Source organism: Vipera berus (genome assembly GCF_964194415.1).
Source record: "Vipera berus genome assembly, chromosome: 4".
NCBI lineage: Eukaryota > Metazoa > Chordata > Lepidosauria > Squamata > Viperidae > Vipera > Vipera berus.
Genome location: NC_138206.1, coordinates 47,557,006 through 47,701,184, shown reverse-complemented (window position 1 = coordinate 47,701,184; position 144,179 = coordinate 47,557,006). Strand labels below are relative to the sequence as shown.

The following is a 144,179-nucleotide window of genomic DNA, read 5'->3' as shown; positions in this document are numbered from 1 at the left end:
TGGAAAACAGTAAACAGAACAAAACTGAACTTACATGATAAACTACAGAAAAAGTGTTGATCTATTTCATACTGTCAATGGATTGTTTAATATATTGGATATAGAGAAGGACTCGATAACTTAGTGTGGGTAAAAATAAAACAAAACAGTTTGATAATCTTGGCTTCAAGTGATATTTTTGAAGAGATTCAGTCTAGAACTTGTTTGTTTATTATATTTGCAATCAATGGGATGCATAATAGCTACCTCCAGCATCACAATTCAAAGACCTCTGGTATTGTCCTATTTGTCTTTTTCAGAGTCCAAGTTTCTCAGCTGCAAGTAGCAGTATATATTAAATTGGGCAGATATGCCAATTTAATCAGCAGATATGCCTAGGATAAATGATGTTACTTTAGACTAAAATGGAAGAACAAATAATCAGTAGAAAAAGATTTGAGAGCAGTTCACACCAAAGTGAATGGTATATAATACATTTGGATTTTCTAAATGCTGTCAAAATCATACCACGTAAGAATAAGCAGTGCTTTTTTTGTAAAAGAAAAAGGTGCCGGAACTCACACATGTCATACAACCTGCCTTGCCTACCCTACAAGATTCCATCCAAAAAAGGTGCCGGAACTCCCTTCTGAGCCTTCTATGACAAAAAAGCCCTGAGAATAAGTATTAAGTATTCATATTTATCTTTTTGAGTGATTAGCTTGTTTGCATGGGAAGTATAAAGGAAGAGTGGGGTTTACAGTGCACGATGTGCAATTATAAAGGAGAGTCAAGAATATTAAGTTCTAAGCAAAGATCCATTTTAAAGTTTAGAATGGCTTCATTTGGCCTGTTCTATAGAGATATGATATGAAAATTACAAATTTCTTAGGCCACATAAATATCAAGTTCTCATCAGAAGTCATTTTAAGGGAACTAAGGGACTTCATCTGACCTATTTCAAAGCCAGACTGTATAAAGGAAAAGGAATGCAGAAGGGCAGGAGAGAAAAATATGGAATATATTGTTCAAAACTTTCTGCCAATAATTATATTGCCAGAGAAAATAGTGAAGAGTCCATGAGGATGTTTGCTAAAATCTCTTTTTGATTTCTCCAGTGATATACATTAACAATATCAAATCAAGAGCTTAATTTAAAATCACAGTATATGCAAATGATGCTGTACTTTCTAAAACCCAGAGTTTTAGAACTTATAGTGAATTATACCACTGTATATATTCCATTGTCAGAAAAATAGATAAAGTAAAACCTAAATGACAACATGGATCTGTATGTATGAATGTTTGTCTGTCTCTGTGTGTGTGTCTGTGTTTGTGTCTCTCTGTGTGTCTGTGTACATATTTACTATGGCAAGTATTTCATGATGAAAAAACAAATTGAAACTGTCCTGCTTAAGAACAATATCAGTAGTAACATGATATCTCTCCAAGGCATTACATTTTTTTCTAAATAACTTAAATGAGAATTGAAGAAAAGACAGAGACAAACAACTAACTTTATTTGGTCTAATAAAATACCAAAAGTGAAGTTCAAAATTCAGCAAGATTTGAAAGAATGAAATAGACTGGTAGCATCAAAGTTTAAGTTGTATTACCAGACAAGATCAGTTATATCATTTTGATAAAATATTTGATTATACAACTTTACAGCTGGACCATCTCAACAGAAGGAGTAGGATTGCCAAAGAGTTGCACAGGTACTTTTGGTTTGACAAAAACAGAAAAATGCAGTCTATTAGACAGAGGTCTTCAAACTTGGCCCTTTTATGACTTGTGGACTTCAAGGTTGACTCAGCCTTCCATCCTTCCGAGGTAGGTAAAATGAGGACCCAGATTGTTGGGGGCAATTAAGCTGACTTTGTAATAATGCCGCTTGGGGGGGAAGCCCTAATAAGCAGGCATATACATAGAATGAAGGCTATTGCTAAGCTTGTAAGCCGCCCTGAGTCTTCAGAGAAGGGCGGGATATAAATGGAATTAAATAAATAAATAAATAAATAAATAAACTGAAGATCCCTGCTATAAGAGATCATTCGTTAATAACAAGTAATAACTAGTTTCTTAAAAGACTGGGACAGAGAAAATTAGAATTTGAGCTATATCTGTTATAGCTCTTAATTATTGCATGATAACCTAGTTTAAATGTCAAAATTGGCATAAAATTGGCATTAAATTTCATATCCACAGAATATATTAAAATTTTAATATATTCCAAGATACAGATTTATATACATTTTTAAATTGTTAAGTTGGACTATAAGAAAGGCTGAGCACCAAAGAATTGAGGCCTTTGAACTATGGTGCTGGAGAAGACACCTGCGAGTCCCTTGGACTGCAAGGCGATCAAACTGGTCAGTCCTAGAGGAAATCAACCCTGACTACTCTTTAGAAGGCCAAATCCTGAAGTTGAAACTCAAATACTTTGGCCACCTAATGAGAAGGAAGGACTCACTGGAGAAGAGCCTAATGCTGGGAAAGATTGAGGGCAATAGAAGAAGGGGACAACAGAGAATGAGGTGTCTGACCCATCACGACCCTATGGACAATGTTCCTCCAGGCCTTCCTGTCCTCTACCATCTTCTGGAGTCCATTTAAGCTCACACCTACTGCTTCAGTGACTCCATCCAGCCACCTCATTCTCTGTCGTCCCCTTCTTCTATTGCCCTCAATCTTTCCCAGCATTAGGCTCTTCTCCAGTGAGTCCTTCCTTCTCATTAGGTGGCCAAAATATTTGAGTTTCAACTTCAGGATTTGGCCTTCTAAAGAGTAGTCAGGGTTGATTTCCTCTAGGACTGACCAGTTTGATCGCCTTGCAGTCCAAGGGACTCGCAGGAGTCTTCTCCAGCACCATAGTTCAAAGGCCTCAATTCTTTGGTGCTCAGCCTTTCTTATAGTCCAACTTTCACAGCCATACATTGCAACTGGAAAGACCATAGCCATGACTATATGCACTTTTGTTGGCAGAGTGATGTCTCTGTTTTTTAGTGTGCTGTCTAGATTTGTCATGGCTTTACTCCCCAGAAGCAAGTGTCTTTTAATTTCTTGGCTGCAGTCCCCATCTGCGGTGATCTTGGAGCCCAGGAAAATAAAATCTGTCACTACCTCCATTTCTTCTCCATCTATTTGCCAGGACTGCTTCATGGATTACTGCCTTGTCGTGGCGAAGGGGCTTGCGTAATTCAACGAAGCTATGAGCTATGCCGTGCAGGGCCACCCAAGACAGACAGGTCATAGTAGAGAGTTCTGACAAAATGTGACCCACTGGAGAAGAAAATGGCAACCCACTCCAGTATCTTTGCCATGAAAACCCTATGGACAGTACCAAAAGGCAAAACGATATGACGCTGTATGAAAAGCTAGGGCCAACTGGTACAGTTTCTTTATACCTGTACATTAAACTGAAAAGGCACTGAAGAAATCATAACCCCATTTTCACAAATATTATATCAACAAACATACATTTAGTAATTCAGCACTCTAGTTATACATAAGTACACCTTCACGCTACTGGCTGCAGTCAAATTCTAGAGTGTTCAGAGAAGCCACTACATTCACAACAAATCCATAAGACTACTCACTAACATGACTTTCATCCAAATTTATAATATTCACCTTGGGTTAATAGTTAATATTAGTCCATATATCAAGTCATTGCAGTGCTCAACACAATCTATAATATGTAAACATGAATTAGAATTCAGGGTGCACTGCCCTTTCTTTTAATATATTGGAGGCAATAATAGCAGAAAATGAGATGTATGCCATCACATATCATAAAATGATAGTACAGCACAGAGGTGAATAATTGGTGCAAAAAAAAAGAATTCAAAGAAAGCTGAGAAAGTATCCACATCCGTCTTAAGTAAAAGGTAAAGCTACATCTTAAATAAATAGAATTCATTAGATCTAAACCCACTGAGAATTGTGCTTTTTTCCTGATTTTATGGTAAGGTACCTAGTAGACCCTTACCAAAAATTTCTTATACTCAAACACTCAAAAGAAATAGGTGCTATGCTGATCTTCTACTGATAAAATAGAAAACTGAGATTAGCAACAGTATGTTATTAATGACTTTACTAAGTCTACAGAGCAATCACACAAATACAGTATACTGAGACTCACTACCTATCTCAAAAGGCTACCTTACCATGTAGACTGCAGATAAAGCATCAGTGATGATTTCATACATGTTTAAAAATCACAATAGTGGTTGAAAGCAGAATTTGGAGAAAATTGGAACTATGTGGTTCTAGCTGATTGGAGTTCTTAGGGTTTTTAACGTTTTCAAGTCAACAAGCTCCCAAAAAGATGAGGATGGTTTGCAAATATAGTAATTTGTTAAGTAATTAATCTAAAAATCATACTTTTTTGATAGTCTGATTTTAGGTCTATTTTGTTTAGTGATAAAAGATGGGTCAGTGGTATCTGCATGTCATAAACAGATGGACAATTATTTTATTTAAGAGCGAATGAAGGCTCTTCCCAGGATAATGTTGCAGGATCCAATCTGGATTGGTCACCAGAACACAGGTTTAGTCTTCGGAGATTTCAGACTTGTGCTCAAGACCATCTTCAGAGAACTTCTCTGAAGTGTGTGTGCTCTGGGCTATTCTGTGTGTGGTATTTATATGGTGCCTGTCGTGTGTGTGGCTTTTTAGAAGTTGATTGGAGTGTAGATAAGAGTAATGAATGCCAAATTCACAAAAGGGGACAATGCTGGGGAAAAAACACAGAGGGTAGAGAAAACTAGCAACTCGGGAAGTGCTCATAGAAGTGATACATAGTACATTGCTCAGAGGTGGTATTCAACATTAAGCATGCATAAAAGCATACAGATCTTAGTTTTATAACTTTTTACTCCATCAGTGAATGAGAACATACTGAAGGATAAACTAATTTAACCAGAAAATTTATATAAACTGTTTATCAGATCCACTGGTAGAGGGGGAAAAATGATGGATAAATCAGTAGAAATCTGAGAAGAGGATTTAAGAGATGAAGATTTAGGAATCTATCAGAATCATTCAGACTGAGGTTCTTTATGGTTTGAGAGAACTAGCCAGCCATAGCCATTATTAGCATAATGAATGGGGGACTTGACCAATCAGAAATGCCAGCATGCCTTGAAATTTGGCCATTCAGGAATGAGAAGGTAGGACAACCAGGGCCTGAAAAAATATATAAGATCAACAGCACAGACAAGTAAATCTTTAGAGAAATTTTGCTTCTTGGTTCTAAACTCTATTCTTGTCACTGCATTTACTCAATTCTACAATCCTCTATTTTCTCTTGCATAAGCCATCTAATTAGATGAATCAAGTATTAACTGATAAAGATCCTCTATATGTTTTTCAATTGTAACATCCATTTATATCAGACTTTATCTAATTGATAAAGATAGTTATCTGTAATATTTTTGCTTGCTTGTTTATTTGGTTTATTAAATAAATACCTGAGATAGCTATTTCAGATTGCTATGGATTATCTCTCAGATTATCCAACAAGACAAAAGACTAAGGAATGCCACTGAAAATTCAAGGCAGCTGCTAGAAGAAGCTTTAGGAAACAGTTAAAATTTTTCTACAGTTATTTAATTGTGGATGTTAAATACAAAATGAATTCTGAAGAGAAGCTGCATAAAAGTGATAAGAGCAACTTCTCAAGGAATCAGTTGCTGTTAATTGTTGATTTTCAGCCTTTCAGCCTATAGAGAAGGAAACATGGCAGCGTTTCTGACTTCTCTTCCCATTACTACAAAAAGGACCAGTAAGGAGTCTACTAGGTGGTATCATTTTAGTAAGCAAATAACCAAGATCAGACAGCATCAAGGACTCCACAGCTCAACACTGAGTTACATGTATCCTCTTCTATTGGAAGACTGATATATACATACAAATCTATACCTAGAGGAAGAGGTATTATCTTGTTGCATTGGTCCATTCTGGGATGATAAAGGTGATAAACTGCCTCTATAAAAAGGGTTCCTCTTTCTTTGATACCTGCTCACATTGATAGCAGTGACATTCCCACTGTACTCACTCATTTAGGCCCACTAGCACTGGATTTTATGTATCATCCTGACTCCAGAGCCAACAAGATGGAGAGCCTATTGTACAACAAGAGAGAGAGCCTGAATTAGCTGATGTATCTTCACTGGAGTAGTAAGGTCAAAAGCTGCAATGGCACTCGAAGAAATCCTGAACCATGACTCTTACAAAGGCACATCCTTCAATGGGAAAAGCCAGCTAAGTTTCTTTGCCTCCCCCACCACCACTACCTTTCTCCAGTTTAGAAAGTTGCAAACTTCAGAATTATTTAGATAACCAGCTGAGAATATTGGGAAATTATTTCTCAAATATTATGCAGAATTCTCAATATAGCACAGAAATAGGAGGCAGAAGATTAAGTAAATACGCAATTGTATCTTAACAAAAAATCAGGAGTAGAATTCAATCACGTTCTTACTTTATTTAATACCAATATCCTAAAATGTTTATGACCCATTCAATGAACAAGGACATTGATAATTCATAGAAAGACTCATTTCCACTAATACATATTCTTCCATTGATTATCCCAAACCTTTGGCTTGGCATACAGTATAAGCTGAGAAAACATTATTCACAGAGTTATTAAAATGCAAAAGTTCTATTAAAATAAGTACGTGTATAATATATCTTGCATTCAGCAAAATGTTAATTTTATTTATGAAATTTAGAAACTGCTGTCCCTGTCACAGACATTATTGCTTTAAGCAGTTACAGAATAGTGCTAGGTGCACACTCTAAAGTACCTTTTTGCTTCTCACTGCTAAGCATTGGAAACTCTAGAAAAGAGGCCTTTGTTTTATCAGATTTTGTTTATTTTTAATTTCTAGCTCAGTTAATTACGGTACTTTAAATGCTTTCTTGCAGAAAGGCAATGTATAAATTATACAAATAAATTTTATTGAATACTTGAGACATAGAGGATAGTACTGGAGTACTGCAAAAAACTTTTAAGTGGTACATCGGTATTTTAAGATACATTATCTGAATGTTTTAAATGGGTATGGAATTTATGAAACTGTTCGTATTTATGAAAATATATTCTGGAAAAATGTTTTCAGAAACTTCATACCAAATCAGGCTAACATTATAGAAGAAACACAATAGTGATATAACAAACATTTGTATATGATACAGATTAATGATTTAATTCCAGTATTAAATCTAGGAGTGAAAAAGTATTTACCAAAAACAAGTAATTTATTCCTGATTTCTTTTTGCTCATTTTCCAAAATAAAAAAAGGAATGAGAAGTATTGTAAATATTTTTCTTGCTGATATTTATTTATTTATTTATTTATTTAATAATATTTCTATACCGCCCTTCTCCCGCAGGACTCAGGGCGGTGAACAGGGCAAGAATAAAAATACAAATTACAAAAGTTAAAACTAAATTAAATAAATGCCCACATACTAAAATAGATATTTAAAACCTAATAAATAGCCCCCGATCCCCCCATCAGGCCAGGCCAGCTTGTTCAAAAAAGTATGTTTTTAGCTCGCGGCGAAAGGAGCGAAGGTCGGGCGCCGTCCGGAGCTCAACCGGGAGCTGATTCCATAGCTCCGGGGCGCCCACAGAGAAGGATCTCCCCCTGGGGGCCACCAGTCGACATTCTCTGACCGGTGGCACCCTGAGGAGGCCCTCTCTGTGGGAACGCACAGGGCGGAGGGAAGTCGATGCCGGCAGCAGGTGTTCCCTCAGGTACTCCGGCCCCCTGCCATGGAGGGCTTTGAATACCATTACTAATACCTTGAATCTCACCCGGAAGGCAACCGGTAACCAATGCAGCTCACGGAGCAGAGGTGTAACGTGGGAGTATCGGGAGACTCCCAACACAACTCTCGCGGCTGCATTCTGTACCAGTTGGAGCTTCCGGGTGGTCCTCAAGGGCAGCCCCATGTAGAGAGCGTTGCAGTAGTCAAGTCGAGAGGTCACGAGCGCATGAGTGACCGTGCATAAATCATCCCGGCTTAGATAGGGCCGCAACTGGCGCACCAGGCGAACCTGGGCGAAAGCCCCCCTAGTCACAGCTCCTATATGGTCTTCCAGGGTGAGCCGTGAATCTAGGAGGACTCCCAAGTTGCGAGCCCTATCTACGGGGGGGTAATAATTCACCCCCCATAGTAAGAGGTGGAATATTGTTTTCTAACAATCTGCATTATATCACAGTGAACAATAAAATTTCTGAAATATGGTCACTCTTAATTAACAAAAATATCTGGTAATTTATTAGTTTGCTAATTACTACAGTAGAACATAAACTGTTAAAAAGTTTTAGATTATAACTCAGATTACATTATTTAATCCCACCTCTGAAAGTTTGGTAGATATTGTCAGAGATTTATTATCAGCTTCTCTTCTAATGAACAATCTATAGTCACGCAGTAGGAATCAGCAAGATTTTTTTCCTCATATGAATGTGTCTAACTTTGAATTTTGAACCATAACACATTTTGCAATGCAGTTTACTAATATAAATGTATAATTGGAATTTTTAATTCAAAAATCTGAGTTTATAACAACAACAACAATATTCACCTAGATTGATTCATCTCGAAAAAATAAAGTCCCTCAACCTATTTTCTGGACTATTGCTGATTGTCAGCAAAGTGCTTGCTGAAAAATCATCTGATTTGCACTACTTAATTTTAGAAGACAAAGAATAAGTAGGATCGGATAAGAAATTCATTCTATTAAAAATTGAATATAAGTTACTTGTGGTTTTTTTAACCTCGAGTAAGTTCATTTTTTTTCATAATTCTTATCCAACTACTTAGAGCTAGCCCTAAATGGTAAGCCTAATAAAGAACTGAATGTGGCATTGATATCCAGTTCCTTTTTTAAAAGTATTGCAGAAAATTTAAGGACATTGATTTATTCGTCACATCCTTATAGACAGGATTTTTTTACACTAGGTAATTAATAATATTGAAAAATAAAAAAGGAAAATACTAAAAATGATGATTAAACATACATTCTAGTAGTTGAATATCACTTATGTCCTAATATGGACCAATTTGGTCATATTAGGACATGTGATTGAACTACTAGAACATCTATTTTTTTAGTATTTTTTATCTTTCAGTATTAATTTGGCCATATTTGGGTTTTAAATTGATTTTGATAATATGACTTATCTCTTTGATAAAATTCTACTTTGCAAATTGATGGTAAATCATTCTATTGAAAAGTTTAGCTAGATGCTGGGATAATGACTTTAAATCAATTATGATAAAATAGCTTTTTATAGGATTTTTATCTTTACTTCAAATTGGTCTTCCTAACTTCCTAACAGAGTGAGCGCCTGTTACTCATCCCAGCTTCTGCCAACCTATCAGTTCAAAAGCACATAAAAATGCAAGTAGAAAAATAGGGACCACTACGGTGGGAAGGTAACAGTGTTCCGTGCGCCTTTGGCGTCTAGTCATGCCGGCCACATGACCACGGAGACCTCCTCGGACAAGCGCTGGCTCTTCGGCTTTGAAATGGAGATGAGCACCGGCCCCTAGAGTTGGAGACGACTAGCACGCATGTGCGGGGGAACCTTTACCTTTACCTTTAACTTGCAATAGTGGAGGTTTCTTAAATTTAAACATGTTCTACTGGATCAGAAAGGCACCTGAGTTGCTTTCTTGCCTGTTGGAATCCATTGCAGAAATAAAACCTGCAACATATCTCTATCACAAACTGAATATATTTAAGGTGGACATTTCTGAGATAATTTAGGGGTGACCAGGAAGCTATCCAGACAGACAGCAATAAGTGTGAAGTCAAATTATTGCTGCCAGCATGCTGATTAGCTATTTGACACTTGGTATAGTGCAGGAGTAGGGAACCTTGGCTCTTTTATGACTTGTGGACTTCAACTCCCAGAATGACGGAGTCAGTATAGAAGGCTCAGGAATTCTGGGTATTGAAGTACACAAGTCATAAAAGAGCCCAGGTTCCCTACCCCTGGTATAGTGGTACAGCAGTGATGGAGAAAGCAGTGTTTACAATGAACCATTCTGTGTGTCAATTAAGCTAAGTACACCACTGGGTAAAGTACCATGACAATGTGTAACTTGCAGCTTTGGGTACCATAAAAATTTGGTTTAGTCTCTTTTCTTTTTTCCAGTCCTGCAAATAGCAAATACTTAAAAGACTGGACTCTACTTTTTCTGTCCTTTAATTATCTCTTTAACAGAGTCTGCAGCTAAAGCAGTTTAGTTCAGATGGTGGTGCTACTAAACTTAACTTAATTTCTTATACTAGGATTTTCAGTTTCAGTATGTGGTGATTTGAAGCTTCTTAGTGCCTCGTGTCCTTTAGATGATTTGGTCTTCAGCTCCCATCAACCCAAACAAGATGTTCCACTGAGAAAGGATTGTATCACCAGCCATCATATTTCCTTAATCAGTCTATTCCCCCCACCCCTCATTAGGCTAAGGTAAAAAATCATTACAGGCATCTGGAAATGATGTGTGTGTTTTGCTTTCAAATTTGACTAATTCAGGGGAGGCAATAGTGAATATATGTGGGAGAGATCACTCCTCCCATTTTGTTTTAGCTTCCTCCTCCTGCAGGAATGGAATAATGACACAGAAAAGTACATTCAAAAGAATGAGTTAAACAGATATATAATATTATAGTATTTCCTGATGTATATTTCATTTTTTCTCTCCAGAAGGTCAGGCTAGTATACTTAGTGTTCCCTTTTCCAATTTACTCCCTCCACCCTAATTCTATAAAATTAATAGGTTTTATAAGTTAAATTGCAATACCATAACTGCACTGAAATCATGAGTTTCCATGATTGACAATTGATTTGAATTAACCTGACTCTCCCTGATCTTAATCACACCATCATATTATCCTTCTACCACAGTTTTGCACTTTGGAGTAAATCCTTTTGAACTCACTTGAATTTACTTTTAAGTCAACCACTGTAAATGCTTGGATTGTGGACCTTATTTGAAGGACACATTTAGTATGCATTTATTTCATTACAGCTTCATTGGATAGCATTAAACGTATTTTTCTTGCACTATAGTCTGCCACCAATACGCCACCTTTAAGCTTTCTTCTGAAATGGCTGTATTTCTTCTAGCAAATGAGCATTCATAACTCACATAGTTTTCCAGATCCTCTGAATAGGAGAGATGCAAAACATGCAGCTTTGACATATACAACCATAGAGAGACATTCCAGTCAACAACACTGCTATTTTCTTCAGCGTCCTCTTCCCCCACCCTTCCTTGCAGACATCACACAGTTCAACTAAGAAACCTGACAGCTGTGTCATTGGACTTTAGAAAGCAGCTGATAAAACCTGACAAGGACAAGAAGTACATAATGGTCTAGCTGTGTTTAAAGGCTCAGATGATTTTTATGTAGCTATAATGGGAAAAGTTGCCGGTTTCCCAAGGAGTTTCATAATTGCATTTATCCTGCTATACTATTCTACCCTCTACTGGCTAATTTGTAGGTTTGCAGAAAGACACCCTTAAGGGAGAAACAAAACCTTCAAAGGCCCATATTATGAAAATGTGTTAAATTATAGATCTATTTTATCAAAAATCATTAAGTAAAATAGCTACAAAAGACATAAATGTGTTTGCAAACATGTTTTTATTGGGGGGAAAATGGTTTCCTTTCATTTATAGAGATTGGGGAAAAATATTTGCATTGTGCTTTTCTAGTGAGTTAGCTAGGATAGTTAGAAGCAACTGAAATACAAAATAGCAATTAAAAACACACAGGCACGAATTAGCTAATGACTAAAAGCTAGACAAAATAAATGCCATAATTAAGACAATTTATTGTATTTTCGAAACACAATAAATTGTATTAGGACTATCCTGTCCATGTTTTCAGTCATGTGAGCTCTGGGATGTAAAGGTTATATATTTACACAAAGTTATTTGTGCAGCCTTCTCTGAAACCTCTGCTAAAGGGTTTGCCAGAAAAGGCACCACATTTTTATATATGTGCTTACATCAAGCCATAATCAAAACATTGTCTCCCAAGGCCCTTTTTTCCTGTTGCAAGGAGGTTTTATTTGCAAATAAGATCATAGCCCTTTTGAGGCCACTTAAGTGAGAAAAGTCTTGCACTTCTGATTAAATATATACAGTATGTTTAAACTTCTACATATATTTTATTTAAAGTAGATATATCCAGCCATAGAACCATGACATCCTTTTATTTTAATCATCAGGAATCATCTCACATTTCTAAGGGTGTTGAGAAAGTCTGCTCCCAGATTTTACAAGCTCACCATGTAGAAACACTATTGATCAACACTACTGATTACTGGGAATCAGTATTTATCAACTTTATATAGCCACCCATTTCATGGAAAGTGACTCTGAGCAGCATACAATTCAGTAAAAAAGTAAATAAAAAAATTAGCTTAAATTATTATATAAGAATAATCAACAAAAATAGAAATTCTAAATGCAGAGCTAAAATAGGAAAAGAGAATAATAGTCTAAGGAATATTATTATAGTTATTATAGTTAATAATAAAGCCACCTAATGAGTTCATCTGTTCCCAGGATATTCAGGTATAATCAGGTCTTGAGGGATAGCAATATTGCTTAATTGATGATGATAATTGTTAATGTAATTTAGATTATTCAGTTGAGGCACCACCTGATCCCAAAGTGACAAATAATACAGTAAAATGGAAAATAAGAACTGATGGCAAGTCTAGCTAAAACAGCCACGCCTCCAAAGGAATCCAGCAGTGGGCCCTTTTCTCCAACCCAAGAACAGTAAGAACAGTGAGATTGTTGGGTACTGGGTTCGTGGCTTCAATGACGAGACTAGGCGAGTGAGTTCAGCAAAGATCATTGTTTATTTGCTTGCAGGAAATGAACTGAGAAACAGGGCTGTGAATGCAGCAATTTATACCCTGACCTCTAGGTGGCGGCCAATAGGTTTAAAGCAGCCTATTGCTGCTCTAGAGGCAACCAATGGCGGCGCTGGAGACGGGTTGTCTGAGAGCTGGGATCCGTTAGCCAGCTTCCCTGCTTAAGCAACCTACCAGCAATTAACACACGTGATGTTCCCTTAACAAGACAAAGCCCAATACATTACACCCCTCCCCCCTAGAATGTACAAACATTATAACAACAAAAGGAGAATGATTACAAGTTTACAGAGGTACAACAGTAATGTGCAATATACACGTTTTTACATACTGGCTAATACAGAGGGTCTCCTAGCTAGCAGCACAATAATGATACAGACAACATCATAGCTCAATTATTTCAGAACAAAATCTTGTAAATATGCAGGAGGCTTGCGAACCTTCGTGGAATGCCTGGGAGACCCAGGAACTTCCTGGCCTACCAGCTTGCCCGCCGGGCTGGGTAGACTAGTGTCCATAAGTTCAAACGAGTCTAGTTGACTCAGAATTCTCTGGCTGGCCCTTCCAGGTCGGCCCACCCCAGAGTCCAATTGCTCCGCAGAGTTAGTGCAGCGGCTGTAATGTTCTGGTTGGCTTTCTCCATCAGGGCCCCCACGTTGCACTCCTGGGCTTTCCTCCCCTATGGCCACCTCCCCGTTGCTCTGACTGCTTGGAACCTCAGAGCCTATGGATTGATCGGCCTGACTGCCAGTTTGTGGTCTGTGGATGGGACCTGGGATAAAGTCCTCACTTTGTGGCCATTCTGGAGAACGCTTTCTAAACTGATTGATATGGTGACGGACGACTCGTATGAGAGAGGGCCAGATGTTTTGGTAATTTTCCCTGGTACCCACAAGCTCCCATGCCCATAGTTCCTGGCCCACACCCCGTCACCCACTTGCAACCCCCTCAGGAGACACATCGCATGCTAGGCATACTGGCAATGATTCCTTGAAATGAGTGATCGTGGAACTGACCGATAGAAAAGCCTTCAATTCCTGAAAAGTTTTTTCGTGAACACTAGTCCACTTCCATGCAGCATTTTTGTCCAAGAGCTGGTGTAACGGCTCTGCCACTGTGGCCTTGTTAGGAAGGAACGTGTGGTAAACATTTAGGAGGCCTAGGAATGCCTGAAGCTCTCCCTTCATTTTGGGGCTGGGTGCCATCTGAATGGCTTTTACTTTAGACTCGGCAAGGTGGATGCCATCAGCATCTATACAGAAACCCAAGAACTCAGTTGAAGGGACTCCAATACTGCACTTATTCTTTTTAAGCTTGAGGCCTGCTTCACACAGCCTTTGAAGGACGGCTCTGAGCCTTCTTGCTAGCACCTCAGTGGATTCACCGGCGATGAGTACGTCATCAAAATAGGAGCAAACCCCCGGAATGCCCTTGAGCATCCGTTCCATAAGGCCCTGAAAAATGCTGGGGGCTACACTGACCCCAAATTGCAGGCACTTTACTTTAAATTTATTTATTTATTTATTTAGTTATATTTATATACCGCCCTATTCCCTGAGGACTCAGGGCGGTTTACAGGGAATTAAAAATCCAAAATACAAAAATTAAGAACCAAATTAAAAAAATATTAAATTGACCCTGTAGTCGATTAAAAAAACCCCAAATTAAAATTTCTCCTCAGTCTGGGCCCGAGAGCTCGAAGAGCCAGGTCTTCAGGCCCCGGCGGAATGATCGGAGGTCGGGAGCAGTCCTCAGCTCCACCGGCAGCTGGTTCCAGAGGGCAGGCGCCCCCACTGAGAAGGCCCTATCCCTGGGTGTCACCCGCCGGCAATCTCTTACCGGCGGGACCCTGAGCAGACCCTCCCTGTGGGAGTGCACTGGGCGAAGGGCGTTTGATGACGGCAGCAGGTGTTCCCTCAAATACCCCGGACCCAGGCCATGTAGGGCTTTATAGGTGATAACCAGCACCTTGAATTTCACCCGGAGGGCAACCGGAAGCCAATGCAGCTCGCGGAGTAGAGGTGTTACATGGGAGTATCGGGAGACCCCCATTACAACTCGCGCGGCCGCATTCTGCACCAGTTGAAGCCTCTGAGTGGTCTTCAAGGGCAGCCCCATGTAGAGAGCGTTACAGTAGTCCAAACGGGAGGTCACAAGCGCATGAGTAACTGTGCGTAGGGCGTCTCGGTCCAGATAGGGACGCAACTGGTGCACCAGGCGAACCTGTGCAAAAGCCCCCCTGGTCATGGCTCCTATGTGATCTTCAAAATTGAGCCGTGAGTCCAGGAGGACGCCCAAGTTGCGAGCCCTATCAACGGGGGGTAACACCTCACCCCCCATCGTTAGAGGTGGAATAACTTGGTTAACCCGAGATGCCGATATGCACAGCCACTCAGTCTTGGCGGGATTGAGACGAAGCCTGTTTCTCCCCATCCAGACCTGAACCGCCTCCAGGCACCGGGACATCACAGAGAGGGCATCGCTGGGTTGGTTCGGGGTGGAAAGAAAAAGTTGGGTATCATCAGCGTACTGGTGATACCCCACCCCGAAGCCACGAATGATCTCGCCCAGCGGCTTCATATAGATGTTGAACAGGAGAGGCGAGAGAACCGACCCCTGAGGGACTCCACAAATGAGAGGCCTCGGGGCGGATCTCTGCCCTCCCGTCAACACCGACTGCGAGCGGCCCTGGAGGTAGGAGGAGAACCACCGTAAAACGGTGCCTCCCACTCCCAACCCCCTGAGACGCCGCAGCAGGATACCATGGTCGATGGTATCGAAAGCCGCTGAGAGATCTAATAGGACCAGGACAGAGGAGCAACCCCTGTCCCTTGCCCTCCAGAGATCGTTCACCAGCGCGACCAATGCCGTCTCCGTGCTGTGTCCGGGCCTGAAACCCGATTGGTACGGGTCCAGATAATCAGTTTCTTCCAGGAACAGAGGGAGCTGATGCGCCACCACACTCTCAACAACCTTCGCCAGAAAGCGAAGGTTGGAGACTGGACGGTAGTTGTCTAAAGCAGCCGGGTCCAAAGCAGGCTTCTTGAGAAGGGGTCTCACCACCGCCTCCTTCAAGGCGGCAGGGAAGACACCCTCCTTCAGAGAAGCAGTTATTACTGCATGGAACCAGCCTCGTGTTCCCTCCCGAGCCGCATAAGCTAGCCAGGAGGGGCACGGATCCAACAAACAGGTGGTGGTGCTCAGTCTCCCCATGATCCTGTCCACATCATCAGGGGAAACAGGGTCGAACTCAGTCCAGATAACGTGCTCAAGACCGCCTGATTCCTCCACATCAGACTCTGCCCAGTCAGAGTCCAGGCCGGTCCGGATCCGAGCGATTTTGTCCGCCAGATGATGACTAAACTCCTCGGCTCGTCCCTGCAAGGGATCCTCTCTCACCTCCTGGTTAAGGAGGGAGCGAGTCACCCTAAACAGGGCGGCCGGGCGATTATCTGCGGACGCGATAAGGGCGGCAAAGTAGTTAGACTTCGCCGTCCCTATCGCCGCAAGATAAGACCTTATAAAGGTTCTTAACTGCAATCAGTCGGATTCGGATCGGCTGGATCTCCAACCGCTCTCTAGACCTCGTCTCCGACGCTTCATCTCCCGGAGCTCCACAGAGAACCATGGGGCCCAACGGGATCTGTGCCGGGTCAGAGGTCGCATGGGTACAATGCCGTCAAGTGCCCTGGTGGCAGCCGTTTCCCAGGCCTCCACCAGAGCATCGACTGGGCTGTGGGTAAGGGTGATAGGTATAGGCCCAAGCGCCCTCTGGAATCGATCCGGAGCTACAATTGAATCGATCCCTGTGGGCTACAATTGTCTGTGTTGCGGCTGTGGCCTCATCAACAGGAAGCTGTTGGTAGGCCTGAGCCAAATCTAATTTTGCAAAAAATGTGCCACCTTGCAAGGATGCCAAGATGTGGCTTATTACTGGCACCGGGTATGCATGCTGTTTGAGTGCATGGTTAATTGTGCATTTGTAATCGGCACATGTTCTGACCTCTCCATTGGCTTTTAGTGGTGTTACGATCGGGGTCTCCCATTCACCCCCATCTACTGGCTGCAGTATGCCCTGTTCAACAAGTTTATCTAACTCAGCGTCTATCTTGTGTTTAAGAGCAAATGGCACCCTACACATTTTAATCCTGACTGGCACTACAGTAGGATCTAGTTTAAATGTTATTGGCGGGCCCGTGTATGTCCCTAGAGCTGAATCAAACACATCTGTGAATTCCTCGCATACTGTCACTAGACTCACGACTTGTGTCCGGTCGATTCCAGTTACTTGGATGCCTAGTGCATCAAACCAATCAAGCCTGATCAGGCTCATTCACTGACCCCACTACTATGACAACATCCAGGTGCCCAGAGAACCTCTTAAATTTAATGGCTAGTGTGGCCTCACCCTTGACTGCGACTCTGGCATTCTGGAAATCAGTTAGTATAATGTCAGAAGGCCTCAGCTTGGTCCATCTCTTACTGTGATTACAGATGAAATTAAATGTCTCAAGTGAAATAATAGATACGGCGGAGCCCGTATCCAGCTCCATCTTGCAGGGGACCCCTTGCAGCTCCACCTGAAGTCTAAACTTTGGCTTAATGGGGTGGCGAGCTCCTGTACAACAAATGCTTCTGCGGTTGGAGCAAAACCCCATGCTATACTGTCCTGGGGCCCCAGTACCTCTCCTGCTCGGAATGTCTGACTGGTGATTCGATGGCTGGTCCCTCTGGCAACCTCTGCAGACGGATGCGATGAGGCCAGTCTTTCCGCAGGTGGCACATGGCTGTCCGGAACCTACAGTCCAAATGTTGGTGGCGGCCGCCACACCCTGGGCACCTAAGAAAGGGATCTGCCTTGTAAGTCGCCCCTTGTTGTCTGTTGCTGTGACGCTGTTGGTCGTTGTGTCTATGTAGCTTGTTGACTTCTGTGTTGTCTTCGGGGTCTTCTGTGTGTTTGGTGTCCTCATAGTGGATGGCTTGTGCGTGTTTTGGCGGGCTGCATGGCTCGTATGGCCCCACCGGCAGCTTCGTCCACTATGAATTCTTTTAGCACGTCTGGGAATGACATAGTCTCTTTAGCGAAGAGTTTTTGCTGTAACTCTCAGTTCCATAGACTGTAGACAATCCGGTCTTGTAGCCTCTCCTCAACATCGGAGAACTGACACAGGTGTGCGGCCTGCCTGAAGGCCGCAATGAATTCAGATGCTGTTTCACCTGGTTGCTGAACTCTCTGTTCAAATGCATGGCGCCAAGTGATTACCAACAGCTTGGGCTGAAAGTGGTCTCCGAGCTTCTTCTTCAAGTCTGTGAACGTTATGGACTCCAATGGCGTTGGCGCGAACAAGTTCTCCGCAATGTCATACGTGGCTGGGCCGCACTCATGATTGAAAACATTTTAACCAACTGCATCACTGTCTGCTTTGGTGGCAGCAGTGCCTCATATAGAAAGTCCATAAGGACAGCCGAGAAGTTCATAGGAAGCTCGCTTCCTGGTATTCAGGATGCTGCTTATAAGCGCTATGTGCTTAGAGCTCAAAACATTGTTAGAGACTCCACATACCCACTTTATGATCTGTCTCTGTTGTTCCCCTCTGGGAGGAGGTTTCGAAGTATTTCTAGCAGGACTACCTGATTCTGTAATAGCTTTGTTCCCTATGCCATCCATCTTGTAAACTCACAAGATTTGTTTTTCTTGCCATGCACATGTATACATAACCTGAACTAGACTGTTGTTTCTCTGTGTCATATAATATATGTGGGTATATGCATAATTCTGTATTTATTTATTTATGTCATATTTATGTAGTGTATATCAGAGGTGGTGACCCTTTGAGAGCTGTCTGCAATGAAATGTCATTTTAATGTATGCTGATTAGTGTACATTCAAAGTGACAATAAAGTTATTATTCTATTCTAATACAGAAACTTCTGTACTCAACTTGTACTTTATTACTAAACTAAGTATTTTTTTCTTATTGCAGAACCTAAGAGATATTAGGTTTGAAGCTAGTTTCTGCATGTAAGGCTATAGTCTTTATTTCTATAGGTTTTTCCCCCCCAACTGATATAGAAACTTTACCAAATATTCTTGCCTTCTGACTTGTTTATGTATTTATCAGTGCCATTTTTCATGCAGTGTAACTAGATAGGGTTGGAAGAGCATGAATTTCCATTCAGCATTCTTGTAGTACATTCATCCCCTTTATGACATATGTACTTCTATCTTATCCTGGATAACAGGCTTTGCAGTGAAAAGTTTGATTCAACTGGGAGCTTGATAGCTTATAGAATAACTAATATTTCACACCGAAGCTCGCAGAAAAACTATTGCAAAATGAATAGTGACAGAGACAAATGATAGATGCTGTAATATTATATCACAGTTCTGATGATCTTAAACCTCTAGAGCATTATTTCATGTTTACAGTACAGTATTATTGCAATCCCTCAGAAGAATTAGAGCGTTCTAACTAATCTCTCCCTACTGGTTACATGATATGGAAGCTATGAAGCTCAGTTACAAAAAAAAATACTTAATATGAATGATAGCACACAGCTTTTCCCCCCCTCAACTATGTTTGTAAATCTTGGAATGATAAATGGAATATAAATTATAAGTGAGCAACAAGGTCACAGCAACTAAAAGCAGAGAGTTCAAAGAAAAGTCACAATTTCACAGAGTTCATGAAAAGGCCACCGACTGAAGTTGTTCAGTGCTATTTGATAAGAACTAAGGAAGGTGAGAATTAAAAAAAAAATAAGATTCAGGGAACTGAAGACTCATGGCCACTAGCCAGTGGTCTGCTAGTAAATATTAAGAACTGTTTCTGCTAGTTCCATTGCCACCACCCTGTTGCTAGCTGCAGAACAACTGACTGATGCTCTAGGCTGCAGGGGTGTCAAACTCAATTTCATTGAGGGCCGTATCAGCATTGCGGTTGCCCTCAAGGGGCCGGGTGGCCTGGGTGGGTGTGGCCTACTGGGTGGGCGTGGCTAGAGTGTGTATGGCCTACTGCATGGGCGTGGCCAGCTCTACATTGTTCGCATCAAGGGTGCCTATGGGGACCTGGGCAGGAGTGGGACAGATCTGAGGGTCTATGGCAGGAGGAGGGTCTCTGGGCCAAGGCCAAGGCAGTGGGGCCCGTTCCCTCACTGTTTCCAGGATGGCTTCGCGGGCCGCATGAAACCACTTCATGGGCCGGATGCGGCCCCCGGGCCTTGTGTTTGACATGTCTGCTCTAGGGCTAGGCAATCACTGTTTTAGTTCTGCTTTCAACCAACCCACTTTGCTAAAAAATTTAACCATCACAAGCCAATGCAATTCATATAATGTACAGAAAGGAAAGGAATAAAAACAGTCCAGAGGGCTACTTTAGAATAAATATTGTTCCTGACTTCTTGATCAAATCTACACTTTGGCTAGGAACCATTTCAGAGCATCGTATTCACATGAAAACAAATAATAATAATAATAAGAATTCACACATATCAACTTCAAATGTAGCAATCACATAATGTTCTCTGTTCTATCCTTTCCTCTGGAATAGCATCCTCCACATCCCTGTCCCTAAGAGGTAAGCTATTGAGGTCTTAATGTGTTTGTGGGGCCTCTGGTTTGGTTTAATTTGTTAATATTTGATTGTGGGGTTGTATATTTTCATTTTTTTCCTGTATTGTATTCATATGTGGGAGTCACGTAGAATCTGTGAAAGGTGACAGCTGTAATAAATTTATATAAATTAATATGAGCCAGCAGTGTGCTGCAGCTGCCAAAAAAGCCAACACAGTGCTAGGCTGCATTAACAGAGGGATAGAATCAAGATCACGTGAAGTGTTAATACCACTTTACAGTGCCTTGGTAAGGCCACACTTGGAATACTGGATCCAGTTTTTGTCACCATGATGTAAAAAGGATGTTGAGACTCTAGAAAGAGTACACAAAAGAGCAACAAAGATGATTAGGGGACTGGAGGCTAAAACATATAAGGAACAGCTGCTGGAAATGAGTATGTCTAGTTTAACGAAGGATGAGTGGAGACATGATAGCAGTGTTCCAATATCTCAGGGGCTGCCGCAAAGAAGAGGGAGTCAAGCTATTCTCCAAAGCACCTGAAAGCAGGACAATAAGCAACGGATGGAAACTAATCAAGGAGAGAAGCAACCTAGAACTTAGGAGAAGCTTCCTGACAGTTAGAACAACTAACCAGTGGAACAACCTGCCTCCAGAAGCGGTGAATGCTCCAACACTGGACAGCCATTTGCCCGAAATGGTATGGGGTTTCCTGCCTGAGCAGGGGGGTGGACTAGATGACCTCCAAGGTCCCTTCCAACTTTATTATTACTTTAATAATAGGTGATACATTATTTACAGAAACCCATACCAGATCAGTTGTCAGCAAGGTCCTTGCTAGCTGTTGGAGTTCCTGGGTAACTGGTGACAAATGTGCTACAGCAGGGGTGTCAAACTGCTGGCCCATGGGCCAGATGCGTCATCTGGAAGCCATGCCCACCCCATTGCTGGCAATGGCAAAACCGTCCTGATATGTTGTGTGACATCACATGACATCACGAGTTTGACATGTCTGGGATACAGGATACAGGACTGTTGGCTGAGCAACCAGGTCAGTAGCTGCAGGACTACTGGAAGAAAAGTTGTTTATTTGTTACAAATATAGAAAGACCAATAGTAGCAGATACCTTGAGCATAATCCCAAAACATCTGGAGTACTATTTGAATGCCACAGCTGTCAATTATAAAAGGCAGCATTACTTGGAACAGTTTATATCCTGCGACAATACATTTAATACCATCAAAAGCAACTGCTGTCTATCCAGATTCTTGAGAAGGATTTATGACAGGTACATAAAAATGCCAAATCCAGTCTAAATTTCTGTCTGACTGTGTGGCCAACCATAATAATCCAGCAAAAGTTTCACGCACATATATTTGCCCTCCAAGGTATACTTATGGGAAGAAAAGAGTACAGGTAGTCCTCAACTTACGACCTCAATTGAGCCCAAAATGTCAGTTGCTAAGTGAGACATCTGTTAAGTGAATTTTGTCCCATTTTATGACCTTTCATGCCACAGTTGTTCAGTGAATTACTGTAGTTGTTAAGTTAGTAACACAGTTGTTAAGTGAATCCCATTGACTTTGCTTGTCAGAGGGTCACAGAAGCTTGATACATGACTTCAGGGTACTGCAACCATTATAAATGTGAACCAGTTGCCAAGCATCTGAATTTTGATCATGTAACTATGAGGATGCTCCAACGGTTGCAAGTGTGGAAAACAGTCATAAATCATTTACAAATTAATGACAAACATATGCAAACAATTTATTCCTAAAACTGATCTGAAGGGAAAGGTTCAGTTCATGTATCTTTGTAAATATTTTGAAATTTGTTGAAGTACATGTAGCACTTCTATTTACATTTTAACTATTGTCAAAAGCACCGAAAAGCAACTCTTTTCTGGTTTATCATCCAGAAAATTATATTTAATGCTCAGGCAAAATTAATATGAACTTTTAAAGCTCCTTTTCTGTCTTTGACTACAGTCATTCCTTTCTAACTTTGCCTTTTCAAACAAAATATATCATTGTCATGACATAGGTTAGCACCAGCACTCTCACTGGAATTCTCGTAGCATTGTTTAATATAATAATCTTTCAAATCTTGCTAAACTACAATTCCAAGTTATACCAAGTAGCATCACCAATAATAAAGGTTATTAAGAGTACCATTTAGCAACCACTGAATGGCTCAAGATGCCATTGTGCAGCTGTGAATGTGTCATAGAATAATATGCTATTATGATATAGAATAATTTAATGGAAATTAAATGTCATTGCATAAAAACAATAGATATTGTTGAGAGATACTTTTTATTTCTAACAAGGCCCCCCCCCCTTGAAATATACTATGTAGCAATGTATCATTTAGAGCATAAGGGATGAAAGTAAAGTGATACTCTGAGGCTTCCAGATGTTGGAAATCTGTCACTGATTTTTTGGCAGACTCTCCAAAAATTAATGAAATGATATTTTTACTGCCTATGAATAGAATAGAAAACCTAAGTTGTTTACTTAAGCTCAGTTACATCCACAATAATAATCCATTTATGACTGAAATATTTTCATAAATAAAACTAAGATAATATAGTTCATCATTTTAAACTTATATCATAGAGGTGGCATGTTTTGTATCTCTCCCAAGATGAGTTTCAAACTGGATAAAAATATATTCATTTTAATTTAATTTATGCTTCCAACATCTGGACCAATATGGGAACAATCCCATTGTTTTACTTTTTCAATTTGGAAGGATAAAAATATAGCGATAGATGCTGTAAAATATACACTGCAATTGGCACTCCCTATTTAAACATAAATTGGAAAATTGATAAAAAAAGCATGAATATAACCCTAATGCAACTATAACATATGCTAAAAAAACTTGATATAATACATGAATATTAATTTGCTTTTTAGAAATACTTGAATTGCTTTTATTATTTCTTGACAACACAATGAAGAAATTATGGCTTTAGATAAACATATTTTAAAATATTTTTTAGGAATTCATACACTTTTATATGAAAAAAAATCCTTGTCATTTAGACATACACATTAGGAAGTTTGCTATAAATCATGCTGATCCCCCTTTTGGTATAAGCTTTTAACTGACTTTCAAAGAACATGTATGGTAAATCCACTTGGAAAGAATACTTACCTTGAGAACACATGGATTAAACAACCACATGAGGACCTCTGTCTATTTTCTTTATAAGACAAATATATGCCCTCTTTCAGTTCTGTATTTCTATGTTCTCTGCTAACCTAACCTATCTGTAATAACCACCAGAGGTTGACTGGAGTCAGTTCAGCTGCTGTAAGAAAAGAATGGAAGTCAAAAATTAATGCACTCAACATTCCTCCTTGACAGATGACTTGTCAAGAGGCTAAAAGCCTTGAAAAGCTATAGGTGAGGTAAAGCATTAGAATACTCATCCTTTAAATTAAATTGAATTTCATTTTCTAACTAATTACTTCAGACTCCAATAATGAAGTTAAATCTCATTCAAACTGAAAGACCTAGCATTTTACTTCAATCTCAAGCATATTGTATTAAGACATGGAAGCAAAACAACAGGAAATAACCAGCCCATCAACATTCAGACTAGACTTTGGATCAGAGACTGTCTAAGCAATCCTGTTCAACAATTTATGTCTAGACAGATATATGCTTTTGAGTTTATGCTTTTGAGTTTCTCAGCAGGTTTTGCTAAGATTGATTCTTTTTGGGAGGGTCTTAAGATTCTTTACTTTAAAAAAAATAGTAAAAAATAAAGTGAACTGGACAAACTTACCAGTCAGAGGAAAAGTTTAAGATTTTATACACACCTACGCCCACATGTTTACAATGTTTATGAAGCTGAATTAGACTTGCTAACTCAACATGAATGAGCCCATTCAGTGGGGAAAAAGTAATTGAATAATTTATTCTGATCCAGCCACTTTCATGGACATAAAGTTCCTAGATTAGGCAAGGTCATTTTATCATGTACTATCAAATCATATCCTTAAAATCAGTAATTCTTCCATTTGTTTATTTTGACTGACGTGGCATAGCCATTCTGTTCAGCCATTCTCTAATCTTATTATGGCTAACAGAGAACAAACTGAAACTGAAGTTTGACATGAAAAATAATTGAAAGAGAAGCATGGCTTGATCTTGTGAGCTTGCTGGTTCTTAAACATCCGCATATATCCTGACTTCTAGTGAGGATTCATAGCCAACTATGAAGGGGTGGGTTAGATTGGCAGCCAGACAACAAATTCTAGTTAGTGAAGTCTCTCTATAAATAGAAGAGACTTGTTAGATTGACCATTTGTTCTCAGAACAACTGAGTAGACTGTAAGATCTGATGTTGTTGGGTTGACATGTGAGTTGAACAGCTGGGAGTCAAGGATTCAATCAAGCTCATAGCCATAATATAGCCTATATGGACATAAGGTTCACGTTTCTTTTTCATCTCTGGAAATTGCTTATTAACAGCTTTTCACCTTTTAGTAACTTTTGGATTAACAGGTTTTAAAGCAATAGGAAGATTTCCTTTAATCTTTACTGAACGATTAAGAAAAAAGTTCAAGGACTTAGTTTAAAAAAGTAGCAAAAGGTTGATTATAATCCAAGGAAATAGACTGTGATTGGCAGTGACTAAATTTGATAAATAAATAAAATAATATTGATTTAATATTGAACCAATCAGTGGTTCCGTGTCCAGTTCTCACTGTTGCTTCTTGACCCACATATAGGTTTCTCAAGAGACAAATAAGATGGTCTGGTACTCCCATCTCTTTAAGAACTTGCCCCAGTTTGTTATGATCCACACAATCAAAAGCTTTAGCATAGTCAATGAAGCAGAAGTAGATGTTTTTCTGGAACTTCCTAGCTTTCTCCATGATCCAGCATATGTTGGCAATTTGATCTCTAGTTTCTCTGCCTTTTCGAAATCCTGCCTGTACTTCTAGTAGTTCTCAATCCACATACTGCTGGAGTCTAGCTTGTAGGATTTTAAGCATAACTTTACTAGCATGTGAAATGAGTGCAATGGTGTGATAATTTGAACATTCTTTGGCACTGCCTTTCTTTGGAATTGGAATGTAAACTGATCTTTTCCAATCCTGTGGCCACTGTTGAATTTTCCAAATTTGCTGGCAAATTGAGTGTAGCACTTTTACTGCATCGTCTTTTAAGATTTTGAATAGCTCAGCTGGAATACTGTCACCTCCACTAACTTTGTTGTTGCTCAGCTTTCCTAAGGCCCACTTCCCTTCACATTCTAGGATGTCTGGCTCAAGGTCAGTGACCACCTCATCATGGTTATAAGGGATGTTAAGCTCGTTCTTGTATAGTTCTTCTGTGTAATTTTGCCACCTCTTCTTAATCTCTTCTGCCTCTGTTAGGTCTCTGCCATTTTGGTCCTTTATCATGCCCATTTTTGCATGAAACGTTCCCTTCATCTCTCCAATTTTCTTGAAGAGATCTCTGGTCCTCCCTATTCTATTGTTTTCTTCTATTTCTTTGCACTGTTCATTTAAGAAGGCATTCTTATCTCTTCTAGCTATTCTCTGGAATTCTGCATTCAATTGGGTGTATCTTTCTTCTTCTCCCTTGTCTTTCACTTCCCTCCTTTCCTCAGCTATTTATTTGCAAAGTTTCCTCAGACAGCCATTTTGCTTTCTTGCATTTCTTTTTCTTTGGGATGGTTTTAGTTGCTACCTCTTGTACAATATTGCAAACCTTCATACATAGTTCTTCAGGCACTCTGTCTATCAGATCTAATTCCTTAAATCTGTTTGTCACCTCTACTGTATATTCATCAGGGATATGATTTAGTTCATACCTGAGTGGCCTAGTGCTTTTCCCTACTTTCTTCAGTTTAAGCCTAAATTTTGCAAAGAGAAGCTTAGCCATAGTCAGCTCCTGGTCTTGTTTTTACTGACTGTATAGAGCTTCTCCATCTGGCTGCAGATCACATAGTTAATCTGATTTCTGTGTTGACTGTCTGGTGATGTCTATGTGTACAGCTGTCTCTTGGGTTGTTGGAAAAGAGTGTTTGCTATGACCCATCATATTCTCTTGACAAAATTCTATCAGCCTGTGCCCTGCTTCATTTTGTACTCCAAGGCCAAACCTGCCTGTTATTCTGGTTATCTTTTGGCTTCCTACTTTAGCATTCCAATCCCCCATGATGATAAGGACATCATTTTTTGGTGTTAGTTCTATAAGGTGCTATAGGGCTTCATAGAACCGGTCAATTTCATCCTCTTCCGCACCGGTGGTTGGGGCACAGACCTGGACTACTGTGATATTGAATGGTTTGCCTTGGATTTGAACTGAGATCATTCTGTCATTTTGGGGATTGTATCCCAGTATTGCTTTTCCTACTCTTTTATTGAGTATGAAGGCTACTCCATTTCTTCTGAGGGATTCTTGCCCGCAGTAGTATACCTGATGGTCATCTGAATTAAATTCACCCATTCCTGTCCATTTTAGTTCGCTGATACCTAAGATATCGATGTTCAGTCTTGTCATCTCTTGTTTGACCACGTCCAGCTTTCCTTGATTCATGGGTCTTACATTCCAGGTTCCTATGGAGAAAAAATCTTTACAGCATCAGACTTTCCTTTCACCACCAGATACATCCACAGCTGAGCGTCCTTTCAGCTTTGGCCCAGTCATTTCATTCTTTCTGGCAGTATTAGTACTAGCCCTCTGCTCTTCCCCAGCAGCATATTGGATGCCTTCCAACCTGAGGGGATCATCTTCCAGTGTCATGTCCATTTTCCTTTTGGTACTGTCCATAGGGTTTTCATGGCAAAGATACTGGAGTGGGTTGCCATTTCCTTCTCCAGTGGATCACGTTTTGTCAGAACTCTGCTATGACCTGTCTGTCTTGGGTAGCCCTGCACGGCATAGCTCATAGCTTCATTGAATTACGCAAGCCCCTTCGCCACAACAAGGGAGTAATCCATGAAGGGGTTGAATTATACTATACAATATTTTTATTTCCATTTAAGTTATAAGTAAAGCTTTTCTTAAACTTAGTTAGAAAGTTTTATCTTCATTCGGTGATGTATTTCTAATGTTGAATTATTTTATAATTACATTATTGTATTAATATTTGAGTATTTCAGAAGTAATACTTCTGAATGGTAAGCCACCCAGGGTCATTGACTAAGATAGATGGCCATAAAAATTTAAAAAATAAAGATAGACAGACAGACAGAGATTTTATCTAAAGATGATGCTGGCTGGCAAAAGAACTTTGCAATATTAGTTTCATACAGTAGGTCTGTTTTTAAAAAATGATAATTTGAAATAATTTCAAATCCTTTTCTATGCAAACATGTTATTAACCATTACATTATGACCCCTTTCTAATTTATAAAGACATAAATGTAAATGTAAATTCCTAAGAAATAGGAAGCATAAATAAATAAACAAAAAATAAATAAAATAAATAAATAAATAAATAAATTGCAGAAGGCAAAAAGTAGAAGCAGAAAGCACAAAGATTCACACCAATCTGCTAGATCCTTTCCTGAGTTTAATAGTCTAATACCTAAAATCCTCTGGATAATTATATACAATGAGAAGTATTGGCTGCAGTCAAAACCCCCACATAGAACAATGAAGCATCTTATTTCTTCTCTCATTGAACTCCCCCTCTCTCACTGAAAAGTATGTTTTGAATATATGAAAAAGTTTCCCATGTAGTTTGCCAGCCATCTAAAACTAAGAATGCTCTTAATTCACTATGTCCAGTTAAATATTGAAACACTGAAAAACCTTTGAAAAAAGGTATTTACATATTTAGCAATGTGAAGACATTATGAAATGGTAGAAAAATTTAAAAAGCGAATGTTCAGATTTCTTCATTCAACTTCATTCTTCATCAGTATTTCAGACTGCATCCTTATGACAGCATTTTTTTAACATTCCATCCATTCTTAAAAGCAAAGTCCTTAACCTGTCAATATTTAATAAGACATATGAAGCTTCACCTTCAATTTTGTAAGTGCCCATTGCTAAAGAAAATCAATATTTAAATGTATTACATAGCAATAAAACATTGGCAGTAAAATCTGCAAACAGTTATTAGAATGGATACTTCCATTAAACTGTGTATAATAAATATATGTTAATTAGAATAGATTAACATAAATTACAGCCTTTTATAAAGTTAGATTTGTTTAACTTAATTGATTTGATATGATTTCCAACTAGATTTTCAAAGTTTTCAAAGCCCTACATGGCATGGGTCCGGAGTACCTTAGGAATCACCTGCTGCCAGCGTCAACGTCCCTCCGTCCGGTGCGCTCCCACAGAGAGGGCCTCCTAAGGGTTCCGCCGTTCAGAGAATGCCGTCTGGTGGCTCCCAGAGGGAGGGTGTTCTCTGTGAGCGCACCTGACCTATGGAACCGTTTACCGGTTGAGCTCCGGATGGCTCCCGACCTTCGCTCCTTCCGACGCGACCTAAAAACATATCTGTTTAAGCAATCCGGTCTGGTCTGACGGGTTCTGTTTTAATTATTGTTTTAAGATAACTATCTTCTGCATTTGGGCAAAATTAGGGTTTAATTTGTTTTTCAATATCTGTATTTGTGCATTCTGTTTTTTGTCACTGTTCACCGCCCTGAGTCCTCAGGGAGAAGGGCGGTATACAAATCAAATAAATAAATAATAAAATAAATAAATAAATAGATATAGTTCTTTCAATATATTTAAAAATAATCCAACTATACCACTGAAATTGAAAACAATTGGCAATGAACAGAATTTTGTAGTGAAGGAAAAAAAATGAAGTCTTGTTTTTGAAGCATAAAAAGTTAATTCAGAGCATAGTATTCAGCCAAAGCAACCACTTCATTTATAACTTATTCTAAAATTTTAATACTAATGGTCAGTTTTATATGAAGAATGGAATATATTGATTGCAGGATAAATACTATTAAATATCAGTCAAATATTACAAAACTATTTCTAACTGTCTTATACAAGGTTTAAATTAAGCAGCACAAATTCATTTAATAATGGTATTTTTCAGGGCCTCCAAGGTCTCTTCCGGTTCTATTCTATTCCTTACTCTCCCCCCACACTCCAGCTAATTCAGATTTAAACAGATGTTCTTCATTCTTCCAGTTCTCTACTATATTCAAGGAAAGGATACAAAAGTGAATTTCCTACTTTTATGACTATACTTAGTGTGATATATAGTTTTTATTGGTTTTGCCATGTTGTGTTGCCTTGTCTATATTTGTTGTGATTCAGGGTCAGCCTGTGGGTTCGGCAGTTGGGTCGGACGACTCAGAGGAAGAGGGGGGTGTTGAAGACCTTGCTGAGGGGGTTGAAGATCTTGCTGATGATAGCCCTCAGCCAGGCCCCTCCCACTTGGTCACCACGGAGACCCAGCTGTGTGAGCCTGACAGTGTGGATGAAGATGACCCACAGCTGGCCCTGTTCAAGGACGCCCGACGCAGGAGGCAGTCAATTAGGAGTAAACAGAGGAAGGCAATGGGGCTTCTCGGAAGGAGGCAGAGAGAAGCCACGCCCTGAACTCTATATAGAGCCTTGGTGGAGCAGTGGGCTAATGCCTCCTTAAGTAACACCAGCTGCCTGCAATTAGTGCAGGTTCGCGTCCCACCAGGCTCAAGGTTGACTCAGCCTTCCATCCTTCTGAGGTAGGTAAAATGAGGACCCAGATTGTTGGGGACAATTAAGCTGACTTTGTAATAATGCCGCTTGGTGTGTGTGTGAAAGCCCTAATAAGCAGGCATATACATAGAATGAAGGCTACTGCTAAGCTTGTAAGCCGCCCTGAGTCTTCGGAGAAGGGCGGGATATAAATGGAATTAAAATAAATAAAAAAAAATATAAGGGGAATGTCTGGGAGGGCTGGTTTGCTGAAGGCAACCGCTTGGATGGTTCATGTTTCTTAAAGCTCCGGTTTCTTGGTTCTGTCTTGTTTGTTTTTGTAGCTATAAATTTGGCAGGCATAGTTCCAGCCTCTTGCCATTTGTGGAGGGGTTGTCCCTGCCTTTTCTGCAGGGCCGGTAGCAGGCTGGTACAGAACAATATTCTCAGTTGGGTTAAGAATATATAACAATCAATTGTGAGATGCCTGCCAGTTTGAATTTCTCATATTGCGATAGACTCCAGAGACTTGAACAACATCAGTGTATTGCTTTTTACTGTGGTGGTTAAGCTGATAGAAGTTGAAGTACGGTACAAAGTTCCTGGAAGATTGGTCCATATATAAATGGGGAAATGCTCCTGTTGTATGAAGTAGTTTGAGAATAGTCATATAAAGTTACAACTATCTTTAATTTTGAGATTAGAGTCTTAGGTGATTCGGTCAAATCTCCAAATAAAATATATTTTCCAAATCAGGTTAAATTGTTAAACAAACCCAGATGCCTGTCATAACTGTGATGACTTGGAAGGACATTTCTGAAAATATAGAAAATGGAATTAACTTAAGACACATCAAGAATCTGAACTAAAATGGTGATCTCAATCTGACTAGGACTGAAAGGCAAATTCTTACATCCTAGTCTGAAAACCTGTCTGTCCTAGGTAGTGAAAATGATTGCATTTTGCTTATCATTTGAAAAATATGGCTAGGAAGTTTTTTTGCAGGGGAAAGTCTGTTATGTATAACTTTTTAGAGGGTGGATTCAAGCAGGAGCTGGGAATAGCTCAGTTTTTTTCCCCCAATGCCTTAGTAATTATGAATCAATGGCTAATAAGTATTGTCTGTCTCACTCATGCCCTACTCACATCACGATTTGATTACTGCAATGCACTTTACGTGGAGCCACCCAGAATGCAGCATGGGCAGTAATGGGTATCTTACTTTAAGCCAAAGGACATCAGTGCTCTGTGAGTAGTACTGGTTGCTAGCTGACTTCCATCTGTGATTCATCTTTAAGGTTTTGGACCTGGTTATCTGAAGAAGTGCCTTCTCCTGTCTTCATCTGCCCATCTAACTAGATGAGATAAGGTAAATCCCTTTAGGAGGATCCCTACCAGATTGCCAGCTGGCAGAGACTCGGAATGGGATGTTTTCAGGAGCTGTCTATTTTTTAGGAATTTTCTTGCACAGGAATTTGTTATAAATTAAGGGGACATTTGAGGGTGCGTGAAGTTTGTAGCTTCTATTTTTTATTTTTATTTTATCTTTTGTACTTGAGGCTTGAGCGTTACCATTGTATTTTATGTTATCATTTAACATACAACATAATAAATAAGGAAAATAAATAAAAATGTTAAGATAATAAAAGAACAAATGAGCCTTCTATCTCAGGGATTGCTTCATTTCTTTCATATTTTGTGTGTGTATTTTTCACTGCTCTGTTAAGCTTCAAATAATCTGAGATAGAAGTTCAAAATAATAAACATGTTTACAGTCCTTTACACTGACACTGCAAGCCACAGCTATATGATGATGCTAAAAGTATGAAGTTTTTTTTGCCTTCTCCTGCATATGATATACATTGATTTTTTCCCCTTTCACTAAACAACCATTCTTTTGTAAATAGGAATGAAATACCTTAGGAGTTAAATAATATATTTTTGCTAATGCCCAGGCTTTGTATCACACCCTCTGATGACAATGATACAAAGTAAATGGACCGGAGGGGGCTATAACCAGTTTTAAACATATTAAGGTTGAATTGTAATTTTCCACTAGTGGAAACAACTGTCTTAATTCAGTGGAATGTGACAATTTATGATATAGATATCACTATCCCATTATATAAAAGTGACGCGGTGGCTCAGTGGGTTGGGATGCTGAGCTTGTTGATCAGAAGGTCGGCAGTTTGGCGGGTCAAATCCCGAGTGCCGCGTAGCAGAGTGAGCGCCTGTTACTCGTCCCAGCTTCTGCCAACCTAGCAGTTTGAAAGCACATAAAAATGCAAGTAGAAAAATAGGGACCACTATGGTGGGAAGGTAACAGCGTTCTGTGCGCCTTTGGTGTCTAGTCATGCCGGCCACATGACCACGGAGACGTCCTTGGACAAGCGCTGGCTCTTCGGCTTTGAAATGGAGATGAGCACCGGCCCCTAGAGTCAGAAACGACTAGCACACATGTGCGGGGGAACCTTTACCTTTACCTTTTTTAATCCCATTAGCGAGGTATTTAAATAATTTTTAATTCACTTTCACAAATGGGTTTTAATAACACATTGATTTATCAATTATTTACTTTAATGGAACAAGCCATGAAATCAAAGCAGTTGTAATGAACCAACTGTCTATTTTCAGATATAGTAACTGCCTGGAATCACATAAGCAGACAGCTAGCAGGGCTCTAAATGCATCAGCTTCAACTAAAACCTTATTGTTTAAGCAACAAAAGATAGATACTGAAATAATTATAAAAGCTATAAATGGAAGATAATTTTATTTGTAATATGAAGTCATAAGAATTGGAATTGGGCTTGAATAGATTTATTGCATAAAACCAAGCTAGTTTTATCCTAACCCCAGCCATCTACAGTCAAGTTTCCTCATTAACCTGTCCTATTTATCCCAATCTCAATTCTTGTGAATGTTGAAAAAAAACTGTCCAAGTTACTTCTCTTATCATAAGATGTGAAAAATAGCTGATAAGCAAAACAAGGTTGTTCACCACAGTTTACTTATTTTATTTTAGTTGTTGTATCACTCATTGATGTGTAAACACAATAGATACATATTACACTATTTTCTTGAATTCCTAGGGTTAGAAATTATGTATATGGCCACTGGATGTCACTCTTCCTCCAGTGAAAAGGTTTGAAGCATTATTTTCCACCACTAAATATAGGCCAAGAGTTGCTCAATGTAATTCAACCAATATAATTTTGGAAGGAGGATATACTGTATATAGAATCAAGGAATATAATATAAAAATAATGTAGAATATATAATATATACAATCAAAGAAAATAATATGTAGTCTAAAGAAGAAAACATTTATTGTCATTCTTCTGTGAACACGCTGGCACACATTAAAAAAAATTCTGATGCCCGCTTTCAAAAGAACATATAGCCCACATAGTTCTTTTCACAGTTATTGCACTGGGTTTGTTATATGACACCTGATCTTTGATTTGTTTGTGTTGGCTCTTTAATTTTGATAAGCTCCGTCTGAAAGTTGAGGCTGGTTTGTGGGCTTCCGTGAGGTCGTGTTGGCGTAGTAGTCTTGCTGTCATCTCTGAAATGTTATGTATGTAAGGGATTGTGATTTTTTTGGTTGTTGCTGTTCTTGTTGTGTTGTTTTGGGCGTTTGTGTTGTTTGTGTGTAGGGATCTCTGGATGAAGCCTCGTGGATATCCATTTCTCTTAAAGACTCTGTGTAAGTGTCTCAGTTCTGCTGATCTGGCTATGGCTGATCTGTGGTGTTGCAATGGGATCCTGCTCTTCTGAAAAGTGATCTGATATAGGTTTGTTTGTGGCATTTGGGGTGGTTGCTGTGGAAGTTAAGGGTTTGGTCTGTATGTGTTGTCTTTCTGAATACAGATGTTAGAAATTAGCCATTGGTGGTTCTGGTTACAAGGACGTCCAGGAATGGCAGTTCATGGTTGTTCTGTTTCTATCATGAATCGGATGTCTGTGAAGATGTCGATTTTTTGGTAGGTTTGGTTGATTTGGTTGTGCTTGATTATCATGAAGGTGTCATCTACATAACATACCCATAGCTTGGGGTTTATTTGTGGACAATTTCTTCTACTTTTTGCATGATGACTTCTGCAACCAAGCCAGATATGTTGGATCCCATAGGTGATCCTTTCAGTTGTTCATAGACCTCACCATCAAATTTAATGTATAATGTGCATTGAAAGCTGGTTAGTTACTGGATTCTCAGATTAAATCAGCTGGTGGATGGCTAATAACAGAGCTTTTTAATAGTGACACCGCTCTGTAGGTTTTCTACTACTATGTTCCAACTATAGGACATATCAACATTTAATGTGCATGGGATTTACTAAAGTCAGCAGTTAAAACAATTGTACTCAGACTTTGTTATTTTAAATATTAGAATGGCTACCCTGAATTTTTAAGTATTTGTTGCATTGTTTTCATTCACAAATGGGTGAAGACGCTCTGCCCTGAAGCTAATTTCATCTATTGAGAATCTTTCCCTTTTTGTGGAATGGTCATTTGAAGCCCTCTAGTGTACTGAAACTTGCTTTCTGATACAGTATATAGCTGTTCAGATTTCAACGGAAGTTTTCTAATCTCAAAATAGATAAAATATTGAGATAAAGCTGAAATAGCTTTTTTCATATTAAAATTGTGCACTTCTACATTCTGGGCCTGAGGAACCCTATCTCCTCTTTACAAAGAGCAGAGAAAGCAATCCAACTCATGAGAAGCTGCTGCTTTAAGCTTTTTAAGTGGTACATCTAGGGATTTTGTCAATCTATTTCCTCCTGAGAAGTAATGTGTAAAGGGAGCTGTTAGAAAACATGGTTTTCCAAACATTTTGAAGCTACACTTGTGGTAAATTAGCTTCTCTGATGGACTTGAGATGATAAAATGATCTCAAGGTTAAAGTGTTTTTTTTTCCTAATCTGTGGACCCAAATTAAGATTCTGTGATAGATACTGAGTTCTATGCCTGATTACAACAGTTGAATGCAGCACATATAGCTGAAAACATTTAAATGACAGAACAATTAACTAATGGAGCAGGAGGCTGTTGGGCATTCTTGGAGTTTTTATACAAAACAACAGAATTGAAAGGGATCTTGGAGACCTTGTAATCCGGCTTGCCAAGCAGAAAACCTTTTGGGGGGGGGGAAAAAATCTGTCTAATCTCTTCTTAAAAACCTCTAGTGATGGAACACACCCTCTGAAGGCTCGGCCAATTGTTAGGTCAGGAAATTTTTCCTCAGTTCTAGGTTGGATCTCTCTTTGATAATGTTATCGGCATGGGCTGATAATTCTGTACTGAGGAAGAATTTGTAGTTTGCAATTCAGAAGAAGCAAACTGATCTGCTAAGGCTAAACAAAATAGCTGACAGAAAGGGTTATGGTTTTCAGACTAGTTTGGTGAAGGTAGTTTGTCAATGGTGATGAAAAACTATTTCCCCATCTTCTTGACAGAAACAGAGGCCAGAAGTGAAAGCACAGAAAGATGCTGTGTGGGAGACAAACCATAACTGATTCAGCTTTAAGATTGCTAAGGATTACTTCCATAATCAGTTGAAAAGTGGGATTAACTAGTTCTCTCCAGCACAAAATACTACTAGAGGTAATCCTTATTTAATCACCACACTTGGGAAATCCATTGGTAAGCACCACAGATACTAGATAGAAAATCATGTGATGGTAACAAGCTTACAACCTCTTTCGGTTGTTAAATCAAGTGTTGTGATTGTTAGGTGACACATCATGTGAACACAACTTGTGATTTTACTTCCACTTTTGCTATTAACTCTGCTTTCTGTAAGTCTGTAAGCTCAGAAATGACAATCATGTGACTGCAGGATGCTGTGATGGTCATAAATGTAAGGATTGCTTGCAAAGCTACTTTGTTTATAGCATCATAATCTCAAAGGGTTGCTAAATTGAAGGCTGCTGTAAATTATCTATGAGTGAAAATTACTAAAACGAAGGCTGTCAAGGCCTTTTTCAATGTCAATAAATTATTTTCTTCTATATTAAAAATAGGTCTCTCACTGAAATAAAACAGAAAATAATAAATAATAAATAATAAATAATCCAATAAAGAACAACTCATTCATTAATCTAACACTAGTAAAACAAAAGCAAATAGGAATTATGTAATTCAAAAGAACACCACCAAAATACCACTGTTATTGTCCATTAAGATGGATTTTTGGATTTTAAATTTTAAGAAATCACAAGAAGTAGGGATGGGGAATTGAACAATAAAGAAAGCATTTTGGTTCAGTTTGTCTTATCATTGAATTTTTAACAGATATTTAATAAATAAGCACTAGAGATTCCAGAACAAAAGTCTAATGTTGAGATAACATAGTACTTATTTTTTTAAAAAACTATTTTTCTCCTCTTCTATCAGGAATTTGTTATTGATCACTTAAATTAGGATAGCAATAATACATATCTTGAACAGAACTACAAGCTAGCAAATACAAAATAGTAAAAAGGATCTAAAGCAGGAGTGCCGAACTTGCAACGTCATATGACGTGTTGTGACACATCACGACTTTTTTTCCATTGCCAGCAATGGGGTGGGCGCGGTTTCGCTATGACGCATCCGGCCCATGGGCCGGCAGTTTGACACCCCTGATCTAAAGGATTCCACATCCCAGACTTAATCTTAAGTGACATGATGTAAGCAAATTTTATGAAAATTAAGGCCATTTTTTTATTTCTCTTGAAAATATTATTTGTTGATTTGCACTCTTATGGAGAGAAGGAAAGAGGTAGACGAAAGAATAGTTACAGAATGAGTCTGTGCCTTATTCAATAGACCTATTTAATCCCTATTATATTTTACTGGTTTTAATAGAATTTCCCTCTGTATAGTCACCCAGAATCCTGGGAATGGAATAATTTATAAAGATGTATATATAATAAATTTTTGCTGATTTGTTACAATATACCTTTTTCATATAATCAAATCTCATAAAAATAAAATTGATATCTAGAAATTAAACAAGTTACCAGCAAAAATAAAGAAATTGTGATGTTTCATTCCTCAAATTTGAGGTTACCATGTTGTTGTCTTGGATAGATATACATTATCAAAATATTCTGCACTACTTGTTATAAAACACAGATATTTAGCTTTGCTTGCTTAATGACATCATTGAAAAAAACTAATGTTTAGGTGATTACTGAAGCATTTTGACTTGTTTATTTGCATGTATTTGATAATAACCCAATCACTGCACAAGTTATTTGCAAAGGAGTCTTGAGACTTACATGGAAATATAAAAATGTTACCTTTTGACCACATAAATCACTTATAAATTAAAGCAATACACTGATTTTTTGTTAGTGTTATTTAATGTAAATAAACATTTCTTTGCACAGGAAAAATTGGCAACAAATGCAGTTATATATGTGTAATTTAACGTTTTAAATTATGACTAATAGAAAAGTGTTTAACTATACTATTCATATTTGTAAATTCATAATCTTAAAAATCCCTATCAATTTGTGTTTTTCTAATATGTCAGCCATGTATTTCTAGCAACAGATGAGAAATAATGTAAATAACCCTTAAATGGAAAGTTCAATTTACCTTCACATACTTTTATACAGAGGACATAGAAACTACATTATAGAAAACAGCAGTAGAGGTAGTCCTCAACTTACAACCACAATTGAGCCCAAAATTCTTGTTGTTAAGTGCGAGACAATCATTAAATGAGTTTTGCTCCATTTCACAACCTTTCTTTTCACAGTTGCTAAATGAATCACTAAAGTTGTTAACTGAAACTGGCTTCCCCAATGACTTTGCTTGTCAGAAGGCCACAAAAACATGATCACATGACCTCGTCATAAATATGAGTCAGTTGCCAAGCATCTGAATCTTGATGATGTGACCACTGGGATGGGGAAAACGGTCATAAGTCACTTTTTTCAATGCTGCTGTATCTTTGGATGGTCACTAAATGAACTGTTGCAAGTCAAGGACTACCTGTAATTTCTATTGCCCTTATTCTGACTTGCATCTGCTATCGAAGTCCTAAAGTTCTTTGTGCAGTGATTATTTTTCCAATTTAAAGAACTGAGAACATGCATCCTGCAAAGTCTGTGTGATTCAGATAAGCTAGGTAGACAGGTAAGACCAATACCAGGGTCGCTTATTAGTTTAGACAGCTACTTGGTTCTGGAAATGGAAGCCAATGACCACCAGAGAATTACAACTTGATAGGCTGAGAACACTAGAGTCCAAATGCCTAAAACCTTTCTGTGTGCTAAGTATTCAACATATAGTTTAAACACCAACAATTTTCCAAGGATCTTATGCCTGCCTGCACTACTTATCGTATCAATAAGTCAATTATGCTATATACCTTATATAAAATGTAGGTTTGTAATTCACAAATATAAATTTCTCATTAAAAAAATATAATTCATTTGCAACCAAAGTAGCCATAAATAAAACTTTTTTATTCTTTGATGTAATTTACAAGCTACCAGGTATCATGTATTTTACACTGGTCACTTTAAAATTGATGGAGTCACAGAATAGTCCAGACCGAACAGAAAACTGTTCATGAAGTAAAGGCTCTTAAGTTAAAAGTAAAATAATACTGTAACAGGTAAGTGGCAAAAAAGCAGGTTTGCCAAAATAATGTTGTAATGTTGCGCAAATTCTGGCTGACTAGGAACTGAGTACCATGCGATTCTCAGTAATATTGCCTGCAGTCTGGCTAATTTCTGTACAGTCCTCTTTCTTTTCTTACAGTTATTAAAATGAAAGAGTTAAAAACTATAGCAGCAACAAGCAAATCCTGTGATAGGAAGGCAAGGATTAAGAATAAAAAAACAGTTTATACAGTGTGCTTAATGAAGGTCTTCAGTGTTTATCTTCCATCAGCTGGAGTTCGACTGAGTGACAACATGATTCGGGCAAAACGCTCACACAGTTCATTGGTGGAATAAGAAGGTAATTTTGGTGAGTCATTGAAACCTTTAATTTCTGTAGAACAATCTAGCAATTTTGGCAGAAAATCTGTCAATTTTTCTTGTAAGTTAGCTGTAAAGAAAAAAAAAAGTATTTATCGATAAATAGTTTTTGGAACTCTTTTTTTTCTGTTATCAAGAAACAAGCAAAATATCTTACAAGATCTCTCAGTGATGACTGATTCTAGCTAGAGTTACAAAACTGCTTTCCTGTGGCTGCAAATCCCTATGGGTGTCTCTGGGATGAAAAGAATTATTGCATTATAAAGAACAAGTATAACAAGTATAAAGAACAAATTTTATGCTTTATGGTCAATCTGATAGTTAACATTTTCACCATTACAACCCAATTTCTCTCCCTATTTCCCATATATTAACTTTAAGGATACATTCAAATTACTCCTACCTGAATAGAAATTCAACGTATTTTGCTTTCAAGTGATATGTGCAAATCCAGAAATGTAATTCATTTGAGTTAATTATAAATCATATAATTATTATATACTGTATATCTAAAAAAATATCCAGAACTTACGCTCCATTTCTTGTCCAAGGTATGAACACCACCTGTTTCTCATATCTTCCACAGCAACAATATCCTTTTCCTCTGTTTCATCCACCAGCAATAATGGTAGACAAGGGACGATCAGGTCATTCATAATTTCCAATCCCTTATTCACCTGTTGATCATCTCCAGATTCAAACTGTGCAGCAGCACACTCATTCAATTTCTTCATGCAATATTAAAAAAAAACCAATCACAAAACAGTAAATATTTATACTACTTCCAAAGAGATCCAGTTTTTCAAACAGACTTTTCTCCCCATGCAAAAAGGTATAGATGTAACTTCAAAATAAGTAATAACCCCACTGAGAGACTTCCAGGTGGCAAGGCTCCGTTGCCGGCAGCCATTTAGGCTGTCAGCCCCGTCGCTCCGTAGAACCGCCGAAAACAGCGCCGATCAGCTGTTCTGGCGGCTCGGAAGCCCGCTCCTCGGGAGAAGAGGAGGGGGTGAGCGCCCAGGCAGGAGTAGAGCTCTCCCAGACCGCCAGAGTTGAAACTCTGGTGGTTGAAGGATTGAGCCCCCTCAAAGCCTGAGTTTGCTCCGGACCTCGGGACGCCTCTGCTCCAGGGCTTTGGAGCAGAGCAGGACGCAGCAACCATCCCTGCCAGCGAGAGTGAACTTTGGATTACTTGGATGCAGGCAGAGCTGTACAGGAGAATCATGTCAGAGCAAGTATTTGATCTTTAACTCAGTGGATTTCGTGGAGATTTTTAAAAAGTGAAAGTATGCAACAGAATTGAGTGGGTGAAAATGGCTGCCAAATCATCTAAAGTTCCTAGAAGCGTGGGGGCTTCCCCGGTGCAGCAATCCTCGTTACAGGCTTTAATGCCCCCTCCCCCTGCACCTGCACCAGCTTTGACAGTAAAAGATTTGCAGGATGTTTTGCTGCTGCTTTGTCAGCGATAAGTGACTGGTTTAACTTAACGCAAGGGAGATTATTAAATCTTGAGGGTCATGATTTGTTATTTGGTTGGCATGCATATCTATTGTATGATAAGAAGGTGGATAATGTATTTAAGATACATATTTTAAGGTATGCTCTGTTGCGGGTTTGGAAAAAGTACAGACATATGTTAAATTATAAGATACCCATTTGGGCAATACCTAAACATGCAATAGAAAATATAAATGTGGGATTTAAACATGATGTGACCACATATAAGGAAATTTTAAGTTTAGAGAGGAATGTATGGAAATTAAAGTCATATAAAATTTTAAAAGAAGAAAAAATTGTACAAACTTGGTTTCAGTATGGGCAATTACAGGCTAGATGGAAAGAGGACCAGAAAGTTGGTTTTTCGATGATTGATGAAAATTTGGTAAAACAAATTAGAGATCAAGGTCAAGCACATATAAAAAGGATATATAATGCATTGATAGAAATTGATTCAGAAACGGAACTTGTCAAAGACTGTGTCAAGCCCCGCCGGTCCTCCGCCCGCTCGGGCCTCGACACTGCCACCGGCAAGCCCCGGAACCGGCCGTGATGGGCGTGACTTCGCCCAAACACCGTGGAGCGCGCCGCAGCTCCGCCGATCAGCTGGCCGGCGCCCAGCTGACCGGCGCGCTCCCTCCGGATCGCCGACAGTCTCCCCGTCAAGCCCCGGAACCAACCGAGATGGGCGTGGCGTCGCCCGAACGCCGTGAGGCGCGCCGCGGCTCCGCCGACCAGCTGGACGCCGGTAGGATGGGCGTGGCGTCGCCCGAACACCGCGGAGCGCGCCGCAGCTCCGCCGAACAGCTGGCCGGCGCCCGGTTGATCGGCGCACCCCCTCCGGACCGTCGGCTCCGTCGGGCCCCGGGCATTCGGTCGATGGGCGTGGCCTCGCCCGAATCCTGCAGAACGCGTCGCAGCCCCGCCGCACAGCTGGCCGGCACCCAGCTGATCGGCGCGTCTGTTTCACCTCGGCGGCAGGACTCGGGGCTGCAGGCGGTGTCCGGGCAGGAACAGACTGGAGGCACCGCGGGACTGAACGGACAGACAGGGCCGCCCCAGCAAAACGTGGAGGGGGGTGTGGCTATGCCCGTGTTGCCACCCTCACTCCCTGGGCGCCTAGAAGGACTGGGGGGGAGCTCGCAGCCGCAATGCCGGCACGGACTGGGGCGCATGAGGGAGGCTTACCGGGGAGGGGGCTTGGCGGGCCGCAGCGGTGCACACGGTGGGTGGTGGCTATGCAAGGTGATGGGTGGGGCATTTATGGGGAGGCGGGCGGATGCCGGTTTGCTTTGAAGGGGTGGGGTCAGGGCGTGGTAACCTGATAAAAGAGCGTTGAGGCTAGATGCCTCAACGCTGACTTTACCGCGGTTTGCTTTGGAGAAGAAATAAACCTGGTCACCCGTTCCTTTTGGAGTGCTTTTGTTTCCTGGCGGAGGACGTCGTGACAGTAAGTCAGCGTTGTTCCAGGATACCTACTGCTGTTACTCACGCTTTGGGCATGGCAGAGGATCCATCGGGGCTTGATCTGGCAGCCGAGGAGGAAGGGGCTGTTGGGGCTGCAGTTGCAACCCCACCTGATCCTGGCGAGCCAGAGGGGCCAGCAGTGCGGCCGAAGACCAAGGGGGTTATAGCCTCGGCTGAAGCTGGTGATAGTTGGGAGGAAGGGTCTCTGGCTCAAAGCGGGGGGGGGGGTGGCAGAGCCCTCCCTTGGAGCGTTGGGACCAAGTCCGTGGTGAGGGCCGTTCACGGGCCGCAGTGCCGGCTTGGAGGGAACGGCGGCTGACGGAGGAGGAAGGCGAGGAGTGGAGCTACTCTACGGCCCCAGGGGCCTACACGATGGACGTGTTGCGGGACCGTTTTGGGGAGTTTGGGTATCAGGACACTGCACCTTGGTCACCTGCGGGACCGGCTCAGGAGATGCGGCGGTGGTCACTACAGAGGTTGACACCCGGCCAGTCGGGCCAGCCCAGTTTCCGCCTGGCAGGCCCAAGGTTTCGGGGCCCGCCATCACGGCTGACGGAGATGGGAGCTGTTCAGGCCGAACGACAACACCCCGGGGCGTCAGACCAGGCAGAGGCCACCAGGTGGGCAACAACGGCCGGGGCAACCGCCCGGCCATGGAGCGGGCGGCACCAAGCACCAGGTACAAGGGGGCCCAGGGCCCAGGGGGGCCCCTGGGGCCCGGGGGTTTTCTGGGGCCCTCCACCACTGCCGGTTACGTACGACGGCCACCCTGACCGGCTTGCCATGTTCCTAAGCCACACCATTCACCACCTGGATCAGTACGGTGCAGCCTATACCTCCCAATGGGCCATGGTGGTGGCTATCACAGCAAGCCTGCAGGGAGAGGCCGCGGCTTGGGCGGCTGACCTGTATGGCGAGCATGCTCGGGAACTAGCTGACGTCGGGTTGTTCCTGGAGTCACTGTGGACGCAGTTCGAGGATGTGGCCCGCACCCACAGAGCTGAGGCGGAGGTGGTGGGGCTGCGACAACAAGGCAGGCCCGCAGCGGAGTATGTCGCTGAATTCCGCCGGGTGGCTCGTAAGCTCCGCTCTTGGCCGGAACGCTTGCTGGTACACCACTTCCAGTCGGGGCTGGACGGCGCGCTGCGGAGGGCGTGCGTGGTGTGCCCGAGCGACTGCTGGAGTGGTACCGGGTCACCGTAGAACTTGACGTCCGGCTGCGCGAATGCAGGGGTAAGGCGGAGGGGGTGGTCGGGACCCGTAGGACCCCCGAAAGGCCAAAGGAGGAGGATCGGAAGGCCGTGGCCCCAACGGCAAACTCACCTGTGCCGCTTCCAAGACCGGCTATAAGATGTTTCCGGTGCGATCAGCCGGGGCACCGAGTGGCCACTTGCCCCTTGCCGGCACCTCGTGCCGCCGCAGCAACTCCCGCCGGAAAGGGCCCCACAGCACGGAAGTCGGTGGAGCGAACAAGAGCAGCTCACCAGCTGGCGTCCCTGATGACCACAGCAGCAATCGGCGCAGAACCACCCGAGGCCAACGACCCAGAGCCCTACGAGAGCCTGGAGGAGGAGGAGGACCCTATGGTGAGTGACCCAGTGGTGCCTTTCACAGTTCCGGTCGTACTCATCAACCCGCGTACGGGACGTAGGGAGGCTTGCCCAGCACTGATCGACACAGGCAGCACCCGGTGCCTTATCAGCCAAGTGGTGGTTGCTCGGCTGGGATTGGAGGTGCGCCGCCTGCCAACTCCCCTTCGTTTCCAGCAGGTGGACGGATCCCTTTGGGGGGGGGCTCCAGTCACTCGGGTGACGGGTCCTATTCGATTAGAGATGGGGGCCCACTGGGAGACTCTGCGATTCCTTGTCGTTCCATCAGTGACGGAGACAGTGATTCTGGGACTGACATGGCTCGACAAGTGGGGGCCCACAATCTGGTGGGGGGAGGGTTGCCGGCACCTGCGGTTGGGGACAGGGCCACAACCACCACCACACGCATATGTGGGTCCTGCTGAGCGGCTTGGTGGTGAGCGGGTCCAAGGGGCAGAGGGGGTGGCGGAAGCCTGCTTCCCACAGGTGTACGCCGACCTAGCAGAGGTTTTCGACGAGAAAGAGTGTGACGCTCTGCCTCCCCACCGAACGACGGACTGTGCCATCGAGCTTGAGCCGGGCGTAAAGCTGCCAAAACCGCGCATGTACGCGCTGACGCCTCACGAGATGCAGGAGCTACGTCGTTACGTCGACAAAAACCTCGCGAGGGGGTTCATCCAACCTGCCCGATCCAAGATAGCAGCGCCAATACTGTTCCGGGAGAAGAAGGATGGCACGCTTCGCTTGTGTGTCGACTTCCGAGGCGTCAACGCGGTCTGCGTTGAACATCTGTATCCGCTGCCACTCATGAAAGATCTTCTGGCACACTTGTCGACGGGACGCGTCTTCACGAAGCTAGACCTACGGGAGGCGTATTACCGGGTGCGGATCAGAGCTGGGGATGAGTGGAAAACGGCGTTTAACTGTCCGTTGGGCAGTTTCCAGTTCCGTGTCATGCCGTTCGGACTCCAGGGGGCCCCAGCCGTCTTTATGCAGATGATAAACCAGGTGCTTCACAAGCACCTGTACCGCGGGGTGTTAGTGTAACTGGATGACATTCTGATATACACTAAGACTATGGAGGAGCATGTCGCCCTCGTGCGCCAGGTGCTACGGAAGCTGCTGGCTGCCCGCCTCTATGTGAAGCTCACCAAATGCGAGTTCCACAAGACGAGGCTGGATTATCTGGGGTATCGCGTGTCTGCGAGCGGCATAGAAATGGACCCTCACAAAGTGGAAGCCGTCCTGCAATGGCAGGCGCCACGGACGCGGCGACAGCTGCAGAGTTTCCTGGGGTTCGCGAACTTTTACCGCCAGTTTATCCCAGGTTTTGCAGCGACAGCCCTGCCGCTGACGGACCTGTTGCGGACGCGGAACTCCGGGGAGAAACCACGTCCAGGGTTGAAGCTGGCATGGACCACCACGTGTCAACGGGCGTTCGAGACGTTGAAGGCCCTGTTTGCTAAGGAGCCGGTGTTGGTACATCCTGACCCCGACCGTCCGTATGTGGTCCAAGTCGACGCCAGTGATGTCGCGGTAGGGGCTGTGCTGTTGCAACGGAACACGGAGGGCGTGCTGCAACCCTGTGCCTACTCTTCCAAAAAACTGTCATCGGCGGAACGCTCATGGGCGATTTGGGAGAAGGAGGCGTTCGCCGTGCGCGCGGCCTTGGAGACGTGGCGACATCTTCTGGAGGGGGCTGTCCATCCCTTCGAGGTCTGGACAGACCACAAGAACCTGGAGGTTCTGCAGTCCCCGAGGAAACTGGCGCCCAAGCACGTCAGATGGGCTCTCTTTTTCCGGCGCTTTAATTTCGTCCTGAAGTACGTACCGGGGGGGGCGGAACTTCCTTGCTGACGCACTCTCACGGCTGCCGCAATACGACACCAAACGAGAAGCGGTTATACAAGAACTCATCCCGCCTAGTACATCCCCGAGCGCGACCCAGGCAGTCTGCAGCGTGGGAGACGATTTGTCCCGTGCCATGGACGAGGCCTTAGCTACAGACGCCTGGCTGAAGGAGCATCCCGGACTTCTGACTATGCGCGACGGCTTGGCCTGGCACGGGGATAAGCTGTATGTGCCTCAGGCACTACGCCCCGCCATTTTGCGCCGTTGTCACGACGCCAGGCAGGCCGGTCACTTCGGCTTCCTGAAAACGTTACACTTAGCACGCCGTCAATTTTGGTGGCCGTGCATGAAGGCGGACGTGGAACACCACGTCCGGGGATGCCACGTATGCGCCACAGCAAAACCCCGTGTCGGGAAGCCGTTGGGTCTGCTACAGACGGTTTCGGACCCCGTACGACCATGGCAAGACATCGCCATGGACTTCATTGTCGGGTTGCCGGACAGCAGAGGATACTCGGTAATCTGGACAGTCATCGATCTTTTCTCCAGACAGTCGCACGTCCGCCAAACGGTTGGCACGACTGTTTATGGCTCACATCTATCGGCTGCACGGGGTTCCCCGACGGATTATTTCGGACCGCGGGGTCCAGTTTACAGCACAGTTCTGGCGAGAGTTTCTACGACACATCGGCTCTACCCAGGGCCTCAGCTCCGGTTACCACCCAAGCACTAACGGGGCCGCTGAAAGGGCCAACGCCACGGTGGAAAGGTTCCTCAGGAGCTATGTGTCGTTCCAGCAAACAGACTGGGCAGACCTCCTGGTGTTTGCGGAAGTCGCCCACAATAACGCCGTGCATAGCAGCACGGGTTTGACACCATACCAGGTGGTGGCGGGGTATGATTTTGTCCCTGTTCCGGAGTGTGGACAGGGATCGGCGACACCCACCGGGCTTGAGGAATGGATGCACCACATGGGGGCCGCCTGGAAAACTGCTAGGGAGGCGATGGTGAAAGCTCAGGCACGGGTGAAGGAGCAGGCAGACAGGAAAAGGGAGCCCTTCGCCACCCCCAAGGTCGGGGAGTGGGTGTATCTGTCAACCAAATATTTGCGCTTACGGGTACCGAGCAAGAAGCTAGGTCCTAGGTTCCTTGGCCCTTTCCAAGTGGTTCAGGTGATCAACCCCGTGACCGTCCGTTTACGGTTGCCTAAATTCCTAGGGAAGATCCACCCCGTCTTCCATAGTAGCCTACTAAAGCCCGCTAAGGGGATAACAGGGAAGGCGAGTGGGACCGCTCCGGGGCCTGTTCACGGGGACCGGTACGAGATACAGGCAATCCTAGACTCTCGGGTACGGAGGGGCCAGATACAGTATCTCGTGTTATGGAAAGGATACCCGTTGGCAGAAGCTTCATGGGTGTGGAAAGGGGATGTTCAGGCAGATCGTCTGGTCACGGCCTTTCACCGAACACATCCGTCCAAACCGGGGGGTAGCACTGGGGGCTCAGCGGCTTGTCTTCACGGAGGCCTGTCTTGTTGTTCTTCTCTTGCAGGAGGGCAGGTGGTAGGGGAAGCCGACTGTCAAGCCCCGCCGGTCCGCCGCCCGCTCGGGCCTCGACACTGCCACCGGCAAGCCCCGGAACCGGCCGTGATGGGCGTGACTTCGCCCAAACACCGTGGAGCGCGCCGCAGCTCCGCCGATCAGCTGGCCGGCGCCCAGCTGACCGGCGCGCTCCCTCCGGATCGCCGACAGTCTCCCCGTCAAGCCCCGGAACCAACCGAGATGGGCGTGGCGTCGCCCGAACGCCGTGAGGCGCGCCGCGGCTCCGCCGACCAGCTGGACGCCAGTAGGATGGGCGTGGCGTCGCCCGAACACCGCGGAGCGCGCCGCAGCTCCGCCGAACAGCTGGCCGGCGCCCGGTTGATCGGCGCACCCCCTCCGGACCGTCGGCTCCGTCGGGCCCCGGGCATTCGGTCGATGGGCGTGGCCTCGCCCGAATCCTGCAGAACGCGTCGCAGCCCCGCCGCACAGCTGGCCGGCGCCCAGCTGATCGGCGCGTCTGTTTCACCTCGGCGGCAGGACTCGGGGCTGCAGGCGGTGTCCGGGCAGGAACAGACTGGAGGCACCGCGGGACTGAACGGACAGACAGGGCCGCCCCAGCAAAACGTGGAGGGGGGTGTGGCTATGCCCGTGTTGCCACCCTCACTCCCTGGGCGCCTAGAAGGACTGGGGGGGGAGCTCGCAGCCGCAATGCCGGCACGGACTGGGGCGCATGAGGGAGGCTTACCGGGGAGGGGGCTTGGCGGGCCGCAGCGGTGCACACGGTGGGTGGTGGCTATGCAAGGTGATGGGTGGGGCATTTATGGGGAGGCGGACGGATGCCGGTTTGCTTTGAAGGGGTGGGGTCAGGGCGTGGTAACCTGATAAAAGAGCGTTGAGGCTAGATGCCTCAACGCTGACTTTACCGCGGTTTGCTTTGGAGAAGGAATAAACCTGGTCACCCGTTCCTTTTGGAGTGCTTTTGTTTCCTGGCAGAGGACGTCGTGACAGACTGTATGATAAAGTGGGCTCAGAATTTTCAAGAAGTTATTACAATGGATACTTGGGAAAAGATCTGGGTTAGAAATGTAAAATTTACACAAGCCCAAAATTTAAGAGAGAATTTTTATAAAATGTTTTATAGGTGGCACCTAGACCCTAAAAAATTAGCAAGTATGTATCCGAATTGCCAGCCCAAATGTTGGAGGTGTGGTTGTGAGGATGCAATGTACTTTCATATATGGTGGACTTGTAAAAAGGTTAAAGCTTTTTGGATTAAAATTTGGTGGAATATGCAAAAGATATTTAAGAAAAGGATAAAGTTTTCTCCGCAATTGTTTTTATTGGGTATTATTACAGATACTACTGTTATAGATGTTAAGTTGATGTTGAATTTAATTACGGCAGCGAGACTTTTAGTAGCTCAATATTGGAAGAAGGAAGAACTGCCGACTATAGAAGAATGGACTTTAAAAGTTTCTAACTTGGCGGAAATGGCAAAGATTTCAGCGTATTTGAAAGACCAATCGCAACAGAGATACATTGTGGAATGGAGGAGATGGATTGAATATATTCAGAATAAATATGGGACTAAAAAGTTTCATTTAGCATTTGAATAAGTAGTGGATCTATATGATGTATAATTAGTTAATAGTTATTTTATTAATAATTTGACGATGGAGAGTTAAAGTGCGATAGAACTTAATGTTTTATTGTTGTTAGCATATTTTAGATTATGTTTGTTTGTATTTTTATACCCTGTATTCAGCTCTGGGAAGTCGGGGAGGGGGGAGGGTAGGGTAGGGAGGGGTTGGGGAGAGGAGAGGGGGAGGAGGGGGGGATTTTTGTATTTAAAAATGTATTGTAAAACTTTTCAATAAAAAAAAAGTAATAACCCCACTGTCTATAAAGAATACAATACAGCTCAAATAACATGATTGTATATATGAGAAGTCTTCTGAAACATATTATCATAAAGAAAGATGAATAAAACCGGGGATTCTCAAACTCTGTAGTGTCATGATCTCCTAAAATAATTTATATAATCCCCATCCCCATGAATAAAACTATTAGAACATGCAGTAACAATAGTTCCTCTCTTTAACAGAAGTTCTGGCTCTGCAGGCTTATCTTAAACAAGTGCAAGTAGTGATCTATTGGAAATTAGCTCAAAACCTATTAGATACAAGAAAAGGTAGAAGGAATACTTAAATAACTCAAGTTAATGGGGGAATTTAAACAATGGGCATTTGGGCTATGTATCTACCTAAAACAGTAAAAAGCTGAGCTTGTTTTGTATACTGAAAAATATTTCATTGTCTCACCCTTGTTCCTTTTTCCAAATAGACAATAAGATCACTTATTGTGAACTCTGAACAAAAATTCATAGGATTGTGCTGTATGTGTATGACAGATCTTACCTGACTCTGTTTTGAAAGCGGAACTTAGTAGTTTAATAAAAAGCAAACTAAATTTGTTCAATCCTCTCATATTAATACCGGTAGCAAGACTAGCATTAAATTTGCTAAAATTATCAAGTGATTTTTAAACTGATTATGATTTTATTAAAAAAAATTAATGGGAATCTCAAGTATGATTTTTTACTTACTAGCAAACATTCTCTTCTGTAATGGGATATCAGTTCTTCATCATGTCCCCTATACAAACCATTTGATGATAGCTCTTTGTTCTTGTGATATGCACATATAAGATATAACAAAGCTTCTTTAAAACTAGAAAACAAATTAAAGATATTTTCAAATGCCATTAAAATAATGTTAATAAAGTATATACATCTAGTGCATACCATCATATAATCAATAGTTAAAAAGTAAAGGTAAAGGTTTCCCCGCACATGCTTGCTAGTCGTTTCCGACTCTAGGGGCCAGTGCTCATCTCCGTTTCAAAGCCGAAGAGCCAGCGCTTGTCCGAGGACGTCTCCGTGGTCATGTGGCCGGCATGACTAGACGCCAAAGGCGCACGGAACGCTGTTACCTTCCCACCATAGTGGTCCCTATTTTTCTACTTGCATTTTTACGTGCTTTTGAACTGCTAGGTTGGCAGAAGCTGGGACGAGTAATAGGCGCTCACTCTGTTACGCGGCACTTGGGATTCGACCTGCCAAACTGCCGACCTTCTGATCAACAAGCTCAGCATCCTAACCCACTGAGCCACCGCGTCCCTTTTAATCAATAGTTAGACATATACCAAACATTGAAATAAAGCAATAAGATTTCTTAAATTTTTATGTTGTAAGGAAAAGGTACAGTGAGAACAACTTATGTACGATTAATCATCCATCCATCGATCTATCCATCCATTTCCACTCTGCTCTAATGAAGATCAGTCTTGGCTGCTCACAGTATGTATGTTATTGGCAATGTGTGAAAAGCTGGCATTGTATATAGAATGCCTAGGAAGTCTATAGAATGTATGACATTTTTAGGCAAAGTATGAAATGTCTGTGTTGTTTTAATATACTATGTACTTTTCCTAGGCATTGTATACAATACCTATGCATTATGTAGAATTACAAGAACTATTTAAGCAAAGTATGAAAAGTTAGTCATGAAAAGGGTTGGTGATGATGATCTTATTCATTTAGCCATGTCCAACTCTTGGCAATTCTATGAGCCAATTCACATTTTCTGATTTTGCACTATTTGAGTTATTCAAATCCTAACCCTATCCCTTTATTGAAAAGATGTCTATGAAAATGTGAGAAGAAATGCAAAAATAAAGAACAGGACTTTCTTATAAAAAAAAAGAGAGAGAGAAAGTTAAGTTCCAACCTACTCATTGCAAAAAGGAAGGCTAGAATGGTATTTTACCAGGAGTATTTAATACTTTACCGGTTTGCTTTTTGGCATTGCAGAGAATGCCTAGGAAATGTGTGACATATTAAGCGTTTCATACTTTGAACTCCCATTTTTGACATTTATACATTTCCTAGGCATTCTATAATATGCCTAATTTCACACGATAGTATCATACAAAATTTTATCATCTCTCTCTCTTAGTACCAGCACCTGAAATTGTACTTGCAAAACAACCAGTGTAGGTGCATAGAAACAATATTGTACAATGATCCTTAAAAGCTTCTGAATTGTTTGAATTTTAAATAACCTAAATGAGTTTTCTTTCTTTTTAACCATTTTACTATTTTTGTGAATGAAAACTGAACCTGGGTTTTGTTATAGTCTTCTCTATCCTTTTACATATTAATTTATATTTGGTTTGGTTCTGTTCCAATATTTAAAACAATTTCTTTCACAACCATTTTCTTAAAAGTATAATTTTTAAAAAGCCATAGAAAACAAAAAAGGAAAAGAAGAAAAAGGATTCATTGGTCATTGTTTATAGAAGAAATTAAAGTTTGCAAGCTCTGGAATACTATTCACTTATACATCCTCATCCTTCTTTAAAGAGTATAACTGACACACTGTGTCTGCAGTAGGAATCCTCCACCATTAAGATTAGTTGTAATGGAGAAAAACCTGAAAAATTTGTACTATCTTATTAAGTTCCTAGATTTAATACGATATTTATAATGTTTCAATATAGTTATCTTTTCTTGGGAGTAGAGAATAGCTTCAAGTATATTGTATTACTTTTAATTTTAATAACAGTTTTTTGATTCTCTTACTTCCTTTTTTGAAAAAGTTCCAATCCCACCATGAGATATATTGTTGTATCTCTGAAATTTCTGTACTCTTGGTGCCACCACTGCATAGAAATGACAAAAAGATAAAGAAATATTAAATTCACTAATGTCACTTGCTTACTTAAGGCAGATCTGTAAAAACTCTGTAGCCATTCACATCAATGAGAAAAAGCAATAGTTTTTTAAGTATAACACACTTTACTGACTTTAATTTTTTATATATGTTTTCCATTCCTTTTTAATTCCTGTTTTACACATAAAGATGACTGCAAGCAGGTTTATAATTAAGTCCAGATAGCTCTAGCCACTAATTTTATAAAAATGTCCAACAATTGGTTATAAAATAGTTGTGGCTGTACTGGAGCTTTTGCCTGTTCTGTAGGTTAAAATACAACTTTTCTTTACAATTTATTGAACCAGTTTCAAAGCAGAAGCCTAACCTCATAATCCTCCATGTTGACTTCATCTGGCTTTATCATTTGAATTTTGGCTTGAGCCACTTTCATCACATTACGGCATCTTAGAAAGTAAAAGTAAATGAATTAATGAAGATCATATTAGCCATGCTTCAGAGCAACAAGCATGAGAGTAATATTCCAGGCAAAGAATTGATAGCTTTCGTTTCAGATATACCTGCTACTCCCTACATTTATTTCAAAATAAGATCAGCCTGTGTGTAATGATGGTGCAGTGGTTAGAATTACTGGCTGACTGACTCTGCCCACTGCCAAGAGTTCAATCCTAACCAGCTCAAGGTTGATTCAGCCTTCCATCCTTCTGAGGTTGGTAAAATAAGGACTGATTGTTGGGGGCAATATGCTGACTTTGTAAACCACTTACAGTGCTGCAAAGCACTATGAAGTGGTAAGTGCTATTGCTATTGGGAGCAAGGCTTTAGATCGAAAACTGTATTTTGATGTGGGGCGGTGCCAGCTTGACTTCTGGCATCTATACGGACAAACAATGCAATTTTATGACAAAAATTTTGGCAGTGGTTTACAACTGCTTACTTCTGAGGGCTGAGAGGGAACTAATAATTAAAGATTTCAGTTTATTTTTCAATTGAATTGTACAGCTTTTATGTTGTACAATTATATAGTTATACTGAAGTTGGAAAAAATTCTGAATTGTCTGATTTTTTTTACATCTCAAAAACCTGGTATTTTAACGGTGTGTTTATAGTTTACTTTTTATATCCACTGTGTGATCAAATGAACACCATACACTTTTCTTTGCTTCATTTAGATAAAGTGGGATAACTCTACCTAAAAAGTGCACCAGACTACTTCTATATTAAGTTAAACATAACGAAGTGTCACAAGATGGAGCTATAGTACTGTTTCTAAACAGTTGAAGTATGATATTATAGTTTTTCTTAAACCTTTCAGTATTACTGAATATGAAACAGTATTTCTTTCTACCAAGAATACATATGATTGTTTCATATATGTTCCTGAGGCATGGAAGGAATATTCAAATAAAATATATTAATAATGCACTTTATTTCACTAACATTTAGCATAAATGAAACATTAACTATATTCAGATTTTGTAATGGAATACAGTCTGGTTCACTATGAATTAGAAAAATAACTATTTTTACAGAATGTTCTTTTAAAAAAATCTGAACCATTTACACCAAAATATTTAGATAGTTTTATATTCCTTAAGAATCTTTGTTTAAATATTTTTCATGCAAGCCTCCTTACATAGTTACCTTTCATCAAAGCTCAAATTGTGATCTGCAAACTGCTCCAGCAATGTTCGCTCAATTATTTTCTTTGGCGCCTGATTCTGGATGAAGTATACAATTGCATGATGCAAACGATAATCACGCTCCGGTGGTGTGTCTTCTTGGGCCAGTTTGAGTAATCTTGCATATTCAAATTTTATTGCCTTATACAAAATAATGAAATTAAATGTTACTGAATTGTCCACTTTCAAAACTAAAGATCTTACTAGACACATTAAAATTATATATAAATGTTAAAATAACAAACAGAGGTTGAATTGTGTGATTAAACAATCCTTAAAACACAGGCTCCTATTTAGCATTTCTTTAGAAATAATGTTTGGATTGCAAATTTTCTTTTTGTGTTGATCTATAACAAAAATCTATTTAAGTTAAATATTAACTTTTATTTCTAAGAAAAACGGATTTTTTTAAAAGAAAGCATAGTATCAGATTAATATTTTGTATTGCACTGTATAGTCCAAACATTTAGTTTTATATTAGCACTGGACTGCATCCCAACAGTGCTTAATAAATATGCATCTGGTAGAGTACAATTAACAAGTTACAATAAATATAATCTTTATACGCAAAGCATAGAAAAGAACTGAAGCATTTTTAAAGAAATCAAAAATGTTCCTTAAAAATAAACAGGATTCATAAGAATGTGCTATCATTGTTTCCTATAGAAACATAAAGTCATATATAATACTAATACAGTTAAAAATGTGACACAGAGACATAAAACAAAAACAAGGTAATGTATCATTGAATCAATATAATTTGAAACATGCATCTGGAATCTTATTTGTTTAGGAATGTAGGTCAGTTTCATAACATATATATTTATAATGAAAATAATGTAATAATTCCCATGCTATGTTTTAACTGAAAAGCAAGTATATTTTGGATTTATATGGTAGTCTACACGCAAGTTTATAACTATGCATATGACTCTTTTATCCATCCCTTTGTGCTGCTATGCAAATACCAAGATCTTAATTATTTAGGTTTCATATTAAAACTGAACCAGGAAATGACTGTTAACAGTTTTACAACTATGCAAAATATAATATATATCCTTTATTATATTTTGAATTAAATGTATCCAGATTTTAGTAAAAATAAACAAATATGTAATAATATAAAATGAAAGTGTGAGAGGAAAAGCTGTGAAACTTTTAAGAGATACAGCATTCATCTTTATATTATATAGCAGGGGTGTCAAACTCGCAACGTCACGTGACGAGTTGCGACATATTGCGACTTTTCCCCCATTACTGGAGCTGAAGTGGGCACGTTTTTGGCATGATGCATCCGGCCCATGGGGCAGCAGTTTGACACCTCTGTTACATAGCATCTTCTATAATGGAGCACAAACAAGCAAATAAAGAAAATTTCTTGTTTTATGGGAATAAATCCATATCCCACCTGCTCCAGTCAGCTTTTATTCTCATTTTATTTACAAATACAGCTTTTCTGAAGTCATAAAAGTTTTACGGATGAGTAATTTTTTCTCTTTATTAATTTCTTTAGCTATCTCTAATACAATTTTCTTTATTTAGGTTCCACAGTTACAAGAAGAATATGAATTCTACCATGTTACAGGAATGTTGAATTCATTGTTCTTCTACTTTAAGATACATTAACAAGAAATTTTACACTTAACTTTCAGAATGATCTAAACCCACATCTGTTTTTGGATCAAAACAGTTTGTATGTTTTGCATTTTACATATATGTGTTTTTATGTTTGTTATCAGCAGAAAGAAAAGAGAAAAAAAATCTTATCGGTTGTTACTTGTGCTAGGACAGATGTAAAATGTAATTCAAGCAATATTGATTGATATATCTATTAATCTATTGACAGATCTATGTGCCTAATTAAAAAAAAATGAGAAAAGAAATGGGAGTCACAAATTTAACTGTTGGATTTTGAAGTTACTATAAATGTAATGCAAGAGGCAGGTTTAGGCAATTATAATAGAAAGCATAATAATTGTTTCTCCTAATGAGTAAATGTACTAATATCATATGTAATTTCATCAATTTTCTGTGCATAGTTTACTAGATAACCACCAAACCCCTCTTTTTCTCATTTAGTAAATATACTGTATACGCAGCCTACTTTCTTAATGGCCCTGAAAGTTTAAAAATAGTATTAAAATAATGATATTAAAAACAAACTCCTATTATTTAAACCATTATTACCAGTGAATATCTGAATTAGGTATTAATTCTTAAGCAGTATCATTTGTCCACCTACTGAAATGTGTACTGGTTTCCAATTTTACTGATCTCAAGGAAAAGTAAAAATTACATTAACAGTTATAAAAATACTACCAACTACGGATGATGAAATTTCAACAAAATACATTTAAATGTACACAAACTAAAAATTCAAAGAACAAATTAAAGTACAAAAACAGTCAGAAAATGAAAAATTGAAAGTATTGATTGTACCTGAAAGAACCCTGCTTCAGGCCCACACCTGTCATATGTATGCGTGGCTTTACCTATAGCCATTATAATACCTTGCATGTTCGGGGTCAGCATAACCTGTCACAGGAGATTCATATATATATGTATATATATGTATATATTGAGCAATGAAAAATATAAATTCAAGTCAGTATGTGCCTTCACATACTCATGTCATATAGAACTGCATGCACAAACTGCAGCGGGAAATGTTTAGATTTTTCTTCAGTGGTTTCAATATTCTAGGTTATATCACCTTAATTTACCTGATCTAAATTTATGTCTAATTAACCTCAGACATTTAAAAAAGTGTTTATCATTTCATGCACATGCAAACGGTCTTCTAAAGGGAAGTTAAATTTATTAGGTATCAGGGAACAATGAGGCACAGTGTAGGTTGTCTTTAATCATTCCACTCTTAGTCTGACTCTACATCACTCTACCAATAACTATATGAGCTTCAAAGTGAGAGAACCTATGGAAAGTTAGATGTCCCTATGAATATCTCCATGGGTGGGAACTGAGCCATGGTGATTACTTTCATGATCAAAAACGCTGTGTACTGTTTATGGACACTTGATCTACAAAAGCCTCATTTTCTTAAATACTTTTGGATGTATACCATTAATTTATAATTTAAGAGAGATCTGGTAAATTCCATGAAACGATAAAGACACTTTGTGACTCACCTTGTTTTGGGAATTAAGAAGAGGGGAAAAAAAACTAATCTTAAAACAACATCATCAACAAGAATGATGTTGATGTTAATACCACTATCTTAAAGGATTTCGACTTACCAACACAAAGCTTAAAAAGATTATGATTTAAGATGATTTTAGATTTATAAAAGGATACTAATTTTTAACTATATGGCCACCATAGCTGGTATATATAGAAAGTCCAACATTATGGATAAAATTTTGGGGGATGCTAATATATTACTTGACAAAGAAATCACTTTTTTTGCATATTCTATTGTGACTGGTGTATGACTTGGGAGACATGGGACTGGCCCTTCTTATGTACAATAACAGAGTGTTATTCTTAAAGCCTAGGCTCAACTCTTAATTTTTGTATCAAAACTGGCTATGCACTTTTTAGCTTTAATAACTAAAGCTTTATCTCTGTATGTGTCATGTTTAACTGTTTAGTCTTCCTTAGTTCTTTATTGTTTTTTATTCTTTATATTTCAAAAAAATTATAGGTGAGAAATGTTTAGATAATAATACTCAACTGAATTTGTGGTTTGTATATTGAAATGTCGTGACAGACCTTTTGGCAGATTTATAGTATCACAAACACAATGTGCAAAGTCTAAATTTATATATATGGATAAACTAAGTTTAATTTTATATCATGCAAATAAATGTGCCATTAGAAACAAAGCAGCAGCAGTTTCTGGTTTGGTCAATATCAAAAACAAACTGAAGTTAAGTTTGTTAAAAAGCAAAAGCTAGTTAACTTCCATCATGTGCAAGCATGCCAAAGGCTTATCAGGCACCTATGTACAGCACATGAAAGATGTAATAGTTTGTGACCAAGTTGAAGATGATACCTCATCATCATACCCCCCTTCCTCTGACTCAACCACGTAAGTCCCTATATCAGGAATCGTCACGTCTACAACTTTTTGATTTGGAGTTGTTCCAATTGGGTCATTATGAGAATTCTGTAAATTAAAAAAATAAATGAAAACAAAAATAAATTTGATAACATATTTATCAAAATATCTGATAAATTGCAGTCTCAGTGAGAACATTATCAATCTTATTCCATTTTTATATGTATTCTTAATTTTTAATTATTTGTTTTTTATCAGGGAAGTCTTTGTACAAAATATTTTAAGAAGCCCACATCATCCAAAAGGACATGAAAAGTTTTTGGGGAAAAGACTTACCAAAGAAGTAATGGACATATTTCATGCACATGGATTTTCAAGGGCAGAGATGGGTTAATTTGCTTGGTTGTGGGTTTTGGTCTCTGGGTTTTAGTTTTTGTGTTTTTTTTCTTCAAAATGATGAGAAATCAATCAGAGAATTTTATGTTACAGTTTTAAACTTTTTATTAATGTTTGCTGTCAGAGTGCTCATTTAAAAATGCACTTTAAAATGAAAATGCTTACAAACACAAATATGCCCACTTATCATTAATATACTATATGCAGTAGTAACATATATTTCATATTCAGACTATGAACAACATAGCTTTGTCTTCCTTTTTCTTAACTGTTTATGAAATAGAATAATTAATTGCTGTTTTGTCAGTCGTATCCGACTCTTCGTGATCCCATGGACTCCATGGACCATAGCATGCGAGGCTCCTCTGTCAGAATCATTAATAGATAACCCCAAATAAATGATGCTATATCATTCTTAATTAGTAACAACAAACAGGCCTGCTTGTTGTAACCCACATGAATATGAACAATTTTTATGTATAATGACTTCCAAGGTCCCTTCCAATTGTTATTCTGTTATCTCCCTGTTCATTGGTATGCTATTTATTGCTACATTTTATAAACAGCTCTATTTCCAGATGCTCTGAGCATATTTTGTATCAACAAATTTAATCAAATATAACTCCATCCTGATTTTATTTATAATTAGTTTATAATTTGTTATTTGAAAGTACATATAAGCTTTTGTTATGATACTGAAACTGGTTAAGGAATGCTACCCATATTTCCTTATTAATTTTTATCTGTTCTTATCTATAGTTTCTGAATACCTTCCCCTTCAATACAACTTCCTCCAGTACTTCTTCCTTTGAAGCATAAGATTAGTTTTAAAATGAAGTAATATGAAAGCATTTTAAATATAAATTTCAAAGAAACTGGCACCTTGCCATTTGCACCTATAAACTGATATTGATAAGAATATCAATCCAAGAAAGTAACGCTTTTCTGTTTCAACAATTAGACATATAAGACTTTGATTTCAAGTTCATCAGCATCTGCAACAAGGTCATGTCAGTTCATTTAGTCTTTTGACCAGCTATATGTTCCAAAAGCAAGTTATTCTCAAAATTCAATTTTTGTGATATCTTGGCTACTTCAGGAAAATAGCAAATTACAGAGATGATTTTATACAGCATTTTTTCCATCTTGTGAGAAAATAAGTTTAATATTTCTTTTCACTCATGCAAGGCACTTGAATGGCCTTACTAATATCTGTATCAAAAAAAACCTTTTGCTTTGTACCAATACAATGCTCAATGCTCTTCTGAAGAAACTGAGTCAGTGGAACATGCACTTTTGTACAGTCCTTCTTCTGTAACCTTGCACAGTAGCCTCTCCTAATTAATTACTGGCTCTGAACTTACTATTGGACTACATCTCTGAGATAATGAAGATGGCAAGATTCTTTTCTGTCAACACAGTTATTTTGTAGCTGACCAACTGTAAAATTGTTTCTGGATGTAACATCCAAGGACATGATTTTATTATTTATTTTTCTTATTCTTGTCTTTGAAATTAGTTAACAGAAATAATCTATATCTACTTGCCTTGTGTGGATCACAACAAACTGTGGCAAGTTCTTAAAGAGATGGGTGTACCAGACCATCTTATTTGTCTCTTGAGAAATCTATATGCGGGCCAAGAAGCAACAGTGAGAACTGGACACGGAACCACTGATTGGTTCAAAATTGGGAAAGGAGTCCGGCAAGGCTGTATACTGTCGCCTTGCCTATTTAACTTATATGCAGAGCACATCATGAGAAAGGCAGGGCTAGATGAATCAAAAGTTGGAATTAAGATTGCCGGAAGAAACATCAACAACCTAAGATATGCAGATGATACCACTCTAATGGCAGAAAGTGAAGAAGAACTAAAGAGCCTCTTGTTGCGGGTGAAGAAGGAGAGTGCAAAACTTGGGTTGAAACTAAACATTAAGAAAACCAAGATCATGGCATCTGGCCCTCTCAATTCCTGGCAAATAGATGGGGAAGAAACGGAGGTAGTGACAGATTTTATTTTCCTGGGCTCCAAGATCACTGCAGATGGGGACTGTAGCCAAGAAATTAAAAGACGCTTGCTCCTTGGGAGGAAAGCCATGGCAAATCTAGACAGCACACTAAAAAGCAGAGACATCACCCTGTCAACAAAAGTGTGTATAGTCAAGGCTATGGTCTTCCCAGTTGCAATGTATGGCAGTGAAAGCTGGACCATAAGAAAGGCTGAGCGCCAAAGAACTGAAGCCTTTGAACTATGGTGCTGGAGAAGACTCCTGCGAGTTCCTTGGACTGCAAGGCGATCAAACCGGTCAGTCCTAGAGGAGATCAACCCTGACTGCTCTTTAGAAGGCCAGATCCTGAAGCTAAAACTCAAATACTTTGGCCACCTAATGAGAAGGAAGGACTCACTGGAGAAGAGCCTAATGCTGGGAAAGATTGAGGGCAATAGAAGAAGGGGACGACAGAGAATGAGGTGGCTGGATGGAGTCACTGAAGCAGTAGCCGTGAGCCTAGATGGACTCCAGAAGATGGTAGAGGACAGGAAGGCCTGAAGGAACATTGTCCATAGGGTCGCGATGGGTCGGACACGACTTTGCAACTAACAACAACAACTTGCCTGTTCTTTTCACTTAAAAATTATTTTACATACGTTATCATTATGCAGTAACAGAAAATATTTTTTCTGTTGTAACTTATAATAAAATCATCACTTTTCTAGTTACTTTCCTATGATCTTTAACAGTAGAAACAACTTAGTACTCATATCCAAGTAATGCAACATAAGAGGGCTTTAAATATCAATCTCATACGAAGGCAATTTTGAAATAAACCTCTGTTTGCTTATCAATGACACTCGCAGATACAGAACTTTTATTATACACATTAAAAAACTACAACTTTACACTACTTTTTGACATAATCGCTATTCAAATTGAGGCATGTCGTAATGTCTTACAAAGTTTTGAAATTCCTTAGTAGTAGTCAGTCGCTCGGTGCCAAATCTGGGCTATGGGTGTGTGTGTGTGTGTGATCAAAAACTTCCCAATGGAACTGCTTCAAACGTTCTTGGGTATGTCTAGCGGTATGCGGGCGAGCATTATCATGAACCAACACACTGGAAGTGGTGGCATAGAAAATCCCACCAAATGTGAAGATGCCAAAGGAGTACGGCTAGAGAAGTTCATGGAGCATGGTTCGACCATCCATTCAGAAGTCTACTGTGAAATGTTACAAAAACTCAGATGAGTCATCTATAACAAGCGTCGGGGCATGCTAACTTCCGGTGTGTGTTGGTTCATGATAATGCTCGCCTGCACAACGCTAGACGCACCCAAGAACTTCTGAAGCAGTTCCATTGGGATGTTTTTGATAGCCCAGATTTGGCGCTGAGCAACTACTAAGATATTTCAAACCTTGTAAGACGTTATGACAAGTACCTCAATTTGATTGGCAATTATGTCAAAAAGTAATGTAATGTTGTAGTTTTTTAATGTGTATAATAAAAGTTCTGTATCTGCAAATGTCTGTCATTGATAACAAAACGGAGGTTTATTTCCAAACTGCCCTTGTATTTTTCCCAATTCTTTCACCTATATGCAAGGTCAAGAGATTTAAAACATTTGCTGAAAGCCTAATTCAAGCCAATTTTCAATTTCATCTGACAAAAATATGCTGTTATTTTATTGTCTAATAAGATACCAGCACTTTGGTCTCATCAAGAAAATTTTGCCAAGAAAACATAGTTTTTTCTTGAAACATGATGAAAGGAATCAAGTAATCTGAAGGCTTGCCATAAAGTGACATAATTAGCTAGTAATACCTAATGTAAAATAATAATTGTTCACAATCTTCTACAACAGTTTCTATCAGTCAATTAGGGAAGGAAACAACTCTCTGAGGGGACTGAAAAAACAAATGGAAGCTCTTGTACATACAAAGTACTAAAACAGAGCTAATGGGATTGTTTTAATGCAAGCCAAAATTAAAGAACATATATATTAAGGATCTCACCATATGCATAATAGTTTCAGGATTCTTATCTTCTTGTTCAGTAAATGCTTTTGTGATTGCTCGTATAGAGTCTTCTTTCAACTGTTTTGAGAAATCAGCTGTTGAGGGCTGTTCCAAATACTCTGGTTCTTCTCCATGATTTTTGGGGAACAAAAAGGAAAAGTCTATTATAAATACATTAGCATGGTATCTATTTGGGACTTGATTTAATTAGTAGCAAAAAGAAACATACTTGAATGTTCTATTTGAAGTATTAGCTGCTATTAGGCGTAGATAGATTTAAGGCAGTATATATCAAGTACAGATGAATACTCTTGTTCTTGGGCATTCATGGCATAGCAGATTATGTGTGCTACTATAGTTTGATATTATTAATTATAATACTGATAAAAGAAACATTATAAAACTGTTTTCTTTACTAACCTTGGGCAGTAGATGATATAGGCACCCTGGGCATAGGGGATATTTTTTCTTGTTGAGCTTTCAGAGAAACCTGTGCATCCCATTCTTCTAACTCTTTTTCAAAACGTTTATTGTCTTCTTTAACAAAATCTTTTAAATCAGGAGGTAACGTATCCAATCCAACGATCATATGCCCAGTTTCCTTGTTAAATTCCTCTGTAAGAGATAAATGTATAAGGTCTTTCAGAATATCAAATCTTTATGAATTTCATCTACAGGTGACAGTTCAGACTTTATAAGTAAAGGGGAGACTAAACCTTTTTAAGTCCTTTTTTAAAAAAAAACCTTGACTATTATTTAATATTATTCTTTACTTCCTTCCATCTCTACCAGAGGTCCCCAACTTATAGGCCGTGGCCCACCACCGGGCCATGGTCTCTTGGCCACCAGGCTGCGTGAATAGCTGGCCAGTGCTTGTACATGCTCAACCCCCCTTTGCACCAGTGCTAGCCAAGCTGTGAGGTGTGTCGTGCTGGCGCTAGCCGAGCCATGAGCCTCACACGAGCGGTAGCAGCCCCATTTACAGAGTGTGCATGCTTGCGTCCCCGTTCACATGCATATGCGCACAGCCACATTAGCATATGTGCACTTGTGTGCATAAAGGTGCCTGCCCCTCCCATTCCCACTGGGCTGCCAACCCAGAAAGGTTGGGGACCCCTAATCTGTATAATGGTTTGCAGGTGGGTTAGTCAACCTCTTATTCATTCACTATCAATGCTTTGAAAAGCTTTAGGTGAACAATTTTTCAGCAAGAATTTGAGACCAGAAATCAGCTGGTTTAGTTTCTAAAGTATATGTGGGTAACTGTTCTTTAGGCAACTGTATGGAAAGGATTGAAGAAAATGGAAGCAATGCAATAAACAGGACATTTCTCCCCTGCCTTCCCCTGTAGCTCACAATGTATTTATACATGTACATACCTGCTTTACAGGATTTTTTTTCAATAAAAACTCTCTTTTACAGAGGCCTTTGTTTACAATTCAGCAGTACCCAAACTGAATCACAACAAAAAATTTAGACAGGCATGTTCAGATTAAACTATAGTTTCCTTGCCTCTCTAGATCTCAAGCAATATTAAGTATTATAATGTGATTTGTTAAGTAATATGAATATTGTAATATATTAAATTATTCCCACACAGGGAGAAACATTATATATTACCTTGTATAAAAAGTGGTTCTTTATCATTGATATACATTAAACAATAAGCACTTGCGTTCCTATAACCACCAAATGAGTCACGCTCAAGCTCTTCCCAAGTAGATTTTGTCACAGATATATCGTTGTACTTCATCCACCTCTGTTGATAACTGTCATAAATATATGCCCAATAATGTCCTGCATTAGCCTGGCCTTCATGAACTAACACCGCATGTAACCGATAAGGAACCTAAATCAAATAAAATCAAGATACAATGTATCAGCAACATAATAAAAATGCAAGAATGTTTTTGTTTTTCTGCTCATGCAAAGCTGTGCAACTACATTTTGGCAATAATAGTGATGTTTCTACTGCAGACTCTCCAGAATTTTGTTATGGTCCCATAGAGAGCATTGTATCTCCCTTTGAACTTACAGTATATACTGATTATGAATGGATGAGACAGGCAATATAAAACACATGAATGAGGTATTAACTATATCTGATAAAAAAGTTTCATGCATTTTCTTTCACTCGCCAATACCTGAAGTATTTCACAAGAATTGACCATTGTCATGTTTAAAAAGAGTATTAAAATCTATTTTATTTTCCAGTTTGACTCTGCATACGAATTTAGCAGACTGCCTATAAGCAAAAGGATTCTTGGAGAATAATTGATACATTTTGTACTTTTGTTGTTAACTAGACTCTACTACTTTCTTAATATATCATTTCAGAACTGTTTTATATCCACACAAATTCAACTTCAAGTTATGAATGGTGAACTAAAATAAATTACAAAAATATTGCTACAAACTGAAACTGTCAGAATCACTCTTATCTCTTGAAAAAATGGGATTGGAAAGTACATGACTAGGACTTGTTTCTGCTGAAGATTTAAATCTTAATCTCCAAAAACATAGGCATTTTACTTTAGACTCTTAACATGTACAAAGTATATCACTAATAAATGTTGTATTATACAGAAAGAGTACTTACTTGCAACATTGATTTGTCAGAGTACATTAGCTCAATTGTTCTCTGTATTCTAGCTATGCTTTCCTGCAAATCTAAAGTAAAAGAAGAAATGTCATCTTCTAAAATAATTATTGTGAATGATCTAAAATTGAATTTCTGTAAATAAATTGTATCATAACATTAGCTTGTTCAATATCAATCATGTATCTTTAACCAACCAGCCATCCACTCACCCATCCAATTGATAAAGGTGCCGCCCATTTATCCAGTGAACTCTGGGTGGCTATATAAATTTACTTTTTATTCAAATACTGTTTTTTATTACATCATCCAAATGTTGTTTCTGTCAATGCTGCAAACATTGACATGTTTTTGCACTGACAATATAAGAGGCAGCCTTTTGCTTTGTTTGGTTTTGAATCACTAAAGCGCAGGAGGAATGCAACCCGGATGTTTTGACGAGATAAGGGATAGCCGCTTCAGAAGGGAAGTGAAACTTCGTGTGTTAAATTAATTGGTAAATGTGATTCATGACGTGTAAATAAGGGAGGGAAATTCTGTATGATGTGGTGTGTTAAGGGGAGGAGAATTCAGATTCTGGCCTCCACCCATGAGTGTCGATGCTCTGATTTCATTATTATAGACTTTTTTGAAATACACAATCATGCAGTGTACTTTGATCTGTCTTATTAATCAGAACCATGACAGTTTCATTCTTTATATGTAATTTCACAAAATACATTATACCTTTGGAAAACAATAGGAATATCTGACTTCCAAGTTTCCCTCTTTCGGATTTTTTTTTTATTAAGGCAAACTCCGAATTTGTACCTCTAGTGTCGTTTTCCACCTCTTTTCTCCAACGGTGTAAACAGCCTTCTAATACTGACAGCTCTTCTTCAGTTATGTGCCGTGGTGCTGGATGCATGGGTAGGTCTGGAGGAATCCGTGACTGTGTAAATGGCTTGTGTATAACTGATCGCTGTGCAGGTGATGTGCTCTGTGTTTCTGTAGAAGGCCCCTGTTGTTCTGCTGTGCTACATTTGTTAAGAAAATGAAAAAATCATTGAAAAGAAACAAAAGCAATGTATTTTTCCAAATATTATTTAATATTATTAAAATTAATTTAATTATACTGTATTGATAGAATTAAACCACCAATAAATATACTTAATATTTGTACCAATTGTTCATATATATATATTTCCGTGAGATCCAAACCAAAAAGAACAGTTGCTATTATTTTTATTAAAAAAAACTAAAAATATGTTCCTGGTATTCCATCCCCATCCTTCATTTTTCTCAACATTTACTATTTCAGCTTTTGGAATCCTTTTGATCCCAACTATAAAGTTATTAATTTTCACAAATTAAGAAAGTTAAAATACATCTTTATTATCTTTAATTGTGAACAATTTCATTAAATGTTCAGTAATGTGATATCTTTTTTGTTGCAATTTAAAAATATATTACGACCAAATCCATTGGTAGTACCAACCGCATAAGGATGCACATACAACAAAAAAGTTTTCAAGATCAGTTTTACAAGATGAGGAAATGTTTATATTACTTAAACATTTAGTGACTATAGGTAGTCCTTGACTTACAAAAGTTCATTTAGTAAACGTTTAAAGTTACAACTGCACTGAAAAAAGTGACTTATGAAAATTGTTCAGTTACAATCTTTGCAGCATCCCCATGGTCATGTGATCAAAATTCAGATGCTTGGCAACTGGTTTGTGTTTACGACTGTTGCTGTGTCCCAAAGTCATGTGATCACTTTTTGTGACCTTCTGACAAGCAAAGTCAATGGGAAAGCCAGATTCACTTAATAACCAAGTTACTGACGTATCAATTGTAATTATTCACTTAACAACTGAAGCAAGAAAAGTCGTAAAATGGGGCAAAACTCACTTAACAAATGTCTCACATAACAACAGAAAATTTGGGCTCAATTGTGTTCATAAGTTGAGGACTACCTGTAAATGATTCAGGAAATTTAACAAGAAATATTCAACACCTCTGAGGCAGTTTTACCTTGGTATTGCATGTGTTGACAGAGGACCACTAGGAACAGCACTAGTACTAATATCCTCAATAGGAGATGTGCATACTGGTTTACTTGATGCAAACTCCAGCGCATACTGTAGGACATCTACCAAAGGGAATCGTTTAGGACCGGAACCATAGCTTAAATATCTGCCAATATATATCAAACGTTCTCATTAAAAGTGTTCTAAACACACTCATTTTATCAATCACACACAACTGTGATTTCTAACAATGGACGATACAGGTCTACAAAATGTCTACAAAACAACACAAACAAGATAGATGACTTACAGCCAAGTAAAATCTTTGTCATAAGTAGCTGCTCAGCCAATCTCAATGTATACATGTTGTACTTTGATAATAAAGGTTCATTCATTCAGCTGCCATTTAGTACTTTTAATCTGGATTAAAAGATTATTTAATTGATACCCTCTTGGTTTATTTTAATGCCAAGAGGCATCAATTAAAATTAGCCTAAACTCATGAAAGACAATAAACACAAATAACTTCTGGCAGAGAAAGCTACCTATAAGATATGAAATTTAAATTTTAAAAAGTCAGTAAACTAACTTCTATTATTATCTTCTGCTGGAGAATGTTCTATGTTACCTTTCTAATCGCTGCTGCAATACTGTGAGGTATTCTTTCAATCTCTTGATTTCATCTCGTTTTATTCGTGTAGTTTCTCTGTTTTTATGCATATACCTGTTAGAAAAAAACAATTATGATTCATCTGCACCATAGTTTAGCAATGTGGGCGATTAACACTTCTGCTTACCATTAGTGACATTGCTTAATTCTGGAATTCTGTGCTTAATTGAAATAGGTGAAGAAATTCAAGTCTGTTCCTTGCTTTCCAAATATGATAACATTACATTTTCAATTGGTCAAATTTATATATATATATATATATATATATATATATATATATATATATATATATATATATATATATATATATATATATATATATATATATATATATATATATATATATATATATATATATATATATATATATATATATATATATGAATGATGTATGTATGTAATGTATGTGTATATATATATATATATATATATGTATATATGTATATATGTATATATATATGTATATATATATATATATATATATATATATATATGTGTGTGTGTGTATATATATATAAATAAAAGGTGGCCTTCATATGTTCAAAATTGAAATATATTCTAAAGCAAAAGGCAACTGCTTCTGAAAAGCTTTTTAGAGGTATGACAAGGAGGTTGCAAAATAGTAAAAAAATCCTGTTTATTGTTTCACCTTTATCCAGATCCAAAGCTTTTATTTCCAGGGTCATATCCAATATATTTACTTTCAGATATTACTCATCTAAAAGAATGATTAAATTTTTATGTTTTAAAATTTTCTTTATGTTTTAAAATAAAGTTTTACAAAGTGTTTATAAGTTTTGTAAGATTTGTATTTTTAAAAAAATTACATTTCTATGTACCAGAGTGCATACAATTAGAAGCCATAGCAATGACTGAATGAACAAAAGCTCTAGTTCTCTTGTAATTAATGCAAGCCTCCTAATTCATCAAGTTTTCTTTTAAAAAATTTTTTTGCCTCAATGAAAAAACAGTCACAAAAATAACCCAAGTTTATGATGTCATTGACCAACAATTAATTTCCCCCCTAACAGAAAACACAAAGAATATAAAAGCATAGCTGCATTTCATCCTTCCATAATCAGTGACAATTTTGATGAGCAGCCAAAATTTTGGAACCTGTTATATAATTCTAAAATTTGTCCATAGAGGGAACACAAAAGTCTCCTAAGCAACAAGATAATTTATGAATCATAGGATATGACAAAGTTATCGTGAAAATCCGTAGAAAAGATTCAGTAAAGGAAAGCATTTACTTTCAGTAAAGAAATGTTCAATTATACCTCCTCCACAAAGGCAACCCTCCCCAAGTCCTGCCGTGCTTCTCATCATGGCAGAGCTGGTATTCCTGGGAAGGATGAGTAAAGTGCTACAAATATATGCTAAGAGGATATACTGTATGTCAGGTGGGGTCATCCTAGTTGCCCAGCAAAAATAAGCAAACACCTATATTGGAGAGCAGTGATATAAGGCAGATGACGACTTTAGATAATGACAAAGGCATCAATCCACACTGCACAGAATGTAATGGTAAAACATTCCTGCAATTTTACCAAGAAAACCACATGCATGGAAAGTATAGATTTAACAATATAATGCTGGATGATGGGGCTCCTTAAGTCAGATGGATATCAACACGATACTGAGGAAGAACTAAGAATCTTCCTGAATATTAATTACGTTTATATGAGTGATTAAAAGCTTTCATAATTCGGCATAGAGGGGGGAAAAAACCCTGAAAGTTGCAAAGCAGAAACGTGAAAGCATGAACATGGGAAAATGCAACAGAAACGTGAAATGAAACAAACGTAAATTGACATCTTAGGCCAGCGGTCGGCAACCTGAAAAAGGAAAAGAGCCACTGGGAACCGGTTCCATCACACACACAAAAAAGTGGGAGCCGCGTGCGTGCGTCCATGCACGCGCATGCGTAAAAAACATCTTGCGCATGTGCAAAACGCTTTTTCCTTGCGCATGCACGGACGCCCGCGGTTGCCACCTTCCTGTGTGTGTGATGGAACCGGTTCCCAGTGGCAGCGGCGCCGCCGCCTTCGGCAGCCTGTAAATGTGCCGCGGCACCTCTCCCAAAGAGAGGAGGGCGGGGGCCTGCAAACGGGCGGCGGCGGCTTTCCTCCTCTTTGGGGGAGCTGCCGCGGCACGTTTGCAGGCTGCCGAAGGCGGCAGCTCTACAGGCGGGCCGCGGCAGCTGTTGCAGCCTACGGGCGTGACATTCGGCAGGGCCCCTCTTCGCAGCATGGCGCGAAGCCCTCACCCCCCACGGACGCGCCCTCCTCGCCACGGGAGCCACCCCCGCCATCCTCGCACACGCCTAGCGCAGGCCCACCTTGTCTTGGTCCCGTGACCAGCTGCCGGCATCTGTATGCAGCCCCGTTACTGCGGCCTTCCAGCGAGCCGGGGAAGAGCGCGGCCGCCGGGACGACCCAGCAGCCACCGGCGCCTCCCTCGATGCCCCAGCAGCCACCGGGGCCTTCCGGAAGGCCGGGGAACAGCCGTGGAAACGCGCAGCCGGCCGACATGACCCAGTGCCGACGCAGTGGGCCGAGGAAGAGCGCAGGGGTGGGCGCAGGGGTGGGGCAGGAGACACGGAAGGGTGGGGTGGTAAAAGGGGGTGGGTGTGGTTGGCGTTGGGGGTGGGGGGGTATATAACAGCGTTGGTTGCAGGTAGCAGCCAACGCTGACTTTGCTTTCTTTCGGATCATTGTTTGCCGTTAGTATTCGCAATAAACTTTTTTCCTGGAAACTCAGCTCACGTTCCAGCTGCGTTTCTTCGTTACTCTTCCGGACAGGCTGAGAGCAGCTTTCCGGATGGGCGGCGCCGTTTTGCATGCGCAAAACAGTTTTTTCTTGTGGACGCGCGCGGTTGCCATTTTTTTATGTGTGATGGAGGGGGGGAGCGATTACTGTCTCGCTACTAAAACGAGGGCCGGCCACTCCGCTGGGGCGAGCGTGCCTGTCCTGCTCCCTTTCTCTTCCAAGCGGCGCTGCTCAGCGGAGACGGCGACGACGACCTCGGAGTCACAGCCTAGGAATGCTAAGAATGCGGGGCGGCCGCTGGCAGTGGAAGGCAGGAAACATCAGGGCTTGAGATCTCGCTTTCCCCCCCCTTCCTCCCTCTCTCGTGCTTTACATACACACACACACACACACACACACACACACGCACACGCACACACACACGCACACGCACACACACACAAAAGCACAGAGAGTTCCCCTTCCCCCTTGTACAGGAATGAAAGGCCCCCCGAAGGAAGCCCGGCCTCTTCACCGCACCGATCCGCTGAGGAGGTTCTTTCAAGCGGGAGACGGGCAGAGCAAGATAGCCGAAGAAGAGACTCCTCAGACGGCACCGTCTTTTTCTTCCCCTCCAGCTACTGGCTCTGAGCCCCAGCTCGCGGGTCTGCCTGGCGGCTTTGCGCGAAGCTTGCCGGGGTCGTTTTGAGATTTACACGTGTCGTTCTCGGGGGGAAAGGGGTACCCGACCTATTCCCCCCGTTGAACGAGCCAGGGGAGGGCAAGCGCCTCTGCGGGCAGGGAGGGAGGAGCGGAGAGAAAGGGACGTTTGGGGTCTCTCGCCAAGGGGTGTAAGCCGAGGAACCCCGAAAATCGGTTTGAGTAAAAAAGGAGGAGCTTTGGCAGGGAGGGAAGTGAGGTTGGAAAAGCAGGCCGGGCGAAGGAAGGGAGCGGAGGCGGCAGCTTTGCAGACGGGCCGCGGCAGCTTTCCCAAGAAGCGGCGCCGCTGCCCGTTCGCGCGGAGGTACGCATGCACCTCTCCAAAGGTTTGGGGAGGTGCGCGCGCACCTACGGTCGTTCGGAGAGGTGCGCGCGCACCTCTCGGAATGGGCAGCGGCACCGCTTCTTGGGAAAGCTGCTGCGGCCCGTCTGCAAAGCTGCCGCTTTTGGCAGCTTTGCAGACGGGCCGCGGCAGCTTTCTCAAAGAGTGGCGCCGCTGCCCGTTCGCGCGGAGGTACGCGCGCACCTCTCCAAAGGTTTGGGGAGGTGCACGCGCACCTCCGCCCGTTCGGAGAGGTGCGCGCGCACCTCTCCAAACGGGCGGTGCCACTCTCCATTTGGAGAGGTGCGCGCGCACCACTGCCCGTTCGAAGAGGTGCGCGCGCACCGGGCGGCTGGGAGCCGCAGGAGACGGCTCAAAGAGCCGCATGCGGCTCCGGAGCCGCGAGTTGCCGACCCGTGTCTTAGGCAATAGCAAAATGAGATGGGCTGATCAGAAGTTTCAATCTTTCAGTCAGAAAGACTATTTCACACTATTTATTACTAAGAATATAAAAAAACAATGAAGGAACGTGTTGCTTTTATAGTTAACAAGTGTACAGCAAGCACAGTACTTGGTTACAATGCAATCCATGACTAAATTCCATGTTGTTCTGTGATAACCCTTTAATATGATGATCACTCCAGTTTATGCTCCAATTCAAAGATGCAGAAGAAGAGTGTTATGACCAAGTTCACTTTGAAATCAGGAGACAATGCAAGCAATATCTGTTGCTTGTGACTGAAGACTAAAATGCCAAAGTTGGAAATATTAAAAAGGGGGAAATGTAGTTAGTTGGATTGTATGCTTTATGAAACTGAAATGAAACAGGAGAACAAGTTATCAATTTCTGCCACTCCACTAATTTCTCCGGTTAATACTGTCTTCAATCATACAAAACAGATGGCATATATAAGAAAGAAATCTATTATTGCTATATGATTGCTACAAGGAGGCAGAAAAGCTATAGCACCAAAGACATGGCCAGGTGCTGGCTATGGAACAGATCACAAACTGCTTGCTCATGTAGAAGTTTCAAGCTAAGCTAAAGAAGAGAAAGAAAGCCCGTCAATTTACCTAATCGGATCTTGGAACATATACCCACCATTGTCAAAGAAAACACGAGGATCATTTCAAAGTCCTGAATCTCATTGATAAAGAACCAGAATTATGGAATGAATTGAAGTCATTAAGAATGAATGTGAAACAATTCATTGAAGGAAGAAAAGAAAAGAAACTGAATGTCAGAACAGCAGAAATTGTCGAGGCAGAAACTTCAGAAAGGAACGGAGAGAAAAAAAAGAGTTTCAGAAAACTCTTAGAAAAGACAACATTACAGCAATATCGATAGAGATACTGAAGAGAGAAACACACAAGGAAAAACAAGGAATATCTTTCAAATTTAATAAATAAAGATCTCTGAACTCAGGAGGAGTTTCCAACCTCAAATAGATATACTAAAGGATGCTAATGGACTGATAATAATCTATTGGAAGAGGTCAATCTACATTCCGATACCAAAAAAAGAAGGCTAAACAGAGTATGCAAACTATTATATAACACACATAATTTCACATGCTAACAAAATAATTATTAGGATCATAGATTAAAGTCCTATATGGAAAAGAGATGCCAGATGTTCAACCTCTAATTTTTGTCACAAGAAATAATGGGAATAAAAAACAAACGGACAGTATATTTTGTCACAATCCTATATCTAACTGTAGCAACTAGATTATTCTCTGAATATTATATCCCAAATTATATTACCCTGCTATCAAGTTCTATAAAGAGCTGTACCTGTCCAGGTATAAAACCGGAGGGAATTCTAATTTGTTGTGTATCTTTTCTGGCCTTCCCAAAGCTTGATTGAATTCAAATCTTGAGAGCTCAAAGGTCAAGACCGGAGGTAGCTCAGTAAACCAGTGCTGGCAGAAAACAGAAAAAAAAAGAATTTCAATCACATCAATTTTTTAAAAAAAATTAACTGTCCATATAGAACATATTTCTATGTTCTAAGAACAAATGTATTTTGCAGCACAGATTGATACACTTAAGTCTTACCCAACTTGGTGACCTTAGATGTGCTGGACTACAACTGTCATCCTCAAACAATACATTCAAGCTATCCATGTTACTGGCAGATGCTTTTTTTAAATGTGGGGGAAATGATATATATGCTTTCAAATAATGCTTCTACTGTTAATAAGATCCAGATCTTAATAAAAATGGCAGTCAATTAAATATATGTTTGAACAATATTAAGGAAATTCATAACAATTACAAACTATGTTGAAACTACAATTACATTATAATTGTAGTCAGCATACGCTGAACTGTTAGCATACATTGTTTACCTTCCACAACTTTCTGAAACTAAAACCTGTTTTTAGCTTCCCTTCTACTAATCTTTCATGTTAGATATGATCAAAATGATTACACAAACATAGTGTGGTATCAGTACCTACATTAATATTCTTATTTATCAAACTGGTTTTATTTAAAAAAGACTATACCTTGTCCAAGGTAATAATTGGTATTTCTACAGCAATCTATTTTTATATCATGATCAACAAATATATTTGTTTATTCAGTCCCTGTTGATAGTTCTGTGAATTGATACTATGCAATCTGACTTGTGTTCAAAGTTAAAAATTGATTAAAGTGCTACAATAACACGTTAAAATTGAAAACAGCACTCCATACTTTTTCTTTTTTTTAGACATATATTTAATCTAATTTACTGACCTTGGAACATTATATCAAAATGTGTCAGATGCATACAAATTTCAATTTTGCAGTGTCTGTTTTCTAGAAAATGAACAGATCTGTTCTCTTTATTCCAACTCACTAGGCTGAATTTTGGATGGAGTAATTGCACTGAGAAACTCTTTAGTAAAGGTGTTGTCCTAGAACCTTAGAGAAGACCAGGACAAAAAAAATGGGAAAAATGTTAACTACAAAGAAAGCCCAATAGTTGTGGAGATATTTTTAGACACATTTCAGAAACTAACTCCTATTCAAAAAGTAACTTGCTAACAAACTTATCCACATAATTCCTTTAAGTAGCTACGGCATAATAGAAGGTAGTCCCTACAATAAGCTTAACCTGTGATTAAAAAGTGAACATTTCCACTAGTTGAAAGATCCAAAACATTGGTCTGGGATATTACAGATAGGAGACATTTCCATATCTATTCAGACATGAAATTTTTTTATCAAGTATGACTGCCGATTTGTTAAGACAAAAATCTATGTTTTAAAATTCTAACGTCATATTCCATATATTACAAAAATGCACATAATTCACATACAAAAATATATATCCATTGTCTGCCAAACAAAACTATTTGACCAACCTTTAATACCAACCATACACAACTGAATGTATTTTTATACAAGTGTTAAATATTACAGTAAAGAGGTGGGGAGTCTTCTTAAGTCCAATATTATTCATTTTATTAATGCATTCCTACCTGAACAACCTGGATTTTTTATGCTGGTTCTAATAACAACCCTGTCCTTAAGATGACACTCTAAGGCTCTCTATCTACATAAACAGCAAAGAACAAGAAAACATTCTGACTTGGACACATTTAAAACTCGAAAATTTGCATTTCTCAATTTATCAATGTACGGAAGGCTACCTTGCTTCTTTAATACAGTGGATATAGAATACCCTGTTTTCAAATGTAAAATAATAAGAGCAAGATAAATAACTTCAGATTTTTTTACCACCTTTAATACAACATATAAGATATATAATTCCACTGAAAAACAACCTATAATCTTTTGGAGGGAAAATAACAATAAAAAACTTACAATAATGTGGTTGCTTAAATATGCATACCCTCTCACAAATAGGAAAGTGACTTTCAGAGTTAACCAACTGAAGGGGAGCTGACCAAGCTGAGCCCAAGGAAGATGTCAAGCACATCATCAGTCTCAAGTTTCTTCGTCACCCACACGAGATTTAAATCCATCCACCTTGAATTCCCTTGACTCTTATCTAAAGCCATTTGCTTTGACCATTAGTGGTTCAGATTCTTGTAGAAAGTGTTAGTGTCAGGACCCACCCCAATCCACATCTTAGGAAGACAAAAACTCTTGGAGTCAGTTCTAGTCCAAAAGGAATCTTTACTAGGACATGCTTGGTTGTGGGAATACAAGACAGGACTTAGTATTGTTTTACAAATTGAAATTTTATAAAGGGTACCCGGTTCAACCCCACTTCCCTCAACCCCATTTGGTCAGCCCCCATCCTTCTACTTCATGTCATCCCTTTCGTGGGAAAGAAAAAAAGGAACTTCGAATCTTTATGGTTATTGCCTTCTTCCTCTCCCAAATTAAAAGAAAACACAAGCCAGATACCTTCCTCCCTTTTGATCCCCCCAGTTCAAAAGGTTTCCTTGGTCTTTGAAATAACCTAAGGCAGGCTGAATCCACATATGCTCATCCTTCCTCGGGAGATGGCAGAATCCGTATGGGGGGGATAATGTTTTAAACATACATTTATGAATGTGATATAAATGGATTCTGACATCTAGAATGCATTAAATCTATATTCATTTCAATCACTTTGGTTCCTGATTTCTTGCACCTGACACCAACCACATTCAAACTGGCATTAAAATAGAAGTCAGTACGCATTTGCCATCAATTAAAGTTCAGCTGCTCTGATGGGATTTTTCTTACATTTATTGAGTTGCCTTTTATAGCTAAAGCCATGATCTGCACAGAGCTTACAAAGCATCAAAGGAATTTCATTGTTGGAAGGTATTAGTCAGGAACAGGGTACAAAACAATTCCCAGGCATTAGATATACTACAGAACACAGTGAAGACAGTCATCAACAAGTAGAAAAAATTATGGCACAACAGTGACATTACCAAGAATTGGATGTCCCTCCAAAATTGATGGAAAAAAACCAAGAACACTGGTCTAAGCGGGTGGCAAGAGGCCTACAGCAACATTAAAGGAGTGTGGCAATTTCTACACGTGACAACAATCTCCCAGGTTCTTCATATGGGGTAGGGTGGCAAGACGTAAGGCTTTTCTTACGAAGAAAAACATACAAGCCTGCAAAAACCTGACAAAAGCATGTGGGAAAATGCATTATGGCTTGATGAGACCAAGGTTGAACTTTATGGCCATAATTCCAGAAAGTATGTTTGGTGCAAAAGTCAAGCACTCTGGTGGCAGCATTCTGTTTTACAGCTGAAGCTGGAACTGGAGTTTTAGTCAAGGTGGAGGAAATTTTGAACAGTTGCAAATATCATTTTGGCACAAAACTGTCAGGCCTCTGCTAAAATGCTGAAGATGAAAAGGAATTTCATCTTTCAACACGACAACGACCCAAAACATACTTCCAAATCAACAAAAGAATTGCTTCACCAGAAGATGATTCAAGTTTTGGGATGGCACAGTCAGAGCACAGACATGAATCCAATTGAAATTCTGGGGGAGTGACCTGAAAAGGGCTGATCACAGGAAATCCTCTTGCAATCTGACAGATTTGAAGTGCTTTTGCACAGGGGGCAAAGATTCCCAAGGCAAGATGTACCATGCTGATAGCCTCCTACCCTGAAAAACTGAGTGCTGTTAGAAAATCAAAAGGTGATTCAACAAACTATTAGTTTAAGGGTGTGCACACTTACACAACCATGCTGTTGTATGTTTTTTATAGTTATTTTTCCCTTTAAAAGTTTCAGTTTGTTTTTAAGTTGAATTATACAGCTTAAAGGTGTAAAAAATTCTGAATTGATCTATCTTGGTCTTTATTTTTTTATATCTCAAAAACCTGGCCTTTTAACACATATCCTTTAAGTCTACATATCCACTCTATCTTTTTGAGTGAACACTGTGTAGTGGCCCATCAATACTTAATAATAAATCTCAAAGACAGAACACTCATAATAAGAGGATAGAATTACTTTTTATCAATTATCCTGCTGAATTTTTTTTTTAAAAAAAAAGCTCCAGGAAGGTTAAGGAGCAGAGAATTGTTACAAGCTTAATACAATCTCTTACCATTTTGTTCTTGAAAATATTATTTTGCCCATGACAGCTCAAAGAAACACTATGCATAAATATTTCAAACAAAAATATTTTATTTTTCATTAAATAAGTTACAAAAAATATTTTAGAAACCCTCCTCCTCTTTTTTTGCTACTGTGAAGAACAAATATGGAACAATGATGGGGTATATTCAGATATAGGTCAAATGAAGCCATACTACACTTAAGCTTTAAATATGCTGTGTAAAAGGAATTAGGTTTAATGGATGATAGAACCTGAACAAGGCCAACCTGAACTAGATAAGATAGCTTGAAGCCATGGCTTGAACTAAATATTGCTTAAATGATATGGAAAACTTTCTCTGAAGAGCTGTGGACTGAATATAACATTATTATATAAAGTTTTCACTAGGCTTTTCTCCCAACTCAACTGTGACTTATATACAACCAACATTCATGGAATAGTTTAATAGATCACAAAGATATTACACATTCTGAGAAACTACTTTAAATTTTTAGATAACTATTTTGAGACAAACTATATAGACAGCTACGTCATAGTGCATCAATCAGATGTGGAAAAACAAGCTTTATTTTAACAGAACACTGATGCTGAAATGAAGTTTAGTACGTAAATTTACACTATTATATCTTGCTTTATGAATGTATTTTGTGTGGAAGTAAAATATGGAAATACGAATTGTTTCTGCTTTATTTTCTATTTTTTAAATTTTAATAAATGCCATAATAAAACCAATCACTCTTAAAAAGAGTTCGAAACTCTATAGGAACATAAGAATGAAGTGCTTTGGGGAACCAAGGATAGAACATTTTGAGTAGACTAATTTATTATTTGGTTACCGATAAAGAAGAGACAATGAAAGCAAATCCCATTAAGAAGAACAGAAGGAAAAAATTGGTTTAACAATTCACAAATACCAGTTTTAATTTGAAGAAAAGTGATGTAATGAACAATGAGAATCCAATCAAATAACAATCAATAAAACTGGGAATGACGAGAGCCAGTTTGTTCTAGTGGTAAAGGCACCAGGCTAGAAACCAGAGCTTATGAGTTCTAGTCTTGCCTTAGGCACATAAGCCAGCCAAGTGACTTTGGGTCAGTAGTTCTCTCTCAACACACAATTTCAGCCCTGGGGAACAGGCCAGTCCATTCCTTTCACATACATAGGTTTATAGATCAACACCTGGTTGATATAAAAAAAAGCAGCTCTCTACATGCTCAAATGTTAGGAGAAAGAAAGAAGGGAAATTAGGGGAACATATGAAGCAGAATGTCGAGAATATAAAATATGCTGATTCAGAAAAATGGGGAACTTTTTAATATGTCAGGGACCAAGCTGCTAAATAATGTATAGCTTTAAGCCTTTAGCCTTTGTCCCAAAATATCAAGTCATTCTATTCTTTAATTTTTCTTATCTGGTAACATAATTTTTATCTTTAGCAATGTTTTACCTTTCTTAACTTTTCTCTGCGATTTTCTCTAAATCTGAAAGCCATCTAGGAATTTGCAACTACTATTAAGAGTCAAAATATTTTCTTTTATGCTTAAAAATTTATAATTTTTAAGTATGCATATGTAAGTGCAAGTTGGATGTTGTGGTTAAAGACATTGTTAGACACCAGGAAACTGTGAGTTCCAGTCCTGCCTTAGGAATAAAAGCAGCTGGGTGACTGGCCCAGTTATATTTCTCTAGGAAGAGGCAATGGCAAACCACATTGCCATGAAAACTGCATGGACTTGTCAGTTGCCAAAAGTAATTTAAAGGTACCAAAGAAAAAGTACAGTCACATTGGAATGCAAAGAAAAAACTTTTTTAGCACTTTAAATATTGTATCATATAAATTAATCTGCCACTGATTACGCTCTGACTAGTTTATCATTTATTTGAATTTAATCACTAAAATTATACAATTGTCTCACCTAATTTAATCTTTTGATTTTATATTATAAATGGTATGAATAGTTTTATATCATTATTTCAGTGTTTTTCTCTGATGTCACCAGTATGCTTGTGGTTTAAATACTGGTTTTATTTACTTTTTTATGAAATTTTGATTCAGTGATCACCTATCAGCTTTCTGGAGCTGAGGATAAAGGAGATAAAAGGAACCCTGCTTCCACATTTCAGGATATAGACTTACGCTCTTCAAACATAAATTTTAGAATTGGTCCAGGTCCAAATAAACATAAAGTGTATTAAGCTCTTCTTTGTTTGTGTAAATAAATGATGTGCCAAAATATGTTGTGTCATCTATATTTTAAACTAGGTGTGCTTCATGGAAAGGGTTATTGGTATTGCTAAATGTCTAATAATATCACTTACCTCCTGACCAGATTTTCCAGAATTTTCTGAGTGTAAAGATTCAATCTCTCCTTCAACCATGGCAGCTTCTAGGCACTCATGAAGATCTTTGAAGCCATTAACTTGAAGTGGATACTGGCCAAACATCTCTGTATTTTCAAATTTCTTCCCTTATCAGAAAAGGGAGGTATAAGGTTTCAATAGAAAACATACAAAGTCAACATTATTATCTTATTATAAAGCTGTTTAAACATGACCTAACTGATCTGTCAAATATGATTTCAAATGTCTGCTACTCTACATGATATTAGAAGTTGTAATTAAATACTAGGTTCCATCCTCCTCCCGCTCCCCCCCCACTCCAAAAAATAAATAAATCCCAGAAACGTAAGAATGTTTAAGCTGGAAAAATGCATGTTTCTTCCCAGTATATAAAAAGAATGTTAAGTGGGACATTTTCTCTGGGTGGGATAGTGGATGGAGGAATACTTTTTAAAAGCCTTGTTAAGGCTATTTTAGGGCTTTATTATTAAACTAGTATTTAGTACTACATTTAGTATTAAAAATTAGTGAGAGAATTGAACTACAAATATACGCCCACTCAAAATTAATACCTTCAAGAAATCCAGCTGCTAAAAATCGTCCATAAAACAGTTCTACCATTGGGTTCTTTGGCTTCTCTCCATTCCTAAAGACACAATTACCTTTGTTAAAATTAAATGCAAATTATTCCATATATTTTAATCAAATGGTTCCACATAAATATTTGCATTCAATGGAACTCCCTCCAATATATTATACTCATAATCTATAGTAGTCAATTATAATTATTTTGAGGTTAATTTTATTATCATCATGAAATTGGTATCCAAATTTTCAACCAGAATCCATGAAATGGTTTTCAACTGTATTCAAATATTAATTTCTTTAAAACATTTTAATTCAAGCAAGGTAAATGATTTCTCCACATAAGCCAAATATTTATGATAAATCTGATAGTGACCGCAAACCACTCCTAAACTGATCTTGAAATAGCAGCATGATGAGTAATTTCATACTATATTCACAATATCTAGAAGGGGAGAGAGCAATCCAGATAATCTAGGACAAAAATATGAAGTTACATCTGCCTGTTTTACTCTTCTACCAGTTAATCTTACATGACTGTACAGATTAACATTTTTCATCTAAGCTACCCATATTCAAAAATATTGTGTTGTGTTGCATTGCATTTCAGTATCATAATAGATTACAAGAGTTGAGCTACGTAAGATTTCTGATGCTAAATATTCAGTGAATGACATGTTAAAATACACTCAATTATAAATTAATCTTTATTACTACAAGAGTTACTTACTGTTCCTCTTCAGCCTGGATCTGAAAGGCATCTTCTAACCAATCCAACAGCTTATGTGTGAATTCGCTCACATCTTGCTGTTGAGAAATAATAAACAAACACATGAAGACAGGAATACAGGAAAAGTCACTGGAAAATATGTGCAAGAGTTGGAAGTGCAAAAGGCACTGTAATACACAACATGAAAAACAAACAGGACTTTGTCATTGGAGAACTAACAGAAGTTTTACATTGGAGTTTGCTAGGAAGTTCCTGACATATTTTCTAGCCTGAAATTGGAGGGATAAAGTATAAATAGAAATATTTCATTAATGGTGATGAAGTGAGAAACATAATTTCAATGGCTACAATCATGCCATTTTTCTTTGCCAAAATAGCCCAGCATATATTTGTAGCAAGCACAGGACTTGAAGAAAAATTACAATGAATGGAGCACTAAGTGACCAACTCACTAAAGTGGACTATATTTTACTAAACCAATAGAAGCTGAAAGATGAAGCAAATCTTTGGAAGGATGAAAATCAAGTCGATAAACAAGCTCAGTGGACAAGACCAACAATCAGAAACAAGGCAACAAGATATTCTGTACCTTATGGGAAAAAATGTCAAGCTTTTAAGAGGAAAAAAAAATACAGGAGAGGAACAGGGAGAGAGAATAGAATTTGCAAAACAGGAAAGGTAACTGTACCCTGAATGAATAGTTAGGATAACTGGCGCCTCACTGGTATGAGGATCAGATTATGTGAAGAGACCTCTCTATAAAAAGCAAACAGGGAAGTCACCGAATTATTAAATCAATTGCAAATACATTTGGGTAAAAATGATATTGTATAATAGTCTGTGAAAATGTCCTTCTTGATGGAATTTACTAACGCAATTAAGAAGAGGAGATGCCGCAGACTAGGCACTGGTCAGATAAGAGGCAACTTACCTCCAGAAGGAATGGAACTGTTAATTGTCAGCCCTTCAAGGCAATTAGAACGAAACATCAAACATGGATGTTTCTTTATTGTAAGGTTGCAAGTAATTGTAAGTCTGAAAGTATATCTTTCCTCTCCCTCACTTTTACAATCCAAGAAAGTAGAAAGGGTCCCTTCTAAGATGTTTGCCATGCCTCATTACTCCTGCAAGCTAAATTGCTTCTCCTATGATTGTTGCAGCTCCTCCTTCTCCTATTTGTCAAAGACATTCCTACAGATGATTACATGCTGTAAAAAGTAGCCATACTCACTTCGTAATAACTTGAAATATCAAAGAAGCTACAGTTCTCCTAATAGCTTAGGTCCATGCAAATGACAACAAATGAAAGGAATGTAACTACTACTTTCAGAAAGGATGTGAAAATGAGACACATGGACTGTTATCTTAAAAAAAATCCATGGGAATAATTGATATAAATTGGATTTCACCTCATATGGATTGGTAAATGATCTTTGGCAGACAGATGGAAATCTAAATTGTTCCTTGTTATTGCACTGGAGATCATCCCATGCAATAAGGACAGAGATTCATACTCTGTCCAGTGTTATTCAATTAGGATAAATCTACATAAATCAGGAAAAACATTGGTCTACCAAATTCATAGCCTTTGTTGAATGTATACCACGTTTCCCTGAAAATAAGACCTGGTCTTATTTTCTTTTGGGCTCTGAAATAAGCACTAGGACTTCTTTTCGGGGTAGGTTTTATATTACCAGCAAGCAGCAAGCAGCAAGCAGGGGGGTGGGCGTGGCCTGCGCAATGGGGGGAGATGCAGTGTGGCGACAATGGACCAACCTCAGAGCATGGTGGCGGACCAACTAGTAAAACTAAAGTACTGTATGACAGAGTCCGGTCGGGCAGGAAGGCACGTGTGCCCTTCCCAGACCAGCCTCTGCAGCCCCATGGCAGCCAGAAGGCTGCTAAGGTGGGGGCGGTCAGGCCATTTCTCTGGGTGATGGGGGGGCTTTGCCCCGGGGATGCTGGAAGGCCATCTTACTAGCATGGTATGACCTGTCAGAGAGGTGAGCAGGGAGGCGGCAGCCCAGGGCCAAAGCAGCAGGTGGAACACTGGCCGGAGGGTCGAGGAAGGAGCAGGCATCCTGCCATCAGCAAGCGGGTGTATTGCTGTCAGAACACATACTGGCTACTCTATCCCCGCCAGAGCAGGAATGCCGCCACATTTACCGTAGATGCTGCCGGCGAGCCTGAGCAGATGGTACAGAGCAACCCCCTTAGGGGGTTTACCTTGGCACCTGCTTTCCAGCTCTGTTGCATTTCTCTGTAGCTGCAGAGCTGGAGAGCTTGCCCCACCACCACTTAGATGACCTCACTTTCCCCAAGCATTTCTTTGCTTACTTGATTTCCAGCTCTGTCGCATTTCTCCATCGCATTCCTCCATCACCGTGTGCAGTCCCACTAACAAAAGAAATTTGTGGGACGAAAAAAAAGGTCAATCAATCAATTCCAAATTCTTGCAAAAAAAAAAAAGTCGCAAAGCTGGAAGTGATTGACTGAACGGTTGTTTTTAGTCCCACAAACTTCTTTTGTTTGTGGGACTGCACATGGTGGTGGAGGAATGCAATGGAGGAATGTGACAAAGGTGGAAATCAGGTAAGCAAAGTAATGCTTGGGGGAAACAAGGGCATCTGGGCGGTGGTGGGGCAAGCTCTCCAGCTCCTTATCCTCAGAGAAACGTGATGGAGCTGGAAAACAGATGCTTTCTAGCTCCGGCGCTCCACCTGCCGCTTGGGTTCTTGGAAGGGGCTCGGGAGTGAAAGAGAAGAGAGTGGGCAGGTGATGGGGGATCTGCCTCACATCACCTCACTTGTTCTGTGGCCTGCCTCACCCCACCCCACTTGTGCGACCGGTCACTTTTAGCCAAGCCACATCGTGTCTACCAATGCTGTCATAATACTTGACAGATCCCCATCTGACCCACGTAGCACCTGCTTTCCAGCTCCAACACAACCCTAACCTCCACTCCCCCCAACCCTGCCCCACCCTAACCCCCATTCCCCCTCCAGGGCAACCACAATACCTAACCCCAACCGTAACCGCCAACCCTCCCCAGCGCAACCACAACCACAATGGTGATGTACAACAATCAACAGCTAAGTCATCTTCTGTAACATCTTCACATGGTAACTCTCCCAAACCCCGAATTCTGGCCTTAACCTCTTGTGACTCCAGTTCCTGTAGAACTATTGGCCCCAATCTCTCATGTCCAGCAATAGTGGTCTCCTTAAATGAGCACTTCTTGTCCGTGTAGCCTACTCGTAGTGCATTAGCAACAAAGCTGTCAGTGATTTTATCCCATGAATTCTTCACCCAAGTCACGACCTCTGGCAGGCTAGGCTTCACAAAATTTCCATGCTGATTTCTCTCAATCTGTGTTCAATGTAGTCACTGATTTCCCTGTGCAAATGGTCCTTGAATGGCTTGTTTATCACAATATTCAGAGTCTGGAGATAGGCAGTCATTCCTGCAGGAATCATTATTTGATCTATTCCTCTCTTTCCAAGGAACTTCTTCATGTCTTTTGTGTGGTGAGTACTGGCTGAATCCCAGACTAGCAGACCTCTTTGGGCACCTCTCAAAACAAGTGGCAGCATTAAATCGACCCACTTCCTTAAAGGGTGGATTTGATTTAAATCAAGTCAATTTAAATCATGATTTAAACCACTAATAAAAAGGCTTGATTTAAATCAACTTGATTTAAATCATAATTTTTAAAGAACTGTCATCTCTCTCCTGCAGTGGCTCCTCCTCTTATCTGCTGTTGACTCACCGACAGTCCCATTTAATTTAACGGGACTGCTGGTGATGCTGCAGTGACACAACAAGGTGAGGGACGTGGCGGGCAGCAGGTGAGTGGATGCCCACTAACAGGCGCTGCCATGATGGATCTGAAATGACAGGTGTTCTTTAAATGTAAGGACTCATTCTTGCTGGTAGTTAGAATCTTAATTATTATTTGCAAACAAAATGAATGTTTCTTATTTAGAATAATGAACTGTCAAGTTAGTAAAACAGCAATATCAGAACCGATTTTAGGTTAATAGGTTAATCACACATAGTTGGAAAACTACTCAAATTCTTTTAATTAAAACACTTAAGAGCATGGTACAGATGCATTTCTCTTCAAACAATCATACAGTTTGTAATGTACACAGATATGCAAAACAACGGGATAAAGGAATATTCCTGAACTTTGTTTTATGATTTAACTCATGGTTACTATGAAAATATTAACAAAAATGTTAATATTGCAGAATATACAGCCTCACGCTACATAACTAAGCTCCATTTCATGCTGAATATAAATTATTAATGTATATTAAATAGAAAACTATATTTATATAGGTTTTTACTCCAAAAGCATTTTATTAAATTTGATAAAAATAAAAAAAACTGATTTAAATTAAAAAATCTGATTTAAATTTAAAAAATCCAATTTTTAAATATATTTTTTTAAAAAATCATTATTATCCACCCTGCTTCCTTATGTGCACCAGGCTTTTTCGGTTTCAAGGACATAAATGCCTGAAACACCTTCAATTTTACCTTTCTTGCCCTTAGTGATAATTAGAGGTGGCATTTTCGTTTCATCCAGGTAACGAAATATAGGTAACATACAGCTAACACGTGCACTGTCATAACCAGCGGAGGGAATGTAGATTGGCGAGGGACCTCTCTGATCAATTATTGTTTGAGATGGCCCATAAACACTGCCGTGTTCTGTACCAGCCTGCTACCGGCCCTGCAGAAAAAGCAGGGACAACCCCTTTACAAACGGCAAGAGGCTGGAATAAAGCCTGCCAAATTTATTAACATAAAAGAGACACCAACCATGAAACAGGAGCTATGAAACAGGACTATTCAAGCGGTTGCCTTCAGCAAACCAGCCCTCCCACACATTCCCCATTTATACAGTTCAGGGCGTGGCTTCTCTCTGCCTCCTTCCGAGGTGCCCCATTGCCTTCCTCTGTTTACTCCTGATTGACTGCCTCCTGCGTCCTTGAACAGGGCCAGCTGTGGGTCATCTTCATCCACGCTGTCAGGCTCACACAGCTGGGTCTCCGTCGTGACCAGGTGGGAGGGGCCTGGCTGAGGGCTCTGCGGAGCCTCAAGGCCATCATCAGCAAGCTCTTCAACACCCCCCTCCTCCTCCTCTGAGTCGTCCGACCCAACTGCCAAATCCACAGGCTGACCCTGAATCACAACATGCCGTTTCATCCATGGCAATCACGTTGGAGAGTTGGTATTTTGAAAAGTCGATGCCCTCAACAAAGGACTTGAATGCAAGTGCACGTTTAATAAGTTCAGCATCCTGCAGCTTGAACAATATTGTCGATCTTCTTAGCAAGAGTTCATATTGCCAAAGGAAGTCATCCAGCCAGTGTTGTGATGCTTTGAATTCTTTTGGGGATATTTCTAACTGTGGTGCCAGTGCAATGGCAAATGCTTGAATATCAGCCCTACACACAACCAAAGCCTTTGCTCTCCTGTCAGCAATCCAGTCACAAATGTTGTGTTCCAAGTTCAGGAAATAATGGCTGCCTACCTGATCTACACTTTCGCTTCTTGGCATTTCCCTCGTCCATCTGTTGACTGAGGTTTACCAATATTGTACTCTGCTCACCATTTTCAGACCATACGGAGATCCAACTTGTTTTCTTTGCAGAAAGCTTGTAAGATTCTTGCCCTGAGGGTCCTCCATGATTCCTTTCTTTTTTTTTTTTATTGAAAAGTTTTAAAATACAATTTTCCTTTAAAAATCCCCCCTTCCCCCTCCCTCCTCCCCCCCCTACCTCCCCCCCTCCCCCCCTCCCTCCCCGACTTCCCAGAGCTAAATACAAGGTATATATATAAAAAGCAATCATAAACAATCATATACTAACAACTATAAACTCTAAAATCCATCACTCTCTAGCTTATAAAGGATAAAACAAGCCTTAATAATATTGAGTATGTATAAAAAGAAACTAAGATAAGAAAAGAGGAAAAAAAACGAAAGAAGACTTATTCAAATGCTACATAAAACTTCTTAACCCTATACTTGTTCTGGATAAACTCAATCCATTTTGTCCATTCCATAATATAGCGTTCTTGCGAATGATCTTTCAAATAGGCCGAAATCTTCGCCATCTCTGCCAGGTCTGAAACCTTTAAAGTCCACTCTTCTATGGTCGGCAATTCCTCTTTCTTCCAATATTGGCCTATCAAAAGTCTTGCCGCCGTGATTAAGTTCAACATCAACTTGGTGTCCACAACTGTAGCGTCTGCAATTATTCCCAACAAAAAAAGTTGCGGACAAAACTTTATCCTCTGTTTAAAAATCTTCTGCATATTCCACCAGACTTTTATCCAAAAAGCCTTAACCTTCTTACATGTCCACCATATGTGAAAATATGTTGCATCTTCATCACCACACCTCCAACATTTAGGCTGATAATTCGGATACATACTTGCAAGCTTTTTAGGATCTAAATGCCATCTATAAAACATTTTGTAGAAGTTCTCTCTTAGATTTTGAGCTTGAGTAAATTTCACGTTCCTCACCCAAATCTTTTCCCACGTGTCCATTGTGATAACTTCCTGGATGTTTTGGGCCCATTTTATCATACAATCCTTAACAAGCTCTGTTTCTGAGTCAATCTCTATCAATGCAAGATATATCCGTTTGATATGTGCTGGTCCCTGATTTCTAATTTGCTTTATCAAATTTTCATCAGTCATTGTAAATCCATTTTTCTGGTCTTCTTTCCACCTGGCCCGTAACTGAGTATATTGAAACCAATTTTGAACAACCTTCTCTTCTCGCAAGAGGCTATATGATTTCAAACACCAAACATTTCTTTCCAAACTGAGGATCTCCTTGTACGTAGTCACATCATGTTTAAAGCCAGCATGTATATTTTCTATTGCGTGTTTTGGAATTGCCCACAATGGTATCTTGCAACTTAACTTATGTCTATACTTCTTCCAAACTCTCAGCAATGCCTGCCTTAAAATATGCACCCTAAACACGTTGTCTACCTTCTTATCATACAACAAATATGCATGCCAGCCAAACAACAAATCATGGCCCTCAAGATTTAATAACCTCCCTTGCGTCAAATTAATCCAGTCACTTATTCCTACTAATGCAGCAGCTTCATAATATAATTTAAAATTAGGCAATTTAAGGCCACCTCTCTCACGAATATCCTGCATAATCTTAAGTTTAACTCGTGGTTTTTTCCCTGCCCACACAAATTTATTGATACCTCCATGATTCCTTTCTTGAACTCGACGGAATAGCTCTTTCTTTTTGAACTCATATTGTCAGGGGTGAAAATATTCCCTCTGAATCTGCACGATGCACAATGTGGTCTTGGGCCGCAAGCAGCTGAAACCGGCCGCAGAACCATTGGGGTGGCATGAGAGGCTGTGGCAAGGTAACGGTAAGCGGGGCGCATGGATCATATCCCCCTCCCCCACCAGCTTTGCCTCTTTGCAGCGGTACTGGCAGCTCCCCCCCACGTGTCTATGGTAGCAACCAGATGGAATCGGTGGGTGGCCAGCTGCACAGACTCTTATGTAGAGCTTACTTTTGGGATAGGGCTTATATTAGGCTCACCCACGAAACTCAAGCTAGGACTTATTTTCAGGATAGGTTTTACTTTCGGGGCAACACAGTACTAATTGCCCAGCATCTGGGAAATGAGCAAGATAAACATGAACTGAAAGGTAATATGATTTAACATAACTGAAAAATGGTGGGCAGACTCCCAGAGGTTATATCAACTGAAGAAAGAACACAATTTGTTAAAAAGGATAGAAACAGGAAAAAGAAAGGAACTGCCCATATCTGAACCCTCCCTCTAGAAATCTCTATGATTTTGCAGTTACATCTGGATTTTTTAAAACATGGAAGAATACATAAAATGAAAGTTTTGATGGAATTTACTAACTGAATTAAGAAAATCTGTAGTCTTCCATAAGCAAAACAAAAACATGAAGTAAAAGTGATAGATGTATCTGATATTTATATGTAGATTTATATGTATTGTTGTCCAGAAAAAGCAAAAAATAAATTCTCTCGCAGAGATGGATAAAGGTATAAGACAGTAACCAATATGGAAATGCAAGTTCATTGCTAATAATAGGAATGCTAGCATAAAATGTTATTATTTTAAAGGAAGTTAAAGTCTACTATGGTTGAAGACATATTGTGGATATCTGGAAATTGTATTTGATCAACCTTTAACTTCTTTTAAGATTACACAACAAATGTACTTAACAAGAAACAGCCTAGAAATTAGGTGGAAGTTCCCAAACAGAAAGTATTACAAATGCAAACAATTCCAAAGAGGAGGGAAGGGAAAGAGGAACAGAGTAGCAGAATTAAATGTGACTGAGCAAGATATTTAGAAGCTGGCGTTTCCAAAGAATGCTAAGCTAAAGTTCAAAAACAATGTTACAAGCAACTAAAAATACATTTTCAGATAGATTTCAAATAAGGGGAGCTTATATACAGCTGCATCCCAGAATACTGAAGGAAAGTGCTTTTGATATGGTTGATAATTTGTCATCTTTGTGAAATGTGGGGAAACAGCAAGGTTTCCCTAATTACTGGAAACCAATTTTTTTCTATGCTCAAGGAAAGATACTGACTCCTAAGAGACTCAAGAGCAGATCGTAAAGATATAGATCTGTAAGCACTATGAAAACAAAGCATTAACATATCATAAACAATTCTTCATAGAGTAAACAGCTCTCTTTTTAACTGAGCAAGTACCTAATAGATTATAGGAATCCTGTAATTGTAATATATATTGGTTTTAGCAAAACATGTAATAAAGTACTGCACAATATTCTGATTACAAAGCTATTTAAATCACAGCTGGTTGGCATGTCAATAAAACTAGCTTGCTTTACACTCATAAAATTCCTTATCAAATTTGAAACATGTATATATTTGGGTGACATAAAGTTCAGTCCTAGATGAGTATTTTTCATACCCATGGACATTAATTACTATAGTAATACAACTATGAATAACCTGGGAACATGATAGAAGGAAAATTTAGTAAAACTGCAGATTTGATTAATGTTATAGTATAGATAATATCCTGCAAAGCAGAATAAAAGTCAAAATACTGGAACCACTCAAGATTTGAGACAGATAATCTTCTCCCATTTATTGCATAGGGTTGTGGATATTTTTATCTGAACATAGATTCCTGGAAAGAATAGAATGGTGGACTTGACTTCCACCTCTGTGGTTTTGTTTAAAAGAAAAAAAAATGATTCCACAAAAAGAAAATGAACATATTCACAAATCTTGTAATTTCTGGACAAATTGACCACCTTAGCTAGATCCCTTATTAGCTACAATTAACTGATACAGTTTTTAACAAAATACCCAGTCTGAAAATTCCATGAGGTAAAAGTACTTTTGTAACATTTTATTCGGAGCATTATTCCAACTCCATTTTTATTTAAAGTAAGGTAGAAAGCTCTTAAATTACCTGCTGAGAATCATTTGACTTAAACGCATCTTTAAGAATTTCAACAGCTCTTGATGGGTCAACGTATTTTCTTTTCGAGCCAACAAGAAGTGCAAAGAGGTATCTTAATTCGCGCATAAAAGGTAAATTTCTATGTTCCTGTATTTGAAATAGTTATAAACAATGAATTTTGTAGTTTATTATTCTGTAAGAAGTACAGCTATAAATATGTTCTCATCACAATGTTAACAAACTCCATTACAGTTATATTATTTTAGAGTAAACCATTATTTCTTTTTCTTCCCCTCACCGCCAAAAAATCAACATTTGATGAGTTGATGAATCAGTAATTGTATAAACTAGTATTGATCTACCTGCCTACTCCAGGTCACGCACAAAAGCTAACAGCCAGTAATAGTCTATAAAGATGTTAATAAGCCAGCAAAAAAACATCCCAAATTAATAAATTTCATATCACAGATCTATTCAAAGTTGTATTCCCTTGCTTTACAATAAAACTTCATGTTTCCATTAATTATACCTGGACTACCGTTTTAATAGCTTGCTAGTTATCTATCTACTATCATCTTAGTATTTTATCAGCAGTAATTTCATATTAAAAATCTCTGGAAAAAATGGAAACAAATCATTTTTCTCATTAGTGTTAACTCAAAATAGACAGGTACAGCTCATCAGCATCCAAAGGAAGATGATGAAGGTCAAATGGATACGGCAAGGGGTGCAGGCTGGTAGAAATAGGTGGAAATGGAGTGGAAGACAGCCAAAAAAATAGAGATGGGGCAGAGATATGCAGGCCAGGGGACTTGAAATGGAGGCAAGTGGGGCAGCTCAGGAGAAGCAAGAGGTCTTTGCCTAATGATTGCAACTGGGACTACTGGGACTAAGTGGTGCAGTCATGGGATGTTTCACCTAACAACTATGTCACTTAGTGACAAATATTCTGGTTCCAACTACAGTTATCTCATTAGCCTCTAAAGTGCTGTAAAATTCTTCTGTAAACTTCTGAGCTAGTATATTATCAGCTATAACTTCTTTGAAACATTTATGTATGCATATACATATACACATACCTAAATATAATTGAAATATAATCAGAAGACTACTTTTCTTGTCAATACTACACAATAAATCCACCAATAAATTGCCACTGCCTAGTTCCGGAGTTTATTTATTGTTCGCATTTGTGTACCATCCATCTTCCTCAAAGAAGGACTTCTGGGCTGTGTACAATAAAAGGCAGCCTATATAATTATACCTTTTGGTTTCGGGGGAGATCTTGAGCACTTGCCGGTAGATTGTAATTCAAGACTAGCCTTCGAAATTCCAACAAGTTAAATAGTGACTGAAACAAAAAGGAAATATAAATTTAGCATTACTTTTTAGAAAGTTATTACATATACAATGCATTCAGAAAGTATTCAGACCCTTTTCACTTTTGTCATTTTTTTTATACTACAGCCTGATTGTACAGTTGTTGAAATTCATTTTTTTCTCATTAATCTACTCAGTACCCTGTAATTAAAAACAGAAGTTTAGAAATGTCTGTACATTTATTAAAAAGAAAAAACTGAAATATCACATTGCCATAAGTATTCAGACCCTTTGCAACACTTGAAATTTAGCTTAGATGCCTTCCAGTTCTCTTGATCATTGCTGACACGTTTCTACACCTTGATTAGAGTCAACTTGTAGTAAATTAAATTGATTGGATATGATTTGAAAGGCACACACCTCTCTACAGAAGGCCTCACAGCTGGCACTGCATACTGTGGGACAGCAAAAGCCATGAGGTCAAAGGAACTGCCTGCAGAGCTCAGAGACAGGATCACTGAAAGGAACAGATCTTGGGAAGACTACAATAAAATTTCTGCTGCACTGAAGGTTCCTAAGAGCACAGTGGCCTCCATAATTCTCAAATGGAAGACATTTGGCACAACCAGGACTCTTCCAAGAGCTGGACATCCATTCAAACTGAGCAAATGGGCGAGAAGGCCCTTAGTGAGAGAAGTGACCAGGACCTGATGGTCACTGACTGAGCTCCAGAGAACCTGTCTGGAGAGGGGACAGAGTTCTAGAAGGACAACTATTACTCCAGCCCTCCATCAATTTGGGCTTTATGGCAGAGTGGCTAGATGGAAACCTCTTCTCAGTGCAAAACACATGAAAGTCCACTTGGAGTTTGCAAAAAAGCACCTGAAGGACTCTGACTGTGAGGAACAAGATTCTCTGGTCTGATGAAACCAAAATCAAACTGTTTGGCCTCAGTTCTAAACATCTGGAGGAAACCAGGAACCGTTTATCATCTGCTCAATATCATCCTAACAATGTCACCCTAACATGGTGGTGGCAGCATCATGCTGTAGAGGTGTTTTTCAGCAGCAGAAGCTGGGAGTTTGGTCAGGGTTGAGGAAAAGTTGAATGGAGCAAAGTACAGGGATATCCTCAATGAAAACCTGTTCCACGGTGCTCAGGCCTTCAGACTGGACTGAAGGCTCATTTCCAACACAACAACATAATCCTAAGCACACAGTCAACAGAGGAGTGGCTTAGGGACAACTCTGTGAATGTCCTAGAGTGGCCAGCCAGAGCCCTCACCTAAACCTTATTGAACATCTCTGGAAGGACCTGAAAATGGCTGTCCACTAATAGTCATTATCCAACCTGACTGAGCTTGAGAGGATTTGAAAGGAAGAATGGTGGAAAATCCACCAATCTAGGTGTGCAAAGCTTATCGCATCATACCCAAAAAGACTCGAGGCCATAAATGCTACCAAATGTGCTTCAACAAAGTACTGAGTGAAGGATCTGAATACTTATGCCAATGTGATACTTCAGCTTTTTTTCTTTTTAGTAAATTTACATTTCTAAAATTCTATTTTCACCTTCTCATTATGGAGTACTGAGTGTAGATTAATGAGAAAAAATGAATTTCAACAACTGTAGAATCAGGCTGCAGCATAACTAAATTAACAAAAGTGAAGGGAGTCTGAACATTTTCTGAATGTACTGTAAATTACAAAAGAACTGAGAAGCAAATAACTGGTTCACAGGTTGTAACCTATATGATACTTTCTATGTAAAAAAAATGAAAAATTTAAACTAACAAAGAATTAGTATATTGTGACTTGGAAGCAAACTCCATTATTTGGGGTATTGGGAGACATACCTACAAACAGATAACAATTCTGCATTTTTATGTGGCACAAAATCTAGAAAATTGAATTCTGATCATGCAAAAATGCACTAGAATGAGTGACAAAGGTATTAAAAACCACTTCAAATATAGATATAACACTTATTGCTTCTATTGTTCTGTTGTAATGCTGACTGTGGCTGCCAGCCTTTTATATGCTAACTGGGGCCTACATGAAGGTTACAGCCTGTATTTCAGAAAAAAAGGAAGCAACAAGAAAATATGAATTATTCATGGTTCTGCCTTTCCTGCTTTCTTTGGTGAGAAAAGAAATAAATGAGTGGATTCAGAAGGAAAATACACACAAAATCTATTATGCTAACTTATATATACAGAACCTTATATATCTATGCATGTAGAGTCCAAATAAACTCGTATCCATGTACATGAAAATAATTCATTTAATTATTTTATTCATATCAATGAAATAAGCATTTGCCTGTTAAAAGATCCTGGACATAACAAATTAGGAATCCATTTTTGTCACTAATATTTTCAATAAGATTGCACATACATTTGCTTAAAAAAAACCTGTTTTCTGGTTGCTAAACAAATTAAAACCAAAGTGGCAGAGGAAGTATTGAAAAAGGACATATGACAATATTATATGCATATTAGCACTTTTAACTGCCAATCAATGTATACCAAAAACATGCTCCAGTACTTTTAAAAATATTTTTACAACATTTTCCTACATTAAATGTAAAAAAAAGGAGTCAAAAGGGGAAAAAGTCAAGAAGCTGAGACTGAAGTCAAATATTATCTATGATCAAAAATTGGAATTATTGTTGTTGATTGCATATTTATGAGGGACAAAAATCTAGTTAGAGACTGTATAAAAAGGAGAATTTAAAACAGATTTTAATATAATATTTGAAAAAAATCTTAAGAAGATATTCAAAGTAAGTCCTGGTTACATATATGGCAAAATTAGATATAGATACGTAAGTTGTAAGCTTTACTTATGTATAAAATTTACACAGAATCACATGGTATTAAGTGTTCCGGAAGAGTATACAGATTCAAAGATTTGTGCTGCCACATGGTATAACAGAATGTTGAAAGCAACTTTGGTTATCTGGCACACATGAACCTAGTGTTGAATAAAAATAAATCTTTGGCTCATGTTACAATGGTGAAAAACAAAGGACACAATTCATAAAAGCACATACCAACTAATATTCCATTAAGCCACATATACTAAGGGAAATCTGCATCTGTAGAATATGTTTGTTTTGGTTTTAACTTTAGTACTTTTCCACATCACAAGTCACTGACTAATAAAGGTAATGTTACACATTGAGGAGCCCTATTAGAATGTATCAGATTTCAAGAGACCCCTGACGAAAACATGAAATATTATCATACAGTTGATGCAACCTAAGCAGTCTATCAATCCTGTGGTTAAATAAATACTGTAGTAGGTAATATCCAAATTTATCACAGATGAAGTAAATTAGGATAGTTAGCTAAAACATTGCCAATATGCTAGGCAAATAAAAAGGAAGAAACAAACCTATATATATTATTACCACAAAACTGCAATAAAAATATACTTTTTTCAAGTATTAATTTTTGAAATTATTATTGAAATTATTGATTCCATTTTTACCATATCATTTTTACCAACCAGACAATGGCTGCTATAAAGTTTCTATGAGTCAAATATTCTTAGTAAATTTAAAAACTTCAGTTTATGCTTCTTAGCTATGCACACATATTTACAAAATGTCATACAAAAATCAGGCAATAAACTTAAAAATATTGCAATTTGCTTTTTAAATAAGATGACAAAGACATCAAAATGACAGGAACCATTGTAAAATTTGAATTAATATATAGATAACACTATCACAAGAAAAATGTTTATACTTCATATGGGAAAACAAGCAATTATTTATAGGCAAGCATGTATTTCAGCTAACACACACACACGTACTATATCTGTATCATACATACATGCTATATTTATATCATACACATAAATGCCCGCAAGGCTTCATATATAGTTGTAATTAATCTATTACATATTAAATATTAAATATGTATTACATATTAAGCCTTTTCTCAAAAAAGCTTACAGCAATTATAATTCATGATATTACTCTAAAATAAGTATATTATTTATAAGTATAAGTATAGCCTAAAGGTCAAAAACAGGCGATATCAAAGTTATTATTACCAGTGATCTCATTCTTCACTCTCAAACAGCAAAACCTTTGATACATGTCCAAACTGGCTATGGCATCAGAGTTGTTCAGTTTAGCATGGTAATGATGCATATTAAACTCTAAATTGATTATTGAAGCAAAGCCTTAACATAGTTTCTGGTCTTATCCTTTACCAATTATCTATAATATGCATCTTGCTAAGTGGAATACTGTATATTGAGTCACTTATAATTTTGATGACCCAGTATTTCAGGGTCTTAAAAAATAAAATAGGTACACAGAAAATAACTTCTGGGAGACTTTTTATATTAATTTCTCCATATCATTAATTTTATTATGATAAATCCCAACAACTTAATAAAATTAATACATATATTACCTGTATAACGGCACTAAACCAGCATGTGTTACCAACATTTTTTAATCCCACTGGACAAATATCTTGACGTTTTCTATCGTATGGATTTGGAGAATCACTCCAGACTTCTGGATGTGTTCTTTTCAGACTTGCTTTGTTTTCTGCAATGCTGGCTTCTAGAACTCTTAGAAAACAAATAAAATAATTAGAAGAAATAGTTTAACAATTTGTATATATATTTTCACAAACCTTCACCATGCTTATGCCTTTTAATAAAATTTATTAGTCAGAAAGGTATTATTAGACTCCTGATTTTTTTTCTTACACTACAAAATCTAAATTATGGGGTGGGGGTTGGAGTTGCCCCATGTGCCCCATACCTGCTTACCTTGCAGCCAAGTCTCTTCTCGCCGGCCCACTTATTCTGCGGCATGCCCAGGCCTGCATCTCATAGTCAGGTCTTTCTGGAAGGCAACTGCAGCCAAGATTCAATCCATAGCTTGGTTCTGCAAGGCCTCTGCAGACGAGAACTGGGCTATGAATTGAATCCACTGCTCAGTTATTGGCTGCAGAGGCCTTTCGGAAAAGCCTGACTGCAAAATGCAGGCCCAAGCTCCATTCTGAGATACAGAATGAAGCTGCTCCTTTGGCTGCCAAAGAAGTGAGTTGGCTGGGCAGGGCTGTCGGTGCCGGAGATGAGTGGAAAAGACACCACGGCCAAAAATAAGACCTGGTGCCTCTTTTGGAGGCAAAAAGGACTGGGTCCTTTTTTGGGGAAACACAGTAAAAAGATCCCAAAATCAAATCTGGTCTTTTTAAATGTAATAAGTGTGTCATTGTACCCATTGTCAAGCCATGGATAAGAGTACTGGACTCTATAACCTATAGCAAAGCATCATTGAACAGCTCACTTTAGAAAGAGGCAAAGCCACATCTAATTCTTACAGCAGCAGTTTTAGGTGGTGTGGTCATGCTGCAGCAAAAGCAGTATCAAAACAAGTACCATAGCACAAATACTTGTTATAACCACAATGTGTTTTAACTATTATATAACTATTATCGTTTATGCAGCTTTGAATAACTTGCTTAATAAATAAATGAACAAATTTTCCATGGAAAACAATGCTTTAAAACATATTTATACAAAACATTAAAAATTCAAAGAGTTCACAAACTGTTAAGTATCACTGTATATACAAATCACTGTGGGAAATCATTCAGAATATTAAATGATCCTTCTATAATATAAACATTCCCGATAATTATTGCCTATTCACTGTACTAATGCATTAAAAACGACAAAAGATGTACAAAATTTGTTGATCCAAGAATGTATTTTTCTGAAGAACTGCTGTTCTGAAGAACAAATTTTCTCTCTCTGCCTGGACCATGTCCTTCTTGGTGGATGGTATAGCAATTTCTGGAAGTAAAATTTCCAAACCAGATACAGTACAACATGTACTAGATATATGGTTCTAGGTGAAAGTAAGATTGAGTAAGAATGATACCTGACTACATAATACCATTCCCAGTTATCAATCCCAGAATTGGATAGTTCATGTCCTAGATGGGAAAGGAATATTCAGCAGGACAATTCATTCTGAAATTGGCATAGTTTGCATATTCCTAAAGAAGAATAAGTGCAGTTTTACCATATGACCTGCTGTAATTTGTATTTAAAAAATAAATAAATTAGTAGAAATGTGATGGAATATATCGGCATATGTTCTTCACATTACAGAAGAAACGTCTTATATCTACAAAATAAACTCTCCAAGTCCTTTTCCCTTTCATTTCTCTTGAATATTATTGTATTGTTGCGATCCACAATATGGATTGTTTAGATTTGATTTTGGGAAATCTTAAGGCCATGAATGAAATATGAAAACCATGGTTTACAGATTTCTCTACTCTAATATGAATCTAAATGTTATGCTTCATTGACAACCAGGCTTAAGTGCAGTAGGTGATGTCAGACAATGATCTGTTTCAGAAAGCTTAAATCTATTAAAAAAAACCGCATTAAGGTAAGTCTAAGCTAAATAATAAGGTAGAAAAACCATTGGCTTTCAATGCCAGTAGAGCTGAATTTACTTCAACTTCATTTCAAAAAAAATAATAATTAAAGAATAACTTTCAGAATTTTCAAAACTTGGAGCAGGATGCAATAAAACAAATTTTAAAAGACCCAAAAACAAATATAATTTATCCCTGTCTAGGTACATTATTTCCTTACCTGCTAATAGCCTGTTCCTCATCTGTTATCCCAGTCTCCCTGAATGTCCTGCTTGATTCCTCTAAACTGAGGGCAATAGCTCTCTGTAGATCATCTTTGTCATCCCCTGTTAGATCAATTACATCTGGAAAGCAAACCTATGTTCCTCAATATTAAAAATGCACAGAATGAAAAGTGAACTATATTAGCAATGATAAACAACTAGTTTAGATTGGTTCTCCAGTTTTTTTTTAACTCAACATTTTATTTATCCCTAGCACTGCAGTATCACTCATTTGCATAACTTGAGTTAGTAACTACATTAGCTATTGTACTTGCTATCACTTTACCTCTTTACTGGCTTAATGTTTGCTGACTCATGAAAACTCTCATCTACATTAAGCCAGAGATGTCTGCCACTATGAAACTGAAATACTGTAATTTTAAATATGAATGTCAATGGCCTTCGGTTAGGCTGAAACAGGAAATAAAGATTTGTCCCATATTTGGGGCCTAGCAAGGTAATCTAAATAGTTAACAAGCATTTAACACATATCTCCCTTGCTTCTCAGCTAACAAAGTGAGATAGAGCTTGTGGCCTAGAGGTAAAAACAACTGCCTAATGCAGGGGTCGGCAACCGGAAAAAGGAAAAGAGCCACTCAGAACCGGTTCCATCACACAAACAAAAAAGTGGGAGCCGCAAAAAGTGTGCGCGCATGCATCCACACATGTGCATGCACAAAAACATTTTGCGCATGCGCAAAAAACATGGGAGGCACCTGCACGGCGACGGGTCTCCCCTTTGGAGAGGTGCGCGCGCACCTCCACCCAAACGGAGTTCTTGGCACTAGTGGCTTTTGTAAAGCAGGAATTGCTTCCAGCGGAGTCTTTTCCCTCTATTTTTTTTTACAATAAGTTTCTCCTCCCTCTCCCCTCCCTCAAAAATAGAGGGACCCGGTCCGAAGCGCTAATTAGAAACATCATTTGAGCAATAAACTTACCACTTTCGAGCAAATAATGCCTGTGGAAAAGAGAGGGAGCGAGCCAGGAAGCTGGTCCTCGCCTACAGCGGCCGGGCCCCGGTGGCTTTTAAAAGCCTGGGGCCTCGCCGGGAACGGAATTTTTAAGGGAGGGCTGTGAGAGGGAAAATGGAGGATTTTCACCTGGAGGTTGCGGGGGATCTGGCAGCTTTCCAAACACGGCGCCATTGTCCGTTCGGGCGGAGGTGCGCGCACAGCTCTCCAAAGGTTTGGAGAGGTGCGCGCGCACCTCTGCCCGAACAGCGGTTTGGAGACCTGCTGGTGCCAGTTTAGAAAGCTGCCGCGGCCCGCAACATGAACACCAGCAGGTCTCCAAACAGGTGTTCGGGCGGAGGTGCGAGAGAGGTGCGCGCGCAGCTCTCCAAACCTTTGGAGTGGTGCGCGCGCACCTCCGCCCGTTCGGAGAGGTGCGCGCGCACCGGGCAACTGGGAGCCGCAGGAGACGGCTCAAAGAGCTGCATGTGGCTCCGGAGCCGCAGGTTGCCGACCCGTGGCCTAATGTGCAATCAGCCCAGGTTCGAATCTCAGAAGGGTATGGCTGACTGATGAAAACAAATAAGTTTGAAATGCATATCAGTCTCCCTTTAATTCTTTGTTAGCAATCTAAAAAAAAATTACACAAATATGATCTGTCACTGTTGTGACTACTGCCTGTCGATGGCCTTCGGTTAGGCTGAAACAGGAAATAAAGATTTGTCCCAACTGACAATATCTATCATCAAATATAAAATCTGGAGATATAAAAAGTTCATTAATTATACAGTAGAAACTGAGAGGGTGGCAGGTTTTTTGAGGTTTTTTTCCCAGTTGTGTAGTTATATAGTGAGAAAAAAGCACTTACTTGTATCTGCCTGGCTTCCTACACTTATATATCTGTCATTACCAGGAAGTGCTGTTTGATAGTATGTTGTTTCTTCTTGCTGAGGAATCTTGGCATTCTTTGCAGTTAGGAGGGCTACTGCTAATTCTAGGTTCCCATTGCTGTCCTTTAAATGCATAAGAATGAACGATCAGAATGCCATTTTATGATCAAGTCCAGGTACATTTAAATTTTACATGTTGCCGTGAATATAATTTATTAGCAACCTAATCAATTTAAAAATAACTTATTACTAATGTGAAAGATAAGCAAGTTTAAGACAGAATGCAACGAAAGCTGAACTTTTATCCAAATCTACTGATTTAATATATTTATATTCTACAGTTGCAAATGAAACTGTTTAAGGGCTGCCCATTGTATACGTTTCCTAAATAAAACATTTTCAAGGAGGTTTGAAATCAATTTTTTAACTTCAGTGTTCAACTTGAATTAGAATGATCAGTTAAGCATGTAGAAAAGTCATAACTACAAATACCTATATATCTATATTTAAACCAATTGCATAAAGTTTAAGGTTTAGCTGCCTAAAATGGGGAAACCCTGTTTCTAGTCCATGCTCAGCCCTGGATGTTCAATAAATGATTCTGGACCAGTCACTATTTTCAGCCTATATGCAGGCCATTCAAATCAACCTTACAATCTTGTATTGAATTGTATTATATTAAGCTCTGCTATTTAAAACATACTTTAAAATTTTCAATTTAGAGGTCTAAATATCATTATCTTTCAAAATCACTGTACCTTCAAGGCTTGCTGCAGGACTTGAGTGTCATTGATACCTGTGATTTCTCTCAGCTGATTCAGAAACGTCTGCTGGTGCTGAAGAATAAGATAAATTAGAAGATAAATTAGAGTAAACAAACAAGCAAAAAAGCTAGTTAGGGGAAAACACTAGGGTTTTTTTTCCTTCCTCTTTAAAGCAATGTGTCTTAACAGTATCAATGTGTACAATTTTAAAATGGAGCATACGGAACTTAAGTTTAGAGTAGCTGCTATGAATTCCATTATCTCCAGACAACATAATCATGATAAAGTACAACACAACCAACTACTATGATTGTTGCTACAGATATACAAACTTCCACACCACCGGTAGTAGCTATATATACAAGGATAATTTGGAGATAAACCTCCATTTGGTTATCAATGACAGGCACTCGCAGATACAGAACTTTTATTATGCACATTAAAAAACTACAACTTTACATTACGACATAATCACCATTCAAATTGAGACACTTGTCATAACGTCTTACAAGGTTTGAAATTCCTTAGTAGTAGTCACTCGGTGCCAAATCTGGGCTATTGGGGCGGGGTGATCAAAAACATCCCAATGGAACTGCTTCAAAAGTTCTTGGGTGTATCTAGCGGTGTGCGGGCAAGCATTATCATGAACCAACACCACACTGGAAGTGGTGCCATAGAAAATCCCTCCAAATGTGAAGATGCTAAAGGAGTACTGCTAGTGAAGTTCATGGAGCGTGGTTTGACCATCAGTTCAGAAGTCTACTGTGAAACGTTACGAAAACTCAGACAAGCCATCCATAACAAGCGTCAGGGCATGCTGACTTCCAGTGTGGTGTTGGTTCACGATAATGCTCGCCCGCACACCGCTAGATACACCCAAGAACCTTTGAAGCAGTTCCATTGGGATATTTTTGATCACCCCCCCCATAGCCCAGATTTGGCACCGAGCGACTACTACTAAGGAATTTCAAACCTTGTAAGATGTTATGACAAGTACCTCAATCTGAATGGCGATTATGTCGAAAAAGTAATGTAATGTTGTAGTTTTTTAATGTGTATAATAAAAAGATCTGTATCTGCGATTGTCTGTCATTGATAACCAAACGGAGGTTTATTTCCAAATTGCCCTTGTATTTTTAAAATCAAAAAGAACTTTGAGGTTTTAAAATTGCTTTTCCAAAATTCTAAATCATCAGCAAGCTAAAAATAAACTGAAGTTGCCGAAGAGCCATAAAGTATCAAAAACAACTTGACAAAAAGACTGGTTCCAAGAAATCTTTTGTTTTGATTTAAAATTTATAGGCCATTTTTTAAAAAACACAACTTTTCTTAGGGTAGCATTGAATTTCTATCTGCATTAAACTGTTAAATAGGATAAACAAAGAGTTTCTACTGTATGGAATAAAGTACTGCATGGCAAATAACACTTTTCAAAATAAGTTTCAACTTATTTCATGACAAATTGCAATTCTTCGGGGGGAAAATGAAGAGGAACTAATGATGTTGGTTGCATCTGTAAAGCAGGGCTTTTCAACCTTTTCACCCATTGTACCACTTTTAGGATATGGCAACATCTGAGTACCACCAGTCGCCTAGCAAGCTGTCAAAAAATGATGACCAAAAAAAAAAAAGGAAAAAAGTGATGAAGTACAGGTAGTTCTCGACTTACAACAGTTGGTTTAGTGACTGTTCGAAGTTACAATGGCACTGAAAAAAGTGCCCCCCAAGCCACAGCTGAGCAAGACACCTGCCTGCCCACCCGGCAGCGCTCTTCCTCCTGTCCGAGGTTTTCATTGTTGTGAGCATTTCTGTTCAGGATTGGCAGCGGGGGTGGGGTGGGAGGTGTTTGGTTTTTATCCCCCCCCCATCTGCTGGGTGGTTGCAGCAGGTTTTGGTCACTTCACATGAGCATAGGACACTGTGGCCTTCATAAATATGAATCAGTTGCCAAGCATCTGAATGTAAATCACAAGACCTTGGAGATACTGCAACATTCCAGCAGATCGGCACTTCTTCTGGGCTCAGCAGAAGCACCAGGATCAGCGCCGAGCTCCAGCTGGAGCCTGGCGCTGATCCTGGCGCTTCCGCTGAGCCCTGACAGCTCTGCAGCTCCAGCTGTCTCTCGCTCAGGCTTGTGTGGTGCTGCCATTCCCCTCCCCCACTACCACTTTTCTAGGATGGTCGCGTACCACCTGCCAGGTGCCAATGTACCATAGGCGGTACCCGTACCCTGGTTGAAAAGCCTTGCTGTAAAGGATTCTGAAAAGATTTCAAAAGCATCTTGTGAGAAAGGGAAATACACTATTGCCTTCTTCTGATTGAAATACAAATATGAAAAATTGTTAATACAGGTAGTCCTCACTTAACAGCATCATGTGACTATGTCCAACTCCGATTGTTAAGTGAATCACTTGTGGTTATTTAAACAGAATGACATTTGACCATGACTTGCAACTTACCACCAGATTCCTCACTTGCTTTGTCAGGAGCTGGGCTGTAAGGGTTGCAAATGATAATACATGATCGCAGGAGATTGCAACTGTCAGAAATGCAGGCCAGTTACATGCTGTTTGCCAACAGCCGAATTTTGATCATGTGACTATAGGGATGCCCACTCAGACTGTCGGAAATTCAGGGATCAATCAAAAACCTACTTTTTCAATGTCACTGTGAATCTGAATGGTTTTTAAAAAGGGTAATCATTAACTGAGGACTACTTTATTAAAATTAGTTACATATCCACAAGATTAATACAAAATCTATATTTCAATGTGCAGTTTCAACAATCTTTAAAAAGAATTATTTTCTTCCAGTCTTGATTGTATTACAAGTAATCTTTGACTTATGACTGGTCACTTAGCAGCCATTCAGTGTTATGATGGACACCCCCCCCCAAAAAAGCTACTTACAACCTGATTTTGAAATTATGATGACCGCACGGCCATCAGCAGTCACAATATGGGCACTTGGCACATCTTTATAGCCATTTGTAGTATCCTACATGACTGCAATTTTTTGCTTGCTTCATGCAGTTGCTAAATGTAACTTTAATTGGATAAAGTGTAGTTGCTAAATGTAATTGTAATTGGGTAAAATGGATTCGCTTAATGACTGAGATATTTGCTTAACAACTGTCAGCTATTTTATTTCTGTCATTTCTACTTCTGCTCTGTGTTTATCTAACTGTATAAACTATATCCTCTGCCTTCACAATTATTAATTCTTCAGTTATTTCCATTAAATATAGATTTACATAGATAGAAAATTATCACAATTTGTCACTAATGCTGCAGCTTCTATTTTCTCAACTTAAAGTCTAACTTTATGAACTGATTAAAAAAAAATCCGTCTAATTATGGCTAGTTCTTGTTTACATTAGCTAGCACCAATTTATAAACCTGAAATATTAAGCATAGCCAAACAGATAGTTTAAATAGGTAGTAATCAGGTAAAATGTCAACCCAGTATAAAAGTATCATAAAGAGTTTCATTTTCCAGACTCCCTCAAGACTTTGCTAACTTTGTAACTGTGTACTGCTTGTGACAAACTTTCCCACATAGATTGCCAAAAGAGAATCAGTGGATACTAACATTATTAATCCATTCTGAACTATATGAAGCAAGTTCAGAACAAAGATAAAAACAGAACACTGTCTCCATTGTCATAATCATAAGTGACCCATCTAGCCCTTACTTAACAGCTATGTTTGAATACCATTTGCGAAAATCCAGAGGGGGGAAGAAGTATTGCCTTCATACACCCACTTTTATTTTCTCATATACAACTGTAAGAAACTGGAATACCAGAGAAAATCAACGTGAGGGGCAACCAAGAATGCTGACCTTGGACTGATCAGTGTGAGCTTTTTGGACAATATGAGTATAGGATGGACTACAAAAACTGGGAGAGCCCAAACATTCTATTTAATCATTTATTATAAAAACTACCCTCGATCGAGAGATTTTTTTGCTATGTTACAATCCACAAAAGGCAAAAAAAGGTAAAATGACTACAGAATTTATTTGAAATATATAATAATAATAAACGGGAACATCTACAAAGAGGCGCTAGAGACAAACGGTAGATCACTCAGAAGATGGAGGGAATAGAGACTCTAGGGACAAATGATTGGAAAGTTAACTGTCAATCTATTTTAGGACCACAATCTCAACTCACAAACCAGACATCCAGATGGCTGATAAACGTGTATTTGCTAAAATGTACAAACTTTTGTTTAAATTTGAAATAGAAGAACAGGTCACACAATGTAGGATATAGTGAGCTAATACCTGGCAGATTTCCCAGCAAGATCTCTTTAAAAGTGTTTTGATCTTATGCCAATGTAGCCTAGTTCCATTTTGAGTTAAGTGGAACCCATCTGTTTAGTATTGGCATCTCCAAAAGTATCCCAGGGCCTAACAAATTTAAAAACCCTTTGTCTGGCACCATTGCTCTATACGTGCACTAAGATCCTGGAAACGTTACATAAAATTGCTATGTTATGGACCTCTGTGGGAACAGAAGACTAAATGAATCTTTTGGTATTATCTAATGTAGCTCTTCAAAATAATAGCTATATTTATCTCACTTTAAGCCAGAAATTCCTATATTAACATATAAATTATATGCTAGTATATGATGCTCAACACAAACAAGCCAAGAAAATAAAGGGTAATAAATTATCAAACATTTGAATAAATATTTTTCCCTTTCTTTTCTTTTGAAATGACATTTTTTAAAAAGAAATGGAACAAAATATTTCTCATGCACAAGAAATTATTCACAGCTTTGCAAATCTAATGTTTTTACTTGTAAATACAAACTCAAGGCCTCTTTGTTCTATTAAAGCATGAAAAATGCAAAATTATCTGCTCTTTCCAAGCATTAGTAACAATCATAGAACAACAGAAATTATAAAGTTTCAGAAGGTTATGTTAATGAAAAGTATAGTGAGACAAAAAAATAATAAACCTCTAAAAGGGGTCACTGTTGATACAGACAGTGCAAAGATGATGATGAATTGTCTTTTTCTTCAGTGATCACCATCACAACAGCTTCACAACAAGAAATGTGAACGTCAACTGAAAATATGCAAATTGCCATACTGCCTTCTTAATAAAACTAGTCTAAAACTGTCTATTTTGCAAAAAAGAATGACAATTTTCTATACGCTGGCTGAGGCATAATAGATCTATAAGAATTTGTCATAAAGGAAATCTAATGATACAACAGCATAGGTAAACTAAGATGTATGCTCTGGACAAAAATAAAAAGCTTCTAGTTTAATTCTAATCAAACCATTCTTTTATTTTTAAGAATTTCAACACTAGAAATAAAAGTTGGATAAAACGACAAAACATTAAAGAATAACTATTCTGGCAAAGAAAACATTCTTGTAATAGTGCTGGTACAAGTTGACAAGAAGAAAGAAAAAGGCTTCTGAATTAATTAGAACTCTCCCATGTACTAGAGATACCTCAAATCTGGTGAAATTGCTAGCGAAGGCCATCATTCTTACAATCATTCTCCCCAATAGGGTTGAAAAAGAGCCTGAGTTTCCTGGGTGTGATGAAAGGTCTGGCTCCTCTCCTTGCCCTAACATGCCCAAGACACCTGGTCCTTCCCCCAACCCTGGTGCTCTAAACAACCACAACTGGAAGAACCTTCCTTTCCTTTGCCTTACTCACTGTTCCTATGATTGCATAGCCAGAGAGTGTCAAGCAAACAAATTGCAAGGTCATTAGTACTGCTTAATGAAATCACCAGAGGCAGCAAGGACGCTGGATATGACAAATCTCCATTTAGGTGAGGAAGCAGCGATCATCAGTTGTATCAGCTTGAAATGGTTGATGTTCAGGACTTTCTGAAGGTCAACCAAGGAGATGTTGTATTGCTCATCCTATGAAGACATAATTGTGCTAGTTTTCCAGTCATCCTCTCTTCTACACTCAGTAATCCATCATGTTATGCACAGATGATGGAATAGTTATTGAATAAGCCTGATCAATGCCATTCTAAGCAAGTCCCAGTAATCAGAAATCAGATGAGGTGCCCAGGTTTGCTGTGGGTGCAACATTCAGTATGGTGGGTAATTGATGCTTCTAAATTACCAACCACTGATATCACTAATGCACTCCCTCTTACAACTGGAGCACCTGCTGAGATTAGAGGGACTACTGTGACATTCAGAAGACAACAAAACTAAAACACTGAGGTGACAAAAACTATGGCGTGTAGCTCCAGGGATAGGGACAGCCAAGGCCGAGGCATTCTTTGCTTCCATATGCTCTATCACAACACACATGCAGGACTTTGTGCATATGTCTTCAGCATTATGGTTAGCAATGCTACATACAAGGAAGTAGCAGCAGGCCTGTACTATGAGAATAGTAGAGTATCTTGATTATTATACCATGGAGATGGAAATATGTTTGTTGAGAATGATTACTTGTGAAAATGCTAGCCATGTCCACTTTGTACATCAGGTGTGGGTTGTGGAATACTCAAATTGCCATATCGAGCATTGAGCAGTTACACAGTTTGGTGAGAATGCAGTGATTCTGGATCTATTTCCACAGTTAAGTTGCTGTATAGCTGTGCAACTGCTCAAAGACTAATTTCAGTACAACTAGCATTACCCAAAGAACACAGCTAAAATCTGCTATCATTATTGAGCACCGTAGTTACCACCTTGCAGTAAGTCTTCCACTGTTGCCATTTAGACAACATGCTATTACATGTCATGGAGCAGCAGTAAAAAGGATCAGAGGAACACATAGCACAGCTGGCAACTTTATGGTTCTTAATGGTATGACATGGCATGACATGCTGGTGACTTTCTTATATATGGGCAATGATGCTCATGGATAGACAATCATTCCTAACTCTAAGAAACCAACTCAAGTTATGTTGTACAACTCTGTCAGCAAGGTACCTGTACTGCTCAGACAAAGAATTTTTCTGAAACAATGCACAGGCTTTGCCTCTGCAACCAGTCTCATATCATCCTCAACACTTTCTCTGATCTAAGAACTTCAAGGACCTCAAATAGCCATCAACCATAGATCAGCCTGCTGCCAGAGGTAAGCTGTTTTGCTCAACAGCAAAATTTTAATCATGCTAGCCAGCTTCAAATTGTTAGAATGACAGAACCAAAAAGTCGTCCATCAATGTAAAGAACCTCAGGTTACGATGCGGAGCCGGAGCACCCCTCTATCCAACTCCTATGTGTGCTAGCATACCTACAAGTAGAATTGTTTTCTTGCCTCCTTTCCAAACTGACTAGAGACCATCAGTTGGTAAACACATCCACGACACTCTTTACATTTATAAGTCTGGCAAGGAAGCCAACATGAGTCTAATACTGGATTTTTTAAAAAGGTCTGTGGACATAGCTTCTCAACTCTTGATATATATTGTCTCTTTCTTGTTCCTAAAGTGTTGTGTTGAGAGTGCTAGTATTTACAGCACTAATAAACTACCGCAACTGAAGATTTCATGGAAAAAAGCACAGAGACATGTTGCGTTCCAACACTTTACAGTCTCTTGCACACAGGGAGTCTGAGCAGTACTCTCCTGTTCAATATCTGGCAACTTACAAGCTACTTTAGGTACACGTCTAGAAAACTAAAGTATTTATTTACATGATGCTATAACCTCCACACTGGGTCTAAAAATCAGTTTACGAAAATGAGTATTGAAGATATTCATGTACTTGCTTGATTGCAATACCACATACTAGCAATTTCCTAGAATACTAAGAGCCCATTAAGTTGTCCAATGTTGCTCAGGTTGCAACAACCAAGGACATAATGTAAAAAAATCATTCTGGAGGAAAGTGTTCCCTTGGCACTGGGGCAGGGTGCATTTTATATGTTTGCATCACTAGGTCCTACAAGGTTGATGCTGAATACCCTCCCCCAGCTTTTGGACCCACAACTGAAACAAAGACAGATGGCAAGAGTGGCTCTGGGTCACAATCAGAAGGAAGCAATATCTCAAGCTGGTGTCACTGCTCTATGCTCAATTCAAAACCATAGGAACCCTTTTAATATTTACTTCCAAATGTGGGGTGCTGATACCTGAACAGCTCAGGTATTACACACTTGTTTCTAATGTCCAATTGTACCATTTTGCCTCTCACAGCATTTTTCTTTCCCTGGTTTGGTCCTAGAAGTTACATAACTTTCAAACCTCATGGGAATGGGAAACTATTGGGGGGGGGGAATGTGCAGTAGGCCTTCTATCACTTCTTATACATTAAGAAAAGCCAATACATCACTGCCATAACAACATCCAGTAGTGAATGGATGGCAATTAATTTACTAGGAGAATTTAACACAAGATAAAACAACTAAGCTTCCACATCTTCTCTTTCATGTGGAGTGTGATATGCTTGGCCACACAGTTCTTAATTCATGCTACAGTACTTCCAGTTTCTGACACTGAAGGATCTGCAAAAAAAAAGTAACATACAGGAAAGAAATGCCACTTGCAATGACCCTAGCTCTCAATGTCAGCACCAATGTGCTGGCTGCAATTGCTGCTGAAATGGAAGAAGAATCAGATGTGGATGCTGTGGTTGGAGGTATATGAGCCAACTGCTTAGAGCAGGGCTTTTCAGCCTTTTCACCCACTGTACCACTTTTAGGATATGGCAACATCTGAGTACCACCAGTCGCCTAGCAAGGTGTCAAAAACTTGAAGACCAAAAAAAAAAAAAGGAAAAAAGTGACGAAGTACAGGTAGTCCTTGACTTACAACAGTTTGCTTAGTGACTGTTCGAAGTTTCAATGGCACTGAAAAAAGTGCCCCCAAGCCACAGCCAAGCAAGACACCTGCCTGGCCACCTGGCGGCGCTCTTCCTCCTGTCCAAGGTTTTCATTGTTGTGAGCATTTCGGTTCAGGATTGGCAGCGGGGGTGGGGTGCGGGGGGGGGGGGTGTTTGGTTTTTATTCCCCCCCCTCTGCTGGGTGGTTGCAGCAGGTTTTGGTCACTTCACATGACCCTGGGACACTGTGAGCGTCATAAATATGAATCCAGCCATCTCTCGCTCAGGCTTGTGCGGTGCTGCCACCGGTTCAGCTCATTCCCCTCCCCCGCTACCACTTTTCTAGGATGGTCACATACCACCTGCCAGGTGCCAATGTACCACAGGTGGTACCTGTACCACTGGTTGAAAAGCCCTGGCTTAGAGAATAAGGCTCACTGGGAGACCTCAATTAATTCACGAGGCAGTCCAAAGGCAACAACAGAGGTGGTTCTACCCTGCACACGTTCATTGGACAGATGAATGATGGCTGACAAACTCCAGAGTGACTCATGTTTAAGTTTCCAAATTTTGGTGGGAGGTAGGGGGAGGAGAGGTCCTTAAAGCCCCTAATCCAAATAGATTTTCCCATGGAAAAATAAACTGCCATCTCAACCATTAAACATTTAGAATGCTAAGAAATCCCTATCTGTTCCATACCTATCAAGATTTTGAGGCCTTCTACCGTAAATGTTTTAACTTCAGTTGCCATTAATGGATCTACCTGCACCATTTGGAAAGAAACTGTAGGATGGCACTGTTAAAGAGGCCAGGGTCAATTTCTGCAGTCCCACCAATATGTACCTGTAGAACTAAATAGCAACAAGGCACTATCCCAATACCTAGATACCTGCCGACTCCTGGCTGTGGTACAGTGACTGTAACTGCTATTCCTATTCCTCCAGCTGCTCTGTCTGTGGATGAAAAAAGCACTTTCAATTTTGTGGCCAATCTTTTTGCCAACTGCATGCTAATCTGCTCCATTATCAAATGAGAGATCAAGACCACACTGAGCTTCTGTTTTGCGTGGACTGTAGCATGTCATTTAAACACACATGGGAGGAAACATTAAAACTTCTCTCTGGTTTCACTATTTTTGTAAATCTCACTGCAAGACCAGTACACACACACACACACACACCGCCCTATAGGCATGAGTAGAGAGAGACAAGGGTTTGTTAGCAAGAAGGAGAAACACAGCTCCATGACTTGAAGCACCAAATGTGGACTAGATTTTCCAACATACAGCAGTTGCCCACTTCTCAATGTAACACTGGGAAGCAACCTTTGCCTGTGGAGGGTGGGGCAGAGAGGAATGCATACCATCAACTTTCTTCCAGATACACAACTTCATTCGAAGCCTTCTCTCCCTAAACAATGAAAGCTGCACCAGTGAGACATTAGATAGCTGTAGTTGTAATCAGTTCCTCTCTATCTCATTCCAAGATCAGCTGAACAAAACTTCAGATTCCTTAGCCCATCAGCATGCACCAGCCCTAGTTGCAATAGAAAGGAGAAAGGCTGTCTCTGGGAAACCATATGATAGAATGGAAGAACAAATCCTTGCTGAAAGCTTTCTCTAAGAGCATATAAAAAACTCCCAGTAAAGGCCCATTGTGAGGGCCAGTAATATTGCAGGTGACAAGAATTACCATCACAATGGCTACAAAGAAAGCAGAGTGTAAATGTGTGTAACTCTACTCTTAATTAAAACCAACCATCTGCATGAGCACCTTATTTCTGCTTTTAAACAGAATAACTGATAATTCAATTCCTAGACAGCAGTATGTTAAAATGTCCAAATGTTCTGAACGTTTCTGCAGAAACTGATAGAGATAAGTCAGGTCCTACAAAATAAAGTATGCCATATTTCTAAAAAAAAGGACTATGCGATATAATCATTGGTGCAAAATAGGCAAAAATGGATAATTAAATTCTATCTAGAGTAATTGTGATCGCTATACAAGTAGATTTTGATCAAATTATTAAAGTTTTTTTTTGAAAAATATATTTCTAAACCTGTGTTATCTTTCAATGTAAATATTTTTATGTACAATTTTTGGAATTAAGGATAAATTAAGGATAAAGGGCATAAAGAATCATGACAGCAAAAGTAAATATAAGGGGAATGCACTGTTAGCATAATTGTTAGAATGGGAACACACAGTTTACAAAGCAAGCTGGATCATGAACTTCCCTACATTTTTCACATTATTTCAAAATAGTATCTATTTTATTGATCACCATAACAAACAAAGGGTCAATCAAGTTCAATTTATAGAGATTCATACCATTTTATATCATTACCAAATGATATTTCATTATAACAATCTGTCCTTATAGCAACAGTAATAGCACTTAAACTTATATACTACTTCACAGTGCTTTACAGCCCTCTCTAAAAGGTTTACAGAGTCCACATATTGCACCCAACAATCTGGGTCCTCATTTTACCAACCTTGGAAGGACAGAAGGCTGAATCAACCTTGGGCGAGTCAGAATCAAACTGCTGGCAGTCAGCAATTAGCCTGCAGTACTGCATTCTAACCACTGCGCCACCATTGCTCAACAAATCCAAATCCCGATACATACATAGTACAATGCATTATTTCCTATTATATTAAGAACAATAAAGCACAGATTTCCCAGATTTTAATCAAGATTAGATTCAAATCTATGTTTGAGTGCAGTTAGCTTGGGAGAGCCGCTCTTTTTCAACCTGACCTATTTCACAAGGATTTTATAAGAAAGCTTAAGTAGCAACCAAACCATATAAACCAGGCATATCAAACTGCCGGCCCATGGGCCGGATGCATCACATCAAAACTGCGCCCACCCCATTGCCAGCAATGGGAGAAAAGTCACAATATGTCGCACGACGTCACGTGACATTGCGAGTTTGACATGCCTGATATAAACTGTCCTACATCTTGAAAGAATAACATTCAAAGGTAGACTTTTATCTGTATTTACACCCACAAATTCTTGTCAATCACAAAGAGTTATTCTTGAACATGGACCCTTGTTTTTGAGAAAATTTTGTTTCCAATATCTTTGATCCTGTTTGTAAATACACTAACAGAACCTTCACCAAAATGCAACTGATACTTTTGTTGTTGTTTTTCTTCTATTCAATGTCAGATTCTTGGAGAAGTCCCTGCAGGTTTGTTTTTTTTTTTGGCAGTTTCTCAGAAGTGATTTGCCATTGTCTCCCTCCTAGGGCTGAGAAAAAGTGATTGGCTCAAGGTCATCCGGCCAGTTTCATAGGTAGAACTAGAACTGTTGCCTGCTTTCTAGCTTGACGCTTTAACCATTATATCAAATGTTCTCTTCCTTTATTAATTAGGACATTCTTTATTAATTAACAAGCCTCAACTTAAAACTAGGTACTTTTAGCAAACTCTTGATTAGAATCCCGAGTCTGATCCACTTGGCATCAAACAATTTGATCCTCCAGTTAAGAAATAGAAAGAAAAAAAAGTGGCATTGCTTTTAACACAATCTTCTTTCAACAGACACATTACTTGGTCCCTTTCAGGGCCCAAACTTCAAACGCATCTCTCTCCCGTCCATGTTTACCAGGAGTCTGTTAAGTATTACAGAACTTGCAAGGAGGAACGAAATGACTCGGGATTTACAAGAACTTAGTGGAGAAGGTGGTGGACGAACTTCTCAAGTCTTCCGTTTTAGAAAACAGCGTCACTTTGGAGACAGAAGATAAATGCAGTAGAGCAGGGGTCTTCAAACTTGGCCCTTTTATGACTTGTGGACTTCAACTCCCAGAATTCCTCAGCCAGCAAAGCTGGCTGAGGAATTCTGGGAGTCGAAGTCCACAAGTCATAAAAGGGCCAAGTTTGAAGACCCCTGCAGTAGAGAATGAGCCCCCCCAAAAAAACAAAGGTGGGACCGAAATGCTTAATTAGGCACTTCTTTGACCAGGTTAAGGTGGGAGTGGGGAAACGGAACAAATGAGGGGACAAGAAGCGCTTTACAGCGCCCCCAAAAGGGTAGGGACGAAAAGGGAGGGGCGGGGTGGGGAAAAGAAAAAAAGTCATGGCTATCGAAAGGAACTCTGCCCAGTTTTACCCCCAAAAGCCCCAACTACCTTCCCTTCTCTTCTAACCAGGTCAGAAAGAACAAGCCACTCCAGACGCGAAGGTCACGGAGGAAGCCGGAGGAAAAAAAGGGGGCGGGAGGGCGCAGAGCCGCCTCGGTGGAGGCTCCAGAACGCGAGGCCCTCGCGCAGCTAAAGGGGCGGCGGCGGCCTGAACAGGCGGGGAGGGGGTCTCTCCGCCCCCCCCCCTCCTCCCGTCGCCCTCTTCCTTTCCCTTCCCTTCCCGGCCGTCTCTTCCTCTTTTTACCTTCTGGGAGTTGCTCTGCTGCAGCACATTCTGCTCCACGGTCATGGCCCTTTCCCGGCTTCGGCTTCCCTCCCTGCCGGCCTAAGGGAGTGACGAAGACGGCGGGGCGCGGGCGGGGGGAAAAGCTGAGAGACCTGGAGCGAGCGCCAGGCCTAAGCGGAGCCCAGGCGGAAAAGGAGGAGGAGGAGGAGGAAGGCCGGAGGAGGCTGCCGCTGAAGTCAACGCAGCTGTGACGCGAGGCGACGCCCAAAACAAGCAGCAACTACCCCGGGGGGGGGCGGGGGGAAAGAGCAGCGCCGCTTTCGAGCCGGCCCCTACGCCTGCCGAGCGGAAGGCGAGCCCACGGCGTCGCGGCCTCAACCAAACCTGGCCGGCCCTGCAGTGGGAGTTTCGGCTCCTCCCATTGCCTCCGTCGTTTCTCTTCCCTTTTACGTCGTCAGAGCGGCGGTCCTGCGCGGAGCTTACTCGGCTAAGGGATAATTGAAACTTCGCCTAAAAGTAGCGCCGCGCGAATAGGTAGATGGGTGGAAGATAAAGAGGAAGTTTCCCTTGAACCGGATATATCAGGAAATTTTATTTATTGGGTGCAATGGACATTCCTCCGCGCTTAGTTTGTGTGAGGTTTACCTTCTCTTTTTCCCTGATGCTAAATATAGTGGCAATTCCCTTCTCCTCCTCCTCCCTCCCTCCACCACTTCTTTCTACTCTACCCAACTATCAGCGCTTTCCTCTCATCCCTCTTCAAGTTCTTACATTGTTAAGGGCGTGCCCGCTTTTTAAAAATAAGGAAATGATAGTGAACCCTTTGGTCGAATTTCGAAAGAGAAACCTTCCTTTTCATCGCATAAACCAGGGGTAGGCAACTTCGGCTCTTTTATGACTCATGGACTTCAACTCCCACAATTCCTGAGTCAGCTATGCTGACTCAAGAATTCTGGGAGTTGAAGTCCATGAGTCATAAAAGAGCCGAGGTTGCCTACCCCTGGCATAAACAAACATCAGATACGATCGTGTGCTCCAAGAGGGCTGGATTTGTTTTCTGTTACAAACACCTGGCAAGAGAAAGAGGCTGATGAGTGACTGTGTGGAGATGATGCTGTTCCTCCAAAACAAGAAGACTTGTTTTGCTTTCTGTGGGGAATTTCCCATTAAAGCATCCTGTGCAAGCAGGAGCAATCAGAAGATGCAGCCGTAACTTGCTTGATCCTTGCTGTTAAAAAAAAAAGTCAACTTCATACTTAAAGATGAACTGAACAATGGTTTACTGGATTAATAATGCACTTGCCTGGTTTTGCTCTACGCATTTGATTCTCGAACTTCCCAAATGGGCTGTCTTGATGTGTCACACCAAACCACAAATTTGCTAATCTCAGTATTCTGCAAACTCATCTATAAAATATTGTGTTCTATGAAAGACACTGATTGGAGTGTTATGCGCTCCTGGCTACTTTCCTTCATGACCAGAGGCAAGCTCACCTGACCAATAACCAGCCAAGACAGTGAAGGCCTTTTGTTTCCTTTATTGCAATAAGCGGGGAGAGAAGCTATCAAAGCTTGGTTCTCTCCAAAGTTTCAACCCCAAATATTCCCTCTTTATACAACCTTGTCCCAGCCGCACATCCCTCCTCTTTCCCCATTGGCTGAGGTACTATGAGGTTACACTCTTTCCAACCGCCTCCTACGTATTTCCTGCTACATACTAAATCATACATACCATGTACATTAAAATTAAGAGATAATTTATGCAAGGTGTGTCAGTTAATATTAATCAACTAATTGCACATGCTCAGTTGCCTGAATTCTGGCCCCACTTTTTATGACTTCTTAGAAAAATAGGTTCTTTCCTGTTTTGCTAGTTATCTTCTCTTACATATGTTTTTATAGCTTGTCTTCTTCCTTTCCCACTCTAAGACCCACCTAATTTTTGCCTATGTATTTCTCTTACATCCTTTCTTTATGTTATCCTTTCCTGTTTCCCATCTTCTGCACTCAGTAAATTTCCACTGCAGCAAATTCAATTTTAAATTTCTCTTTCAATATTAAATTTCTGAAGACTTTCCCTTTACTTCTATCAGGAGGATGGGACCCAGTCTCTATTATAGTACCACACCTCCCATTCCTAAGCATAAGGACCCAAGTCGCTATCATGTTGTTATCCTAAGGCACAGGTCGGCAACCCGTGGCGCTGGAGCCACATGAGTCTCTTTCAGCTTTCTCCTGCGGCTCCCAGTTTGCAGAGAGAGGCACTTGTGCTTCCCTTCTCTCTCTCTCTCTCTCTCTCTCTCTCTCTCTCTCTCTCTCTCTCTCTCTCTGTGTGTGTGTGTGTGTGTGTAACTCATGCTGTTCTCCAAGAAGCTGACAAGCTTATTGGCCAGAGTTCCTGCCTTTGCTGCGTCTCCACAGGAAGCAGGAAACAACAGAAAGCAGGGCAGGAGAGCCAGCCCAATAAGAATGTGTGTCAGCTTGTCCGAGAACAGCGTGAAGCCAGCTTGCCAGGTGAGCAGAAGATCGGAGAGAGGAAGAGGGGGGGAGAGAAAGAGAGAGAGAGAGAACTCATGCACAGCAGCCTCTATTTCAGGGGTGTCAAACTCGCAACGTCATGTGACGTCGCACAACGTATCAGAGCTTTTTCCCCATTGCCGGCAATGGGGTGGGCGTGGTTTTGTTGTGATGCGTCTGGCCTGTGGGCCGGCAGTTTGACACCCCTGCTCTATTTCTTTTTAATTAAACTCTTCAATCGAGCTCCCCCCTTGTGCGCGTGTGCATTTTGCAGCTCCCAGTGTTTTTTTTCCCTCTGGCAAACAGGTCCAAGTGGCTCTTTGAGTGTTTAAGGTTGCCGACCCGTGTCCTAAGGTAAAGCATAAGTGGGTGAGGAGTAAGAATTCTGCTTGGTATGACTGGCCAGTAATGTTGCACTACTAAGAGAAATTAAAAGGGCCACTAAAAGTTTGGTTGTACTCCTGAATATGTAAGAAATGGATCAAGATTTACAAAACAGGTATCAGCTATCAGTCTATTCTTTTCTAGTTAGCGGCCCTAGGTAGTATGCAGAAAAGAAATAAGCAGTAGTAAGTAGCAATACTACTTTGGTTTTAACTATTTTTAATGGACTATTGCAAGGGTAGGCAACCTTGGCTCTTTTATGACTCGTGGACTTCAACTCCCAAAATTCCTTAGCCAGCATGGCTGGCTCAGGAATTCTGGGGGTTGAAGTCCACGAGTCATAAAAGAGCCAAGGTTGCCTACCCCTGGACTATTGTGAGCTGCCTAGAGTTGTTATATGATATAGATGGCCATAGAAGTCCTGTAATTAAATAAATGAATGAAATTGGGGGGAGGGGGAAGGTAATGTCTACATGCCATAATAATCACAAGATGGGCCCATAGACATTGAGGTCTGCTACCCCTTGGGTTTTCATATATAGATAGTTCTTTGCAAACAACCACCTGTTCAGCAAGTTCCAAGTTACAATGGCACTGAACAAGTGATATTTACAACTAGTCCTTGAAATTCCAGCCATTGAAACATCGGTGGTCACATAATTGCCAGTTGTACCCTTCCCTGACAGGTTTCCACAAGGGGGAAGCCAGCAGGGAAGGTCTCTCCCACCCTGCAGCAGCACCCCCAGTTCCACTGCATTGGCACCGTGATTCACTGGCCCGTCATGCACCCTCATACATCCTGCAGCAGCCATCCCAAGTTCTTCCATTTGCTAGCCCCTTATGTACATGCAACAGCCACTCCCAGCCTCCTCGTGTTATACCTCACTGGCCACTCACACACCTGCCTACCAGTTTGCTTAAGAAACCACCTGGCTCTTGCAATGTCTTGTTGGCGTCCTCCCTGACTTTGCTTGTTGGAAGGAAATTGTGAGGGGGGGTCCTCATTTAACGAGGGCAACAGGGAATGCCAAGATTGTTGTTGCTAAGCAGTGCACCTACATGATGTTGCAGCGTACAACCACACCTCTCAGCAACAGAAATTCCAGTCCTAAATATCATTGTTAACTGAAAACTACCATTAATGCTTTTTTAGAGCAAGAAGGAAGAAATAGACTAGATTTCCACCTTAACTGTATCTATGCCACATCTCCATTCCTTTTTAATAGTAAAGACTATTTCTTTTGGCTAGTGTGCTACAAGTGCAACCAAAGCCCAATTTTACTTCAAGCTTGTACACACTATTTTCTGCTATCTAGAATCTCTAAACAAGAAAGTAGACTGCAAGCTAATATATTTTTGTCCGTGCCCCACCGTTTAGAAGACACGTGAAGTATACTGACACACTTAAGATACAAGATCCCAAATCAGCCACTTAACCCATGAGAGAAATTATTTTAATAAGTGCTTTGAGACTTAACATTTAGTTTGCCAGTTTTCCTCTGGTTTCCATGCAGTAGGACCATTCTCAGAATCTTTAAGCACATTTACATCACAGCTGTGAGCATATAATATCTGCATACATCCTAACAAATATAAGTTTCCAGTAGAAAATGTACAAAATAAAAAGAATAATTGTGGATTTCTGCCACCTGGGATCTGATAATGATTCAGTTCTGTTCACAAGCACGTGAGGTAGAATTTTATTTTGTTTTCTGAGTCTTCAGATATCACTGTTATTTGTAACAAGGGCAACATGAACAAATAGCTATAATGTTAGAGTTTTGGCAGCAGTAGATGAAGTTCTCAAGTGTAACAGTTCCTTTCCAAATTTGTGAAACATGCCAAGTTTCATTGCGTGTGTGTGTGTGTGGGGGGGGAGAGAATACAAAGGAAGCTTCTATGCACTGGCCCTTCTTTCCTACTACAAGGATTGCTTGTTTTTATATAATGCTGCTTATTTCTCAAGTTCTTTAGATTAAGCTCTTTTCTCTATCACCATGTCAGTGTCCTTACCTTTAAGCCAGGAAAATAATACATCAACATAAACTGTGCTGTCCCCATAGCTTACCTCTTACAATAACTCAGCTATGAATCTAAACAGAAATGCTAGCCCCACCCAATTCAATATAGGGCAGTTTCAAGGCAGTGATTGGTAAACTTCCTTCTACCTTTTTTCGTCCCATTCAATTTCATTTACTTGTGGGAACCATATGCTGATAATTCTGACTGTGTTGAAGTTGGGGAATCAAGCCGCAATTAAATTACTTATTGATTTAGATGGATTTTTTTTAATGTTTACTGTGTGCTCTCTGATGGCTAAATTCTGACAGTTGACAGTCGTTCTGATTACAATGTGTAGTAATCCAGTTGATCAAACATGGCAGCATCTGTGAAAGCTTTCATAGAACTGTTAGTCTCTTGGGTTAGACTTCCCCACCTCACAAATAAAGAGAAATAGGATGAGTAGATGAAGTGAGTGGTTTTTCTCAAGGGTTCATCAATAGCCAAATACCTAGGAAATCAGTGCCCAGCAATAGGATGGAAGGGAACAGATCAATAGCAAACCTGTTGGGCTAATTTTAGTTGAGCAGATTTGTGATCCTCTCACCCCAGGGTATTTCATTCATATGCACTGTGTTTTTTGCTTGTGGTTTTTATAGTAAGAGGGAAAATATCATTTTAAACTGAAACATCATAGCCACTTCGAACTGTCAATTTTGAGAAAACAAGTCCTCTGCATAGACTTATTATTGTTTGATGGTGCCATGGTAAGCAAACCATTGTAGAGCATTAAAAATGTCAGCTGTCAGCTTCTAAGTTCTGGATGTGTTTTTTTTCTTTTTGGGAGATACAATTCCATGTTTTATTTACTAGTTAGTAAGGACTATTAATTTTGCTGTGATTTTTAGCCATGTACCCATGTCTGGCATGAAGATGTTTACTAATCATTTTTAGAGAAAATATCCTCACAATGTTACTTCCATTTTTTGCTGGCCAACCAGCGAGGCAGTTCTAAGTCATCTTTACCTGATCTGATGTGGAAGTATTGTTTTTCTTTTATCTTGCACAAGATTTATTTGTACATGATGTAGGAATATAGGGAATATTCTTTATAAAGAGCAACAAATTACTCATGTCCAGATCACTTGGCAGGTCAGCTATGGCAAAATATCCTCCTGTTTGGTTGCCAGGCAATGTTCTTGTTCTGCAATGTTGTTATTGGCTGTGAGACAGACTAATACCCCAGCTTCTGCAGTTGCTTTATTAGCTGGGGTTTGAAAGGAATATCAATTTACTGAACTATTGAATAATTGTTGCTGATGCTGATATATCTGAGAGAAATTAACCCATAGAAATTAACATCTTTCACACAGACCAAAACTCCTTTCCTGAACAATTGCTGTTCAGTAACAATTACTAGTAGCAGAGTGAGCGCCTGTTACTCATCCCAGCTTCTGCCAACCTAGCAGTTCGAAAGCACATCAAAATGCAAGTAGAAAAATAGGAACCACTACGGTGGGAAGGTAACAGCGTTCCGTGCGCCTTTGGTGTCTAGTCATGCCGGCCACATGACCACGGAGACGTCCTCGGACAAGCGCTGGCTCTTCGGCTTTGAAACGGAGATGAGCACCGGCCCCTAGAGTCGGAGACGACTAGCACACGTGTGTGGGGGAACCTTTACCTTTACCTTTTTACAGTATATCTAACCTGCACAGATATGGATGTCCACTAGAAAACTCTTTTAAAACTTTGATTTCATGTAGTTGTCAGTATATTAATAACTTTTGGAGAAGGATGAAGAGGAGGAGAAAGAGGTGGAGTAGGATGTGATTTTGGCTTCAGTTCATGAAGAGTACAAACACTGTTCCAGTATTTGAGGGGCTGCCTCAAAGAAGAGGGCATCAAACTATTCTCCAAAGTACCAGAGGGCAAGACAAGAAACAATGGTTGAAAACTGACCAAACAGAGAAGCAACCTGGAATTAAGGAGAAACTTCCTAACAGTGAGGACAATCACCCAGTGGAACAGCTTGCCTTCAGAAATCGTGGGCGTTCCATCACTGGAGATTTTTAATATAATAAATATTAATAGCAATAATATTCAAAATAGGAGCTTGACAACATATGTTTTCATATTTCAAGCTAATAATTAGAACAATATGTTGAAGATGTCGGCGCCTGGCTCAAAAGGTAAGCAGTGTTAGGCTTGCTTAGTATATGGATGGAACAGTGCTGGGATACCAGAGGTATTGCAACACCGAATAGCAAATTTTACTTCTTTTGTATATACATGCAGCATTGCAACACATGTAAAAAAGAGAGGAGCCTATACAACACCACCACAATACGACTGTCATTTTCAGCACACATTACTCACAAGCCATGAAGAGCTCTGACTGTGGACCAGACTGAGAAGTAGAGGAAAAAATATATGGTAGATTGCAGTGGTGAACTGCTTCCATATGGATGCCAAGAAAACTGAATGGATGTTTTCATTAAGCCAGCAAAAGTTAAGCTTAAAGACCTTGTTGTAACTTTTCCACAAAAGACATCTTTCTTTGAAATAATAAAACAACCAGTTTGCATGCACAGAGAATACATCTGCCACCAAAACAAAGTCATGTATGCATGCAAGTAGAGAGACAATTAGGAAGAGCTCTTGAATCAGGTACACAAGGCTTGTAAAAATATCATTGACTTCATGATTAAAAAGGAAGGGTTTTGTGGGTACTTCATTTTCAAAGCATTTCCTTTGCCTATTTTACACACCTGTAATACTGATACTTTTGTCAAACAATAGTTTGCATATTTACTCAGAAGCAATTTTGACTATGTTCAAAGGAATCTACTCTTAATAATTGGGCATATTTATTTATTTATTTATTTATTTATTTATTTATTTATTTATTTATTTATTTATTTATTATTTAGATTTATATACCGCCCTTTCCCGAAGGACTCAGGGCGGTTTACAGGATATTTAAAAGAAAATCAATACAAAAGTTAAAAACAAATTAAAAAAGATTAAATGAAACCCTGAGAAAAAATAAAAACCCAGTTAAAATTAAAAATTAAAAAATTCTCAGCCTGGGCCAGAGAGCTCGAAGAGCCAAGTCTTCAGGTCCCGGCGGAATGAACGGAGGTCGGGGGCAGTCCTAAGCTCCGCGGGCAGCTGGTTCCAAAGGGCAGACATTATCTGTTCCTTTGTCTCTTCAAAATGACTGGCATTTCTATCTAAAATCTGCCAGAGCAAATTTGAAATCACTTATTGAAGGTTCATAATGTGATAGTAACTTGATGAATAGTACTTCCACGTACTATACTGGAATCCCCTACTAAGGACATTTTAAAGATAATTAATTTGAAATAATGTGTCCAAGTGTCAGATGCAGTAACACATCTTTTTCTTGATCTTCTGTTTCATGCTTCACTAACTATAAAGTTAAATAATATACTGGTTGATAGTCTCTCAAGATGCCAAGTCAGGAACTTCTTCATCAAAGTATTAATTGCAATGACTTTATTAAATAATGTTATGACTGTAGTTGTATGATTACTTAAATAGAAATAAGATTTGTAATTTGTTGCAATGACCCTTGAAGGGCAAATAGAAATTTGTAGAGTAATGATTTCCAGTGGTAAAACTATGTGGGGAAAAAATCAGACACACTTTTGGCTATTATTTATTTATAAATAAACAAAAATCTATTTGCTAAATGATAGCACCACCAATAATCTTTTCCATATCATTCAGTCTTATTGACATTTGTAGTTGACTTTGTTTTCACACTAACTCATAAAGCACAGTTTATTTAATATACCCAGTTAGTGTAAGTATATTCACATAATATACCTTGTTTGTTTATTCATATCAGAAGCATCACAATTAAAATAAGGGATAAGGTAAAGGTAAAGGTTCCCCTGCACATGCATGCTAGTCGTTTCTGACTCTAGGGGCCGGTGCTCATCTCCGTTTCAAAGCCGAAGAGCCAGCGCTTGTCCGAGGACGTCTCCGTGGTCATGTGGCCGGCATGACTAGACGCCAACGGCGCACGGAACGCTGTTACCTTCCCACTGTAGTGGTCCCTATTTTTCTACTTGCATTTTTACGTGCTTTCGAACTGCTAGGTTGGCAGAAGCTGGGACGAGTAACAGGCACTCACTCTGTTACGCGGCACTCGGGATTCGAACCACCAAACTGCCGACCTTCTGATCGACAAGCTCAGCGTCCTAACCCACTGAGCCACCGCGTCCCTCAAAAATAAGGGATACTATATGACATAAAATTTAAAATAGAAAATCTGAGATTAAAATATGTGCAAGTTAAACAGATCTTGCCCAGAAACAAGCAACATTAATTGCCTGTCAGCCGCCATGAAGTCCTTAAGTGTAGAGTGATCAGGACAAAAAGAGAAGGTATATATGTGTGTGTGTGTGTGATGCTGTCTGCATGTTACCACAGTCATAAAGGGCAGAAGCCACCGGGTAGCCCCATTTATTCAGAGTGTCTCTGGATTTTGTTGCACCCATGTGCAATCTATTCAATGATTTCCAAACTTCCCAGCTTTCACCAGACCCAGGTGCCAGCTCCATTGTTGGTTCTACCTGATGTTGTTTATTTGTAGCTTTCCATAGTTCCACTCTTTCAAATTCTTCAGAGTCTTCTGTTGACCTAAGGACGCTTTTCCTGGGTTTTAATTTGATAAGCTGGTTGTAGGCCATTGAGGAGGGGTTGTCTAGATCAGTGGTGGGATTCAAATATGTGAACAACTGGTTTTCTGCATTGATGCCACTTTCGGAAGTCTGTTCTGAGTTTGGGCCTCTGAGACCCAGAACGGACTTCCGGAAGTGGCGTCCACACACTTCCAGTGGGCTGTTCTGTACCTGGGAGACCTCCCCCAGGCCTCCGAGGCTCAGAATAAACCTCCGGAAGTGGCATCCTCACAATTCTGGTGGGTCGTTCTGGGCCTGGAAGGCCTCCCCGGGGCCTCCGAGGCTCAGAATGGACTTCCAGAAGTGGCATCCATGCACTTCTAGTGGGCCGTTCTAGGCCTGGGAGACCTCTCCCAGGCCTCTGAGGCTCAGAACGGACCTCCGAAAGTGGCGTCCACACAATTCTGGTGGGCCGTTCTGGGCCTAGGAGGTCTTCCCTGGGCCTCCAAGGCTCAGAATGGACTTCCAGAAGTGGCATCCATACACTTCTGGTGGGCTGTTCTGGGCCTTGCGAAAAAGGACTAGGGCTTCAGCCAGTTCACTGAAGTCAACAAAAAATTAGCTACCGGTTCTACCAAACCGGTGTGAACCGGCAGAATCCCACCACTGGTCTAGATATAGATGATGATAAGCCCCTCTCTATATATGCTGGTGCTTCTCTGCAAACAGCAGATGGGGGAATACCTGATAGGTGGTAGATCTTATTAATGGGTAGGTTTAAGGCATCTGGTAATAATTCTGTTAGCTTCATTTAGAGCAACAGCTACTTTCCCGGCATGTGCTGATTTATACCAGACTCAGCAGGCATATTCACCTGCCAAGTAGAAAAAGCTAGAGTTGTTGTCTTAAGGACCCTTGGTTTGGCACCCCAGATAGAGCTTTTCAATTTCCTGAGGATGTTATTTTGTCCACTGATCTTCAGTTTATTGTTAGTACAGTGCTAGTTATATCTTAGGTCCCTATATAGAGTAACCCCTAAATATTTAGGGTTGTAACAATGTTCCAATATCATCCCTTTCCACATAATATGCAGGTTCCAAGCAGTCTGTTTATTGCAAAGATGGAAGGCACATACCTGAGTTTTTCTTAGATTTGGACTTAACTGGTTATCAAATACTATCGATCCAACTCTACCAGAGCTTCAGTTAAATGTTGTTCAACCTCCTCAAATGTTTCTCCCTGTAAAGCCGTTGCTTGATGATCAGCATAAATATAGTTGTTGGTACCTTCTGGGAGCAGCTAATCATAGCCGTAAATATTAAAAAGAGTTGGAGTCAATATGTTAGCCTGCGGTAAGTCGTTTCTTTGGTTTCTCCACCTATTTTGCTTTCTACAAAAGCTCTACAAAAGGTTCTGAAGCAGATTGCTGATGATATTTGTAAGTTTAAAATCTTTAGTCATTTCATAAACTTTCTGCTTCAGTCTTCTAAGATTGATGGTATCATACGCAGATGTAAGCTCTATAGATAGAGTTCCTGTTACATTGCCCTTTTGGAATCCAATTTTGATATATTGGGTTCAATTCAGGATCTGTGCAGTGCAATTTTCTTTCAATTTCTCTTTGCCCATCAAAGAACTGAAGCACTGTGGTTGTACATTCTGATTTACAATATATATATATAGCAATAATGTGAATTATTTACATTATGTCTAGACATGATTCTATGCTAACAAAATTATTTTTCAAAATTACTTGCATATACACAGGTAAATCTGTACCTTTAGAAACAAATAATTTCTTTAGTAGAAGCCAACACATTTGAAATGTTTTTTCACAGTTGTTCAATCATAATTATTTTATAATGATTATATATTTATAATTTAAGAAATGTAATATGTCTTGCTTTGGAATATAAAATAAGGTGGCTCAGGATTTTGATTAAAGGGTTATAAGGGTTAATAATGCCCATAAGATTTAATATTTTGCACATAAGCTAAACTATTCTTAAGAATTTGTTTTTAGGAATGTTTTCATTTACAAAACTTTCTGCAGTCTTTCTGTTCATCCATGTTGATAGCTTTGTTCTGTATCATCCTTTATTTTTAAATTCCAACTCTGGATTTTCAACGCAATCCTGGCCTTCAGAAATAATAAACTTTCAAAAACACAAAAATCATACATACATACACATACACACACATTAATATGGAATATGGATATACAATTGAGAAATAATTTAAAGGCTCTGAAGGAAAACAATGCAAAATAAAAAGTTATTTAGTTCTTTAAGTGCCCAAACAGATGTGGCTGAGCAATTTATGTTGCAATTTATATAATTATTTAAAATCAATTGCTGTGATCTTTTTGCAGGAACTGAAGCTAATGAACTACTGTTTCTTCTGCTTCTTTGCACAGGATGAATTTTTGAACAATTTAATGATTTTTTTTTCAGATTTGGTCTTGATTGCATTAATTCAAATAACTTGCTCTTGAGCAGTCAAAATCAAGTCTTCACTTTCTCTTTTTAATGTTCCAGTTGTAAACCATTACCAAGTTTTATTTTGATCCGCTTTCCCCTCAATCTTTTGTGGAAACTGATCATATAATGTTTTTCCTTGCCAGCATCCCATTTGTGTTTTATTACATTATTTCAATACTCACTTGTTTCTTATACATTTAGGAAGTTCCATTTTTTAAATTGCATCAATGCTTATCCTTGGCTGCCTTTTACATAATCAGCTAATGCATGCTTTTCTTCTTCAATATTTTGTTTGATTTGAAGTAAGCATCTGTCTCTATTTCTGCAGGACAGGTATAATCTAACAATATATAGTAACTGTTGAGATGCAATACAATGTAATCCAATATTTAATAGCAGGCCATAACAGTACTGTTTTTGAACCCAGTGTACTTTTGTCTTGTCTGTGGTTGTTGTTCTTCCAGTAATCATACAGGACTAAGCCCTGATTGCCCAGCCATAGCTCTTCAGTTCCACTGCCAATTGTCAGCAGATGTCCAGGAACTCTAACATCTGACACAGTCCTTGTTGAACTAGGCAAGAATCAATCTGGTATGTGATTCTTTTGCTGTTTCCTCATCATAGTGAATGGGTTGGTGGATACACTTAGTATGGATTTTCTGCTGAGACCGATCTAACATGAGTGACCCTTTTGATAGAATATACTATCGCAGGCATCTCAACATAATCAGAGCACACAAAATCCTCTCTCATGACATGGGGCATCCATGATGGGGATTATTATGGTTGGTTGAAGAGCCAGGTAGCATTTTTATCCACCCACTGAGTCTTCCCCAAAGATCTGATGCAGGCAGAGGTCGTTTGATGGTATTAAAAGTATCATTGCAGGATGTGAACTATTCCAAGTAAAGCTAACTTTTCTGATGGGGATTTTGCCACAGTTGATGATGTTCAAGTGGTGCTCCAGAAGTTTTGGGGTTGTACTCAAGGCACCTATCTCTATTGATACTGTTTTTGCTTTCTTTTGCCACAGTCATTCTACTTCTATTTGCAGCTCTTTATATTTTTGTGATTTTCTCCATTTATTTCTCTTCTGTTCTGCTGCCTCCAAGTACTGCCAGGTCCACTATCCAGAATTTTTTTTAATGGACAGTTGTTAAGTCTGGAATGTTATGTGATAGGCGACTGTTGGTTTGAATTCTAAAGTCCCAGAGCATTGTAGCTACTTCATTTTCTATTACTTTGTGTAGGAGATGAACAGGCTGAGGTCAAATGCGTCATCAGTTTGGAGTCACTACACTCTCACAAGAAACCCAAATCCAGCCCTCCCCTCGCCTTGAATTCTGTTGCCAATTTTGTTTGACTGTTAGTAGATCAGATTGCAGTGTATAAGTTGGGTGTAATAAATTTGTAATGCTTTGAACTTAACTCCATTTCCTGGTGACATGTACTGACACTAAGTCTATTTTGTGGTGATTATCTTCATCCAGACTCTTGATATTATTATTTTTTCTTATTATATATTGAATAATGTGAAATCACAGCTGCTAATTCTTTAGCTGGTATTGGCCTCCATACACATCCAGTTCTTCTCAAGAATGTAGAATGCTATAATGTATAAGCATAGTATATGTGTGGTTCTATTATTATTATGGTTGATGGCACAAATGTTTAGATTTATTATTATATTATCCGCCTGAATTACAGAGATCTAAATAGGGCTTTCTTAAGGTTGGACAGCATCAGAAACTAACAATAAGCAGGATTACTATCAAGGGATAAGTGCCAAGAGATCATGCTAGATACAACTAAAGAACAAATAGAACTCCACAAGAATCAGGAAAATCTTAATATTTAAAAAGTGTACAGGAAGAAATATTTTTTTATCTCCTTTCTGTGACACAGCAATTCCCTGCAGGAATATTCCATTCAGTCATGACTAATTCTTAGAAACTGACTAAACAAATCCATGAAGTTTTCCTGCATAGTTTTTTATATTTGGTTTTCCATTCCTACGGATGAGACTATGTGACTGGCCCAATGTGGCTTTTTGCTTACTAGTTGAACTCACAGTATCCTGGTTTCTACCCTGATGTTCTAAGCACTACAACAAACTGGTTCTTTTACTGTTATATACAATACTAGAAAAAGAAATAATCACCTGATTTTCAGCAAAGGATTGGTTCATGTTTTTCCCCCCACAGGATTATGAAAGAAAACTTTCAAACAATTCTGTTTACATCATAATATTTGGAGTTCTGTTTACATCATAATTTTCCAGATATTTTCTCTTTATATCTTTCTTTACTTTAAATTATTATTGTGGTTTGAAGTTTTGTAATGTCACTAACATTGTTGCATGTATTTTTCTTTCCTTTTGTTAATTACTTTATCATTAGTAATTTTTCCCCCTTAGTCTAGGAAGCTTAGAGGGGACAGATTGTTTGGCAAAGTTGTTCTGGAGAGCTGACATATGGTTGTTATTGGGTTTCAGCAGTGTATTTACTACCTCAACTATTCTTAGATTGAAAGGAATATGTGATTTCACAACCAGTGCAAAAGACACACGTGAGTTTTTGCTTATCAAGCTAGTAAAATAATTTTCTGCATTGACCTATTTGTAATTAGAGTTTGTAGATATTGGTACAATTATATTTACTACAAAACAAAGTTGATGTTATTTTATAATTCTACATTTGTAAGATAATGAAACATTTTCAAACTGTTTGTTATATATGCAATCCAGGGATTTTTCAGTAAATGACATTCAATGGCAAAATCAGGTAGATTCTAAATTTTATATCTGTTGTTAGAGATATGTCAATATTGTTAGTTCTCTAAGTTATGTTTGAAACCATCTTCTGAAGCTGGATTTTCTAAATACACAGATAAATAGAATTTCCTCTTTGTGTATTCTGAAAAGAGATGCACAAGTTAAACCAGTTAAATGTTGAGATCCAGTTGTGGGAGGTAAGTGAAAATGGGTGGATGAGAAGGGGGAGTGAAAAGGTAGAAATATACTTTAACATAAAGAAAGTAAATCAAGCTTGAAATATCAAGCTGGTAAAGAAACTATCAGGGTAGCCTTAGTAGCTGTAGAAGAGTGTGTGCTATGGTCTACACATACTTTAGGAACTGTACTTTAGGAATGTTTTGAGAACTATAGCTTTCCAAACCTTGCTTTATAGGGACTATACCATTTCACATTATTAAGAATCTTTCTGTCCTGCCTGCTCTCCCTAAATTTTCTCTTTTGACTAGCTTGTTTTCAGTGCTACAAAGGCTGAATGATAGTGGTGGTGATGGTGATAGGTTTTTTTTTTAAGTCTTCCATTTCATACAATAAACAGCTATTTTAAAGTGCAAAAGCATATTGGACTTCAGGCACATTATATAGAAATCTGCAGACTTGCAGTCTCAGACCTTTTGGAAGCCACAGGTTAAGAGGGATTGGCAAAGGGAACTTTTGCTCAACAACATCATCAGCATAGCGTGATTAAATAGTAAAAGATCTATTTTGCAGGTAAATGCTGACATCTTCTGGACACTCAGCAACAGTATGGCCACTACTGGATTTGAAAAAAAAGGGGTTTAGCGTTCCTTTTGTTCACTAGTGAGCATTGCAAAAACAGTGGGCATAACAATCTAATGGAATAATGACATTCCATATCTTTTATTAAAAAGTCAAGGCATACATATTTTGAAATCTATAGAATTTTATTAAGGAAAATAAAGTTTAGAACTAGCTCTTCAGCTCCAAAATATGTGCCTCTATATTCACTGAAAAATAAAGGAACTGTTAAAACTACAATTAGCAAAAATATCTATATGTTGCATATGAAACCAATACAATTATCTTTTAATTACAGCTTTCCTGCATATCATAAATGCATATGCAGTTCACCACTAGATGTCCTCCTCATCTTAAAAGATTAAAAGAAAAACAAGATTTTTAGGAAGAAATGATACCTTAAAATAGTTTCAGAACTGTTTAGGAACAAAAAAGGTATATAAAACCATTTGAATATGGTCAGATCTAATGTAATGTATTTCTTAACAAATTTTGAACATAAATGTTTCTGGTAATCTATATTACCGAATATTTATGCACTGATGAAGTGTTTTTCATAACAAGGATTGAATATGATAATATTAAATTACACAACATATACTGTAAGAAGTTCACTGTAGACTTAATCTACTTCTTCATTCAAACAACCACTTCTCATAACAGCTAAACTTTTATATCTTGGGTTACATTTTAACTTTATTTGCACAAATAGCAGCTTAAAAGACAATTTAAAACAACTATTAACTATAACTAATAATCAATTTGGAAAACTTTAAACTAAAACTTTAGCAATACTTTATTTATAGGTGTGTAGATAGCTTATGTCGTGTGTGTATGTGCAGGTGTACAGATACGCATATACTGTACATTTCTTCCGTTCAATTGTGTCCAGTTCTCAGAGACTGCCTGAACAGTTTTCTTGGCATGGTTTTTGAGAAGTGGTTTGCCACTGTCTCCTTCCTGACTATGTGCCTAAGGCTGGACTAGAACTCACACCCTCTCAATGTCTAGCCTGATGTCTTAACCTCTATGCCAAATTGATCCCCAAAAGGGATTGAGTAGCCCTAAACAGGGCTGCCAAGCAGTACCTCTGATTGCAAGAAGAGCAAAGAAATACTCATGTTTTGCCTCTCTTACTGCCATGAGGTTGGCCTTAGTAGTGGCTCTAACTCAGGATTGGTCAAATTTATCCCTCATCTTCCTCTAGTAATGCTCTTAGATGTTTCTTGACCCGTTTCAACTCCTTCAACTTCTCTGTAAACCGTTGGGAGTGATGAGTCAAAAGAGGTTGCATGGGCATGATAGTATCCAAGGCTTCTTGTGTAATGTATATAAACCCGCGGAAAGGAAAATAGATATAAAATTTAGAATGGTTCAGAACAACCATCAGTAATGAAATGCAGAAAGGATTTAATCCTTTCCTAAGACAGTAATAGCAAACAATTGTATAATATTGTAATGCACGTATCAGTAAATTTTCATGTATATATCATTGTTTGCCTGTTTGTGGTAAATAACTTAGGATCAGGCTATTATATTCGGTTGGCAGATGTGTGTATTCTTTGTAACTTGGCAAAAAAACTAAATGTGTTAGAAAATGCCCAGCCAGGCAAGGAGGAGGACTCAAGTGTCGAAATAGCCCTGAATTGTTGCACAGCCACAAGATCCCAGACTGACCCCCTACATTCCATGAAATCTCATGTATTATAGGAAGAAATCAAGTAGTTAGCTTAAATTCTACACATGTGGATTTGGCTGCTTGAAGCTGACAAAAAGTTACAACATGGTGGAAGGAAATACAGAATCATTTTGCAGCAACAGAATCTAAGATGACTGAGAAGCCTTTAACACCTTTAACGAAATCTGCATATCCCAGATCCTTAGGAAGGACTTCATAAGTCATAAAAATGACTTATAAAAATGCAAAATACAGTTTAAATATCTGGGCAACTAGGCACAATACAATTTGCTTATAGAATATACTACAGGTAGTCCTAACATGCAACCATAAAGAAACCTGCCCCTTACAGTTATAAGTCCTTATGGTTATAAAATGGGTCAGTCACCAGACACGTGATTTTTATGACATTTTTTGTGGTGCTCATTAAGTGAAAGCAACAGTTGTAAAATGAACATGCTGATCATTAAGTGAATGCTATAATGATTAAGTGAATGCTACAGGCATTAATCAAGTGCTAAAATTGTTAATGTTGTGTATTAAGGTTTAAAGAAACACCTAAGCACTGTATAACAGTCACTACCAGTATGCATTTGAACTGTAACCGTTTTGGCGGGAATCAATTATGGCGGGAGATTTAAGTTCAATCTGATTGGTTGGCTGTTTACTCAGAAAGGTATATAAAGAGTGCAAGTATCCCCTAACCCCCAGTACAGTTATGGTCACCTAATAAAGAGCTGTTTGATTGTACTCATCTGCCTGGCATCATTCATACTCTTCAGAACCCACTACACAACAGTTAAGTAAACACTACAGTCATTAAGCAAACTCCACAGTCATTAAGCAAACCAATGGGCACAGTTTCACCAAAACCCAGAAGTATCTGCAAAATCTGTATAAAGCATGATCATGTAACCACTGAATGCTGCAAACATCATAAATGTGACCGTGTTGCCTAGTACCCAAAGTGCAGGCATGTCACCATGGTGGGGGGGTTGACTGTCAGAATTTGGAACCAGATCATAAGCCCCCCTTTTCAAGTAGGTTATGACTTGTAATGGTTGCTAAGCAACCTGTTGTAAGTTGAGGACTACCCTTATGCATATACAACATTCGTTAGCTTGGTACCATCCAAATATGATGAAACTTTAACTCCTGGCCAACATGCTGGCTTGAAATTCCAGGAACCATAGTTGCAATAAATCTGAAAGTTTCCAGTTTGCAGAAGGCTTCACTAATAGTTCTTTCAAATTGTGCTATTTCAGAGTACAGAAGGATGTCTTGTTTACATACATGTCCATGTATCTTTTCGAAGTAACATACAAAATATTTGTTCTAAAGAATAGAACACTCTTTCTTTACTTGGAAAACAGAGAACAGAAACTGCAAGCCAGAGGACACAATCGTATTTCTTGACTAATAGAATTGAGAGCATATGTGTCCATGGCATGTGTTTTAGTGCTATCAGTTTTAGATACAGCTCTCTAAAAGATCAAGTATTAGATCATGCTTGCCCAAGGGAAGGGGTATGCATTTCAAAATTCAGTGCTCCTGGCTTTGCTCAGAGGACTAGCAATGTGAATGTAAGTGGAGCCTTTGCACTTGCCATTCTATGCTATCTTTAGTGTATTTATGCCTTATCCAGCTATTTGAAAAGCAATCATCATCATCATCATCATCATCATCATCATCAAATATTGTATAGTGAGAAGATTCTTAGATGGTTCAATAAAAGTTTATTTCAGGGGCAAAACTATCTAGTAGTAGTGAGGAGTTGCAGAGAAAGGTTGCTTTTCAGTGTTTGATTGAAAGAGTATAAATTTCTCCACCAGATATGTAAAATACTATCAGAGTCAAGGTAGTTTGAAGCAAGTTGTGAATTAAATCCATAAGCATTTGTAAAACATAGCAGACATTTAACAAATCTATCTTTTATAGTTTATAGTTTAACTGTAATTTCATCTATGGTTCACCTTTTATGAATGTACAGTGAGAACTTCAATTGAGACAGTGCAACTTCAGAATTATGCTTATTTTCTGGGAGCCCATAGGCTTCACAACTAAATGCAGCTCCTGCCACCCCCCCCCCCCCTTTTCGATTTATTTTCCATTTCCACAGCACTAGTGCATTGGCTCCTAAACTGATTCTCTTTCTACTTTATTAAATCTCTTTAGCTTTCATTTTCATTTTTTTCATTTTTAAAAGTCTTGCTTCAACCTCTCTCTTTTTCAGAACTCCTTAGAATTGCTTGTCAGGACACTTTATCCTCCAGTTTCAAGCATTTGGCTTTTAGCCTAATGACTCTAAGGCTCCCACTTTGGAAATGCCAAGAATGCAAGAGCAAATGTTTGCCCTTGGATAGCCACATTCCTTGTCTTTTTTGCCTTTGTGAAGGTCATGCACTAGAGCTCTGGGAGGCAGTTACTTGGTTTGCTGTTATTGTTATTAGTAAAGCTCTTTTTGGGAGGTTAAAGATGGCAGATTTTTAAATGATTGTAACCTACCCTCTACCCACCCACTCCCCTTTCCTAAGTCTTCCTACTATAAGTAAAAACCATTTGGTGATTTGCTCATTCCTTCAAATTTGCTCATTCGATCAAATTGTCCACTACAAGGAAAGAATTTCAAATCTCTGCTCCACCATTATCAATACTACCCATTAAATGTTCATATACATTTGCTCAGTGCTTTTTTTGTAAAAGAAAAAGATGCCGGAACTCACACATGTCATACAACCCGCCTTGCCTACCCTACAAGGTTCCATCCAAAAAAGGTGCTGGAACTCCGTTCTGAGCGTTCTATGAGAAAAAAAGCCCTGCATTTGCTCAATAGTAGCAACTGGGAGAGGGATCTTGGAGTCCTAGTGGACAATCACTTAAATATGAGCCAGCAGTGTGCTGCAGCTGCCAAAAAGCCAACACAGTGCTAGGCTGCTTTAACAAAAGGATAGAATCAAGATCACATGAAGTGTTAATACCACTTTGCAATGCCTTGGTAAGGCCACACTTGGAATACTGCATCCAGTTTTGGTCACCACAATGTAAAAAAAGATGTTGAGACTCTAGAAAGAGTACAGAGAAGAGCAACAAAGATGATTAGGGGACTGGAGACTAAAACATATAAAGAATGGCTGCTGGAATTGGGTATGTCTAGTTTAATGAAGAGAAGGGTGAGGGGTGACATGATAGCAGTGTTCCAATATCTCAGGGTCTGCCACAAAGAAGAGGGAGTCAAGCTATTCTCCAAAGCGCCCGAAGGCAGGACAAGAAGCAACGGATGGAAACTAATCAAGGAGAGAAGCAACCTAGAACTAAGGAGAAATTTTCTGACAGTTAAAACAATTAATCAGTGGAACAACCTGCCTCCAGAAGCTGTGAATGCTCCAACACTGGAAGTTTTTAAGAAGAGACTGGACAGACATTTGTCTGAAATGGTATAGGGCAGGGGTAGGCAACCTTGGCTCTTTTATGACTCGTGGACTTCAACTCCCAGAATTCCTGAACTGGCTCAGGAATTCTGGGAGTTGAAGTCCACGAGTCATAAAAGAGCCAAGGTTGCCTACCCCTGGTATAGGGTTACCTGCCTGAGCAGGGGGTTGGACTAGATGACCTCCAAGTTCCCTTCCATCACCATCATCATCATCAACATTCTAAGGTTACCTGATTACCACCAGGGCAAAATAAAAGACCAAAACCCTCCAAGTTCCTCTCCATAATGGCCTTATCCTGCTCTTATTGTTGGAATTAATGGAAGGAGGAATTAATGGAATTAATGGATGGAATTAATCTTGAAGGAGGAAAAGATGGACCCTAAAGGCTAGAGGCTAGAGTCTCCCAATCCAGGGGTGGGTAGAGGATCAAGACCTGAGGTAGTCCACAGAGCAAAGGTAGAGGACTAGAACCAGCCCTTGAAGGAAGAGAATGCTAACCACAAATTTCTAATGCTGTTTTTGAGCTTACTTTGTCAGTGGTGAAGTGGTGCAGAAGGCAGGTATTGTGTTCTGTTTTCTCTTAACAAATCTTTCCATTGCTTTGCAGCAGCCTGTTTGCCTTGTTCCTGATTTGAACTCCTCTTTGGATATTTGATTCTTGTCTTAGGTTTTTCTTCTAGCATCCTTGGTTTGATGCGCAACCAGATATAGTTTGGAATAGAAATAAATTTCCAACAAAAGAGAGAGATTTTTATTCCTAAGATTTGGGTAATCATTTTTTTTCCATTACTGAGCATGACTCTGGGCTAGGGCACATTTTCCAGTAGAAATAATGTCATTTCAGACTTACTTTCACACATACCTTGAATAGATGCTCTCACTCATTATCACGTTTATTAGTAGACATGTCAAACAAGGAGGCGGCAATGAGATAAGATCTAAAATAATCTTGTTAAAACAAGAATGTGATAAAACTCATTATAAGACAATGCATTAAAAGAAGGGAAATGATTGCTAGAAATTGCTCCACAAACTTCTCTATTTAGTATGAAATCACATTTATTTCTTTAGTCTCTTTACATATTCATCCATTTGACATGTGACTCAGGCTGACATACAATTAAAACAAATATAAAAATAAAATATCATAACCCAAGAAGACTTAATGGACATTATGCCAGAAGCCATTCAACAATCAAGAACAGTAAATCCAAATTGGTTCACAACATCTCCTGGATGAAAGCTTGGAGAAACAGCCATATATTCACAAGCTAAAGACGTGCAGGCAGAGTCAGGTGATCCAAATATCACAGGATTTCTATTTCATTGGAAAGTAGATCGCAAAAGAGAAGGAACCTCTCCTGGATCCTTCCACGTGACACTGGAGATGGAACCCAAAACATGTCAAATATTATTAGATGGTGAAAGAAAATTAGAAATAGATGGTTCTCCAAATCGTCAGTCATTTTTGTCATGCTTTAAAGGGGATAATCAGCATAACTCATAAAAGTTCACTGCAGCTCACAAAGTAATGGTGTTACACAGACATTCTAAAGAGTAGCCATACTCTTCACACCTCAAGACATAGACTCTGAACTTTGATAGCTTGCTTGGGCAAGCAGGGATTAAATACATAAGTGGGTATCATTAGTGTGCTGATGATATTTAATCCCATACTGAAAACAGACTTTACTCAACTTATAGACACATTAAATAGGGACAGGGGGATAATTAAGCCCTGAGGAATCCCAAATAGCAAAGGCTGAAGGCTGGACCTCACTCATGCTATCAACACTACTAGAATTGGCTCTAGAGGATGGAGAATAATCACTATGATACCATACCCATTCCCATCTTTGAACTGATCTATAAAATACCATGACTGATGATATCAAAAGCTGCCAAAAAAGGCCAGAATGCATGCACTGCCCAATATCAATCCTGTCACAAATCAAGCACAGTCAGTGCTGTCTTGGCACATGCCCAGGTCTAAAACCTTATTGAAAGGGTTGAAATTAGCCAAATTGGGTTCCCTTAAGCAGGGTAAAAAAATAACAATCCATGGATAAAGTAAGAGCACAAAAATGCTTACGTTACAGTGTACTGTTTAGTCAGATTCAGTCTTTCCCTTACTCCAGTCTTTTTTCTATTCATAATGAGAATTATAAATGAGATGAGAACAACCTTGCAACAGTATTGCTAATTGCATAAATCACAAAGAAATTGCAAATTCCCCATCATGATGGGAAAATGTCATCAGCATTTTTTAAAATGTTACAGGGGAAAAATGTTGTATGTACAACCTTTATAAAATTTAATTGTATAAGGAATTAGCTTAGTTTAAATCAAAAAGAAATACACACATTGTACTCTGCTTGTCTATTGTAATCATTCCAATCCTGATATCTGCTCTACAGAAAATTGGTGTTAAATGTTTATGTTTATGTTTATTGGACTTATATACCACCCTTCTCCCGTAGGACTCAGGGTGGTTCACAAGGAATTTAAAATAACAATACAAATTACAAAAGTTAAGAACAATTAAAATAATTAAATTTAAATGAACTTTTTCCTTTATGTGCTGACTTCTACCCATTGGGCACAGAATTGTTATTGCATAAATCCTTTTTTTTAGGATAAATAACCTTAACGTGAAGGTTTTTAGAGCAGAGAGAAGACCTGTGTCCCACGGGCTGTTGAACTTCTGCTATCAACTACTACCATTAGTCATTTTGCTATGGACTTTTGGGAATAGGTCTTGCTCACGAGATAATTTTGCTGTGAATAAGAAGGCCTGCACCTCTTGGCCACCTTTCAACTAAATAAATGCAAGAAGACTGCAGTCCACAGTGACTCTCGGTTCTTTTTTGAAATGCATTTTGAAACAAATTATCTTTTCCCTAATTGAATGAGATCTACTTTGGGAAAAGGCAAGAAGGTGTTTTTGTTGTTGTGGTTGCATAGCAATTTTTTTTTAAAAAAAACCAAAATGATCATCTTTTTTCTAAAGTACATTTTGCAAACTATAAAATAATGATGATGTTCAATTAATTAAGATTATACCATTAACTCACACACAGACGTATTGATTCCACTGTTTGCCTTCAGAATAAGTAAGTTTCTGCAGACTACAGAAAATGTGTAGTACATACTAGGCCATAGAAATTAAAGAACTGAGATGAGAAAAAGAATTATAAATACAAATAATTTATATCAATATTATTCATTGTGTCTATCCATAACTTTCCTATCATGGCGTTCACTTTGTCCATATAACCATTCCATACATTGTCTTTTGTTCTGTAAAACTCTTCACTTCTCTCTCTTCAAGGATCTCCGTAAACAGCATTATTTTCTCAGTCTATTGCTTTTTTGACTCATTCACTCTTTCTTAATATATTTTGTGTTATTATTGTACCTAATTATTTTCCTTTGAATGCCTCATTATGGCAGGGTAATGGGTGAAACCAGAAAAATAAAGTGAAAATGATATATAAAGAAATACCATTGTAGTAATATCATTATAATATTTTAAATAAAGTTATGTTTCACCTCTGTACTATTTGATAACACAGTAAACACTTCAATTTTATGTAGGAAATGCAACTTACATAAGCAAAATCAGAAACAAATTTTTAAAAATCATAGCAATTGAAATATGCAAGATTTGCCATTCACGTAAAGCAAATGTTAATCAGACACCATTGAGGTATATAATCAACTCTATATTTTTGTAGTATGCCTTAGAGCACTTTCTTCTAATTTAGCTATATATAGATTAGCTTTCAAATTAAATGCGAATGTCACTTAATTATGTATTATACTCTTACAGGGAATTGTGGAGTTCTTAAATTTACTGTGTGCATATAACACTTCTATTTAGGCAACTAGACCAAGTATAATTAAAAATGCTACATTCTGTCATACTTATTGTTCCAATTCAATAAAAACAAACCTAAACTAAAAGAAACTTTTTTTTCCTCCAACATAAATAACGAAATAGGGTAGCAGGAATGTAGGGGGAACCTGTAGATTTCAATAATCTGAAGAGACAGAAGAGCACTTGCTTTATACCCTACCTCGAGAAGTAGCTCCATTAGCAATCTGATGGATTCTAGCAAAGAGATCATGTCCCTAATTTAACAACTTGCCTGACTCTCATTATGATGGCCTTATGTCTTGCTTAAGGGACACGGTGGCTCAGTGGGTTAGGACGTTGAGCTTGTCGATCAGAAGGTCGGCAGTTTGGCGAGTGCCGCGTAACAGAGTGAGTGCCTGTTACTCGTCCCAGCTTCTGCCAACCTAGCAGTTTGAAAGCACGTAAAAATGCAAGTAGAAAAATAGGGACCACTACGGTGGGAAGTTAACAGTGCTCCGTGTGCCTTTGGTGTCTAGTCATGCTGGCCACATGACCACGGAGATGTCCTCGGACAAGTGCTAGCTCTTCAGCTTTGAAACGGAGATGAGCACTGGCCCCTAGAGTCGGAAACGACTAGCACGCATGTGCGGGGGAACCTTTACCTTTACCTATGTCTTGCTTGATAAAATAGTTCTTTATTTTAAACTAGATCAGAGGATATTCTGTCTTTCACATTCATCTAATCCAATCAGATTTAAATATAAAGGATTGCATGTTATGCATCAGTTCTTCCCAGCTGCATAGCAGATGGAGCAGACACACAAGATATCTACTTTTCCTTTTTTTAAAAAAAACAAATCAATTGGTATATTGACACCTGGCATCTTACCTGTTTGGGTAATGAAACAATTGCACGTAACAAGAAAGCAAGCTTTGGTCCACAGGGAACACCACAGACCCCCTCAACTGCAAGATGAACAGATGCATCCCAGATAGGAAATCCATATTCACCCATCTAGACATGAATATATATTATTAACAGGGAAAGAGAATGCTTACTCTGGCTGCACATATATAAGAAGATCCTTTATAACCCTCTCTGGCTAAATAGATTTTTGGATCCTTTTAAATCCAAGCCTTCCAAAGAGATAACTTGGCAAAAGAAAATGAAGCTAAATGCTGAGGTGGCAGAGAAAGACAGAAAGCCAAGATACTGCTCTAACCTCAGATTCTACATTCAAATTTCCAGAAAACCACAAAACAAGTATAGATAAAACTGAATCAGAAAGGAACTTTAGATTCCAGGAACTGTTATTTGACTAGGCAGAGATAAATGTCTAGTTAACATGGCACTAAGGTTATTCTTTGCTTCTCTGTATATTTAAGGTTAATTTCTGATCTCTGTGCATGCTGAATCCTTGCATGATTTATGCAAATTAAACCTTTTTAGAAAAGAGTGCTTTCACAGTGGGGAAAACCAGCATCATCTCAACGGTTTCTTTATAATCATATTATTTTGCATATTTCTCTATGGGAAATCCTTTTAAAAATTGCTCTGATTTGGAGCAATTCTATATTTTTTCATCCCCATTGGTTATTTGTTTATTTTCTAGTTAGTCTATCTAAATTTTAAAAACTAAAAAAGGGGAGAGGTTTAGGCATCTTTGTATTTTCCATTTTCCTCAGAAGAAAGACTGTAGGGGTGTGAAAATCATAGCTCTCTCATGTGCCAGGATTGAGAGGGAGGACACCAAATCAAATATTTCTCAAGAATATTGGTGATGGCAGTTACAAAGGAACAAAGCAGTGGAGGAAAGCAGGCCAGGGTATTTGAAACCCAATGATCTTTGGGGAAAGGAGAGCTGAATTTTCTCATCTTTCAACCTTTACCTTTTCATAATGGTTAATCACTCCAAATATTAAATTATTCTGCTCTTTGCCAATGGTAAACATTTTAAATGAATTGACATTGACATTGACATTGTATATAACTGCTTCTTTACATGTGTCTATTCTATATCAGAAATAAACTTGTATTTTGATAAGGCTAGTTACCAATATATTCTGTAAAGATGAAAAATTTATTATCTCATGCAAAAGTCTATACAATTCTGGCTAAGTACATTGGGCTTAAAACACATTATTAAGCACCTAGAAATAAAAAGGTAGCATCCGTTTTGTACAAAATGTTAATGAGGATACAGGATATCTGATATGGCCAGAAATCTTTGCTTGATCTTATCAAAAGCTGGGAAAATATTTCTAGTAAAAGGAATTCTAATTTCATATTTGGATTCACTGTCAAACCATGATCTGAGCTAATATTGGCTTTAGGATTATGCTGAACCCTTTATAATCACTTGCACACTTCTAAAATGTTTATTGTTCAGCTGGCACACACATAGTAGATATCAATGTTAGCAAGCCGTAAAGCTTTTCTTTTCAAATTGGATAAATCTATTACTAGTGAGTCTGATCCAAATCATTTAAAAGAAATATTTAGAGTTTAAGGAAGAGATTCAGAAGATTTTCAGCAAATAGTATCAAATAAGAAGTTGGAAATGGAGAAAAGAAAAGCCAGAGGTCCCATGCTCTGGGTACTTATAACAAAATTTACTATGTAGGAGAAATTGTGTTAAAATTGTGTTTAAAATATGCATTTGCCTGATATTTTATTGCTACTTTGCTTACACACTTCTGTATCATCACATCAATGTTAAACTATTCTATAACAACAAAAGATCTTGATCTTTCCTCTGGCCTGCTTGTAAAAGATAATTTCAACAGTTGCAAACTGTACTATTTCTCTTCCCAGAATAAAACATAGATACAAAATAAAACATTTTATTCTAAAAGTAGTATCAATGGAGCTCCTAATTTAGTATAACTCAGGATTCACCAAAGAGGTCAGTGTTGACCCTCAAAGGTTGATGTAACTCTCTAAGGCAGGCATGTCAAACTGCCAGCCTGCAGGCTGGATGCATCACCCCGAAACTGCACCCACCCCATTGCCGGCAATGGGGAAAAAGTTCCGATAAGTCGCGCGACATCACGTGACATCACGAGTTTGACATGCCTGCTCTAAGGAGTCAGTAAATGTCCGGTATAGACTGAATTTGGAAGAGTGTGATGACTTACAACTGTATTTCCCCAATCTCCAGCCAAATATTAGTACTCAGAGGCATCCTTACTATTAATGATAAAATAGTTTGAGTAAAAAAATAAGTTAAATCTTACAAGTTTCATATTTTAAATGTTACCCGAAGGGTCCTTGGTGCTTTCTGAACTTGGTTGTTTTCTTGCAGATGTTTCATTACTCAAACTAGGTAAAATGTTATCTATTTTTATGAAGTGTTCATTATTATCTTATTATGTATAGTGATGTTAGTTAAATTGGTATTTATTTAATTATTTACATATAATAAATGTTTGGGGGTTGATAAACAGTCTGAAAGTTTATGAAGGAATTGATGAGTGAAGAATTTGGGGGCCCCTGCTATAAATAAAAGCAAGAGAGCCAATTATTCTTTTTTCCTTCCTGGACTGAATAAAGCAAAGAAGATTAACAATTTACTCTGCACTGATAGGCATAGAATAAAATTGTAACAGTTGAGGGCAATATTATAGATCACTTTGCATAGCTTCTTTCAGGCTGCAAAAGATGACTCTCTAATCCCTGTTTGAAGACCTCCATCAAGGATAACTCACTTTCACGTTTTTCCAAATTTTTTATCAAAATCTGTCCTCCCAATAGATCTGGTTTTTCTTTCTAAGGCAACACAGATACAATATATTGAATGGTATATCTACCATTATTTGAAAGCACTAATGCACTCCTCCATCTTTTCTTTATTCTCAAATTCCTACTGCTGTTCTGTGCCACTACTCACCTTCTGTGTCCTTTCTGAACTTACTCAGTTTTGTAAATCTCATGCCCAACACCATCTATATATTACCACTTATTTACTGAATTTGTATGTTACCTTTCTACCAAAAATGGTATTTGGGACTGTAGAAAATAAATAACAATTATACTGATTAATTAAAAGCAGAGGTTTAAAAGAAAATTAAAATGTAATTTTAAGCAATTCAAAATACAGATAGCAACCGCTTAAAAGTTCATTTGAACCACCAAATCAGCTCTTGTCTTCAAGAGCTTGCATTAATAAAAATGCCTTTACATTGACAGAAGATAATGGCCACTGCTTTCCCTTATAGTTATTTATTTAAGATTTGTATAGCCACCTGTCTTAAACAACTCTGGTCATTTAAAACCTCTTAGGTATCTTTAAGGGACGTGGTGGCTCAGTGGGTTAGGACGCTGAACTTGTCGATCGGAAGGTCGGCAGTTTGGCGGGTCGAATCCCGAGTGCCGCGTAGCAGAGTGAGCGCCTGTTACTCGTCCCAGCTTCTGCCCACCTAGCGGTTCGAAAGCACGTAAAAATGCAAGTAGAAAAATAGGGACCACTACGGTGGGAAGGTAACAGCGTTCCATGCGCCTTTGGCGTCTAGTCATGCCGGCCACATGACCACGGAGACGTCCTCGGACAAGCGCTGGCTCTTCGGCTTTGAAACGGAGATGAGCACCGGCCCCTAGAGTCGGAAACGACTAGCACGCATGTGCGGGGGAACCTTTACCTTTACCTTTAGGTATCTTTATTCATCTTAGCAGTTTAGAGCAGGGGTGTCAAACAGTCGGCCCATGGGCCAATTTCATCATACCGAAGCCGCGCCCACCCCATTGCCGGCAATGCAAAAGTCACGATACGTCGTGACACGTTATGTGATGTGGCGAGTTTGACACCCATGGTTTAGAGGCTTAGAATAAAGAGAGAAATATCCAAAATAAATCAAAATATTGATTGTTGAAATTTGAGCTGGGGGCATGTTCGATGGTAATTTCAAAACATAAATTGATTTACATGACAAAATATTTTCTCTCTTTTATGGCAAGTTTAGCTTTTTAAAAAAACAAAATGTCATTTTGAGCCAGTATTTTTTTTACTACAAATAGCCTTACATAAGTAATAAAAAAAAACCAGCATGTCAGATATGTACATTAAGTAAATAGTGTTGACTAAGGGAATAATTGAGTTATGCCTTACAGTAAGTAGGCTGAGTATTATTAAAAGTGAAATCAATGATTTATTTTTAACGAGTTCATCCACTTGGCTATCGTTCCTCAAGTAGTGCAGTTGTTAATTTAAACAAAATTATAAAAGGCATCCCAATAATTGTATTTGTTTAAGTTCAGTTGATTTCTGCAAAGGGTTTCGCTTTTGGAGGTGTACAGCCAAAACACATTCTGTTTATAGAACTGAAAACGAATAATATGCTTAATAATATACACATTTGTATATTAAATAAATAAATAAATAAAATAAATAAATAAATAAATAAATAAATAAAACAGTAAAGAAATAAATGTGTATAAATAAAATATATTTGTATGCAATTTCTCCTTTACAATATTCAGATACCAATTACTCCCCTTTTTTATGACCGTATAATCCCTTAATTCAGGATAGAGTTGGGGCACCTGGCCAGCATTTACTGGCCAGATGCTTTTCCTGACACCATGTGGAGCTCACAGGGGTGACATGATAGCAGTGTTCCAATATCTAAGGGGCTGCCACAAAGAAGAGGGAGTCAAGCTATTCTCCAAAGCACCTGAAAGTAGGACAAGAAGCAATGGATGGA

General features: G+C 39.2%; 1 protein-coding gene across 7 annotated transcripts; it reads right to left on the bottom strand.

Annotated features, from left to right (window-relative positions):
* Positions 1 to 38,558: 38,558 nt before the first annotated feature.
* USP25 (ubiquitin specific peptidase 25) lies at positions 38,559 to 114,286 on the bottom strand. 7 transcript variants are annotated; one of them, XM_081326786.1, is made up of 26 exons: positions 113,925 to 114,286; positions 100,748 to 100,825; positions 99,968 to 100,112; positions 98,107 to 98,230; positions 95,892 to 96,054; positions 91,404 to 91,490; positions 90,149 to 90,286; positions 80,652 to 80,728; positions 79,909 to 79,982; positions 79,316 to 79,464; positions 72,754 to 72,881; positions 67,122 to 67,217; positions 66,498 to 66,659; positions 65,292 to 65,497; positions 64,482 to 64,552; positions 63,503 to 63,731; positions 62,303 to 62,497; positions 61,880 to 62,010; positions 57,471 to 57,584; positions 55,898 to 55,993; positions 53,421 to 53,599; positions 52,144 to 52,222; positions 51,686 to 51,765; positions 49,649 to 49,772; positions 39,631 to 39,826; positions 38,559 to 39,168 (listed from the first exon to the last, which is right to left on the bottom strand). In XM_081326786.1, the coding sequence occupies exons 1-26, from the start codon at positions 113,967 to 113,969 to the stop codon at positions 38,996 to 38,998; spliced, it is 3,339 nt and encodes a 1,112-aa protein (XP_081182912.1). In that variant the 5' UTR covers positions 113,970 to 114,286; the 3' UTR covers positions 38,559 to 38,995. The 7 variants fall into 7 exon arrangements, with proteins under 7 accessions (XP_081182912.1, XP_081182913.1, XP_081182914.1 ...); XM_081326787.1 differs by having other exon boundaries at positions 61,880 to 62,007; XM_081326788.1 differs by lacking the exon at positions 55,898 to 55,993.
* Positions 114,287 to 144,179: the final 29,893 nt, after the last annotated feature.

Bases quoted from the DNA above. Each gene is read 5' to 3' on its own strand.
- USP25 (XM_081326786.1), bottom strand. From the start codon at position 113,969: ATGACCGTGGAGCAGAATGTGCTGCAGCAGAGCAACTCCCAGAAG. The intron at 53,600-55,897 runs GTACAATCAATA...ATTTTGTATAAG, and splicing joins CTGAAGCAGGGTTCTTTCAG to GCAATAAAATTTGAATATGC. The intron at 49,773-51,685 runs GTAAGAGAATCA...TTTGTTTTCTAG, and splicing joins GAACTTTTTCAAAAAAGGAA to TTTTAAAGAAGCTTTGTTAT.